General features: G+C 43.0%; 8 protein-coding genes across 23 annotated transcripts in view; 2 read left to right on the plus strand and 6 right to left on the minus strand.

Annotated features, from left to right (window-relative positions):
• LOC110486496 (ral guanine nucleotide dissociation stimulator-like 1) overlaps positions 1-3,180 on the minus strand; it is a 16,682-nt gene extending 13,502 nt beyond the window's left edge. Inside the window, exon 1 of one of the 3 annotated variants that reach the window (XM_036941205.2) lies at positions 2,711-3,180. In XM_036941205.2, coding sequence (XP_036797100.2) covers positions 2,711-2,734 — 24 coding nt within the window. In that variant the 5' untranslated portion in view covers positions 2,735-3,180. Of the gene's footprint in view, positions 1-1,094; positions 2,193-2,710 lie in introns of those variants that run through there. The other 2 variants (XM_090196690.1, XM_090196689.1) reach the window with 2 other exon arrangements.
• Positions 3,181-11,481: 8,301 nt separating this feature from the next.
• On the minus strand, positions 11,482-37,054 carry LOC110486497 (choline transporter-like protein 2). 4 transcript variants are annotated; one of them, XM_090196691.1, is made up of 22 exons: positions 36,702-37,054; positions 19,678-19,726; positions 19,495-19,568; positions 19,227-19,311; positions 18,981-19,065; positions 18,760-18,870; positions 18,485-18,545; positions 18,157-18,283; positions 17,976-18,059; positions 17,739-17,851; positions 17,424-17,555; positions 17,058-17,157; positions 16,803-16,895; positions 16,584-16,668; positions 16,163-16,425; positions 15,933-16,027; positions 15,652-15,755; positions 15,402-15,475; positions 15,235-15,305; positions 14,995-15,083; positions 14,775-14,859; positions 11,482-12,357 (listed from the first exon to the last, which is right to left on the minus strand). In XM_090196691.1, exons 1-22 carry the CDS (start codon positions 36,733-36,735, stop codon positions 12,251-12,253), a joined length of 2,121 nt encoding a protein of 706 aa, XP_090052817.1. In that variant the 5' UTR covers positions 36,736-37,054; the 3' UTR covers positions 11,482-12,250. The 4 variants fall into 4 exon arrangements, with proteins under 4 accessions (XP_090052817.1, XP_021413801.3, XP_021413804.3 ...); XM_021558126.3 differs by having other exon boundaries at positions 11,482-14,169; XM_021558129.3 differs by lacking the exon at positions 36,702-37,054 and adding an exon at positions 21,791-22,234.
• A 1,523-nt stretch (positions 37,055-38,577) lies between these two features.
• LOC110486498 (glutaryl-CoA dehydrogenase, mitochondrial) lies at positions 38,578-46,778 on the plus strand. 10 transcript variants are annotated; one of them, XM_090196692.1, is made up of 12 exons: positions 38,578-38,930; positions 39,516-39,627; positions 39,756-39,791; positions 39,914-40,054; positions 40,235-40,297; positions 41,427-41,597; positions 41,704-41,833; positions 44,121-44,337; positions 44,458-44,561; positions 44,713-44,838; positions 45,000-45,160; positions 45,382-46,778. In XM_090196692.1, exons 2-12 carry the CDS (start codon positions 39,525-39,527, stop codon positions 45,453-45,455), a joined length of 1,326 nt encoding a protein of 441 aa, XP_090052818.1. In that variant the 5' UTR covers positions 38,578-38,930; positions 39,516-39,524; the 3' UTR covers positions 45,456-46,778. The 10 variants fall into 10 exon arrangements, with proteins under 10 accessions (XP_090052818.1, XP_090052819.1, XP_090052825.1 ...); XM_090196693.1 differs by having other exon boundaries at positions 38,580-38,930; positions 39,508-39,627; XM_090196699.1 differs by having other exon boundaries at positions 38,584-38,930; positions 39,508-39,627; positions 40,235-40,398.
• Positions 46,779-47,470: 692 nt separating this feature from the next.
• Positions 47,471-48,971, minus strand: LOC149978925 (synaptonemal complex central element protein 2-like). Its single transcript, XM_090196702.1, has 4 exons — positions 48,526-48,971; positions 48,270-48,358; positions 47,983-48,190; positions 47,471-47,842 (listed from the first exon to the last, which is right to left on the minus strand). Exons 1-4 carry the CDS (start codon positions 48,604-48,606, stop codon positions 47,648-47,650), a joined length of 573 nt encoding a protein of 190 aa, XP_090052828.1. The 5' UTR covers positions 48,607-48,971; the 3' UTR covers positions 47,471-47,647.
• Positions 48,972-51,659: 2,688 nt separating this feature from the next.
• On the plus strand, positions 51,660-53,647 carry LOC149978926 (uncharacterized). The gene is made up of 2 exons (XM_090196703.1): positions 51,660-52,080; positions 52,304-53,647. The coding sequence occupies exons 1-2, from the start codon at positions 51,834-51,836 to the stop codon at positions 52,600-52,602; spliced, it is 546 nt and encodes a 181-aa protein (XP_090052829.1). The 5' UTR covers positions 51,660-51,833; the 3' UTR covers positions 52,603-53,647.
• Positions 53,648-55,067: 1,420 nt separating this feature from the next.
• Positions 55,068-64,316, minus strand: LOC110486499 (phenylalanine--tRNA ligase alpha subunit). The gene is made up of 13 exons (XM_021558132.3): positions 64,093-64,316; positions 62,129-62,266; positions 61,841-61,939; positions 61,598-61,716; positions 60,904-60,996; positions 60,189-60,317; positions 59,953-60,068; positions 59,679-59,763; positions 59,151-59,250; positions 58,833-59,001; positions 58,098-58,175; positions 57,423-57,537; positions 55,068-55,758 (listed from the first exon to the last, which is right to left on the minus strand). Exons 1-13 carry the CDS (start codon positions 64,237-64,239, stop codon positions 55,653-55,655), a joined length of 1,494 nt encoding a protein of 497 aa, XP_021413807.2. The 5' UTR covers positions 64,240-64,316; the 3' UTR covers positions 55,068-55,652.
• A 6,962-nt stretch (positions 64,317-71,278) lies between these two features.
• Positions 71,279-91,238, minus strand: LOC110486500 (interleukin enhancer-binding factor 3 homolog). Its single transcript, XM_021558135.3, has 20 exons — positions 91,168-91,238; positions 87,807-87,842; positions 86,926-87,018; positions 86,162-86,382; positions 85,818-85,998; positions 85,404-85,551; positions 83,052-83,143; positions 80,500-80,595; positions 80,180-80,291; positions 79,987-80,084; positions 79,369-79,480; positions 79,173-79,286; positions 78,879-79,084; positions 78,566-78,736; positions 78,307-78,444; positions 77,687-77,827; positions 77,447-77,567; positions 75,396-75,446; positions 72,090-72,488; positions 71,279-71,995 (listed from the first exon to the last, which is right to left on the minus strand). The coding sequence occupies exons 3-20, from the start codon at positions 86,926-86,928 to the stop codon at positions 71,865-71,867; spliced, it is 2,535 nt and encodes an 844-aa protein (XP_021413810.1). The 5' UTR covers positions 86,929-87,018; positions 87,807-87,842; positions 91,168-91,238; the 3' UTR covers positions 71,279-71,864.
• Positions 91,239-100,464: 9,226 nt separating this feature from the next.
• On the minus strand, positions 100,465-114,808 carry LOC110486501 (prostaglandin E2 receptor EP1 subtype). Of its 2 annotated transcripts, none has more exons than XM_021558138.3 (3): positions 114,518-114,808; positions 104,579-105,480; positions 100,465-101,727 (listed from the first exon to the last, which is right to left on the minus strand). In XM_021558138.3, exons 2-3 carry the CDS (start codon positions 105,434-105,436, stop codon positions 101,455-101,457), a joined length of 1,131 nt encoding a protein of 376 aa, XP_021413813.1. In that variant the 5' UTR covers positions 105,437-105,480; positions 114,518-114,808; the 3' UTR covers positions 100,465-101,454. The 2 variants fall into 2 exon arrangements, with proteins under 2 accessions (XP_021413813.1, XP_021413812.1); XM_021558137.3 differs by lacking the exon at positions 114,518-114,808 and adding an exon at positions 110,436-110,823.
• Between the last annotated feature and the right edge of the window lie 29,019 nt (positions 114,809-143,827).

The following is a 143,827-nucleotide window of genomic DNA, read 5'->3' on the forward strand; positions in this document are numbered from 1 at the left end:
ACAGCTTGCCTATTGAGGACAAGAGCAATGTGGTACAAAGAGACGGCACCTGGGTCAAATAATTGAAACATGATCAAAGAAATCTTAAAATAAATCAGCATAATCCCCTTCAAAATATGTAACCTATTAAATTGACAGTGGCAAGAAAACGTATGTGAACACTTTGGAATTACCTGGATTACCTAAATTGGTTAACCAGACTGTTTGTCTATTGTTGTGACATAGATGAAGATCAGATCAAATTGTATGACCAATTTATGCAGAAATCCAGGTATTTCCAAATAGTTCACATACTTTGTCTTGCCACTGTATCCCTCCACCCACTCCCACAACTCAGTCCTCCATACAAGTCTGTCACTAGCCCCCAATCAAGCTCTCTTTTCTAATACACGCCCCTCATATCTTTCCACCGCTTTCTGATATAATTTAGGCTTTCACCCCCTATGTCCCTGTCAAAACTAAACAGTCTGGTTTTAACGTTGGCACTGATATTATCCATGTATGCTCAAAGAAAATCTGAACATTTTAAGTCATATGCCATCTGACAGACGTGCAGATGCGTATGGTGGGCAGAGCACTCAAGGCACATTATAATCATTACCCAGCTCCTAAATTACAGAGGGTTACTGAGGTTCAAGGCAGGCAGACGTGCGTCACAACCGAATTATACACACCTGACAAAATACCAGGCCAAGAAAGAGAGACACTATTATCGGTGTCGTGAGGGGACCAATATCACACCATTGTCCTTTATGGAATACTGCATTGCATTATCTGTAGGCCTACATGAGGCCAAGGCACAGATATCCTAATTCTATGGGCAAGGATACAATACAGTAACATCTTTATCTTAGTCTTCGGTGCACCAAACTCAATTCAAAACAGACAAGAATTGTCCAATATTGAGACTAAACATAATGATACAAATTATATCAGGATAGCTCTCGAAAACCCTTCTTCCCCGAACTACAATTTCGATGCTTTATTTTAAATGTTTAGAAACATAAATCATAGCTTTCAAACCGGTTTTCGAAACACTTTCCGATATGCATCTTTCATATCAGCGAAAACAATGTTCAAGTAAGATAACTTACTGTTGTAGCTTTGCACAGATCCACAAACTGTGTGTGCCTCCAGTGACGAACTACACTTCCTCCCAGGTATGCTTACACACAGGTTAACGGAGAACGCTAGATAGCAATTTAGCACAGGTGGCAGCCTATGTCTTCCGTAAACAAGCGGTGTAACATGGAGATGTGGCCGTGTAAGAACACTAACGCTAAAAGGTCGGTAGTAAATGTAATTGTCGCCGATATGAAACATGATCCTAGTTTCCAATACCATACCGCAAGTGATGCGTCGTAACGTGTAGAACGAGTGTCTGGGATCCTAACAAAACTGCCCCGATCAGAAAATACTATTGTCAATAGTTGCTAAAGCGTTTAGCGTCTATTAATCTGTTAGCATTATGATATCACCATGTATTGTTGAAAACCAGCTATAGGTCCAATACTCGTTTTTCCATTAAGGCAGTTTTATCTAATGAACAGACCATGAGACTAAAAGAGGCACCATCGGTCGTCACAGGACAATGATGCAAATAATAGTCTCACTGATTTATATGCATACACTAAATGCAAGGATATACTGTACATCCATGCAAGATGCATGCATTGGCAATATGTTACAGTGTTGCTGCCTTATTCATTAGCTGCACATTAGCCCATTCATAGACGCCTTCTGGCCAGGGGAGTTTTGTTAAGATCCCAGACGTTTGCTCTAAGTGTTAACACGAAGGAAACATAAGGACAGGAGGCTGGTGGGAAGAGCTATACGAGGACAGGCTCATTGTAATTGATGGAATGGAGTAATGTAACGGATTCAATCGTATGGTTTCCATATGTTTGATACAATTCAATGAACTCCATTCCAGCCTTTACAACGAGCCAGTCCTCTTATTGCTCCAGCCTCCTCTGACGAGGACCGTTGTCTCCTCAGGTATCTGTTTCATATCAACAAGAAATAATAGTTTTTTTTATATTACACTACTACCCACCTTTATAGAGTTAGGGTTCCCACACAGCCATATTTCCATGTTACAGCGCTTGTTTACAGAAAACAGACAGAAGACCGAGTCCACTGCCTATGCTAATTAACTGCCTCGCCAAAAACCTGTGTATAAACAGAAGACTGACGCCACAAAGTGTTGTCACTAAAAAATACTGTCTGCTGCAACTGTGTTAAACCGTGTACAGTAAGTGTATATTAAGCCTATATTTTTGATGTGACATGAAAGTAGAGGGCTTTATGTTCCTAAAAATCATACCGCAATTGTGAATCGATTCACGTTTAGATGGTGTATTTGGCTGCCATAACCAATTCACCTCGAAACAGAACATCCAAGGTCCTTAGAAAATACGGAGTAACGTTAGGCTCATTTAGTCCATTATTGGGCTATAGCTACACATGTCTATAACGCTCTGACAAGACAGCACTGTCTGATTTATGCCCAACAGGTGTAAGAAGAGAAATTAGGCTATTAACCGCATAGGACTCTGTTCAAACAGTGCATAACCTATGATTCAAATAGCGTACATTACATTATAGTTCTTCAAATACAGTAAAACTAATAAGATAATAACTTTATCATTTCTAAATGAAACGCATGTCATACAACCACAAAATTATTATGCACATCATTGGAAATTACCATTGATATCTCCCATTTTCCCATCTCGTCAGTCACCGCAGAACGTTTATGGTGTGATAACTTCCATCTTGTTCAAACTAAGTGTTGAAGCTGAAAATACACATCCACTTCGAAGGAGTTGAAGTTTACGGCTGCATGGTGATATGAATAAATATTTTACAGAAACGTCTCTTTAAACTACATATTTAAAACATATATATATATATAATGTATTGTTTTTATCTGCGTACTATTCGTCACATTTTGCGGCCGCATACAAGTTACACGCTCTCAGTTGTCAAGAGCTTCCCATAACTGATTGTCAGGCAAATCAATAAGCTACACCAGCTCCGCACCTAATGCCAGTATCGGTAAATTCTTCAAGGCGAAGCTTGGCGTTCTTGCCTGTAACTTCCAGCTTTTATGCAGTGGGTGGCGGCTATGGGAAGAATAGGCTACTCATTTGAGTGCGGTCTTGATGAAAGGGGTGTGCTCTCTGGTCTACTCTTTTGTATGGGTTTGCATATTTCCTACAAAAAAACGACATAGGGGATAATCATCTGATCGAAACTCGAGCTCATTGCTTCTGCAAGTTCATCTTCTGGTGAGTTTTTTGTGATGATAAAGAAAAAACCTGGATGCTGAAAGTTTAATCTGTTGTTGGCAGCGCCACAACCTATATATCCTATGGAAAACAAGGGTAGCAGAATGAGCACAATGATAATTAGGGGTGAGTGGGGTAAATTGTGCGAAAGGGATCAATTGAGCCTCCCTTGTTTCTAGGAAACCATACACACAATTGATAATTTGACCAAATGTTTAGGAAGAGGTCATTTCATTGAGTCTGTGAAGGAAGAAACCACATGGAAAAAGTGGTAAGCAAGTTAGGTCCAAAAGATTTTCAGCAAGTCAAATGCAGTTGTGTTAGAGGTTTCATGACGCTTGTATCTAAACCTAAGTAGATCATTTTAAGTGTTCTATACATCAGTTGGGGTCTCTATAATCTTCATTATGAGGTCCTAAACCTGGCATGAATGTGCATCCCTGTAGCTGTGTGGGCTAATATAGTCAACATGTTTGCCTTGGGGTAAGTGAACCAATGGCAAGTTGAGCAAATGTTAGTGTTTTCTTCCCAGGCGTTATGCAAGGCATTGTTGTTGGGAAATGAGGTAAGAACAGGGCCTAGCTTACGATAAAGGTGTTTTTAAAAAGTACAACGTCTTTGTTAGGTGTTCGTCGTCGCCGGTCTACTAGCTGCCACCGATCCCCTTTTCCTTTTCTGTTTGTTATGTCTTATTGGTTGCACCTGTCTCTTGTTTTAGTTTTGATTCAGGACAATTTTAGCCTGTTAAGCCCGCTTGTTTTTGTGCGGGCTTCTTTTCTGTGAGTCGAGGTTGTTGCGTGTAGTGTTCCTGTCTGTTTGTGCCCTGTGTTGGGTTGGACATTTTTTGACATTGGCCTGTTGTTTTGGGCGTTAGCGTTGGATGCCGCAATAAAGTGCGGTTTCCCTCATTACCGTCTGCGCTTGACTCCGCACCCACCACTCCAGGCTTTGTGACACTATGATCCCTTGTTGATGTCACCTGTTAAATCCACTTCAGTTAGTGTAGGTGAATGGGAGGAGATAGGTTCAATTATTTTTTAACCCTTGAGACAATTGAGACATAGATTGTGTATGTGTGCCATTCAGAGAGCGAATGGGAAAGACAAAATATTTAAGTGCCTTTGAACGGGGTATGGTTGTAGGTGCCAGGCGCACTGGTTTGATTGTGTCAAGAACTGCAACGCTGCTGGGTTTTTCATGCTCAACAGTTTCCCATGTGTATCAAGAATGGAGCACCACCCAAGGGACATCCAGCCAACTTGACCCAACTGTGGGAAGCATTGGAGTCAACATGGGCCAGCATCCCTGTGGAACGTTTTCAACACCTTGTAGAGTCCATGCCCTGACGAATTGAGGCTGTTCTGAGGGCAAAAGGGGGTGCAACTCAATATTAGAAAGGTGTTCCTAATGTTTTGTACACTCAGTGAATAACAGCAAAAACAGGTTAAGTGGACAACATTTCTTCTCCACTAAATGTTCAAGTAAATCTGTTGGGTCTCTTTTACCAAGGCTGTCGTGTATGTGAAGACCAGAAGAGGCTGGTGGGAAGAGCAATGGGAGGATGGGCTCATTGTGATGGCTGGAATGGGACCAATGGAATGATACCAAACACATGGAAACAATGTGTTTGACTCCGTTCCAGCGATTCTTTTCACACACAAGATCAGACACTCATCTCAGGAGTGAAAAATGAATTAGATTGACCCAACTAGCTCCTAAAATGGGCCTTTTAAGTCTCCCTCCATGGATAGAATTGCGATTACACTGCATAGACATGGCACGTCAAATTGACACGTTTTCTTTCAATGCCCATAAGCTAAAGAGCTGGTCACCCAAGAGAGACTATGCCAACAAAGCCTACAATGTAGTGCTACTTGTGTAACGTGTGTCATGGAATGGAAAGAGAGTATTTCTCAGTGAGTTGCAATAGCAAACATTGGCACAGAGAACTTTCACCAAAAACCTGGTCACCCACCATGTCTGCCAAATAGTGCTTTAAAATCATTGACTTTTGTTGGAGGGGTATTACATATTATTATTACTGTTATGTTACTGTTATGTTATTATTACACAGTGATTGTATAGGTCATTACACAATATGATACTTTAGATTTTGTAGGTTGTGCTGCTAATGTTGATCATTAGTATTGTTTATATTTTTGGCTATCAGTCCATGACTGATGCACTACCTCTGGGACAAATAAAGTGGAACCTTGAACGTTCTCCTATTACAAGTTAACTTTTGGATTTCATTTTACTAGGCAAGAACAAATTCTTATTTTCAATGACTGCCTTGTTCAGGGGCAGAACGACAGATTTGTACCTTGTCAGCTCGGGGATTGGAACTTGCAACCTTTTGGTTATTAGTCCAATGCTCTAACCACTAGGCTATGCTGCCGCCCCAAACTATTACACAAACTGATTACTTTGATTACTAAATTTTGGATGACTTTCCCTTTAAAGGTCACTTCCCCTTGTAACCAACTTCTCTGGTTTTAAATGGCCTATATGGCATCGATATGAGTCCGAAACAGTAATTCTAGTGTCAAAATTGACTGTAAAGTGTAAATGGATAATTTTGGTCATGAAGTCAGTCTTGTTCAAAACTGAGTTTGGTAAGTGACTGTGTTATGACTTACTTGAGTTTTTGGTTTGGATTACAATAAAGTCAACAATTCATGCTCCTTTTTTGCCTATTAACACGTGGTGGCACTATGTTCTCTGGGAAAAGACTGGAGGAGTTCACTTGCATGACCCGGTGCCCCGGGCTGTAGGAGACCTCTCCTAAGGAGGACCAATGGAATGTTCAAAAATGACTAAACCCCACCAACCCGGGGCACCGAGTCACACAAAATGAACTCGCCCACTGGAACCTCTTCCCCAGACAAGACGTGTGGTTAGTACTGGAACCTCTTCCCCAGACAAGACGTGTGGTTACTACTGGAACCTCTTCCCCAGACAAGACGTGTGGTTAGTACTGGAACCTCTTCCCCAGACAAGACGTGTGGTTACTACTGGAACCTCTTCCCCAGACAAGACGTGTGGTTAGTACTGGAACCTCTTCCCCAGACAAGACGTGTGGTTAGTACTGGAACCTCTTCCCCAGACAAGACGTGTGGTTAGTACTGGAACCTCTTCCCCAGACAAGACATGTGGTTACTACTTGCCCTTGCTTGGGAAATAGCTACTCTAGTGAAAATGGGCTTCCATAAAGTTGATCATGTATTTCATGATCATGCACTGCATTTTTTTCTGCCAATATCCTTTCTGAATTTAAAAGTAATCCAAAAAGTAATTATCTAGTTATTCGAAAGTATCTGTAATCTGATTACAATATTTTTGCTGGTAAGTGATTACAGGTAGTTGTTTTTGTAACCAGATTACATGTACCTGATGTAATCAGATTATATGTAACTGATGTAATCCCACAAACCTGTGTGTAAAATACTTCAGCTCTCAGATTGTTTTCAATCGTCTCTGTTCTGCTGTTGAAATTACGATTAGGGGTTGTACTATTCACAGTGATGCACGCAATGATTAAGCAGGGGCGGAGCATTGATTACATTAGCCACTCCTACATCAAATCTAATTTTATTTGCCACATGCACCAAATACAACAGGTGTTACCATGAAATGCTTACTTACAAGCCCTTTACCAACAATGCGGTTCAAGAATTAGAGCTAAGAAAATATTTACTAAATACAATTAAATTAAAATAAAAAGTAACACAATAAAATAACAAGGCTATATACAGGGGGTACCAGTACCGAGTCAGTGTGCGGGGTACAGGTTAGTGGAGGTCATTTGCACATGTAGGTATGGGTAAAGTGACTGCATAGATAATAAACAGCTAGTAGCAGCAGTGTAAAAACAAAGGGGGGGGGGTGTCAATGTAAATAGTCCGGGTGGCCATTTGATTAATTAGCAGTCTTATGAACAGGTCGCAGTTGCAAATGAGAACTAGTTCTCAACTAGCCTACCTGGTTAAATAAAGGTGAAATAAAATGTCAAAATAAAAATGGCTTGGGGGTAGAATCTGTTAAGGAGCCTTTTGGACCTAGACTTGGCGCTCTGGTACCTCTTGCCACAGTTTGACTTGGGTGACTGGAATCTGACAATTTTTTGGGCCTTTCTCTGACACCGCCTAGTATAGAGGTCCTGGATGGCAGGAAGCTTGGCCCCAGTGATGTACTGGGCAGTACGCACTACCCTCTGTAGCGCCTTACGGTCAGGGATGCCGAGCAGTTGCCATACCAGGTTCTTGTTGGTGCAGCTGTAGAACTTTTTGAGGATCTGGGGACCCATGCCAAATATTTTCAGTCTCCTGAGGGGGAAAAGGTGTTGTTGTGCCCTCTTCTTGATTGTCTTGGCTCCATTACAATGTATTCCTCTAAGCCTTATCTGCAGTTTTAGCAGTCAGATGTTCGATGGGCATCTGACATCAGTTGACGGCTTTAGGTGGAGTTTACAGTAAAAACATTCCTACCTGTGGAGAGAAAGTGCTGTACTGTACTGTTGGATGGGGAACCTTTTACTTACCTCCTGTAACAATCCAAAACAGTACCATTAGTAAAAAGAGGGAATTTTAAGAAAGTTCGCTCTCACTAAAATCAAGAGGTTTCAGATCTCTAAAGTGGTCTAATGTAGAGATGAGTCCTTAACCCTTGGTGCAGATGAAGCTCGACACGTGACACTGACAGCAAGTTGAGCGTGTCTTAGATAAATTACTGCTGAATGAGGTCAACTTTTTTTTGCATGTAAACAGTGGCATGTCTGCTGGAGTCACACTGCGTGCTGAATACCGGTCTGAACATTCCTCATGATTACACAGAAGGGGAATCCTTTCTCTTCTCCCTGTTGGCATTCTGTGGCATGTCTGATATAGCCTGGTGGTTGATCACATCAGCATGGTTAGCAGTCTGATTGTTGAAAGTGAAGCTTGTAATGTTAGCTATGACAAGCTAAACTAAATACTACTCCTAGTTTACACATCACTAAGATCACTTCATACTGCATGCCATGAGATAAAATCTCTTAGCATTTTGTTTAAGGAAGTGCTAGTTAACAGTGGCATGTTTGCATGTAATAATCCTTCATTTATAATCCGAAATAGCATCATCAGGTACTTGACATTTCTGAAGCAGCCAGACCATGATGCCCCCACATTCAGTGCATGCCAGACTGACTCAAGGCCTGTACCTCTAATGATAATGACTTCGTAGCCCTCTAGGTCCACTGGGACAAGAATGAGAGGAATCCATAATACCGTGATTGACTCAGACCTCTGCAATGCTGACGCACACAGCCACCGAGCCACCAGCATCCCTTCGCCATTTTTACCCTGTTTGATTCCAAACAAGATACACACTTAGTTGTTACATAAAAGCCACTGTGATCATGTGCTCCACTTAGCCAATATAAACTGGACCACTTGATTACATTTTCACTAAAGGGTTTGAGAAAAAGAATAGCACCACTTATATTACAATGGAGTTTTGTCCCTATTAAGCTGAGTTGCCTCTGGGGGAAGTGTCCTCCTCTTACGCACTAAACACCCCATTATTGTGCTGTAGGACTGGTGTGACGTACCAGGTGGAAACAAAGTCTTGTGATTGTCACTTGAGACATACTCTATTGAAAAGGCTTTGTTTCCATGGTAAAAGAGCACAATGCATTTTGTTGAACTGATGTGCTTTATTGGCCTTTGTGTATGTAAAGACTCAATGTGGGACTAAAGGGACTGAAGGTTACAAAATATTGTTACACAAAGACCTTTCATAAAAAGACTTCAATAGATGGCACAATAAATGGCCGACCTATTAGATTCAGTTTTGCATTATTCAGGCATTTATGAATGCATATTTTAGGCTACAGCTTAGAAGAAAAGGTGCTATCCAGAACCTAAAAGGTTCTAGGTATAACCATTTTGGGTTCCATGTAGAACCCTTACTACAGATGGTTCTACCTGGAACCAAAAAGGTTTCTCCTATGAAGACAGCAGAAGAACCCTTTTGGAACCCTTCTTTCTAGAGTGGATAGGATCAAGTTATTTCCTGAATTGAGTGCGCTGAGAAGGTGCATTGGCTCTGTCATCCCCTCACAGAAATGTATTTGACCCAGGATACATCCAGTTCAATCATAGAGTCCCATGGAGGAACCACAGACGTCCATAGGTTATGACCTAAATAATCACAAGCCTAAGTGAGGTCACTGAACATATGCCCGAAAGCCTGATCTCGAGTCATCTCTAATATGTTATACAATGACACAATTGTAGTGACTGTGAAAAGTGTTGTTTATGGTGCTGCCAGTATACGTTTTATGTAACGTTCTGTTGGGACAATGCCAAGACAGTCAGTCATGCTGGTGTCAAGGACGATGGATGCTTCTTGGATCATAATGGTTCCTAGCCAGATGAGTAGGTGAATAAGCACCTGACGCAGAGCCAGCATTGGGACTGGGAGAGGTATGGAGATGCCTTAGAACTCCATCACCTTCTGCAGAATGAGCTATGATGAGCTGTTTACATACACTTAGGTTGGAGTCATTAAAACTTGTTTTTCAACCACTCCACAAATTTCTTGTTAACAAACTATAGTTTTGGCAAGTCAGTTAGGACATCTACTTTGTGCATGACACGTCATTTCTCCAACAATTGTTTAGACAGATTATTTCACTTATGATTCACTGTATCACAATTCCAGCGGGTCAGACATTTACGTACACTAAGTTGACTGTGCCTTTAAACAGCTTTTAAATTCTAGAAAATTATGTCACGGCTTTAGAAGCTTCTGATATGCTAATTGACATCATTTGAGTCAATTGGAGGTGTACCTGTGGATGTATTTCAAGGCCTACCTTCAAACTCAGTGGCTCTTTGCTTGACCATGGGAAAATCAAAAGAAATCAGCCAAGACCTCAGAAAAAAATTGTAGACCTCCACAAGGTCTGGTTCGTCCTTGGGAGCAATTCCTAAACCCCTAAAGGTACCACATTCATCTGTACAAACAATAGTATGCAAGTATAAACACCATGGGACCACACAGCCGTCATACCGCTCAGGAAGGAGACGAGTTCTATCTCCTAGCGATGAACGTACTTTGGTGCAAAAGTATATATATTTGCCACTGTAAAACGAGTCCTATATTGACATAACCGGAAAGGCCGCTCAGCAAGGAAGAAGCCACTGCTCCAAAACCACCATAAAAAAGCCAGACTACGGTTTGCAACTGCACATGGGGACAAAGATCGTACTTTTTGGAGAGATGTCCTCTGGTCTGATGAAACAAAAATACAACTGTTTAGCCGGAATGACCATTATGTTTGGAGAAAAAGGGGGAGGCTTGCAAGCCGAAGAACACCATCCCAACCATGAAGCACGGGGGTGGCAGCATCATGATGTTGGGGTGCTTTGCTGCAGGAGGGACTGGTGCACTTCACAAAATAGATGACATCATGAGGAAAATTATGGAGATATATTGAAGCAACATCTCAAGATGGTGGTCGCAAATGGGTCTATAGTTATAGCTTGGTCGCAAATGGGTCTCCCAAATGGACAATGACCCCAAGCATACTTCCAAAGTTGTAGCAAAATGGCTTAAGGACAAAGTCAATGTATTGGAGTGGCCATCACAAAGCCCTGACCTCAATCCTATAGAAAATTTGTGGGCAGAATGGAAAAAGCGTGAGAGCAAGGAGGCCTACAAACCCGACTCAGTTACACCAGCTCTGTCAAGAGGAATGGGCCAAAATTCATCCAACTTGTGGAAGGCTATCCAAAACGTTCAACCCAAGTTAAAACAATTTATAGTTAATGCTACCAAATACTAATTGAGTGTATGTAAACCTTTGACCCGCTGGGATTGTGATGAAATAAAAGCTGAAATAAATCACTGACATTTCACATTCTTAAAATAAAGTGATCCTTACTGACCTAAGACAGGGAAATTTTATTAGGAATAAATGTCAGGAATTGTGAAAAACTGAGCTTAAATGTATTTGGCTATGGTGCATGTAAACTTCCAACATCAACTGTATAATTGATGATTGTAGAACAGTTCATTCTGTTTATAGATGCTTTACTTGTCATTCAGAGAGCCGTGAGGATCCACAGCTGACCATTAAAACAGTTTAACTGACGGTAGCTAAATAATCACATCTGCCCTGGCAGGCAGTCACACACAGGACTAAATGTACAAAACTATTTTTATTTTCAGAAATCCACAGGCACTTAAACAGATCCACATACACGACCCATATTTTTCCCTGCTTTCAGCTTCACACCATCTTAATACCTTTACCGCTCATTCCCTGGCAATTATAACAGAGAGCAGCATTGATGTTGAACAGCGGGTTAAAAAAGGGGCTACAGTACTGTATTAATGGCTTTGGTAAGGACAAAGCAGAGAAAATATTGCAACAATTAAAAAGTAGTTATACATTTTAAACTTGAAGTACTGCATGTATTAAAATAATTGCATAGGTTACATACAAATGTATAAAATACTTCACTAAATAGATCAGTTCCGTGCACACCTTCATGTAACACACTCCAAGTAATATTCATAACAAAGCATGTTCATAACATACTGGCTTACAGCTGGTCTGATTACAGTAACATACAGCTATATTCAATAAGAACCACATTTGGTTGCTGGTTTTTGAAAATATACTTAAAAAATAAACAAACTATGATTTCATCCAAACCAAATAACAATGAAAAAAAATAACATCCTTGTAAGCATGCAGCATTAAAATTCCATTTAGGATTTATACGCCTCACTCGACCACAGAGGACGGCAGCGATTGTTTGGACTTCTGGCAACAGATTGGTACAGGATGAGTGACAGCATGAGGTCCTAGGCCAACCTGGTCTTTAAGGCATACTCCACTATATACAATTACACACCTGTACACACCAGAGCTTTTGCCCTCCTCCACACCACATGAGAGAGCGCTACTCTGCTGGTTCAGGCTTGTTCTTCTTATTCAGGACTTTGAGGAGGCGGTCAGACATCAGGTAGGGTCTCTCCGCACTGCCATCGTTCCTCTCCAGGTCCTCCACTGAAGAATCAGGGAAAACATCATGAGACAAAAATATGAACATTATTTCAAAAGGAAAATCTTGAACATTGTTACATTTCCAAGCAGGGGCCAGATCAGAACCAACTTGTGATTCATTAGCAAAGCTTCAAAGATTACACCAAGTTAAACAAATGCTTTAAGTCATTTCACATGTCGTCCTACAAAACATAATTGGCCTGCTTTTGATAGAATTGGTAAAAAGTTTGCCTTGTCAAACCCAAAATGAAGTTAGTTACCTTAGCTTGTTCCCCATCAACACAATGCAGAAAGAGAATGAGGAGGAAAGACAAATAACAGAAAGACTGGCAGCTTTAATCACTAGCAGACATACTACCAACATGCACAATAGCACGAGAGAGAAAAGGAGATACTGCATTCAGTTAATGCTCAAAGATCCTAGGAGTCTCCAGGGCAGTGCATCAAACAGACCTTGCTGACAGGCAAACATTTCAAGGCAATAAGGGATCTGATTGCAATTGCTTTACAGAACAAAATGGAGCCGCTTCCCTCACAAGCGGAACTAAGAAATACATTTCAGTATATACAAAACTACATATGGCTTTTATAGATCATTGAAAATATCAACATTTTAATAATGCACTGATAGTATTACTGCTAACGATGGAAGCATTGCAGAGATCTTTTGAATGCATTAACTGTAAACAATGTGATATGTAAGAGGCTCAATACATCAGACCAAAACGGATAGTCAATTAGGCACATTGTTTCCTATGGCCGACAGTGTTTCCCTTCTAGCAACAATGTCAGAACTGCAACATGTTCACTAAAACATCAGTGGAATCCCTAGCATTGTTTATGGTTTGAAACGACTATCCTTTGCCAACTCCAACCATTAAGAGCACATGCATACATACAGTTGAAGTCAGAAGTTTACATACTTAGGTTGGAGTTATTAAAACTTGTTTTTCAACCAATCCACAAATTTCCACAAAGTCCAATCCACAAAGTCAAGGTATAGGAGTGGCCATCACAAAGCCCTGACCTCAATCCTATAGAAAATTTGTGGGCAGAACGGAAAAAGCGTGTGCGAGCAAGGAGGCCTACAAACCTGACTCAGTTACACGAGCTCTGTCAGGAGGAATGTGCCAAAATTCACCAAACTTATTGTGGGAAGCTTGTGGAAGGCTACCCAAAACGTTTGACCCAAGTTAAACAATTTAAAAGGCAATCCTACCAAAAATCTAATTGAGTGTATGTGAACTTTAACCCACTGGGAATGTGATGAAAGAAATACAAGCTGAAATCCTTCTCCACTATTATTCTGACATTTCACATTCTTAAAATAAAGTGGTGATCCTAACTGACCTAAGACATCAAATATTTACTAGGATTAAATGTCAGGAATTGTGAAAAACTGAGTTTAAATATATTTGGCTAAGGTGTATGTAAACTTCCGACTTCAATTGTACACACACACACACACATTTCTATAGGGAGAAGGACACTGGTGAAGCAGTTGACTTGTTCAAATTCAGGCCTTGATGTCGATCTACCAATCATGAGTAGCATGCCCATTTCTACAAGACAGATCTGCAGGTGGAGATCTCGTCCACAGTGTCTTTGCTATGACCTAAACGTCCTGGTCTTTCTGCTGCATCGGAGGCTGCTATTGTTTCAGCTGGACGTCTTGGTAGTCTAGCTGATGTGGCGAGGACTGGGTTGGCTCCTCGGTCTCCTCCACAGCCTTGTTCTCCGACAGAATGTCATGGAGCGAAGCTGACATGTAATACGGTCTTGCCAGAGAGCCATCATTTCTCTCCAGGTCTTCACCTGTGTGTGTGTGTGTGCGTGTGTGTGTTTTATATGGGGTCAAAGGATGGTTGATTGGAAAACAGGATGATGAAGGTGAAGGGTGGCATTAGTAAGGGAGATGGAAAACAATATGAATTGAGAAGGGAGAGAAAGAGAAAGTCAGTCAAAATTCCCCGCAAAAGCACCCATTCGCATTTTAAATGAATAGATCAACACCCAAACTTCCCCATTGTCTGCAACCAGCAAGTTAACACTAGTCCTAGATAGCTGGGTTAGGATCAATAACTTAGCAATAAAGCATTATGAAGAACACCAGAATATCATCATGCAATTTATCATTAGTGGCAGCCCAACACCATTAGCAGTGAAAGAGGTCATGAAGAAAGAGAGGAAGTCACCGTTTCAGGACAACATGAACTCTAGACACATTGGGACATCTTGACTTCAAAACTTGCCATTTAGTAAAGCTTTGAGATGTAAGAGTTGCCAACACGAGGCAGCCATTTCCTGAGTATACTGTGTACACCATAATCCTTTACCTTCTCACCACTGGTACCTTGTGTTTGTGGGGGAAAGACAATGCGTAAAACAAGAGAGAGGGGGATGGTTCTACTGTTACTCACAGAAGCAGAGGAAGAGTGTGTCCACACACATGGCGTACACGCTGAAGAAGCCGTGGGCAATAAGGTAGGAACCAACCACCACCGTCTGAGGAGAGAAACACACTCCAACCATTACAATACATAACACTGTAGGTTACACTCAGCTACATTTAAATCATAGGTTAAACTACATGTCTTTGTACATAACCCACCAGACCCGGAGCATGGCTATGCTACTCACCAGGATGGGAACCCAGTAGTAGTGGAGGTTGGGCGCTGTGTTCTCAAAGGCCTTCACCCTCCCAGAGAAGAAAAAGAACGCAAAGATTCCTGGGAAACAGGACTGAAGAGTTGTCATCCAATAGCACAACTGGTTGTCAACAGTGAAACGTAATAAAACGAAATACAATCATTAGAAGACTGGCCGTACTGAGAGCGTGTTATTGTTCATCATGTTTCCTATAGAAACAGCCTCACTTACCCACAAGCCCCACGATGAGGAGTTTGCCCAGGAACAACAGAAAGTCTGTCACCTTGTCCAGGACGGCTACCCTGCAAGGTCAAACAGTGATACGTTGTGATGGATCATAGTCCATTTTGTAAAGTTCATTAAGTCAACAAACATTAAGAAACAGCACACTCACTCACCTGATCATGTTCCTCATGAGAAGGAAGAAGGCATCTTTGGCAGACGTGCAGAAGTTCTTGCCATATATCGCCACCTGGAGGCAGCAGACTCAAATTCATAATCAAGCATAAACCAAACATTTTCCCACAGTTAACAGTTAGATGATCCAGGTGACAAAGCTCCTCTGCAATTAATTATATCCAATCTGACATGCATTTAACTGGGTGACATTGGGCACAGCAGGTGCATACAAACAGGTGGTACACGCACCATAATATAGGCATTTCTATTGATGAACTTGATGAATTTCTCCAGGCACCAGAAGCAGCACTTGAGACAGCACAGAAGGAACTTCGTGCACTTGTTTTGGGTTCCTTTAGGGGAGAATAACACACAGTAGGGCAGAACCAATCAGAGCCAACACAAGTCCAAAAAAAACAAAAAAACATTCATACACAACTAGTGTGAAGTATGATGAGGGCAAACAATGACAGCTGTGTTAATAGCAACATACCGTACGTAGTACTGCTAATACAGGATCTATGGCTCACCTTGGAGCTTGTGGTCGATGTACTCCAGCAGAACCCTGATGATCTGGATGATGGAGAGGATGAGAGAGCCAAACGCCAGGGAACCTGTGTGATACCTGAGCAGGGGAGTGATGAGATGTCACTAACCAACCTTGAAAGTTGTCAAGATACCCACATATGCAACAAAGCATCATGTACATATCTGAACACCCAACTTGGTTAGGAACAGGAACGTAAACAGTCACACACACCTGAGTGATCTGCCAAGGGATGAGAAGATGGGGAAGGCAGGCATGTCGTCAGGCTTGACGAAGGCCCAGTAGTAGGAGGCAAAGGCCCCAGCCAGGGTCATCTGACCCAGCGCTGTCACAAAGTTGGCACACCAGAAGAACAGGAAGACGTTGTAGAACTGCAGGCCGATCAGGTACTTGTGGTAGACCGTCTCTCCACCGTAGAAGGCAAACAGACACTTGGAGTCTGGGCACTCCGCCTTCATACTGGATGTGCTGAAGTTCTGGAGGAGACCGGTAGAGAAGAATCAACAGTGGACATTTTACCCATTGTATACACTTTTATCATGGGATGTGAGCCGATGGTTCAATGTATCCCCAATTAAGATTAGGCTGTTCGATGGTGATATACTGCATGGGCTAACGGAAAAGCAGGACTCACAGCTGGCTCGCAGATTTTCCTGGAGTGATCACAGGCCGTCTCATTGAACACCTTATAGATGGGCTGATTGGAGGTGGACAGGAACCTGGCCAGAGGCTGTCAAGGTCTAGAACATGACCCAGAGAACTACACATCCCAGCAAATACACATCAATCATTCAGAAGAGCATGTTGAGTTACTCAAGCCTATGAGTCATTTTTCTCCAAACATGAAGGATACACAGCGGTGACAGCCCAATAGGCGATGACAATGGATAGCAGGGCAAAGGTGAACAAGGGGTAAAACAGGGCTGACATCACATACCCAATGGCCCTGTAAACAAAACATCACAGTTTATCACTAGAAAGGTCTTATCCGCCATCTATGTATTACAATCACCCTTTAAAGACAATTGATCTAGCATTCAATAATCCTTTTCCCATCCAATCTCATTATAAATGGCTGTAAGTGCAGAGAGCACTCCCGTTTCCTGACCTGCTGGCTTCTTTGATGAGAGCGATAGCGATGAGGATTCTATTCCTGAGGAAGATGAGCAGCAAAATGATGACGACCTCAACAATGGCCAGAATAATAACTAAGAGAATGGGAGAGAGAGAAAAGGCATAAAAACAAAATGGAGAATTCAGTCACAACCATTTATACAGGAATCCTAGTTGTCCTTAGTATCAGTTTATGCTTGCGATAACACTGCAATATATATCTAAGGGTTTCTAAAAGTTACCTGGCTAACATTGATCCTGCTTCGTGATATACAGTAGAACTCTAATGTATTGGCCCAGGTGTATACCTCCTGAGCCACACTAGCTGTAAGGTTGAGAGGAGGTTAGTGGGGAGACTTACTGAAGGCCAGCCAGGTCTGTCTGATATGCAGGTACACAGAGAAGTCTGTCTGGAAGCCCAGGTCCTTTAGAGTGACATTAGAGCCTGCCTCTGACTTCAGGCTAACATACTCCATAGAGCAGTGGAAGATGCCTGTGGTGCAATACAGAGCATGGCCACAATACAGAGCATGGCCACAAGAGGGACGTACAGCATTTAGATAGAGATTAGGGAAAGGGACACAGGATATTACTTTGTTGATTATAGAGAGTTTATATAGAGATATGAACATTAAGAAACAACTCAAAATGGGACTTCTGTTGAACTGGTTTTTACCGTATCCAATGACCAGAATCACCATGACGATCATGACCCACACCATGATCCCGGCCAGGAAGCGCAGGAGGACGATGAAAAGGAGACTGATGAGCATGGCAATCACCAACCCTCTGAACCCCGACACAAAGACAAACTTGAGTGGCTACGTAACTGACTCTTTGCTGATCAAGTGCTTTGGAATTCAGTGTGAATGCATTACTGCACAATAGTGTCAAAGGGAAGATGCTGACTTACATTAGGATCCAGTACCAGGACTGGGTGTAATCCTCAAAGATCTTCATGACCACTTGTCGAGCCTCAATGACCACTGTGGCATTCCTATAGGAGAAAATACAGTGACCAATGCTGATTGTAGATGTAGCCCTAGCACCCATCACAGGAAAACATCATGCAAATTCTGTTTCTGTGGACTCACTTGACCCCCGCCACCAGATCTTTGGCATCTCTAATGTTCCCCTCCCCGTCATCAAACTTAGAGTTATTTCCCACTGTGATCTCCCCTCCCTTCTTCTGGTCCAGGGCAGGGAAGCACCTGCGGGTGACTGGAGGAAGAGGAAGGGGGGTGAAGGAGAAGACACGACAATAAGGGAGAGCAGCTAAAATAATGTCTTTCACTTTTTTCAAATTCCGGAATTTTGGAGGATGGGCTGGCCAGATGGAGTGTTGGGGAGTTAGACTCAGAGGAATGGAAGAAGGGCAGGTAGACAGGATAGGGGAGCAAAAGAGACTAGAGCCGTACTTACAGGGTTTACTTGGAGTCAGCATGGCAGGACACAGGCCAGTACTCAGGATCTGTGTTACAGTCTAAAACACACATGAACAACCAGCACTTAGTATCTTAACCATTGGTGCGGCAATGTATATTCAAAGTTTGAATGGTTCACACTAAACTGCCACTGGGCACACTATTGTTGTAGAACAAAACACTGTCACATTCTATACCAAGGAATCTTGACATTGTTGATTTTGGAAAACTACTACGCCACCTATCTCAGATTCCTCTTCACATGCTACTCACCAGCCCCTCTAGACCCTCCTTGCAGAAGTTCTTATAATACTTAAAGTCCTCTTTATTGGTGTAGGCCTTCAGGAGCGTCAGGAACTTATCAGGGCATTTCTCCACACACATCTGATGGCAAAAGAAATGTTACCATGAGACAAGATAATACAAGTGCATAGGCATGCATAAATAACATGGTGTTCAAGAACGTATCAACTGAAAACAAAGGTTCAGGTCACCTGTGTGGTTGGGCACTGAAACTCCAGCAGCACCATGGGACTGGCACACTTCATGATGTTGAAGTAGAACAGCAGGGGCTTCGTCCTACAATAAACACACACAACCAGTTGTTCAGAGAACAAGAGCAGGTTTAAAGAGAGTGAATGCCCAGGGAGGGGGAATGATGGAGACAATCAACACATGTGAGTGTTAGTGATTGTCAGTTATGTATTCCACTGTGTATGAATGGTGAGGGCAGAACTTACTCCAGAGGTGTGCCTGCCTGCCCACAGAACTGTCCTCTGCTGTCTGTGGGATAGATCACCTTCCTGGGGTCTCCCTGGGACCAGGCTAGGGGAGAAGGGAACCATCAACAACAAAGAAACAATCAAATACCAGGCATCTTTAACACACAGACATGCTTTAGGTGAGCAGCACTCAGAGACATACCCAAGGGCATGACTCTGGGTATACCCAAGTCCTTAATATGGGGTAGGTTGAGCTTGTTCGTGCCTATAGGACACATTTACTTACCCAGAATTCCCACTGCAACATAGCCCAGTATGCAAATAATGAAGAGGATGCAGCATACAATGTCAGTGCAGCCCCTAGAGTAAAGAGAGGGGGAGACATGGAAACGTTATGGGACCAATAGTTTTTAGATGCAAATTATGTGCCGTCCTGACTACAGTGTGGATGAACTGGCAATCCTCTCACCTGTTATAGATGGGGCCTTTGAAGGTGGGGTCATACTTTCTTGGTTCACCTAGATGGAAAGAATGCAAGTATTGAAAAATACAGTAGGAATACCATTTCAGATGGTAAATGGCTTGCAGCGTAGAAGTTAAATGAAAGTGTACACACTGCAGGGCTGTCAGAAGACATTTCATAACCAAGAAGCACTTTGACACTGTTCCATGTGGGGGCGTCTGCCTCCTAGTTATACATTTCATGGGGTAAACAAAGTGGATTGCCCACGCGTTGACATTCTGCTCCCTTTACTGTTGGTCAGATTACTTTTCCCTCAGGGTAGACACACCTGGCAACCCAACAAATTCCTCTACAGTGACTAAGCAACCTTAACTTGAGAACCTGCAGTACCACAACACAGTCACCAGAGGTCAGCCACTCTACTGTGTGAGCACAACCTATTCATCAAATCACTTTTTTTGTGCTTACTTGGGGTCTTTTCCCAACAATGCAGAGTTAAGATAAAATATAAAAATGGGGGAACGAATAATACACAGTGAATACTGAATAACAATAACGAGTAAAAAGTAACATGGTTATATACAGGGAGTACCACAGTTGATGTGCAGGGGTACGAGGTAATTGAGGTAGCCATCTACATCACAGGTGGTTGGTGACACCTTAATTGGGGAGGATGGGCTGGAGCGGAATGGTATCAAATACATCAAACATGGTTTCCATGCGTTTGATGCCATTCATTTGCTCCATTCAGTCATTATTATGAAACGTCCTCCCCTCAGCAGCCTCCTGTGATCTACATATAGGTAGGGGTAAAGTGACCAAGCAACAGGATACATAAGACAGTAGCAGCAGCGTATGTGGGGAATGAATGCATGTGATGTCTCCTTCAGCCGATGCTGAAAAATGTTGATTCATGCCACGAAAAGGTTAAAAAAAAGTTTCTGTTCTTGTTAATGTTTCGTGATTTTCTCAACTTGATAACATCCCCCAAATTAAACTTGGCTATAAACCAGTGCACAATATTCTCTCCCTTTCACACATGCACACCCAATACAATGTGTAACCTGGATCTGAACCCTGGAGTTCCCACAGGGTGAGGAGGAGCACAGAGACGACACACTCCGCATCTGCCATCAACCCACATCAATCAAAATTACCTACAGTTACTGTACAAGGAGGGAATGGATATGTCATGAGCAAAACTACATTCACTCATTGCCAGTTCTAAATCCTCAGACGACCAAAAGGAGGCATTAAAGTCAACGACATTTAGGACTAGATGAGAAAGGGTACGATTATAACAAAATCAGTCAAAAGTGCTCAAGTTGAGCCATACTGAATCTAAACTTCCCAGAACATCAATAATCACAGTCTTAAGGTGGATGAACCACTGGGTCTAGACTAGATACTATAGAGTATGACGTTCAGCATGGCGGCCATTAATAATGCAGAGCAGTGGTCAGGGTGCTGTTGCAGCATGCATTATAGTGGGCCTGCCCTCAGAGAACATCCTTCCACAAGCACAGAGACACAGAGTCTGGATGTTAAAGTGTTACATGGGCATAATCAGCCTGAGATGCCCTTCAAAGACATGGTGGAAACAGCTTGCAAAGGGAGTGTAGACTGGAGTGCAAAGTGCGGAAACATTTTGCCCAAAACAACAATGGCTGACGCATTTATATTTCAGGGCTGAAAACAAAATGTTTCCTGCCAATTTTTCAATCCTTATATACACACACAATGCAGCAGCATTTGATAAAAGAGAGAAAACATTGATACACACGCACTTGCATTTATCCACACACATGTATAAATCAGCAGGTTTAACCCACACCCATTCTCAGACATGTTTTCATAATGCCAATACTAGAGGTGTAGTTTCACCCAGTGCCGCTCTTCTCTAGAGACAAATTACACCACCCTTTAACATGCTCCAACTGATAGATTGATTAAAACATTCAAGCAGTGAGAAAAGCTCTATCCCACGTCAAGAACTTAAGCTACAACCAAACCAACCATCATAAAGACACAAACAGCTTTCCACAAGATTAAAAAAAGGTAAAACCACATTGGAGCAATTAGAAGAAACTAAAACCAAGTTGACGCAATTAGAAGTTACCATGCTTTCCGTAATAGGGTTGCTCCTCAGGCATCTTTAAATTCCTTTCTGGTTGTCAACTTATGAAGGACCAGAACACTCTCCCTCTTTTTCTTCAGCCCTTTTTTGCTTCACTTCCTTTTCCTGCCAACTGGTGTGTTTAAGAACGTGAGAGAGACAGGTATTGTGGGAAGAAACTTGTCCAACCTGTCTGCAACAGCTCTGAGCACACCCCTGTTCCTCAGAGTCCACCCACTGTCCCTCCCCCCAACAGCTGCCTAGCTCAAATCTCTAGTCCACCTGTACCTTTCTCTTCCCCTTTTTCCTCCACACAGAGCTCTTTTTGTCTGTGTTTCTCACACTCTCTGCCTTTTGTTCCTGGCTTTCTCTACCTCTTTCACACTCTCTCTCTCTCCCCAGAGTTTGGTCAGGTAGCTCACCTACAGGGAAGGGTGGGAGCACAAACGAGGCAAAATGGGTGGAGACAATTCCTTGTTTTTCCACTACACTGACTCTCCCCTCCCCCTCTGTGAAAAAGCTGCTGGATATCTTTGTGGATCCCAAGCAAACTATACAGGAGTGATTAAACGCAGGTGTTTGGGGGAAAAACAAAAATCTGTTGCACAGGAGACTGATGAGACTCCGGTGGGTTGGTTATAATACTGGATAGATGAACGCTTTAATCAAGATCTCCAGCCCTGAAGCTATTTAGACTGTCAAATGAACACAAAGCTATATTTTGATACCTTATTTAACTTCTAGAGCTATCTTAAATGGCAATTCTGATATTTCTCCACTAATTGGCCTTTTGACAAATCAGATCAGCTCTCAAAAAGATCTGGGCCCATTGTTGGTTCTAACAATAAACTCAGCCTTAAGATGCTATTGGGAAAACGGGCCCTGATGTGAAAGATCTGATGTGGTTGGTCAAAAGACCAAGTTGTGGAAAAAATATCAGAATTGGGCTGCCTGTGGAAACGCAGCCTTATTTACTTATTTCTAACCGTCACGTCTTCTACGTTTGAATAATTATTGTCACACCAGGGCTGCGTTTAGTATGTTTTTATGTTCTGCAACATTCAACTGAACGTTAACAGCGATGTACTGAACGGCCAGGTGAAAAGGGGGGTTGGATTGTCGTTTGGGGAAAGCTGTATCATGGCCTCTGACCTTTAAATACGTTACTCATTGCATCAAGGCACGACTCGCCACACCCACCAAACCGGAGCAAATGTACCTCAAAGTCCGTTCAAAAACGTACAAGCGTCAGTACAAACCGTTTCTGCAACGTAGCAAACGTTCAAGCAAACTGAGCGCACCTCTGCCCAATGGATTATTCACAAATTGCATTCAATTCAAAGCTGCTCATTAGGAAGTTCATTATAGCCAAAGATTGTCTATTATATTGACAAGATAGACATGTGACTGCTCTGACAATGGAAATATATATCCTCCAACATGGAAGGCAAGCAGGAGGGACCATTATAGCCAATGAGAGGGAGATAAATTTGTGAACAACGGGCCATAGAGATAGATAGAGGACTCATCTTTGTATCTGTGCCATTATATTGTCCGTGACAGCATGGCATCTCAATTTTAAGGTAGTACATTTTCTTCTTCTTCATTGGCTGATTGCTTCCAACTCATAGGAATCCCCACCCAGTTTACTACTTTAAAAATGGTGGAAGTCCTCAATGGCTAAATCAATCAGGGCTTGACATTCACTTTTTTAGCCAAGTAGGACAGATTTTTTTAATTGTCCGAAAGCTCAAGTCACTTGTACCGCCCCTCCAAAAAAGCCAAAAAATATGGCAAATGATTTTGTATTATGCAAGTAACTACTTCACAAAATAACATGAATTATTATCACTGGTATTGACAATGGGAGGCTGCTGGTCTGTTCCCATGTATTATACAGTATCTCCTGCCGTTGTGGCCTTGAGCAAGGCCCTTAACCCCCACAAAGTAAAATACGCACCAGAGTCAGCTTATCAAGGTCCTGTTGAGCAGCTGATTTTTTGCAATGTGCTATGTTCAAGCAAGGCTGGAGCAAAAGCCTGCACACCCAATAGCACTCCTGGAATCTCCTGGAGCATGATTGGCCACCCTGCAACATCACAATTACAACCAAATACTTTTTATGGTCTTTATAAAATAATTCCCTTATTCAATGAACCAGGGATCAAATGGTTAAGGTGGTTGAGGTAGCTAACTAAGATGTTTATCTATTTATAAGGTTCAAATATTCAGTGTTGACAGCATAAGAGTTACTTGTCAATTAGCCTAGTCTAGGAATATTCTTGTAACTTTGTCAGAATTACATGGCCAGTGAATAGATTTTGAGCGTGTGAGAGACGGTTTTTACAACCGGAGTTTGCAGCATTGGTTTCATCAACTGTGCACCCGCATCAACTGCATGTCAGGCCATGAATATCAACAAATGTACATTTCAAAAACGCATCTCGCGACTGCAAGATGTAAAGGCCTGTCAATGCAGGCCTAGAATATTATACTCAGATGCGCTCTGCTGAGATTGGGAGGACAGTGTGCAACACATTGCATCCGGAGGACACTAATCCAATTCTGATCGGAGTAACCTAATGTTTGTAATTGTGATTTTTGCGTGACTGTTTTTTACTTGTCCATCTGGACAACTTAAATCTATATTCTTCTTGTCCGACAATTGTTTTACTTGTCCCGGGCAAGCGGACAAGTATTAATGTCGAGCCCTGTCCATGATGAGTCCTCGATCTATCTCTATGATCTATCTCTACAATGCAGATATAAAGTTGTTTTTTTTCTTCCAAAGTTGCCGAAATGCCATGTGTGTCCACTTAAATCAGTGCATTCGTAACAACCCAACCATTATGAAACTTCTATTCGATCAAATAAGCCTCACGTAGAAAATTAGCAATTACATTTGGCCACACTTTATTTGGATAGAGCATCTACAGATGGACTATCAAAATAGTCTAACCTTACATTTTTTTTTATACCAAATTCGCTTCCCCTATTCCTCTCTGTTATATCCAGGTGTGTCCTCTCAGAGCCATTGCATGTCATATTCATAGGTGTTTTCTACCCTCTTGTGGGAACATGACTGTATTACATTGGGTGGATATTCACATATCCATAACCACATCCTTTTGTGCCATTTCCTCTGCTTTCACTGGGTTTGCACGCTAGCGGGATATTAGACTACTTTTTATTAAAACACATTTAGCAGTGAGCAATGAAAAGCAATCTCTATAACAATTCAATTTAGATTGCCTTTGTCTGAACCCAACTGGATGCTGTGTTTGCTGATGATAAAGACAGGTTATGGGGAAATTGAGTATGTTTCATGATGAGCTGTGTTTGGAAAATGGGTATTGATGAGAAGCTTCTGTTGGAATCTCTCCATACTCTTTCCAGTCAGTGTAGTCACTTGTTTTGGCCAATGGGATAGTCTGTCATTCTGGTAATGGCCAATTTTCCCTTCATTACAAGTTAATGAGAGAAAGCAAAGGCTCCCTCTATCTTCATTTTCTGTAAAACCTTACTGGCTCATTATTACATGCACAGTAACAGACTGTTACAAACTACCAGCACAAAATAGTCTCAACATCTCGATGGGCTATGCACAGGGAGCATATTTCACCCTGCAAGAGTTGGATCTCCACTGAATACATAATATGGGTATGACATAAATTCCCACATGTCAGTGTCACATTTTCTCTATGGCTTGAGAAAAGGTATTAAAAAAAGCTACAGCACATTAGGAACAACGTGGTATTCTGTTGGGGAAGCATGGTGAGTGGGAGTGTGCTGTCAGGGCCTGCCAGCTTTAATCCATTAATGCATCCTCAGCTTCACTACATTGTCCCGGCCGTCGAATGAAGTAGACCAAAGCGCAGCGGGGTGAGTGTACGTAATCCTTTTGTTCTCAAAACACTTGAACAAAATAACAAAGCACAAACGAACAGTTCTGTCAGGTACAGAAACCGAAAATAACTACCCACAAACACAGGTGGGAAAAAAGCTGCATAAGTATGATTCTCAATCAGAGACAACGATAGACAGTTGCCTCTGATTGAGAACCACACCTGGCCAAACACAAAGAAATAGACAACATAGAAATAAAGAAACTAGAATGCCCACCCTAGTCACACCCTGGCCTAACCAAAATAGAGAATAAAAGCCTCTCTATGGCCAGGGCGTGACATACATTCACTATCAGGACAAATGTTATTTGCTACATCGGTTGTTTATTAGGGTACACTACTGTGGCTAGATGTTTTCCAAGAATCTGCACAAAGAAATAGATATACAGTGGGGCAAAAAAGTATTTAGTCTGCCACCAATTGTGCAAGTTCTCCCACTTAAAAAGATGAGAGAGGCCTGTAATTTTCATCATAGGTACACTTCAACTATGACAGACAAAATTAGAAAAAAAATCCAGAAAATCACATTGTAGGATTTTTTATGAATTTATTTGCAAATTAGGGTGGAAAATAAGTATTTAAGTGGGAGAACTTGCACAATTGGTGGCTGACTAAATACTTGTTTGCCCCACTGTACCACTGTTTCTCTTGTGGACAGAGAGCTCAGTGTATAGTGTACTACACAAGGCAGTTTTGCTTCTGGTTGTCTTGACCTTCTGGTTGTCTTGACCTTCTGGTTGTCTTGACCTTCTGGTTGTCTTGACCTTCTGGTTGTCTTGACCTTCTGGTTGTCTTGACCTTCTGGTTGTCTTGACCTTCTGGTTTTCTTGACCTTGCTTTGGAAATGTTCTATTGTTTCCTGAGTCGAGTTTCCCCTCAATATTATCCTTCCTCCCTAGCCTCTCAATAGTGAAAACGACCATAAATAAGGTCAACCTTCCAATAAATGTTTTATCTGTCCACCATGCCTGTATTTATACCCATACCGATATCTACAGTGCTCTATGTACAGAATATATTGTGACTGTCATGCTGAATATGTGTATGCACATATCTGGAGAGAACATAAATAATGTATTTTGTTTGGGACTGGTGAACAGCAATGCACATAAACAGTATGCACTCATCCAATGTGCACTTCTCCTGAGTCAACTAGTGTACAGAGCATTCGGAAAGTATTCAGACCCCTTCACTTTTTCAACATTTTGTTACGTTACAGCCTTATTCTAAAAGTGAAGCTGTAACCTATAACAAACCTCGTTCACTCTCCTCAGTACTTTAAATGGCCCCACAAACCACGGACCTAGCTTCCGGCAGAGCTGGCAGAGGGGCAGGTTCCGTGTCGAAAGGCAGACCCAGTCCCCCAGTGCGAACACTGGGGCCTCACTGCGGTGACGGTCTGCGCTGGCTTTCTGGTGCAGCACGGCCTGCTGGAGGTGAACATGGGCGACGTCCGACCCAACCAAACAGTGCACCGTCCGACCGATCCCAGGATGACCAGAGGAGGGTGACGTGTGGGCCCAATAGATCAACCAGTCACGGACAGCAGACGGAATGTACAGATGTCCAGCGGGACACTGGAGGGGAGCGGGCTCTGCTCGTAATGCCTGCTCAATGTCCACGTCCAGGTCCCACACTACCGGCGCCACCAGGCAGGATGCCTGGAGTATGGGAGTGGGATCCATGGGCCACTCCTCCTCCACTCGTCCACCTTCACAATGAACGCCAAATGGGCCAGCACGGGAGCCGAGGTAAGCAGAGCCCTCAGGTGACCAAAAGCCCTGTCCGCCTCAGCCGAAAACTACAAACGTACCGGGCCCCCCTTCAGCAGTGAGGTAACGGGAGCCGCTACCTGACCAAAACCCCAGATAAACCTCCGGTAGTAATTGGCAAACCCAAGGAACCGCTGCACTTCCGTTTCCATGGTGGGAGTCGGCCAATTACGCAGGGCTGAAATGCGGTCACTCTCCATCTCCACCCATGAGGTGGAAATGCGGTACCCTAGGAAGCAGACAGACTGCTGAAAGAACAGGCATTTCTCAGCCTTGACGTACAGGTCATGCTCCAACAGTCGACCAAGCACCCTGTGCACCAGGGACACATGGTCAGCGCATGTAGCGGTGTAGATCAGAATGTCCTCAATATACACCACTACACCCTGCCCGTGCAGGTCCCTGAAAATCTTGTCTACAAAGGCTTGGAAGACTGATGGAGCATTCATCAACCCGTATGGCATGACGAGGTACTCATAATTCCCTGAGGTCGTACTGAACGCCGTCTTCCACTCGTCTCCCTCCCGGATACGCATCAGGTTGTAAGCACTCCTGAGATCTAGTTTGGTGAAGAAGCATGCCCCGTGCATTGACTCAATTGCTGTGGCTATGAGAGGTAGCATGTAACTGTACCTCACAGTGATCTGGTTTAGACCTCGATAGTCAATACACGGGCACAGACCTCCCTCCTTCTTCTTCACAAAAAAGAAACTCGAGGAGGCGGGTGAAGTGGAGGACCCCTGACGCAGGGATTCGGAGACATGTGTTTCCATAGCCGCCGTCTCCGCCTGGAAGAGGGGATACACGTGACTCCTGGGAAGTGCAGCATCTACCAGGAGATTTATCGCACAATCGCCCCGTCGATGGGGTGGTAATTGAGTCGCCTTCTTTTTGGAGAAGGCGAGAGCCAAATCGGCATATTCAGGGGGAATGCGCACAGTGGAGACCTGGTCTGGACGGAAGGCCCCGTGAGAGCCCTCCGTTGCCAAGAAACAGTGGGGTCATAACAAGCTAACCAGGGTAGGCCTAGCACCACGGGAAACGCAGGAGAGTCAATGAGGAAGAGACTAATTCTCTCCTTGTGACCCCCCTGCGTCACCATACCCAGAGGAGCGGTGGCCTCCCTAATCAACCCTGACCCTAATGGTCGACTGTCTAAGGCGTGAACGGGGAAGGGCACAGCCACGGGAACAATGGGGATCCCTAAACTAAGGGCGAACGATCTGTCTATAAAATTCCCAGCCGTGCCTGAATCGACGAGCGCCTTATGCTGGGAATGCGGGGAAAACTCAGGGAAAGAAACATACAAAAACATGTGTGCAACAGAGGGCTCTGGGTGAGAATGGTGCCAGCTCACCTGGGATGACGCCAGAGTGCCCTGCCTGCTGCCTCGATCCCCAGAGGACCCAACCCGGCACCGACCGGCAGTGTGACCTCTGCGGCCACAGATGGTGCACGAGTCGGAACCTCCTCCAGTCTCCCTACGCACCTCCCAGCTCCATGGGTCCCGGAGCAGCAGTGCTGGGGGATGGAACCGATAGAACCCGATCTGGACGTCCGTGGGTGGCCAGCAGGTTATCCAGCTGAATGGACAGGTCCACCAGCTGGTCGAAAGTGAGGGTAGTGTCCAAGCAAGCCAACTCCCGACGGATGTCCTCGCGCAAAACTGCAGCGATAGTGGTCGATCAGGGCCCTATCGTTCCATCCTGCGCCTGTGGCCAGGGTCCGAAAATCCATGGCGAACTCCTTGGCGCTCCTCGTCCCCTGCCTCAGATGGAAGAGACGTTCACCCGCCGCTCTACCCTCGGGTGGATGGTTGAAGACTGGTCCAGCGCCGCATCTCCTTCTCCCCACACAGCGTTGGCCCACTCCAAGGCTTTCCCAGAGAGGCACGAGACGAGGTCAGACACCTTCTCACGACCTGAAGGAGCCGGTGGACGGTTGCCAGGTAGAGGTCGAGCTGTAACAGAAAACCCTGGCAGCGTGCAGCCGTCCCGTCATACTCCCTGGGAAGGGCGAAACGAATCCCACTGGGACCGGGTGACGGGGGGGGTGAGTAGTGGAGACCCTGGTTGTGCTGGTGAAGGCGCTGGAGGAACTCCCTGCATCTCCCAGCGGTCCATAGTTTGGACAACGTGGTCCATGGTGGCGCATCACCGCATGCTCCCGGATGCACTCCTCCAACCCTATTCCAGGGGAACTTGCTCCTACTGACTCCATATAGTTGGTGTGGGATTCTGTAAGGGGTGCGTAACTGGTGGCAGAGAAGTCAGACGCAGGAGCGCAGAACTTGGTAATAGCCGGAGCATTTTAATAGCAAAACCAACGGCATAAAAATAACAAAATATTGGGTACAAAAACCCGGCGCGCACCAATCAACACATGCACAAGCACTTACAATAAACAATCCCACACAAAGACATGGGGGGAACAGAGGGTTAAATACACAACAAGTGATTGAGGGAATTGAAACCAGGTGTGAGGAAAAACAAGACAAAACGCATGGAAAATGAAAAGTGGATCGATGATGGCTAGAAGACCAGCGACGCCGAGCGCCGAGCACCGCCCGAACAAGGAGAGGACCCGACTTCGGCGGAAGTCGTGACAAGATGTGACAGACCAGACAGGCTGTGGGAGGGCAGCCAAGTCCAACAGCGATGACTACCAGTCATGAAGAGGAAGGGTATACCACACAAATAGACCGGGGTTCCTAATGATAACAGCGAGGGTGGTCCTATAACTCAACATCACTATTACAGGAATTGGCCTCTGCTTCTTCTCTTCTCCTCAGGCCCCATGACCATAATAACTATCCCTAATAACATCAAACACTCAGGTTGTCTGCTGTCTGAATGGAAACAAAACGTAACTTTTGTTGGGTTAATAAGTCACATGAGTATGTTTGGACCAGACTGTGAACAAGCAGATTAAACAATAATAATTGGGGCTAGTTGGGAACACTTTTCTCCTTCCCTAGAGGAATGCCACTGGGCACAGACATCAATTCAACATCCATTCCACGTTGATTCAATGTAATTTCATTTAAATGTTGTGGAAACAACATTGATTCAACCAGTGTGCCCAGTGGGATGCCTGTTTATTCAATACAGTTGTTGAGTAAAGTGACAATGTGGGAAGTGATAACACGATGACAGCTGTTGTAATAGAAAACAGCTGGATTGGACTTCAAATGTAAATGTTCATGAATAGCACAACACTTCACTATTGCTACACTCTTAGAAAGAAAGGTGTTATCTAGAACCTAAAAGGGTTATTTGTCTGTCCCCATACGGGAACCCTTTGAAGAATCCTTTTTAGTCCTAGGTAGAACCATTTTGGTTCCAGCCAGAACCTATTTGAGTTCCATGAAGAACCCTTTACACAGATTGTTCTACATGGATGTCACACCCTGACCATAGTTTACTTTGTATATTTCTATGTTGTGGTTGGTCAGGGTGTGATCTGAGTGGGCATTCTATGTTTCATGTCTAGTTTGTCTAGTTCTATGTTCGGCCTGATATGGTTCTCAATCAGAGGCAGGTGTTCGTCATTGTCTCTGATTGGGAACCATATTTAGGTAGCCTGGGTTTCACTGTGTGTTTGTGGGTGATTGTTCCTGTCTTTGTGTTTACACCAGATTGGGCTGTTTTGAGTTCTCACGTTTCTTGGTTTCGTTAGTTTGTTCATGTATAGTGTCTTCATTAAACTACAATGAACAACCACCACGCTGCGTTTTGGTCCGCCTCTACTCCACAACAAGAGAACCGTTACAGAATCACCCACCACAACAGGACCAAGCGGTGTGGTAATGGGCAACGGAAAAAGCAGCAGCAGGAGCAGCGCGAGGAGGTATGGACATGGGAGGAGGAATTAGACGGAAGAGGACCCTGGGCTCAGCCAGGAGAATATCGCCGTCCCAAAGAAGAACTGGAGGCGGCGAAAGCGGAGAGGCGCTGGTATGAGGAGGCAGCGCGGCGTCGTGGATGGAAGCCCGGGAGTCAGCCCCAAAAATTTATTGGGGGGGGGCTAACAGGGAGTATGGCTACGCCAGGTAGGAGACCTGAGCCAACTTCCTGTGGTTACCGGGGGGCTGGAGAGACCGGGCAGGCACCGTGTTATGCTGTGGAGCGCACGGTGTCCCCAGTGCGGGTGCACAGCCCGGTGCGGTACATTCCAGCTCCGCGTATCGGCCGGGCTAGAGTGGGCATCGAGCCAAGTGCCATGAAGCCGGCTCTACGCATCTGGTCTCCAGTGCGTCTCCTTGGGCCGGCTTACATGGCACCAGCCTTGCGCACGGTGTCCCCGGTTCGCCTGCATAGCCCAGTGCGGGCTATTCCACCTCGCCGCACTGGCAGGGCGACCGGGACCATTCAACCGGGTAAGGTTGGGCAGGCTCGGTGCTCAAGAGCTCCAGTGCGCCTGCACGGCCCGGTCTATCCGTCACCACCTCCACACCCCAGCCCTCCGGTGGCAGCTCCCCGTACCAGGCTGTCTCTCCGGCCCATCCGTCCAGAGCCTTCCTCCTCTCCAGCGCTGCCGGAGCCTCCCGTCTGTCCGGCGCCTCTGCCGGAGCCTCCCGTCTGTCCGGCGCCTCTGCCGGAGCCTCCCGCCTGTCCGGCGCCTCTGCCGGAGCCTCCCGCCTGTCCGGCGCCTCTGCCGGAGCCTCCCGCCTGTCCGGCGCCTCTGCCGGAGCCTCCCGCCTGTCCGGCGCCTCTGCCGGAGCCTCCCGTCTGCCCGGCGCCTCTGCCGGAGATTCCCGTCTGCCCGGCGCCGCCAGCGCCGCCCGTCTGCCCGGCGCCGCCAGCGCCGCACGTCTGCCCAGCGCCGCCCGTCTGCCCAGCGCCGCCAGCGCCGCCCGTCTGCCCAGCGCCGCCAGCGCCGCCCGTCTGCCCAGCGCCGCCCGTCTGCCCAGCGCCGCCCGTCTGCCCAGCGCCGCCAGTGCCGCCCGTCTGCCCAGCGCCGCCAGTGCCGCCCGTCTGCCAGGGGCCGCCAATGCCGCCCGTCTGCCAGGGGCCGCCAGTTCCGCCCGTCAGCCAGGGGCCGCCAGTGCCGCCAGTCAGCCAGGGGCCGCCAGTGCCGCCAGTCAGCCAGGGGCCGCCAGTGCCGCCAGTCAGCCCAGCGCCAGCGCCGCCAGTCAACCAGGGGCCGCCAGTGCCGCCAGTCAGCCAGGGGCCGCCAGTCAGCCAGGGGCCGCCAGTGCCGCCAGTCAGCCAGGGGCCGCTAGAGCCCCTCCGCCCGGAGCAGCTGTCCCTCTGTCCCGAGCAGCTGTCCCTCTGTCCCGAGCAGCTGTCCCTCTGTCCCGAGCTGTCTCTTAGGAGGGTCACCTATCTAGGGACGCTAAGGAGGTGGACAAAGACTATTATGGAGTGGGGTCCACGTCCAGCGCCAGAGCCGCCTCCGCGGACAGATGCCCACCCAGACCCTCCCCTATAGGTTCAGGTTTTGCGGCCGGAGTCCGCACCTTGGGGGGGGGGTACTGTCACACCCTGACCATAGTTTACTTTGTATATTTCTATGTTGTGGTTGGTCAGGGTGTGATCTGAGTGGGCATTCTATGTTTCATGTCTAGTTTGTCTAGTTCTATGTTCGGCCTGATATGGTTCTCAATCAGAGGCAGGTGTTCGTCATTGTCTCTGATTGGGAACCATATTTAGGTAGCCTGGGTTTCACTGTGTGTTTGTGGGTGATTGTTCCTGTCTTTGTGTTTACACCAGATTGGGCTGTTTTGAGTTCTCACGTTTCTTGGTTTCGTTAGTTTGTTCATGTATAGTGTCTTCATTAAACTACAATGAACAACCACCACGCTGCGTTTTGGTCCGCCTCTACTCCACAACAAGAGAACCGTTACAATGGAACCCAAAAGAGTTCTACCTGGAATCAAAAAGGTTCTACCTGAAAACAGAAAAGGTTCTCCTATGGGGACAGCCAAAGAACCCTTTTGGAACCATTTTTTCTAAGTGTAACTAGACCTTGCCAGAGCTTGAAATAAAGATCAGAGAGACTCTGGATCAAATTTCAAACCACTCTCCTAAATATGTCTTATAATTACATATAAACTAAGACTGCACAGGACTGTAGGCTGTCTGATCCTGTCAGTTCCCCTGTTATTGAGGTTTCCTGATATGTGTTGGCCTGAAATTACTCCATGATGTGAAATGGGGATGACTATGTTAGATCACAGCCTAAACCCCACTGTATTTCTGAGGCAGTCCTGTTATACCATGAAAACCTCAATTACAACCGTATGAATGTATCTACAACATTAGCACATGGGAGAGTCAGGGTCAAAGGAATGTTGAGCAATGCTGGGGGAGATATTGAAAACAATTTCTTCATAAAAACAGATACAATCTTTAACCAAGTGAGGACTGTTCATTTCTGCAAGGTGGTAGCCTGTGTCAAACTCCCCATAGTTACGTTTGTTGTCCTTTGCCTTCTTATGTGAAACCCTGACAGATTTCCATTAAATGCAGAAAGACTTCATACGACCGCAAAACAAACGCACAAGGAACTTACAACGAAGAAGAAAAACGAAGGGCCTCTATAAGTCCTCTGTCTAACAATCATTACACTATTTATAACCACACAAACACATAATACCTGATTATCACTAAATATGCTTCCTACTGGTCAGATTCCAATACATCTGCACCTCCATCATTATTTTCATATAAGAGTTATTACACTGAATTTGACAGTAATTTGAGAGTCATTTATGTCACAATATAATGCTAGAGGTCATTAACCCCACAACTTTTCACAGAATGTCTTCAACTTTATTTCCTGCCAAGTCACAGCTTACTATTCCCACAATGCAGTTTGATGCTCAACTGTCTTTTCTTCCCATCAAAATCTTGCTCTGTTGTTGACCTGACTACTTGTTTGTATGAGGGTTATAACACATTCCTAAATCCTGTATAGAGGGAAGAGGCAAACAGTGCTGTATACTAAATAGTAGCCTATACTGAGGTTGTAAAATGTATTGTGGTAGGAAGAGTGGGAAAAGTATTGGATAATGAAAGAGAGGATTTTAAATAATAAATGAGTCATCATAAGACAGGCAGAGGGAGGAAAAGGCTGTGTGCGGAGGAAAGAAGAAAAACAGCTTTCATATGGCTGGAGAGGGGAGACAGCTAACAAGTCAACCATTAATCTCGCCTTATCCCTCCTCCATGTTGTTCACGGGGCCCTGCAAACCCCACATAAAACCAAAACACAAACAGTAAAAATGAGAAACTTACTCATTTAAGGGTTTTTCTTTATTTTTACTATTTTCTACATTGTAGAATAATAGTGAAGACATCAAAACTATGAAATAACACATATGGAATCATGTAGTAACCAAAGAAGTGTTCAACAAATAAAATATATTTTATAATTAGATTCTTCAAAGTAGCCACCCTTTGCCTTGATGACAGCTTTGCACACTCTTGGCATTCTCTCAACCAGCTTCACATGCTTTTCCAACAGTTTTGAAGGAATTCCCACATATGCTGAGCACTTGTTGGCTGCTTTTCCTTCACTCTGCCATCCAAATCATCCCAAACCATCTCAATTGGGTTGTGGTTGGGTGATTGTGGAGGCCAAATCATCTGATGCAGCACTCCATCACTCTCCTTCTTGGACACCCTGGAGGTGTGTCGGGTCATTGTCCTGTTGATAAACAAATGATAGTCCCACTAAGCGCAAACCAAATGGGATGGCGTATCGCTGCAGAATGCTGTGGTAGCCATGCTGGTTAAGTGTGCCATGAATTCTAAATAAATCACAGACAGTGTCACCAGCAAAGCATCCAGATTGACTGAAGTAATGATGGACTGTCATTTCTCTTTGCTTATTTGAGTTGTTATTGCCATAATATGGACATGGTTTTTAATCTTCTGTATACCACCCCTACCTTGTCACATCATAACTGATTGGCTCAAACGCATTAAGGAAAGAAATTCCACAAATTAACTTTTAACAAGGCACATCTAATTGAAATGGATTTCAGGTGACTCATGAAGCTGGTTGAGAGAATGCCAAGAGTGTGCAAATTTTGAAGAATCTTATATTCTGATTTGTTTAACACTACTTTGGTTACAAAATGATTCCATATGGGTTATTTCATAGTTTTTATTTCTTCACTATTATTATACAATGTAGAAAATAGTAAAAATAAAGAAAAACCCTGGAATGCGTAGGTGTGTCCAAACTTTTGACTGGTACTGTATATTTAAAGTCCAAATTACAAGCGTGGAGTCAGACTCTATCATTTTGGTAGAGGTTTGTCTACTTCAGCAGAGATTCTTGCTCTTTTTAGGCAGCATAAATTAACTAATGTATTATGAGAATATATCTTCAAGAAAAAACATTTCCCTTACATGAACAACAATTGTTTGGATCCGTTAACCTAATCTTTATATTGCAGGGAATAGCAGGGTTTTCCTGACAATAGCTGAAACTATACACACAGTATCTTCTATAAATTCAGATTCAAACCCAACATGAGGCACTTTTTAATTAACTAATCTATATTCGGATGGTGGTCATTTTTCTGTCAGCACAAAACTGGTGAGTCGTTCTCTAGTGTGCCATACCAGGCTGAGGAATGTAGCAACTGAACACGCAAAGCCTGAGCAGGGACACTACAGCTTAACCCTAACAATAGTAAACTACATGTTTACTACTGACTAACTGAAAATGTTAAGAGAATTGAAAGAAACCCACATTCTATTTGAGAATCATATTGTATGATCATTTGAGATAAACTACAGTATTTGCATACAAGTGTGCAATTATTGTATGGAATGTTTATCAGTAATATCATTGTTTGGCACAGGGATGAGACCCGGGCGTGGGAGTGTGAGAGAGGCAACAACAACATAGGCTAATCAAATGCAATGTGTAGACTAGCCCAAAACAGAAGCATAGACCAAGCATAGACTATTACGTATGAAAAGTATGGCTCGAATTGTGAGTCAATTTCCATTCGTCTATTCTCTGAAAATGAGACAGAGAAAAGTTGATTGAGTTAGGCTACGTCAATGGGGTAAATCAAATATGTAATAGCCCAATGCTGAGTTAAATTGTTACATGCAACCAGCACACACCAATACAATGTTGCATTCCACACGCCAGTCTTCTTCATACATGAAAACGAAACTATATGGGGCTGGTCGGCTAGCTATCCCAGGACAGTGAGCGCTGTTAAAGAGCTATGGTAGCCTATATAAACTAAACAAGCTAACAACTTACCATACTTCGGTTTCTCACCCTCCAGTTCCATCATGAATTAGTGAGTCCACTTGTAAACTAAAATTGTAAGACTACATATATCCTCATTTCCAGTCCAAATGGTAGCCTACGGATAAAGTTACTGCGCTGAAGTCCACTCCAAATCTGAATCAAACTCAAAACATTTAGCGAGACGTTCCTTCTTTAAAAAGTTGACCAGTGAATGCCAACAAAACTTTGAATGACGGGCAAATAGACGAATCACTGGACGTGGGTGTGAGCACGATGACACTGCTATTATAACGGTAAAAAAAAAATGTGACCATATCAGATGCAGACTGTATAGCCTATCTATTAATCTTCTTATGCAGAGCACATGGACATGTTTTTTTATACAGTGTGTCAAGAAGAGAAGCTGTAAGATTTCCTAAAATACTAAATCATCCATGTCAGAACTGGAGTGGAAGAACCACTGTGAAAAGGGAATAGGAGTATGATTCAGGTTAAGCCTGCTTGCTCAGTAATTTGTTTTCTAATTTATCAGATTAATTGAGCTACACAATACATTTGTAAGAACTGTGTTGGACGTGCAGTCAAGTTAAAATATTATTTCCAAAACAAAAAAGAATGCTGGAATTGGTGCCTATATATCCAACTCAGATGACTGGCAAACAATTACATTTTAATTACACTGGAAGGCATCCCATTGGCACCATATCAACGTGGCTATTGTTCAAAATGTGTGACTGGCCTGATTAAAAAAAGTTACATAATTCAGCATAACACCAGGTGTTACACCATGTCAGTTTGTTTCTGTCTCAGCATGGCTGGTACCTTGAAGGTCTTACCTAAATGGGCATCTCATTGCAGGAATCCTTAGGGCCTTTCAACAGCACACTGCTTCAGCTAAGTGTCACACAGAATTTAAGTGTTTTTTTTCAATTATGAATTAATTTAATTCTCATTTAGTTATAGACCTTTTTCTAAATGCGGGATGGGGTAGGTTAATGTCTGGAATCAACATCTCTTTGCACACTTAATTAACAACTATCAGAAACAAATCTTCAATGAGCTTTGTAGAGTATTATATCTCCATTATACTCTATCATATTAGTGCATGTTACATTGAGCTCATTACTCAAATGCCAATGTGCTGCACTCTACTGGTAAAGTCAGGGCCCAACATCTTAGAATAATATGAAAATGATCTTCCTTTTATGACCCGGAGAGAAGGGCAAAGTCATGAAAGGGGTTGCTCAAGTAATCAGACTCTAGTGACTCAATGTTTAAGTGTTATCTACAGGAAAAACATTCCAAGTCATAGTCAAGTTAATGTATGCTGTGATAAATTACAATCGTTTTTATCAGCTTGACAGGTCCATATGCAGTGATGTAAAGTACTTTAAAGTTCTACTTAAGTAGTATCTGTACTTTACGTTACTATTTATATTTTGTACAATTTTTACTTTTACTTTACATTCCTAAAGAAAATAATGTACTTTTTACTCCATACATAGGGAAGAGCACAAGGGGCCCGGCGTCGTCCGGGTTTGGCCAGTGTAGGCCGTCATTGTAAATACGAATTTGTTCTTAAATAACTTGCATAGTTAAATAAAGGTTAAATAAAATAAATCCAAAATACATAAGTATATTAAAACCAAATGTTTTTAGACTTTTACTCAAGTTGTATTTTACTAGGTGACTCTCCCTTTTACTTCAGTCATTTTCTATTAAGGTATCTTTACTTTTACTCAAGTATGACAATTGAGTACTTTTTCCACCATTGTCCCTACGTTCTGAAAATAGTTCTGAACATGAATGTGGTCAATGCATGAAATGAACCCTCTCATAGCCACGCCTTGAATCTGCACGCCCCCGCCAATAAACCAATCAGAGCTTAGTCAAAAACTACGCAACAGCATGGAGAGACACTAGAAAGCAGCTATAGCGAGTGGTGAAAAGAGAAAAAAAACGAACAATGCTTTTGCACAAAAAACACATATATTTGAAGTTCATAGTAATTTCTTACCACTATCATTTACATTTGGTTCCAGACATATCATTAACATTTTATTTTATACTAAATGTGGATCAAGGTCCATTTGCCACACTCAAAATGGCGACAGAACCTAACCATTCCTGACCAACTTTACGCAGGTGCCTGTGTTAACGTTTGTCTTCATCTACCTTGTCAATTTGGAAAGGACTACGGAGGCCTGGGTCACGGATCTCCAGCATTGTAAATTACAGGTCAGTGTATATATTGAAGTTAGCCAACATATTTGGGACATTGAGGAAACAGTAAGTTTGTGCTCGTGTCAAGTAAATAAACTCGATACTATGCTTTTACAGCTTGATACTAGAGCAAGACTGACTTTCAAGTTAGTCTAGCTAACGTAAACCTTCTAATAGTATTAATTGATCTGCCTGCAGCAGACATTTTAACCTCAACTAACGTGGCCAACACACGGTGAGGTGTGTTAATAGCTGACAAGTTTCAGTTGCCTCCATATCGAGATTTTTCTAGCTAGCTACTGTATAAATAGTTGGGATAGCTACTAGCTGGTGCTGTTATCTTGTGTAACAACTTGTCTGCCAACCACCACATCTCTCTTTGAACATTCTCTAAACTAATCACGACTCATTTCTCCTCTCAAACTATCATATGCAACTACGTGAGTTCAATTTGATAGTTGCTTTCTCCACCGGCTCTCTCAAATTACATGTTTGTTAAACGTTATAACCTATTATGTCTTTGAAATGACAACTATTTGAGTTTGTTGCATTGTTTTATGGATTATTTTCTTCTAAAACGTTTTTCTCTCAGATATCTAGCTATTCATCATGGCACTGAGAAGCGCGGTGTGCCGTCTGCTGGTCAACCCCCAGAGATGTGCCATCATTTCAGCATCAAGATCACAGGGATCAGCAGCGCCTGCACAAAAGGGTATACCATTACTCAATAATGACATTGACATCATGAGAACACAATGGTAGCAGTTTTACAAAGCCATTCTTACAATCACCATGCCTCTATTTGTCAGGGGAAGTACTCAATCTGTGTCCTTTTCACAGATGCAGAGAAAGCTAGTGAGAAGAAAGCTAAAGCACGTATGTTGATATCAACTCCTTTCAGATAAATCATACATATATTGCCCTTTTATTATTTTTGTGTCTGATGACTATTCAGTTGTACTTCTCTGCTCTATGATCCTTCTCTACTGAACCACCAGCCAAGGTTCAGTTTAACTGGCGGGATGGCCTGGAGCTAGAGGGTCAGCTGACTGAGGACGAGATCATGATCCGAGACTCGTTCCGGGATTACTGTCAGGACAAACTCATGCCCCGCATTCTGATGGCCAACAGAAACGAAGGTGGGCCTGACTTTTGAGACATACCATCATTCAGGCAGAGCCCATTGAGCTATTGATGCCAATAACCTAGGAAGGAACCCTTAAGGATCAGTTTTACCCTTTAAGTTGGAATGTCAATATTATGAATTTTGTCAGCTATGCAAACCATGTCAACATAACATGCTGCCTGTTTTGTCTTAGTGTTCCATCGAGACATTGTGTCAGAGATGGGGGAGCTGGGTGTCCTGGGCCCAACTATTAAAGGTGTGTCAGTACCTTTGCTATCTCGAGGGTGGCCTTGCTGATATCATGGACAGTAATGGTTTGAGAATATTCCAAGATTTGAAATGCATACACATTACCAGGTAAATAATTGTTTCTAGATTTACAACTTAGGTCAGCTATGCTGGCCTATGGACTCCCTTGGGAAACCCAACTACCGAACCTTCCAATTATGGGATTTATAAATAAATTATCTGGGCTCTCGAAAGGACTCATATCTATAATATATAAGCAACTTTTGGAAAGCTCATTCTGAGCTAGCTATTAAAACAGTTTGGTTCACAGATCTTGTTGAATCTGAACAAACCTTTAACTGGAACAGAATATGGAAAAAAAATGTCATCTTGTAATCCAAACCATTAATTTAAACATTTTTAAGTTTGTTCACAGACTGTAATTAACACCAAGGAAATGTTTTATGATGAAATTGGCCCCAACTGCATATGCTGTGGGAGTGCCCTGCAGTTAAATGCTTCTGGGGCAAAGGTACAAGTGCGATGTGCATGAATGTAAATATTCAATGTTTGATGATAGCTCCTTGAATCTCTCAATCAATCAGAGATGATTACTGGCTCTTAGATGGTAATCACCTCACTCTCTCCCAATTCGCCAGTGGATACAGTTACTGTTAGAAGTTATAACATTAGAATTATCGACAGCGAGAATGAATGGTGCTACTCAAGGAACAATTGAGGCTTGGAAAAATATACTTGACTCTGTAAACTGGTGAGCGGGGTGGGAAAAATGGTTGGCTGTTTTTTAATCACTTAAACTCTGTATTTCTTACAGTTTTCTTATTTTCATTTGAGTTTCAGCCTACTGAATGCACATGTTTTATAAACTTATAATTTGTAAATGATAATGTTCCTGTAAACTCACTGGGGGTTATATCATTCTCTGAAAGCTTTTGGTCATTTGGATCACAAAATGTTAAAGGCTATTTGTTTTTCAGAATCAACTATATGTGTGATGCCAGAAGCATTTAAATATAGATAATGTAAATTATATAATTGGATGTAGATTCACTGAATTCCCTTTTAATGTAGGCCTACTGTTTGTTTTGGAGGTTATTGCCTATGATGTGACCTCTCTCCCTCTACACTTTGACCAGGCTATGGCTGTGCTGGGACGAGTTATGTAGCCTACGGTTTGATCGCGAGGGAAGTGGAGAGGGTGGACAGCGGCTACCGCTCTGTCATGAGTGTGCAGTCCTCCTTGGTCATGCACCCTATCTACGCGTACGGTACCGAAGAGCAGAAGGAGAAGTGGCTGCCCAGGCTGGGTAAGGAGGAGAGGACAACCACATCCCTTAGGCCTCATCTTAAATGACGCACAATCCTGTTTATATCTGGGTGTATTTGTCCTGTAAAGCGTCCTCTACCTCCCAGCTCGCGGAGAGATCCTGGGCTGTTTTGGGTTGACTGAGCCCAACCACGGCAGTGACCTCAGTGGCATGGAGACCCGGGCTAAGTTTAACCCCTCCAGCCGCACCTTCACTCTCACTGGCTCCAAGACCTGGTGAGTAGAACTGGGAGACTGTAGTTCACTACATAGTAGTGCTAGGGGGAATAAATCAATACAGTTACATGTCGCAATATTATGGTATTTTTCATCTTATAGCTTGTTCTCCATCTTCTTTTTAAATAGTGAACCAACAAGTCTTCAGCACTTATTGACTGATCAAAACTAATTTTCTCATGCTCTCTTGTCTCTCTGTAGCAGACAAATAGTGAGCGATATGTTTGGAACATAAAATTGCAATAAAATCGCAGTATTGAATTGCAATACATATCGTATCGGCACCTAAGTATCGTGATATTAGCGTAGCGGGAGGTCCCTTGCAATTCTCAGTCCTACTACATAGTGAGGGAAATAGTTCATCCCCCCCATGAGCATGAGGACTTCAGGACTGACTGGACAGAGATGTGTGTAGCTGGATAGCAGGCATTAGGAGAACCTTGATGGTTTGATGTGATATACTCAGGGTTTTGAGTTTGAGCCCATGCAAGAACCTTGGAATTGCTTCCTATAAATAGCCAATGGATCATATAACAGAACAAACGCCTACAGACCACAAACATTGATGAAAGCTACCTTTGTCTTAACACCTTGGAATGCATTCCTCTACTGATTGAAAAGGCTACCTATTCATGGAACATCAAGAATAGGCTACTTCCAACATTTCTGAAGAATAGGAATATGTGCTTTCTATTATACAGAAATTGTAATTAGAGTTTTTGTATTCATTAGAGCATTTTTTTTAAATGTGTTTTTCAAATAATAAACCCAAGATCAAGTGGTTTAGCGCTTATGTAAATTGTAAACAACATTTCACTCTGTATACTAGTCCACAGGGTGGTGCTGTTCACAAATATATTCATGCTAGGTGCATGAATATTAGGTTCCCCTCAGTTCCCCTTTACTCTTGTTTCACAGAGTGTTATGATTCTGAACTGAGAAATGTCAGCAGTGACTGAACTGGACTTTGTGGTTGAATACTTAACCATTGAGTGCATTGGCCCTCACATTGCGTAAGCTTAACACTGAATAAATACATATTAATTGGTAACCTGGGCCTGTAGTTCATGTTTTATATATATGATGTAACTGTTTATTTTGGGGAAATGCAGCTTCAACAACTTCAAATCAAATTTATTTATATAGCCCTTCGTACATCAGCTGATATCTCAAAGTGCTGTACAGAAACCCAGCCTAAAACCCCAAACAACAAGCAATGCAGGTGTTGAAGCACGTTGGCTTGGAAAAACTCCCTAGAAAGGCCAAAACCTAGGAAGAAACCTAGAGAGGAACCAGGCTGTGAGGGGTGGCCAGTCCTCTTCTGGCTGTGCCGGGTGGAGATTATAACAGAACATGGCCAAGATGTTCAAATGTTCATAAATGACCAGCATGGTCAAATAATAGGTCTGGGACAGGTAGCGCGTCCGGTGAACAGGTCAGGATTCCATAGCCGCAGGCAGAACAGTTGAAACTGGAGCAGCAGCATGGCCAGGTGGACTGGGGACAGCAAGGAGTCATCATGCCAGGTAGTCCTGAGGCATGGTCCTACGGCTCAGGTCCTCCGAGAGAGAGAGAATTAGAGAGAGCATACTTAAATTCACACACGACACCGGATAAGACAGGAGAGGTACTCCAAACTGACCCTAGCCCCCCGACACATAAACTACTGCAGCATAAATACTGGAGGCTGAGACAGGAGGGGTCAGGAGACACTGTGGCCCCATCCGATGATACCCCCGGACAGGGCCAAACAGGAAGGATAATATAACCCCACCCACTTTGCCAAAGCACAGCCCCCACACCACTGGAGGGATATCTTCAACCACCAACTTACCATCCTGAGACAAGGCCAAGTATAGCCCACAAAGATCTCCACCACGGCACAACCCAAGGGGGGGCGCCAACCCAGACAGGAAGATCACATCAGCGACTCAACCCACTCAAGTGACGCACCCCTCCTAGGGACGGCATGAAAGAACACCAGTAAGCCAGTGACTCAGCCCCTGTAATAGGGTTAGAGGCAGAGAATCCCAGTGGAAAGAGGGGAACCGGCCAGGCAGAGACAGCAAGGGCGGTTCGATTGGCTTCATCCTGGAGCGAACTTCAACCAAATGCTTAGTTTGACATTGAGTACGTGGTTCTGCTCAATTCTACCATCACGTCTTGTGAAACTTTTACAAACCTGTCCTCATATAGCCCTAGAAACCAGGCTCACTCTGTAGCATACTGATAAAATAGCTCCTCCCTAAATGAAAATGCCTTTCCTCATCTCCTTCACCTTCGTCAGGATCACCAACTCCCCTGTGGCGGACATCGCTGTGGTCTGGGCCAAGTGTGACGATGGGAAGGTGAGTGGCTTCATCCTGGAGCGCGGTATGAAGGGCTTCACCACACCCAAGATCGAGGGCAAGTTTTCCCTGAGGGCGTCTGCCACTGGCATGATCATCATGGATGAGGTGGAGGTTCCTGAGGAGAACCTGCTGCCCAAAGTCTCTGGCATGGGGGTGAGTAGAGGCCAGGATACCACTCTCATGTACTGACTTTTATGTGGATGGCCAGACTTTCTTATAGTGCTGTGTTAATCTTGTTGGTATAAATATTTTGTCTGTTCTCTTTGGCTCTAGGGTCCCTTTGGTTGCATGAACAATGCCCGGTATGGCATCGCCTGGGGTTCACTAGGTGCTGCAGAGTTCTGCTTCCACGCGGCTCGTCAGTACACACTAGACAGGTGAGGATTCTGAGGCTACTATTGGTATGAGATGTTGTTTTGGATGAGCAGGACTGAGCAAAAGTCTGTTGCTCTTGAATCTTATTTTGTTTTCTCAGCTTTTCTGAGTGAATTTAAGATGTTCTGCTACTATGATATTTGTTAATCTCAGAATCCAGTTTGGAGTACCCCTCGCCAGAAACCAGCTGATGCAGAAAAAGATGGCTGACATGTTGACAGAAATCACCATTGGCCTGCAGGCCTGTCTACAGCTGGGGAGACTCATCGATGCCAAAAAGTAAGCGGGAACTGGAAATGGGAACATAATCGTCTTGTAGTGTGACACCACTTTTTAACAAAGAACTACACACCATAGGGGAAGTACAATTTCTGGTTGTTTCAGAGTGAATAGAACCTGAGGAGGAGATTTAACTCATGTCTTCTTCTCTCCTCCCTCAGGGCAGCCCCTGAGATGATCTCTATGCTAAAGAGGAACAGCTGTGGGAAGTCCCTGGACATTGCCCGGCAGGCCAGAGACATGCTGGGAGGAAACGGCATCTCTGACGAGTACCACATCATCCGCCATGTTATGAACCTGGAGACCGTCAACACATACGAAGGTGAGGAGAAAGAAGGCCATAACCAGGTCTAAGAGGATATGGATGTGGAAGCGAAACTGTTTTATCATGGTATATTTCCTCACCAGTAGAGGTCAGTAATATGTCATTTACATTTAATAAATGGATCAAATGGGAAAACCAAGTCTCCTTATATATTTGCTCAACTTCAACATCAGCACTGTTTAACTGTTCCACATGGTTCCTTATTCTTTGTCTTCCAGGTACCCATGACATCCATGCCCTGATCCTGGGCAGAGCCATCACTGGACTGCAGTCTTTCACTGTTAATACCTAACTGCCTGTTGCTAATGCTCAAACAGACCACAAGTCAATCTGTTCCTTAAACAAAGGACAAGTAGTTCTACACTGCTTTGGTGGCTTGTCTTCTACAGAAACACTGACGCTAATGTTGCCTCTCTCTTGAGTTTGTAGAATATGGGCTGGTTTTCTGGACACAGATTAAGCTTGGTCCTAGACTAAAAAGCATGCTCAATGGAGAATTTCGATTGAAATAGCTTTTTAGAACAGGACTAGGCTTAGTCTGTGTCCGGGAAACCAGTCCTAAATCTATATTTTATGCGAAAGACTTGCCTTTAAAACTTGACCTGGTCTATCATCGATCTCATGGACAATTCATGAGTGTAATTATTTCAATTTGAAAAACAAAGCTATTTTTCTACTCTGTCATAAAACCCTAGTACTTACTGGTTAGTTTGGACAATTTCTGACTACAATGTTTTTGTAATAGTTTCTATACGGTGGAAGTTAAGATGGTTCAGAATTAATCACTGTTTCCTCACAACATTTGTAGTAAAATAGTTGTTGGACATTTTAAAATTAGGTCAAGATCCATACTTATGTCCCGAGTTTTTAGAACTGTGATGGTACTAATGACCAGTTATTGGTCATTGAATGCCAAATAAATGATACTACATTTACTGTTTAGTTTTAAAAAAATAAGTTAAGTAAATAAATGAAAACAGTTTATATAATCATGCCATTGCTTTTTTGTAATTTAATAGATGTATTTATGACTTACCATTTAGGCAGATCAGAGAGATTTGTATTTTGGGGTAAAGGACAATGAATGCTGTTTGCACTTTATTAAGTTTGCTCTCCTCAGAACTCAACCAGGTGTAAATGTTATGGATGGTTTGAATTGCACTGTCAAGGGTTAATTCAAGATTTTCACGAATAACGCTTGCAGTACTTTCATGGTCGTTGCAATTTCCTTTTGCTGGCAAAGTAAGTGTTGTAGTAATGCTCACTATCTAATGCTTAATTAGTCTCTTGTTTATAAATTAATTGTCATCAACAGGTGGTCCATTTAATCCAGAGTGGTTGGAGGATTTTTGGATTACTCATCCTTAATTTCGTGGTAGTGTTTTGAATGTTCCTATTTGAAGTAACATGGAGTGTTTTATAAAGTGAATCAAAAAAGACGAGGGGGGTTGGGTTATTCCATGAAGTGTATTTTGCATATGATATAGAAATTGTGCACCACTATTGAATTTTAAAAGCCTGTTACATTAAATGAAGTGCCCTTTAATATAGACCACATGGAGAATTCAATAAATCAGATTTCTATTATGAATAAAGACTTGCTAAATTGCCTAAATTCAGTATGTTGACATGCCCCTCTGTGCACTCTGACTTCTTAAAGATTTTAATGTACTTAACCTCAAGTTTTCACCGTCATTGTGAAGCTGTAGTTATTTTGTTGCTTTGACAAGGTAATTTGCAAATATTTATTTTGTGATTAATTTCTATACATTTTAATGTCAACACTTATGTGAACTGAACTCGTTTTCTCCGTTTCTAAACATTGAACATCTAATTGTAAAAGCAGGTTCTACTCTTTTTGACCATTTTCTGGTGTTTAGTGATGGAAAACTGAGTGGATCGAGCATAACGTCAACCCTGTTACCCATGGATAGACAGGCTAGAAATGTTTTAACAATTTAATTTGTTGGGTGAAGCTTGCATTCAATTGCCACTGCACACAACAAGCTTCCATTCTCCGTCACAAGGGGATTTATGGCAGCTTTAAGAAGTCATCAACCCTGTTACTTTATTTGGCACTTACTATAGTAATTATTTTTATTTAACTTCTGATAACTTTTTTTAATTAAGTTATTTTTTAATATATATACCAAGTTACACTTCTCCAAAGGCACTGAATTGGTGGACCGACCCATAGGCATTTAGGTGAATGTTTTGGATTCTAAACTGAGCACAAGCGTATATTCTGGCCCATTTAAATATGTTCTATAATGCTATTTGGGCATAGGTATGAAAAATATCCACACTAGTTATGTAATAATTTAATAAACAAAAGCTTCTTCCAACACCTCAGTTTACAACCACTGTTTTATATCCTTTTAGACATATACCACAGTCAAATAAGGCATTGCTTTAATTATTCTAGACCTCCCAGAAGTCGGGATTCTGTAAGGCAGTTTAAATAAATTAATGGCTGGGTAGATGTCAGTTCTCAGCTGTCTGTTGCAGGCTGTTGTTGATGGCTGATAAGGTCTGACTGGCTCCCTGCAGCTCCATACTGAGCTGACTGCTCCTCTCCAGCACCTCAGACAGCTCTTTCAAATTGGCCTCCATCCCACAGCCATGTTCCTCATAGCTGCTGAACATCTGCTCCTTCACCTGCTGGCACACCTCACTCACCTGGGGAGGGACCCACATATGCACACTAGTCACAGTCCTTCACATAAACATTAAACTAGACTTGTAATCTCAATGCATTCTTTTTTAACTACAAAAAAATATGACCATGTACTTTTTACTCAATAGTAGGACAGTGATACCTTATTCATTAACTTGTTCTCAAAGGTGGTCATGATTTCCTGGTCCATGGCCCGGCTCTGGTTTATTCTCTCTATCAGATCCTGGGCCTTCTTCCCTATCGTTGAACTGAGAACAGTCGTAGTCTCCTCACCTGGGAGCTCACTGGAAGTACTGTTGTGTACGTTACGTCTATTGGAGATGTTTGAAATGTCGATGCCGGAGTCCTCACTTCCATAAACATTTCAAATAAACGTTAAAAACGTAACAGAACACAATGAATAATGCTTTAAACCCAGTAACGCCATACCTTTGCTGTCCATGGCTTTCATCCAGTGTCACAAACGAAAATGTCTCATCGGGGATGTCCTGGTCTGGCCCATGTCCTTGTTCAGGGTCCTAAGGATACAGGGACAAATGTCAATCAAACCATAACATTTTCTGATCCCTCCAGTATACTTTGACAAAGTGTACAGTTGTCAAAACTAAGTAGCAAAGGATTCACAGGTGCAAGATATCAGTCATTCAGAGTTGAGCTGGACAGTCTCATATTTTCCTTCATTTACCTTGGGTGATGAGGGATGATGACCCGGTTTTGGTGTAGACTGAAAGGTAGGGGCTGGCTTTCCAAAGAAGAGCTGGGACATTTTCTATGAGCAAAATGTTGCATAGGAAATATAAATGCAACCGGTATGGAAGTTAGCTAATTCTGTAAGAACTCAACCAAAACCACTTTCTAACCTTCTCTGACTCAACTACTTTAATGTTAATAGTTACATTGGGCTATGCTGGCCAGCTAGCCTAGCTAGGCATAAAGCTAACCCCTCAGTCTGATCTGATCATGACAAAACCAAATAAGTTATCCAGTCTCGAGTTTTGTCAAGGGTAACTCATGTGGTAACCAAAATATTAGGAATATTTAGCGAAACTTCATTGGAAACAACAAAATACTGTTGCTGGCTACTTACCCCCCCCCCCCCCCCAAAAAAAAAAAAATATTATTCAGTTGCACTGTGTCATAAAAGTTTTCGTCAGAACTGTCTGGCAACCTCGAAAATTGCGCGCGAAAAACGGGTTCTGGGGGACACGTGCTGTGAACTGGTCAATTTTTCAACGTCGACCCCGAACAATACTGTATCATGCACCGACACGCATTTTGAATGATTGAATGCATATTATTTAAAATAATTATCAAAGAAACACATTTTATCATCAAACATATGACACATTCAAATGATTTGTTAAAACTGTGAGGCTGGAGTCCGGTCAAGACAATGGGAGAACAACATTTATATAGAGCACCAGAGATGGGGTATTTTCAGGATGAACTTTGTGTGATCAAACACATTTTAAAGTACATCCATCTGAGCTCAGCCATTGTGAAAAGTGTTTGATATCTGGAATTAGGCCTGAGGTAATGCCAGTGCGATTTAAACAGAAGTGATCAGCAAACTGGAAGAAAAAAAAAACAGAAAAAGAGAAGATGAGACAGGAAGAAGTTAAAAACAAAGTCAAACTAGGGGCTGAATTTCATGTAAGGCAGTTCCTAGGATAGACAAACACCTAGCATCAGAAGGGTGAACAGGAAGATGAAGAGAAGATGGTGTGACAGACAGATGGAGCTATAGGATTAATATAACCATCATGTGCCACACATGTGCAGTAGCTTAATCTGTTTTGGTGACCTTGCCGCAGTGTCTGAGAACGGTGTTGTACTGCAATAATTCCATAGCAAACACTGGGAAAATGGTATTTGGATGGGTCATGTACACAGTGATTTGTCCTGGCAGGGAACGGTAATTTAACCCATGCAGTGTCCTTTCAGTTCCATTCTGAGTAAAGCAGATTCAATCCGGACCATGGAAGATCCGTGTTATAGCGCGCTTGACATTTAAAGGTAATTTCCAGTTGAGCCGATATATGCAGCGTTTACCATGAATGTAGTCTCCGCGAACAAAGAAACATTTTCTTTAAAAGGTGCATAGTCGAAAGGGGGCGATCGGATTGAATATCCCAAAATACCATAGCCTTCTAGGTGTGTCTGATGCGCATTCTCTTTCATTTATTTAGAGGCTTCTATGTGAAAGAAGTGATTCGCAAACTGGAATTCCACCCCTAACACCTTTGCACAGATAGTCTACAGGCACGCAGAAAGGGGTGCCTGTAATTTGCAAATAAATTCATTAAAAATCCTACAATGGGATTTTCTGGATTTTTTTTCCTCATAGTTGAAGTGTACCTATGATGAAAATTACAGGCCTCTCATCTTTTTAAGTGAGAGAACTTGCACAATTGGTGGATGACTAAATACTTTTTTTGCCCCACTGTACAGGAAGCAACACAATATGAGAAGATGTTCGTGTTCTGTTGCAATATGTAGATATATTGAACCAACAGAACAAAACGTTCTCAAAGTTCAGGAGATAATCTCTGGAGGTATTCCAGTGGCTCTAGCAGTTTAAATCCATCAGGAAATGAGGGACATGGGGTGGGCAGATAAAGGCTTGTCTCATAAAGGGAATAAACCTCTAATCTCTTCAGATTCTGCTTCTTTGCATGTCTACTGCTGCTTTAAAATGGGGAATTATGAAAAAAATAAATCCCATACATGCCCAAGCCTGCTCTCTACCTAAGGAAATAGAAGTCAGTCACTGAACATGAACCAATGTAGCTCCTATTTTGGTATAAATTATTAGTTTTAACACATAGCCTAATAGTAATGCATTTATTTGATAGGGACAGCCTACATTGACACATTGAGGCCATGAACTATATGCTTATTTCCAGTTAGGATTTGGCTTATTAGGATGAGTTTCAAAATCTTCTTACAATTAGCGCTGCTAGTGAAACTAGCTGTTAATCCAGTCTATGGTGGGAAAGCATTGAAGGTCAAAGGGCAGGGCTGTGCCCTGAATTATGCCCAGTGGAGTGGAGAAGTATATTTCCCCTAAAATAATCTAGTGGAGATGAACAACAACATGTTTCAAAGAGGATAGTAGACTTATATTGAATATGAAAAGCTCTTCAATATTTCCTAAACAACATGGATGAACCAAATAGGCCCACTACATGCGATCGTGTGTCGATTAACTATCTCCTGTAAAGGTTCTAATTGGCCAGAGGATCTTCACGCCATGCGTCCTTAGTACATTTAAGGAGACAACATTTCTTGGTAATGTAAATCCATCAACTAAGGAATTAAGGGAACATTATCAACTTGACTGTTTAAGTGGAGGTTGACTGTTTAAGTGGAGGCGGGATAAAGTTTATCCCTTGAGTGATGAACAGTGGGCGGTCTAAAAATACTACTGTTTACTACAGCGTGAAAATTGGTTGGGTCATTTCAGCACCAAGGACAGAGACAAAGGGATGACAAAGAAGCACGTCAAAGGAAAGCTCCAAGGGGACTGATTTATGAACATGGAAATTAATTTCAGATAGACATCCAAACGTTTTTTCTCCATTTTAGGGACCTTTTAAAAGAAATCTAAGCTAAGCCAGTTTCATCAAAACAGCAGTCGTCCAAAATCGTCCAAAATCAAGGTAAGCGGCTAACGCTTGTACTGTCAAATTGGTTTTGAAATCGTTTGGAAGTAATATCTCCATAAATTAAAACTATATTTGGTGGAGTTGTGTTCACCTCCAAATCCACTGATATATTAACGTATATACATGTTTCATGCTTTTCAATCCACTTTAGGATCATTCGAACTGAGACATCAAAGAAGTTGAGACTTGAGTGTTGCACGGATTCAAGACTCACCACCAATCAAGTCCTTGTCTTGGTGTTGTGGGGGGGGGGGGGATTGCCTCATATCCGGACATCAGCGCGTTTATCATCATTAGTGCTATATCACTTAGGCTTCTTTTCATAATGAATGACCTCAATTTCACCAGTTTTAATTTCAATGATGAGGCACATGCTTCCCCACTAGTCTCCAAATTCAACGTACTAGACGGGACGGAAGACCCGCTGTACAAGGAGTATAAGCCGGCAGTCCGGGACCTCATTCCGTTGCCAAAGGCAGTGGTCTACCTGCTGATTGCAGCACTGGTAGTGGTTGGAGTCGCCTATGCTATTGTTGGACATCTGATCAAGGACCTGGCCCTTGATATAACAGGTATGAACTTAAAATGTTTGAAAATCAGGTGGAAATGTAACTAATCTGTGTAGTTGTTAGGCTGTTCCATCGTAATGTATAAGTGTACCAAATAACTTGTGACAAATAGGCATAAACCTAAGCTTTTCTATGCAAAATTGCAAAATGACTAGCTAACACAGGGATGACCAGGGGCACCAGTCCTGAAGCAAATGTGCTTATCTCTGTTTACCCCTTTCATCAGAATGTCTTCTTGGCCCCACTGAGGAGGACCTAGAGAAGAACAGAAACCCAGAGTGCTTCATTGCCAGACACCCCCCCATAGTCCTGACCCACAATGCCTTCCACGTGTGGGACACAAATGATGTGGGCTTCCCCATGCCCCTGGATGAGAGCCCCCCGGGCAGCCCTTTGCTGTTTCCTACAATCCCCTACATCCCCTTCTTCCCCACCCATGGCACCGGCAACAACAGCCCTGCTGCCCTGGCCATAGACAGCAGCCCCTGGCTTGGGCACTCTAACTCCCTCCCCAGCGAGATCTGAAAGGAGCCAGCACCAGCACCAACTCCCTCCAGCCCTTTGGTCACTGGTTGATTCTGATTACACCAAGCTCGTCACAGGACTCAACAGACCTACTTAAGGTTATTAACAAGACAACTAAATGGGTTGAAATGTTAACACCACACAGCAACCAAAGCTTGACAAAGGAGAGTTTGAAGATAACTTTCATGCTGGTGCTATACAGTATCATCCTGTACTGACACTGAGATTTGTCTACTGCAGGGTATCTTAATTAAACTATGGGTTGGGACCTTGAGTGGGCCCTGGGTATGTGAAAGGTGGGTCGCGAGTTATGAGAATACATCTACAATCACACACTATTTATTCTTAATTTGGGTCATGGGAGGACGGTCAGTTTCTCATTTGCGTCTCGAGCTGAAAAATAACTCCTGGTCTACTGAATGGACCCTGTGCAGGACAGGGGTTAATCAATGGCTATTGCCATGAGAAGATTATTTAAAGATGTGCAACACATTCAAAATGATCCAGACTGATCCCATGGAAAAGGATTTGCCATGTTTCATCCCAAACCTATCACCGTCAGCTGCCTACACTAGCCCCCTTTCTTATATAACATTTTAATACTGCTTCAGTATCCATCAAAACACGGAGGGATTTGGGGGCCTCTAAAAACAGCTATTCCTCTGTAACATAAATGTTGCTTCATTTCAAGATCAAAGTAAAATGATGAAAGGGAAATGAGACCATGTATTGATGAACTCCTAAATGTATTAATCATTTACTGATCAATGCAAAGCATTGCATTCATAGTGATATATGTGGAACTGTGTGCAAAATGACTCCCAGATGTGGCTTTGTAGTTGAAATGAGAGTATGAGGGTGAACATAATTAAGGACCAGCTAATAGGTTTGTCCACTGGTTGTGCCAACTGAGGAATTTGACATTACTGTCTGTATCTTCAGAACATGAAAAGGGACTACAATTATACAGTACCACATCAAAGCTGAGATGTTCAATGAAGTAGTAAATATGTGTACCAAGTTCAAACTAAATGGCTATTACATCGGTTGTTATTATTGATTTAGGTATGTAGTGTAACTTCTGCAAGTTAGAAACTGCAAACATGATATGATGCAGGTGAACACACAGGATAAAACATATATATATATATATATATATATACATACACATTGAAATTTGCATATAAAACTGGATACAAATACCTATGAAGCATTTTTCTATCCCAATGCTTGTGAAGATAGTTAGGACTCTTTTGTGAAGATAGTTAGGATAGTTAGGACTCTTTTGTGAAGATAGTTAGGATAGTTAGGACTCTTTTGTGAAGATAGTTAGGATAGTTAGTACCTGGTAGGATAAAACTGCATCCAGAAGTATGTTCCAACTAGAATTAGAGGTTCCATAGAGAAACTTGGTTGATCTGTTCTGTCTATATATTGTTTTGTTCTGGAGAACCCTTAGCTTGGACTCCCAGACTCTTGTTTAAAATGTTATTTCCAGACGTTGAAGGATTAGCTGAACAGAAAGACTTAAGGAGTTTGTGCAATTGATTAAGTAAACAACCTTTAAATCCTGTCTGTCCATTATTGCTGCAGACACAGGATTTCCCAGTCTTGGCAGAGCACGCAACATCATTCTCTTTGTCACAAACTTTCAACAGCATCTATTCTGGGCCCACAAGTTAGCTTTAATAGCATGCAAGGTTTTATAAAGACTCCCGAATTCAGAAATTCAGCTCCATGTAGGCGTCGAAAGACAGCACAGGATGCTCAGGCAGACTTGCATGTACCACGACGTCGCTGTGCCAGGTTCATTCAGGAGAAGCTATTCCAGTGAAGTGATTACACATGGCTGAAGTCCAACTTCAATATTGCTCCTCAGCAGGATACTGATTTGCATTACAACGTACAGTCTCTGATTCAGACTATGGAAGATTTACATAATACATAACAGAAGAGTGTAGAACATCTCTTTGCAACAGTAAATTTATTCAGAATCTTGCAGGGATTGGGGATGAACTAGGCTACCAGCAAAAAACATCCAATGTGCCGTTGCCTAAAACAAACTAACAGGAATAGACTTGACTCTTTATTTAGTACAATATTAAAGTTATTTTAGGTTACACTTACAACCAAAGTGCTCTAATGTGTTAACCCAATTATCTCCTGTGAGCACACAGAGCTAAAAGTCTACCCTGTGTACGATGACATGAGTCTTAGAGGCGATAAAGGTGATTCGTAATCCCACCTTCACTGGAATGACACAAATAACTCCTAAATCCTCTGGGTTAAACCTTGGCACACATCACTCAACACGCCAATCTACGTTACGCACCAGCCACAAGATTGAGGAAAACAAGAATGTTCTTCTAACCGGTTTAAAACCAGACCTGGCACAGCCAGAGTAGAATAACAAAAGCTCAGCATTACCAATGGGGATTACATTAGACTGACGACGTAAATCGTGCTCCTTTCAAACATCTTTATTTGACCATTTCTAATTTGTCTCATGAACTGAGTGGACACAGCACAGAGTTGGTTGGTTTTGTATGGAAGGCTAAAGGGCTTCAAGTTAGCATCTTTACTGTACAAGCATTTCATTACATAGAAAACTGCACAGCGGCTACCTAACGTTTAAATTAAAAAACAGACTCACTGGTGAAGTTCCTTATGCTCTGATGTAGTGCTCACATCAGCAGAGAACAGAGTAATAGCACTACCTACCCCTCAGCACATGCATAGCTGCTGGTTAGGACCAAAGATGAGTTATAACTGTTTCATAAATTAGGTTTAAAGTATAATCTGTGTATCGCGTGGCTAAACAACGGCAATAATCCAGCTAGAACCACAGACAAGCTATAAGAAGAAAAGTAAGTCCTCTTTCCCTCCCTCTCAAACAGACAGATCTGTCTCTGGCCAAGGTAGATTAAGGGTTTGTGGGATTGTTCAGTGTTCATATGGTTGCTAGTGGGAAAAGGGGTCCTGATGACACGGGCCTTGGGTGGGATGTGTATGGTAATGTGAGCCTGTCCAAGAGGAAGCCTGAACAGAATCTAAGAGTCCAGTCGACACACAGGGCTGTCGTAGACCATCTGCAGGTTGACCTTGTGTCCCACCAGCTCACGAATGTTGTTGATGCCATACTTGATCATGGTGGGCCTGAAGGAGACAGAGAAGGGCAGAGGAAAGTGTGTCAGGAAGATGACATAGTACATTATAAGGAGAGGTGGAAGACAGCAAAGAAAAAGAGGGGACAAACAGGGATAGAGACAAAGGTCTATATGGACAGAGGGTATGGAGGACAGCGATTACACAGAGTAGATGATATGGTCCTTCCCAGCTCACTGACTATAGCCATTAGCAGTGATTCCTTCATAGATACAATTCCTCAGTGTCACCAGGGTTCAAGCACCCGCAGTAGAGCACAAATATATCTAAATGGTCAATTCTGACCTGCATCTGAAGAAACCATTATTCTAGGCTCATTAGGCGATATGGTGTTTTATGCTCATTGCTCAGATATAACAATCCAGAAGTAAACATGTCGACATGTGGGCCAACAGACTGGTGTTGTGTGCTGGAAGCATGGCTGCACATCTGGGGGGGACATGACCACACTACTGTCCACCTTTAACCCCTCTATGGGAAATCACACTGGGATTACAGGCATAACATTGTATATTTTCACATTATGGAAACATTTTACTATGGAAATCCTATGTCCCATTCAAGTACACTAACAGTTGACCCTGTGCATCTGGTTATGAGAGAGTTAAGGTCAGGCTAAGGGATATGGAGCTGATGCGGGTCAATTCCAGTGAGATAGCTGGCCCAAGAGTGGAGCAGTGGAGAGACGGGTAATGATGGGGGGGCCAATAGATAGTTACATATTGCAATATTATTTTTGGATGGTATTATATTGATATCCAAGTTGATTTGTAATTAATAATAAATAAATGGTTTTGCTACTCTCGGTAGCGTTAGCTAGCACTAGTCGGCTGTACCTGCCTATAGCTTGTTCTCCATCTTCTTTTTAAATAGCGATCAAACATTTTTTCAGCACTTCGTTCCCTGACTGATCAAAACGTGTTTTCTCATGCTCTCGCTTGTCTCTCTGCAGCAGACATACACTGAGTATAACAAACATTAAGAACACCTTCCTAATATTGAGTTGCACCCCACCTTTTGCCATCAGAACAGCCTCAATTCTACAAGGTGTCGAAAGCGTTCCAAAGGGATGCTGGCCCATGTTGACTTCAATGCTTCCCACAGTTGTCAAGTTGGCTGGATGTCCTTTGGGTGGTGGACCATTCTTGATGCACACAGGAAACTGTTGGCCATGAAAAACCCAGCAGCATTGCTGTTCTTGACAGACTCAAAACTGGTGCCCTGGCACCTACTACCACACCCCGTTTAAGGCACTAAAATCTTTTGTCTTGCCCATTCACACTCTGAATGGCACACATACACAATCCATGTCGCAATTGTCTCGAGGCTTAAAAATCCTTTAGCCTGTCTCCTTGAAATGGATTTAACAGGTGACATCAATAAGGGATCATAGCTTTCACCTGAATTTACATGGTTTGTCTATGTCATGGAAAGAGCAGGTCTTTCTTATGTTTTAGACCACATATCGTATCTTGAGGTCGCTGGCAATTCCCGGCCCTAGAGACAGGGGTCAGAGAGTGTTGAAGTGGGGTAGGCCAGGCAGAAGGGGTTGTGTATTGTAGGTCTTGTATTAAAAAATGTCGGTCAGTCATTTCCATTACATCACCAGGATCAGTTCTAGTTGAAGAGGATGTGTTTCTTTGTCATTGACTCACCTCTCCAGAGACAGCCCCCAGGCGATGACCGTCACCCCCTCAGGGAGCCCCATAGGCAGCAGCATCTCTGGCCTGAACATCCCAGAGTTTCCCACCTCCACCCACTTCTTCAGTCCTGGAGTGAGCAGGAATGGACAAATTAAGATGGATTCAGTGTGTGCCTCCCGGGTGGCACAGTTGTCTAAGGTACTGCATCGCAGTGCTAGCTGTGCCACCAGAGACTCTGGGTTCGAGCCCAGGCTCTGTCGCAGCCGGACCGCGACCGGGAGGCGCACAATTGGCTCAGCGTCGTCCGGCTTAGGGAGGGATCGGCCGGTAGGGATATCCTTGTCTCATCGCGCACTAGCGACTCCTGTGGCGGGCCGGGCGCAGTGCACCCTGACCAGGTCGCTAGGTGTACAGTGTTTCCTCCGACACATTGGTGCGGCTGGCTTCCAGGTTTGGATGCGTGCTGTGTTAAAAGCAGTGCGGCTTGGTTGGGTTCTGTTTCGGAGGATGCATGGCTCTCGACCTTCGCCTTGTAGTGATGAGACAAGACAGTAACGAAATTGTGGAGAAAAAAAAGATGTACTCAGTGTGGATAGGATTGCGTCGTCTATGGGCTTTTGGGTTTGAGTGAGACAAGGCCAAAACACACATTTCACACAAACATGAGGATATTCACAATAACTGTACCTTCATGATAGCTGAACACTTCCATGCTCGGCTCGGTGTATGGATTGTAGGCCGGTTTAAAGCGTAATTTGGTGATTCCTGGAGAAAATTATAAATATATTTACTTTCTCAGAAATACTACATCTGACAGAGAAACAAGCTCATGTTGTACTACAGGCATTAAGATGCATTAGAGGCCACTTCAGTACGGACAACTGTTAAAAAAAAGAAAGAAAAAAAGAATGAGGTACTGGAAGCAGGGTGGGGTCAATTCTTATATCATTTCAATTCCATTCAATTCTTGAATTCCCTCATTCATGAGAATGTATGTTGAATTACATTCTATTTTTTGTTAAAAAAAATTACATTTAATCTTTGGAATTGAAATTCAATATTTTTTACATTTCCTAGTTAATGGAATTAATGCATATAGTATAAAAAACATTTACTGTAGGATTTGTTTTTAATCATTTCAACCTGTATTCAGATATTTCCAGTATAGCTAGGCTGTCTGAACAGTGACATGATCAGCCTGAAAGCATGAAGAAATTTAATTTCTAATTGGAATTTGTTGAATTGTTGGGGATAATATTGAATTTTGACTTGAATTCTTGGAATTTACCTAACATTGGAATTGAGAAGAATTGAATTATCTCTGAAATCAAAGACCGACCTCAAATTTGAATTGAATTACATTTCCTGGGAGATAATTGAATGAGTGGAATTGACCCCAACCCTGACTGGTAGAGCCCTCACCTAGTTTATTGAAAAACTGATGAAGGATGCCCATGAGGTCACCCAGGGTAAGGCCATAGTCAGCCACCACTCCCTCAATCTGGTGAAACTCTGCCAAGTGGGTGGCATCCAGAGTTTCATTACGGAATACTCTGTCGATGGAGAAGTACTTGACAGGGGTGAAATTTTCCTGGTAGAAAGAAACATTTGAAATGGTTACTGAGGAAAGTTGCTCAATTGCTGCACAGTTAGAATGTAACATCACCCTCATGCAATTACTTTCTAATTCATTTTTAGTAAATACTAAGACAGCATGAACAAACGTAGATAGTGGGTTACCTGCTGAGCGAGTTTGTACAGCATGCGAGCGCTGACTGCTGTGGTGTGAGTACGGAGGATGTTCTTCTGAGCCTCCTCAATCTTCCAGTCATACTTGTACCTGTCAAACACACACAGCGTTAAAAATAGAACATGTTGGGCCTCCTGAGTGGCACAGTGGTCTAAGGCACTGCATCGCAGGGCTAACTGTGCCACTAGAGATCCTGGTTCGAGTCCAGGCGCAGTCGCAGCCGGCCGCGAACCGAGTGACACATGGGGCGGCACACAATTGGCCGAGCTTTGTCCGGGTTAGGGGAGGGTTTGGCCGACAGGGATGTTCTTGTCCCATCGCGTACTAGCGACTCCTGTGGCGGGCCGGGCGCTGTTTCCTCTGTGTTTCCTCCGACACATTGGTGCGGATTAAGTGGGCATTGTGTCAAGAATGAGTCTGTACGGGAGTTGCAGCAATGGGACAAGACTGTGACTTTGGACAATTGGATACCACAAAATTAAATAAAACGTGTGTGTATGTGGAAGATTAGCTCTCACCCCTGTGATCCAAAGCCTCCCTCTGAATGGACCTTCCTCACTCTCTCCAGGTAGTCCTGGGGAAACTCATGGGCCTGAGCTGGGTCTGAGACATATAATAATAGGAGGGGCCACAGTTACCGGTAAGTGATGATGAAAACAGATGAGTTATATCTAATGGAAATCTAGAGTCTGTTTTAGCTAGGGATTTCCCTTTCAGCGCATCATCAATAATGCACCATTTTATCCTATCTGGGCATCAAGCCCAGACACACAGAGACACCCAGTCGCTCACCAGACAGGAAGAAGGTGTCATGTTGGTCCCTGGCTGGGTGCTGCTGGGGCTGAAACAGGGAGTCAAAGTTCCAGAAGGAGCTCTCAATGAAGTTGTTGGTGGGCATCTCAGTGAAGCTGAAGGAGACAGGAGGAGTGAGTACACACAGGTCTTAGAACTTAGTCTTAACGTACATTAGTTATATAGGGTATACTGATGGTGTCCTGCAAGGGCAGAATAGAGGATAGGCGACTGACCCCATCTCCAGGAAGATCTGTCTGAACTGCGTGCGGACCTTCATGAGCGGATGCAGGTGGCCACAGTCTGGGGCCACACCCAAGGCCTCAAAGTTATAAGGCTTGAACTTCTTCTCCTTCCAGCTCCCACTGTCACAGACCAGAGATAGGTCAGTTTGGAGGAGAACATATAATATGTTCTAGAGAACATCAAATTAATGAGTGTATATGGCCAAACACAAGCAAAGTCTGTGTGCAGATAAAACGTGGAGGCAAATAAACAAAAACACTCATTTCATTTTTGGGACACCTGAATACAGTTCTGTGCCAAATCCCCTCATGTGATAATGCAGACCAGGTGCATTATCATTCATCTGTTTTGGGGTACGAGAACCAACAAATTGTTTCAGACAATCACATGAAAACCAGGCTTGGTCAAGAGATCACCTGCATTTTGAGAGAGACTGCAGTTTCCAGGTAAAAATAAAAACTCATTGGATCATGCGCGGTACCTAATGAAAACACTGCCAATTTGACTACAACATGCAGTGATATGAATAGAAATGACATCACTGTGAGAGAATGAACAACTTCAGGCTAATATACATTTGCCTTAGGACAGGGTCCTCAGCAGCAGCATGCAGGTTAGAGATACAGAATGAGGAATCCCTCGTCCATCTTAGCAGTCATAGAGCGACCATGACAAAGTTGACAGGAAAAGCAGAGCAGGACTCACCTAGCGATCATCTCTGGGGTGAGCTCTGTCTCCTGCTTAGTGATGGTGGTGCTGAAACAGCTGCCCTTTGTGATCCAATAGGACTTGACCGTCCTAAAATTCACAGAAATAAATACAATCATTCTCATTCAAACTGCATAAATGTGGTCATTTGAAAGTGGTATATCACATGAGTCACAAAGGCCACAAGAGGTCTTATCTTGGGGAACATTGGAGATTGGGAACATGTGGGTGGTGGTGGTGAGGGCCTGGGACACTATTTAGCAAATAGGAAGTATACAATTAACAATTTGTTGCTCAGTGTATTCATATCATTGGGTGAACTAGACATCTCAACTTAGACAAGACGACAACATTGACTCACATCTGATCTGTGAATATTATGTAAGTAGGATGTAACTATGATATAAGACAATTTATATTCTAACCTAAACCTTATTGATGTATTTAAAAACAGTTCTCAGCTGTTATTCAACTAAAGACTTAGGGGTCAACAAGTCAGAGAACATCATCAGCATGAGACTATGCTGAGGCTAGTTGTGACTGGGGCATACTGAACATGCCGGATGCCAGATGAGTGAACACTGTGTTGTACTGCTGAATGGCATCTATTGCCATCTACTGGTAGATATCAATTAGGAATGTACTTAACATTTCACAGTAGTCAAATATTATCAACCGGTCTGATTCTTACACTTCAGAGAGCAGTTTGCGTTTCTTCAGCTCATTCTTCTCCTTCTCCTCCAGTTGAGACGCCTGGCCTTTCTGTACCAGGAGCAACTTGTCCCTCACCAAGTCTTCTAAGTGCTCCACCTGGACACACACACACACACGTGAAATTGATGTTTATGTGTGTCATACTTAATTTCTCCATTACAAAAGCAACACTCACACTCAATCACAAAGCACACCAAGTCAGATGTGAAGATAAACTCACAGTCTTGAAGATCCTGGGTCCGCCCTCGTGGCCCTTGTCCAGACGGATCCACTTGTTGGACATGGCCTTGCTGAAACCCACCTTCCCAAAGGCTAGTTTCTACACAGAAAGAGAGACAAAACTATCTGTAAACACTGCCCCATTGCTCCAAGTGGAAAGCATATAAAATCACAATGTAAAGATCAACTTTCATTCAATTCTTTATTTTTCAGCCAGATTATTTTCATCCAAATAAACATAACATCATGGTACATATTATTTGTCCAGGCACTCTGCAGGTCCTCTCACCATGAGCTGGCTCTGAGGCATCCCTTCCTCTGGGATGGAGCTGACGACTCTGGCCTCATGGCTGCCCTGCTCGGCTATCTCACAGCCTTCCCCAGTCAGCTCCCAGTGCTTCGAGGATCGCTGCTCAGCTGAGATCACCTGCGCAGGAAAACAAACAACCATGATCAGAATCATAATGGAGCCTTGAGGCAGAGGACCACACATTTGTCATCTTCTCAAGGTCTGATTGGTGTACACATCATGAATTAACTATCACTGCACATTATACATTTACCATGGATTCATTTTTAGATCCAGTGACAATTACAGCTCCCAATTTATTGACTCAGTCTAATTTCTCAATGTTGACATTTTGGCATTTCGTATTTTATTAAGATTCCCATTAGCGGTTGCAAAAGCAGCAGCTACTCTTCCTGGAGTCCACACAAAACATGAAACATAATACAGATCAATAGACAAGAACAGAACCACATAAAAACATTTAAAGGCACATGTAGCCTCCATATCAATGCATACACACAAACTATCTAGGTAAAATAGGGGAGAGGCGTTGTACCACGAGGTGTTGCTTTATCTGTTTTTTGAAACCAGGTTTGCTGTTTATTTGAGCAATATGAGATGGAAGGAAGTTCCATGCAATAAGGGCTCTATATAATACTGTACGCTTTCTTGAATTTGTTCTGGATTTGGGGACTGTGAAATGACCCCTGGTGGCATGTCTGCTGGGATAAGTGTGTGTGTCAGAGCTGCGTGTAAGTTGACTACGCAAACAATTTGGGATTTTCAACACATTAATGTTTTTTATAAAAAGATGTGATGCCGTCAATCTCTCCTCAACTCTTAGCCAAGACAGACTGGTATGCATAGTATTTATATCAGCCCTCCAATTACATTTAAGAGCAAAACGTGCCACTCTGTTCTGGGCCAACTGCAGCTTAACTTGGCTTTTCCTGCAGCACTGGACCACACGACTGGACAAAAATCAAGATTAGATAAAACTAGAGCCTGCAGAACTTTCTTTTTGGAGTGTGGTGTCAGAAAAGCAGAGCATCTCTTTATTACGTCTAGACCTCTCCCCATCTTTACAACCATTGAATCTATATGTTTTGACCATGAAAGTTTACAATCTAAGGTAACGCCAAGTAATTTAGTCTCCTCAACTTGTTCAACAGCCACACCATTCATTACCAGATTCAGCTGCGGTCTAGCACTTCAAAAATAATTTGTACCAAATACAATGCTCTTAGTTTTAGAGATGTTCAGGAGCAGTTTATTACTGGCCACCCACACCAAAACAGACTGCAACTCTTTGTTAAGGGTTTCTGTGACTTCATTAGCTGTGGTTGCTGATGTGTATATAGTTGAATCATCAGCATACATGGACACACATGCTTTGTTTAATGCCAGTGGCAGGTCATTGGTAAAAATAGAAAAGAGTAGCGGGCCTAGAGAGCTGCCCTGCGGTACACCACACTTTACATGTTTGATATTAGAGAAGCTTCCATTAATTACCATCCTATACAAATAGTAGCCAGCTAGGTGTATCAGACGTTGGTAGATTGCCTTAATGACGATTCAATAAAACCAAATATTGAAAATGTCTAACAGTTTTTGTTTTTAGTCAAGTTTGCTGACTAGCAGTGCAGTTGAACAATCAGACTGAACAGTCACCACTGCATTTATTCATGGGTAACACGATCCCGTTTACGTCCCTATTGCATCACTTTCCTATTCAATCGCCCATCATCATAGGATGAACAGAAAATGCTATAAGTACAAGCTTGACGCCCAAAACGATATTTAATTTCAGAATTTATTAAAATTAGGTTAGTGTTAAGGTAATGGTCAGTTTTAGGTTTTTGCTAGGCGGTTTAAGCGTCAACTGTTAACCTTAAAAGTATCCGCCGAATGAACAAAGTGGACGGTCACTTGACTTCCGCTTCAAAACGGGCAGGTAAACTCACATCACCAAGTGCCAGTAGGCTCTTCACAGCACCGACGATAGCTTGGTGGTCCACCCCGAGACTGGTCGCAACATCCTGACTGTCGAGACCACCGTCCACCTTTTCCACCCGCCGAAGAAGCGTTTCTACAAGACCAGTGTCAGCCATGCTAGTCACAGCGAAGCCGAAAAGAGACCGGTAGTGAGCTCAGTATTGAATATGTCGAAAGTACTGGAATACAAGAGCCAGTATTTTGGAAATACCGTAAACTCCTTAGAACAAGCGAAAATTAATATCTGAATTGACATCTTGAAGAATAAAAAAAAATCCGCTACACACATGATTTATCCCATGCATATCCCATGCAATGTACTGACAGTGACTGCATTGCGACTGAGGATGAGAATGATTAACACTTCACATGAATGGATATAGTTGAATTATTGATCTGATATATCCTGGAAATATTGTGCTTGCTGTAGGTAGGTGAAGTTTAAATGCATGTAAGATCATACAGTTGGAATTCTGTTTTTCTGAATGGCTCTCAACACCAGAATTGTCCCATAAAAGGGGGCTATAACGTGTTTGCCTAGAACTAGAAGGAATATTTCAATAGAAATATAATACAATTTTACTTTATACAAAGGCAAATTACTACACATCTTCCTTGTTGAGAGATTCAAAAACAACTAATAGAAACAGACATGGAAATCCAAATGGATAGCTGTACCAAATATAAAATATGATGTAAATGTAAAGTGTTGGTCCCATGTTTCATGAGCTGAAATTAAAGTTCCCAGAAATGTTCCTTACAGAGAAAACGCATATTTTGCTCAAATGTTGTACACAAACTTGTTTACATCCCTGTAAGTGAGCATTTCTCCTTTGCCAAGATAATCCATCCACCTGATAGGTGTGGCATATCAAGAAGCAGATTAAAATGCATGATCATTACACAGGTGCACCTTGTACTGGGGACAATAATAGGCCACTCTAAAAGTTTTGTGCAGTTTTGTCACACAAGATAGTGCCACAGATGTCTCAAGTTTTGAGGGAGCGTGCAACTGGCTTGCTGAGTACATGAATGTCCACCAGAGCTGTTAACAGGATGTTCATTTCTCTACCATAAGCCAACATCCTTTTAGAAAATTTGGCAGTACGTCCAACGGACACACAACTGCAGACCAACACCTCCACATCCGGCTTCTACACCTGCGGGATCGTCTGAGACCAGCCACCTTGAAAGCTGATGAAACTGTGGGTTTGCGCGACTGATAAGGTAAGCTCATCAGGTAAACTCATCTGCGTGCTCATCGTCCTCAACAGGGTCTTGACTGCAGTTTGGTGTCGTAACTGACTTCCATGGTCAAATGCTCACCTTCGATGGCCACTGGCACGCTGGAGAAGTGTGCTCTTCACAGAGGAATCCCAGTTTCAACTGTACCGGGCAGATGGCAGATAGCGTCATGTGGGCGAGCAGTTTGCTGATGTCAACGTAGTGAACAGAGTGCCCCATGGTGGCGGTGGGGCTGTCATAAGCTATGTACAATGAAAACAATTGATGGCAACTTGAATGCACAGAGACATCGTGGCGAGATCCTCAGGCCCATTTTCGTGCCATTCATCCGCCCGCCATCACCTTTTGTTTCAGCATGATAATGCACAGCTCCATGTCGCAAGGATCTGTACATAATTCCTGGAAGCTGAAAATGTCCCAGTTCTTCCATGGCCTGCATACTCACCAGACACTTTTTCCCATTGAGCATGTTTTGGATGCTCTGGATCGACGTGTAAGACAGCATGTTCCAGTTCCCGCCAATATCCAGCAATTTCACACAGCCATTCAAGAGGAGTGGGACAACATTCCACAGGCCTGATCAACTCTATTCGAAGGAGATGTGTCGTGCTGCATGAAGCAAATGGTGATCACAGCAGATACTGAATGGTTTTCTGATCCACACCCCTACTTTTTCTTTTGTTGGTATCTGTGACCAACAGATGCATATCTGTATTCCCAGTCATGTGAAATCCATAGATTAGGGCCTAATGAATGTATTTAAATTGTCTGATTTCCTTATATGAACTGTAACTCAGTAAAATATTTGAAATGGTTGCATGTTGCATTTATATTTTTGTTCAGTCTATATTTGGCTCAACTGACTGTAATACACCTATGCAGAAAGAAAGCTGTGTGTTCATCACTCAAAGCAGTATATACAGTTCATTCAGACCACTTGACTTTTTCCACATTTAGTTACATTAGAGCCTTATTCTAAAATGGATTAAATAGTTATTGTTCCCTCATCAATCTGCACACAATACCCCATAATGACAAAGCAAAAACAGGTTAAGACATTTTTTGCAAATGTATTAAAAATCCCAAACTTTAAATATTACATTTACATAAGTGTTCAGACCCTTTACTCAGTACTTTGTTGAAGCAACTTTGGCAGCAATTACAGCCGTGAGTCTTCTTGGGTATGACGTTTCTCCCATTCTTCTGTGCAGATCCTCTCAAGCTCTGTCAGGTTGGAGGGGGAGCGTCGCTGCACAGCTATTTTCAGGTCTCTCCAGAGATGTTTGATCGGGCTCCAGTCCAGGCTCTGGCTGGGCCACTCAAGGACATTCAGAGATGTGTCCCAAAGCCACTCCTGTGTTGTCTTAGCTGTGTGCTTAGGGTCGTTGTCCTGTTGGAAGGTGAACATTCGTCCCAGTCTGAGGTCCTAACCTGCTCCAGAGCGCTTTTCATAAAAGCTCTCGTTGTACTTTTCTCCGTTAATCTTTGCCTCGATCCTGACTAGTCTCCCAGTCAGTGCCGTTGAAAAACATCCCCACAGCATGATTCTGCCACCACCATGCTTCACTGTAGGGATGGTGCCAGGTTTCCTCCAAACGTTACGCTTGGCATTCAGGCCAAAGAATTCAATCTTAGTTTCATCAGACCAGAGAATCTTGTTTCTCATGGTCAGAATCCTTTAGGTGCCTTTTGGCAAACTGTCATGGTTAATTACTGTAAGGTGAATGGCTAGCAACCTAAAGGTTAAGAATTAGAATCTCATCACCCTAATCCTAACCCCTAATCCTAAACCCTAGCCTAGCTAACGTTAGCCAACTACCTAACATTAGCCACCTCGCCAGAATTCGTAACATATTGTACCTTTTGCAAATTCATAATATATAATACGAATTGTAATTTGTAACATATCATATGAAATAGGTGATGGACATCCACAAATGAGTACATACCATAGAATAGAATATCATACTAAATGGAGTGTCTCGGATTTATGTGCAGAATAATACAAAATGTTCTGAGACCAGGTTTGGGAGGTGAACAAACGCCTGAAGATGATTGACATGAAGAATCAGGCGGAGGTAGAGGTGAAATATCCTCCTCCAGCAATGACCATGATGCCAGTGTGGGGAACAAGTCAGGCTAATCTATGAGCCACATTCACTCTCTAGTAGTTATATTATCTACTTGCATCATTTTACAGAAAGATGTAACAGATGTAATAGCCTACCTACAATGTCCTCAATTGTAGTTGGGAGGTTCACATTAATGTTTTTTTATTTTAAATATCCACAATTGCTCTAGCTGCAGAAAGCACAGCTGCTCTTCTTGCCGCATCCATATCAGTTTTTCCAATAACTAACAGAAATGGAACATTCAACAAACTCTGTTGAAAACAAATCTAGTTAGCCGCGAGCGTTTGCAAACGGAAGCCTTGTTGAATGCACCTCTAGTTTTTTATACCTACAGCTGAGAAGATCGTCCAAAAAAATGGAAGTTAGAGCACCTGTTTGGCACTACTAAACTCCTGACTGACAAACTAAGCACAGGTGACACACACCTGCTCAACACCATTACTGCTGAGATCACAGCTAAAGTTAAAGAATGTGTTTAAGGGTCCCAGCAGTCTCAATGTAACAGTCAGCACTACCCTCAGCCTCTTATCAGAGGCTACTAGGAATAGGACTCCAACAGAAGAAGAGGACTTGCTGGCTCACTCAGACACTGTGAGGTGCAATGTCTCTCTCTTGCACATTCAGATCTACAATGACACCCCAAAAAACAAAACCATAGACTTGCATGACTGGCAGCTCATTGATTGTGTTGTGAGCAAGGTAGATTTAATTTAACGAGTCACAGTGTTGAAAACGATGGCCAACCTCCATCTTGAACCAAGGCAGGTTTTAGAATGTGCAACTTCTATCCATAAGAGACTGTTGGTACACCGGGGAAACAAACTAGTCCTTCTAGATGTGGCTTTAGTGAGTCCAGATATTGGTATTAACTGAGTTTCTCCTCAAAATACATATTCTGCAGATTTGTAGGGAGGATCTACCCTGAAGCACAGATCAGACCAAAGCTCTTCACTCTGTAACAAGCTGTAGTTGAACACCTGCTTACCTTGGTTCTGGGATTCGTGTCAAGAGCTCACATGAGAAGAGCATTTGTGACATCTGGCAAAACTGTATCACCAGATTCATTTCACAAATGACAAGATGCCTGTCATGCTGTACGACGATTACACAAAGTTGTTCCCCCCAGATAATAGCACGAAAATCGAGACCTTCATAACAGACAGAATGGTGTTTGGTGGTGGTTAACATGATCACTCTGACATTCCAGCATTTTCCCAAGCTTCCTCCGACTCCATCGAAAGACATCAAGGCGGAGCAGGTAATTCCTGATGTGGTGATGGTACCAGAGCCCGTCTCCACTCCACCATCTGTAGGTACAAACACCTAGCTGGCATCCCACCGTGGCTCCTCGAGACTGACAGTCAGTGCTGAAGCAGAAAGAGAGGGGCAGAGGGAGACATCCAGATCAGCTCAAATTGGGGTAAACAAAGTATGCTGACCACAAATGGAAAGGCCTTTTGGTTATGCTATAAATGGTATTAATCGAATCAAACATTTTGACATGTAATGCCATTGCTTTTCTTCTTTCAGTGGGCTGTGGCACAAACAATTTCCACAGACAACTCTGATGAGGAATCAGTTGATGCCCAACCAAGTACTACTTGGTTGTAAACTGTGTCTTTCCTTTTTGTATTAATACACATTTTAACACTTCATCAAGTACCGGACTCGTAAATTCATCCAATCTGTTTGACACTTAATGTAATTTGTAGGAGTTTGTCGCAAACCAAAGAGCTGGATCATATGCTGCTGTCCCAGCTTTGTAAGGGCAATGAGCTGTTATCCCGGTTTCTGATAAAACTGTCTGAGCATGACACTTCATCACAATCACCCACATGTTCACCTCATTCAGGCTGCATCTGAACAGGGTTGGGCAGTAACGGATTATATGTAATCCGTTACATGTAAGAGATTACAAAAAAACGGTAACTGTAATCCGTTACGTTATCAGCAAAAATATTAGAATCAGATTACAGATACTTTTTAAAAACTAGATGACTACTTCGAGGATTACTTTTAAATTCAAAAAGGATGTTTTCTCAATGACATTCAAATCAAATTTAAGTTTGTTCCACCAAAGCGAGTCTGACCACAAGTCAGAGAGCACAATGATGACACACCAAATGTGTTTGATGGATCGCGGGAAAAGAGTAGGAATTGACTTTTGTAGGCTACAGTCCAAGCTGTCTTCCAATGGTGCGACTGCATCCAAAGATTATCCAATTTGAATAAACACTTGGAGGTAAGGATGACAGCAGTGGTGTAGTCTAAGGCGATACTGATATCTACATAACTCATTGATGTGAATCACACTGCTGCTCTCTCATTTATCTATTTGCGCCTTACTGGTTGTGGACGGGTGTTCACAAATCTAAATGTTTTTTTGAACCCAATAATGGTTGAATTCAAGAAGTTTAAGCTGCCTATCAATCATTGTTTTTGAAACCAGTGGACATGCAGTGAAAAATGTGTCCTTGCAACAACTGCATAGTGCGGATCCCAGCATATTGAATAAAAGTGGTGCTTTTATTGCTCAATCTAATTCATGCTAATAAAAAAAAAATCCATAGGCCTAATGGACACATGCTCAAACTAGCACCCTTTTGATAGACTTAAAGGGGAAATCTGTAGTTGCTACATCCATTTTTTGACTTATGTATATATCATTGATTCTTGAAGAATATAACTAATAAATGCCTCATGAGTTTAGTTCAACTGTCACACTCCATTAGAACACAATATATGCTTGTAAACATTGTAAATGTGAACAAACACCATATAGCCTCATACGGTTAAAACAATTTTGGTATCATGGATGGTCAGTCCTTGTATCCATAGCGGTCTATTAATCTCAGTGGTTACATTTCTCCAGGCCCATCCCTCAGCTTTTTACCAAAACCGAGGTGGCGTCTGTATTGTTTCATCTGTGGATTTGCCCTTTAAACAGCTGCATATTATCAAGATAAAGTGTCACCAACAAAAAGGTAAACAATAGGCCTATAGTAAATGCAACATTTGGCATTCATTTTTCACATGTAAATAGCACATTTCAGTAGTGCTCAAAGCATGCCATTCCATGAGCTCACCATTTATTTTTCAACTCAAATCAATGAGTCCAATCAACAAAATCAGAGTAGGGCTGGCTAATAAATCCTTAGTTTTGGGGTTATGCTCAGGTAAAATCATTTGGGTAATCTATACTTCCATATTTCCAAGACCTATTCTTGAAGATCAAGGGGTAAAACATTTATTGGAATGACTGGAATTCTGACTTTGGTTTTAATGTTTATATGCAGTAGAAAGTGATGGGTTAGATAAGAAGCCTACATAGCCAACTCATAAAGAACAATTTAACATCCATATATGGCCAGCCGTGTAAACTAACATTGATTTTTCCTACAATAGATGTGGTTCAATTGGTAACATACATTTGTCTTCCAATTTATTTTATGGGGACAGTAATCTTAAAGTACTGAATGTAATCAGAATAAATTAGTTTGGGTAATCCAAAAATTGTTACCGATTATAATTTGACAGGTAGCTAGTTTTGCTGATAGCTACATTAAGGGAAAATGTACTATGACAGATGTGGTTGTCCCACCTAGCCATCTTAAGATGAATGTAAGTAAGTCTCTCTGGATAGGAGCATCTCCAAAAGGACAAATGTAACATTTCATTGCACAATGTTGACTACAAATGTATTTTCTGAAATCTGGGAGGGCACTTAAGGTTAGTAGAGAGTATCTTTCATGAAGTGAAATGCTTGGTCAACACACAATTTGCTTTGCTCCAAAATAAGTCCTTTATTGATACAAACACCACTTTCTTATACACTGTTCTGAGAAAAAAATGAAATAATCCCAACCACCAAATCTACTTTGACCAGAAATGTGATTGACATTTAAAATGTATTTCTAGTAACTTCCAAAATTATTTGTTAAAATTAAAACTACAGAAATACATCAAGTAAAACATTGAAAAATAAATGTCTAAAATTACAAACAAATACTTAAACAAGCAGTTCTCCAGACCCATTGTAATGTGAAATGAAAATTTAAACAAATCCTCAGCCAAAAACAACAGTTAACTTGTGTATGGACAGAAAGAAAATCATAACTGGTGGTAAAAAAAAAAGATGTCATTCCCTCTTTTTGAGTGGTAGTGATGGTGGGGAGGGGAAATTGGTGGAGTGCATACAAAGAAAATACAAGCTTGAACACTGACCAAACTGATGAAATAGACTATTTGATTCAGCCGTGGGGAGCTGCCAACTAATAAGTCCAGTTTATTTCTTTAAAGTAAAGAAAATAACCAAATGCACGCAGACATGGAAAAACCAGGATAGCCACCATCACGGATTCAGTCTATCTGTACTGGTAGTTCATGGTGGGGTCTCCCCTGCCGTATCCTACTGGGTTGTGGTATGGAGCTGGATTTGCACCATAGCTCTGGTTGGCTCCTGCCTGTGCGTTGTAATTTGACTGATTTCCGTAACCTACGGAAAAGAGTAAGTTGATTAGTAAAAATGTGGATAAAACAGCTTAGGTTACGGTGTACCTGTGTTCCCCTTTGCCAAGAATCCAACTTACCGTCGTAACTGTAGTCTTGGCTGGCAACAGCGCTGCCCGTCACCTGGCTGGGGTAGGCAGTGCTGTAAGGATAAACTCCTGCTCCTGCCTGGTTTTGATTGAAGGTCTTATTGCCTTGCCCATAGCCCTGGCCATACTGGTTATAGGCACTCTGGCCAGGGGTGGTCTGGTAGGCCCCTTGGGCCCCTCCACCAACTCCTGGTGGTCCAGGGAAGGTTGACTTGGCCTCCTTTTTGACAGGGGCTTTGGGGGCTGGAGAAGGGCTGGAGTAGCCTCCATCATTCTGGTAGTATGAACTGTAGGTTCCTGTAGCTGTCACGCCTGTAGTGCTGGCCGCAGGGACTTCAGTAACGGTGCCAGCAGTCGCAGCTCCACCATTTGCTCCACTATTGTAATAATCTAAAAGAAAGAAGCATTAGATTAAGAGGGGGTTTTGTAGAGAGTTCTACTGCTGTCACACCCATGCTTGTAAAGACACTAAGAATAATACATTGCATCTTCAAGAAAGTGAAGCGTTTCACTAAAATTGTAGTACCACATTATTGAATGGGATATCACATTTATTTTTTAAAAACATACAAGACTTTATTTTTTACTTCACAATCATAATGCAGAATGTCAAAATCAGTCTTGTGCAAGTATCAACAACGCCGTGGTTTTTTCATGCCTAACGGTGCCTCACATGAGGTAAATGAGGGGCATTGTGAATATTGTCATTCAAGATAAGACTAGCATGTAACCACCATGATTTAGCAATTCTGACATTTGAATAAAAAACTGCAAATATTCAAAGCAGCCTTATGATCCCATAACAAAAGGCAAAAAAAAAAAAAAAAACAGGTTGACAATGAGGTGATTGATAATACATGTTCAGACAATAAAATGAAATAAGACCGTTCACATAAGAAATGTAACTTTTTTTCTAGACATTCAAGACAGATGGCCACAGTGGGATCAATCTCCCCAGTCTGACCCACTCCAATGTGCATGTCATCACAGTGGGCCATTATCCATCAGCCAACCATAATGCTCTGGTCTCAATTCCACTAAGGAAGGCAGTCTATTGGAAAAGTGTGCCTGTGGCTTTTGGCATATCCAGGTGTCCAGGTACGTCCCAGGGTTGGCAGAGGGTATGGAAGCTGACCAAAGGCAACAAGCACTCACTGGCCTCCCATCTCTCTAGGCGTTGGGACATGAGTCGTAGCAGGTAAGCAAAGGGACCGTTTTTTTCCCAGGGGAGTGATTGGAGTTCATGTTGCGGGAACACTATAGTTTGCTCCTCTTTCTCTACATTTTGTTTTGATTTAAGAGATTGGGATGATCTATGTAGCAAATTCATGGTAGCCATAGCAGTCTGAGACAAAGTCACCTAAAGAATGAGACAGAGCAGAGAAGGAAAAATGTAATTAGATTGGTTTGTTTTTTGCCATAAAAAGTGGCATGTGTCAATGATTTGGTCAAATTGTTTTCAAACAGCTTTTTTTGTTTGTTGGGACTTTTAGATTTCTCTGCTCCGGTCACGCTCAAGAAGGTGTTTCCTCAGAACAGGCTGCAGGTAGGAGGGGTGTCTCTCATATGGGGGGGTCAAAGTGATATAGATTGAGTCCTGTGGCTTAACAAAGCAGAGAAATGTAAAATCATAATTGAACCAGGAATAAGAGCACTCCGGTTCCTTCTTTGGTAGTTTGAATGTCATCTAAACAATGGCATACTCTCTACAAAACAAAAAGATACTTTGATTATAGATACAAAATAACTTTTCCCAGGTCTTGTCTTGTTGGGAATCTCCAGATATATGCCACTAACTCTCCTCCAAGATGGCTAGGCATGTTGTGCTCTGATCAAACTACACTGAACTTCTGCTAATATTACAATGTGAGTAGAGTGAGAACCCCTCTTGTAATGTCCTCCTGATAAAGGTGGACATTATAGAGGTCGACCGATTAACATTGGTATGGCTGATTACAAGTTTTCATAACAATCGGTAATCGATCTTTTGGACGCCGATTATGGCCAATTACATTACAATCCATGAGGAAACTGTGTGGCAGGCTGACCACCTGTTACGTGAGTGCAGTGTCAAAGGGACCTTGTAGCTGCAACAAGCCAAGGTAAGTTGCTAGCTAGCATTACATTTATCCTATAGAATAAAATCTTCACATAATCACTCGTTAACTACACATGCTTGACTATATTACTAGGTTAACTAGCTTGTCCTGCGTTGCATATAATCAATGCGGTGCCTGTTAATTTATCATCAAATCACAGCCTAATTCAACTCCGCCAAACGGGTGATGATTTAACAAAAGCGCATTAGCGGAAAAAGCACATTCGTTGCACAAATGAACCTAACCATAAACATCAATGCCTTTCTTAAAATCAATACACAGAAGCATATATTTTTAAACCTGCATATTTAGTTAAAATAAATGCATGTTAGCAGGCAATATTACCTTGATAAATTGTCACTTGCCACCCATTCAACAAAAATACGGAATGGTTCCGTATTTCACTGAAAGTATAAATGTTTTGTTTTCAAAATGATAGTTTCCGGATTTTACCATATTAATGACCAAAGGCTCGTATTTCTGTGCGTTTATTGTAATTACGTCTATGATTTGATATTTGATGTGGTGGTAGGCAGCAGCAGGCTCGTAAGCATTCATTCAAACAGCACTTTACTGTGTTTTGCCAGCAGCTCTTAGCAGTGCTTGAAGCACAGCGCTGTTTATGACTTCAAGCCTATCAACTACCGAGATTAAGCTGGCAATACTAAAGTGCCTATAAGAACATCCAATAGTTAAAGGTATATGAAAGACAAATGGTATAGAGAAATATATTAATTCCTATAATAACTACAACCTAAAACTTCTTAACTGGGAATATTGAACCACCAGCTTTCATATGTTCTCATGTTCTGAGCAAGGAACTTAAACGTTAGCTTTTTTATATATTTACATATTGCACTTTTACCTTCAACACTGTTTTTGCATTATTTAAACCAAATTGAACATGTTTCATTATTTGAGACCAAATAGATTCTTTATTAGATTTTCTTTATTAGAAGTTAAAATAAAGGTTCAGTCAGTAGCTTTGTAATTATTACAAATATATATAAAAATCGGTATCTGCTTTTTTTGATCCTCCCAATAAATCGGTATCTGCTTTTTTTGGTCCTCCCAATAAATCGGTATCGGCGTTAAAATTATAATCGGTCGACCTCTAGTGGACATATCAAATAAAAACCAGACTAGAAGTCGTAAGACTATTCCAGGGATTGGAAGATGAGGGAAAATCAATACTCACTATAGCCTCCAGAGTTTCCATTGTTCCCATATCCATAACTTCCATAGCCACCTGAGGAGTTAAGCAAACCAACCATTACATTTCTCAGCCGACGTGAGATGTTGCCTACCATTTAATATATTGAAGAACAGTATTTACAGCATAAAGTCAATTCAGGTACAGAACACACAATAATTGCAAATAATACCTTCAGAAAGTACTCATACCCCATCCCAAATTTTCTTGTATTAGAGCCTGAATTCAAAATGTTTTTTTTTTCTTCCTGACCTGACAACCTACACACAATCACACATAATGACAAAAGAAAAACATGTTCGTGGACCCAAAAAATATATACACACCCCATGGTCAATACATGTTAGAATCACCTTTGGCAGCGATTACAGCTGTGAGTCTTTCTGGTTAGGTCCAAGAGCTTTACACACATGGATTGTACAATATTTGCATTATTTTTTTAAATTCTTCAAGCTTTGTCAAGTTGGTTGTTGGTCATTTGTTACATATTGACCAGACCGGTCACGTCACGTGCACGTCGCAAAATACATTTAGAAATCCATGTTATTCAATTATTGCGAGTGTCACCGAGCGTCTGCGTTGCCAAGGGCTAAAATAGAACTCCTTTCTTTTCTGACGCAAATCGCTCTGCAACTCATTGGTTATACCCACGTGGGTGATTGAAAGACGAAATGTTTTGCCGGTCGTCGTGGTAATACAATGAAAGTTCAAAGATGAAAAAGCCTGGAAGGAGGAGACATGACTAGAAACAATTTGGTTGACCGTTTTGTGTGTGGATGAATTGTCAGAGCAGAGGACCTTGTGCATTTCAGGTAAAATAACCAAATAGTACAAATTAGCCATCAAGTGCAAGCAACCTAGCTAACCTAGCTACCTAACATGTTTAATGCTTTTCGACCTGTCACCAAATTAATGTCATTGGTTTAGTTTGTTTTGTTTTGATATTTTAACCTGTGTGTTGTGATCGCGTTTGGTGTGGGGGGACAAAATTAATTTATGCACGGTAGCACACAATTGCTAGACAGCCATTTTCAACTCTTGCCAAAGATTTACAAGCTGATTGAAGTCAAATCTGTAACTAGGCAACTCCGGAACATTCAATGTCTTCTTGATAAGCAACTCCTGTGTATAGCTGGCCTTGTGTGTTAGGCTATTGTCCTGCCATCGTCTCCCACTGCCTGATGGAAAACAGACAACCAGGTTTTTCTCTAGGATTTTGTCTGTGCTTAGCGCCACCCAGTTTATTTTTTATCCTGAAAAACGCAGTCCTTAAAGATTACAAGATTATCCATAACATGATGCAGCCACCACTAGGCTTGAAAATATGGATTGGTACGCCATATTGGATTTGCCCCAAACACTGTATTCAGGACAAAAAGTGAATTGCTTTGCCACATTTTTTTGCAGTATTAGTTTAGTGCCTTGTTGCAAACAGGATGCATCTTCTGGAATATTTTTTACTCTGTACAAGCTTCCTTTTCACTGTCAATTAGGTTAGTGTTGTGGAGTAACTAATGTTGATCCATCCTCAGTTACTCCGATCACAGCCATTAAACTCTGTACCCGTTTTAAAGTCACCATTGGTCTCTGAAATCCCTGAGCGGTTTCCCTCCTCTCCGGCAACTGAGTTGGGAAGGATGCCTTTATCTTTGTAGTGACTGGGTGTATTGATACACCATCCAAAGTGTAATTAGTAACTTCAACATGCACAAAGGGATTACTTTTTGAAATTATTTTTACACCCATCTACCAATATGTGCCCTTCTTTGCAAAGCATTGGAAAACCTCCCTGGTCTTTGTGGTTGAATCTGTGTTTGAAATTCACTGCTCAACTTAGGAACCTAACAAATAATTGTATGTGTGGGGTACAGAGATGGGGTAGACATTCACAAATGTGACATTGAGGTAATGTGTGTTGGCCAATGACAAACTATACATTTAATAAATGTTAAATTCAGGCTGTAACAAAACATGGAGAAAATAAAGGGGTGTGAATACTTTGAGGGCACTGTAGGTAGCATATAGCTCTGTTTTACCTTGTCCATAGCTGCCACCATTATTGAACCCTCGGCCCCTCCCCCTGCCACGCCCTCTACCCCTGCCCCTGGGAGTGGCTGCCGGGTCACCAGTCGGGTCACCCATCATGCCAAACCCATGCTGTTGGGAGAAAACACAAGGACTAAATGGACAGACGGGTCAGCAGCAACCATCATTACTCAGCTAATATATTTTACAAACAATAGCAAGCAAAGAGAGTAAGGCAGAGGGAATCTTACCATTGGGAGTTTCTTCTTCTTGGCTGCCTCAGTCACAGAGCCCTCTGGGAAGAGTTTGTCCAGGGCTGCCAAGGCAGCATAGGCCTTGGCCACCTTCTTATTGGAGCCAGTCCCTTGGAACTTCTGTTCGTCTATCTCCACCTGGAACAGGGGGAAAGACAGGTCAATACATAGACAAGAACAGAATAAAGCATGAGACAATGTGTCAAAGCCAAGCTCATGTTGTTATTGTCAATGTTTAAAAAGGACAAGTTCACTTTATTTGAACCAAATTTATATTTGAATGTTGTTATAGAAGTGTCCAGACACTGTTTTGAAAAATGTACCTCACCAATATACTTCCTTGTTGCTCGTTCTGCAGTATGGGAGCCACATATATACATGAACAAAGCTCCAAAAACACCCCAATGTCATGTTAGAAATGACAAAGCTCTCAGTATAGTGATGCAGGGGTAAATACTCAAAACACAAAAAATAGACACCTCTATAAAATTTTAATAAAATCGAGATTGGTGCAAATAAAGTAAACTTCTTCATTCATTGAAGCAGCTAGATATTTACTGTTAGATCCTAAAGGCATCAGGGTGGATGGGCACGTCGTCCACGCCTGAGACACTTACCTCCATGACGAAGCGTTTGTCGTGGCTGCCTCCGGTCTCTGAGATGAGCTCATACTTGAGACCGCGCCGCTTCTCGTTCAGCTCCATCACAGGGTTCTTCCCATGTTTGGTCAGGATTGGTCCCTGTTGACGAGCACTCTAAGACAAAGAGACAGGCATTTTAATTTCTTTGTAAACAAGAGCAATACAATAAACTGGAGTCAAAACCGAGCCTAGTGTCCAAAAACATGGTTTTGAGTTCTACTCCGAGGACCCATACCTCTGCACCGTCTGTGGCCTCCACGCTGTCCGCCCCTGTGGCTGCAGTGTCCATTGCGATGGGCGTGATGCAGGGTTTCACCACCTCCACAATGGCCGTTGCCACCTCAGTCTTCACTGGCTCAGCAGTCTTCAGCTCCACACCTGTGGGGAGGCCCATGTCCTGGAGGACCTATGATTGGGCCAGGCAGAAGATTGGAAAGGAAAATGTGAAGCACAGCAGACAATAGTTACAATCTTCAGATTTCATGACAACACACCAAACGCTTAGAACATATACCACTTACCCCGTACATCCACATCCACCCACTCACCTTGACAGCAACGTGAAGCTTGGCAGTGCGTTTGGATGGGCCTGAGGCTTCAAAACTCTTGCTGTCCACCTCAACAGCCATGGTGAAGACTGGTACGTGCACCGGGCCAGTTTGGGAGAGGAGTTTATACTGCAGGCCAGGCTTCAGCTGGTTCAGCCTCATCAGAGCATTCATGGCCTGGGGAGGCTCCGACTTCTCATCTGGGGCTGGGGGGAGTGAAGATAAGGATTATTTTTTTAACTGCCACTAACACTGAAGAACTGTGCTGAACAGGAAGAACTTGGCAACACCTACATTTCTTTTGCAACTTCTTTTTCTTCTTGTTTGGACTTTTGTCCTCCCCTCCTTCCTCCTCCTCGATGGGCCTCTTCATTGGTGGGGCGTAGGTTGTACTGGGGGGGATTTGGACTGCAACAAAAAGACACGGACTGCTGAGCCTTTCCAAAATATGGACACTAAATTGTATGCACATGTCTGCAGCCTGGCTTACCTGTATAGTCAATTGGGGTCTCGCTCCTGGGTTTCCGGGGCATTTTGGAGGGAAGGGGGTCCATCCCTAGCACTTTGTGAAGCTGTCCGAAGGCAGACAGCCTTAAGGCATGCTGAAAACAGATGAATGGAAAAAAAATCACCACCTGTTCACTACAGCAAACAGGGTGTAGATTTAAAAAATGTTTGTGGTATCCAATTGGTAGTTACAGTCGTCGTATCGCTGCAACTCCCGTACGAACGCGGGAGAGGCGAAGGTTGAGAGCCATGCGTCCTCCGAAACACCACCCAACCAAGCCGCACTGCTTCTTGACAATGCCCACTTAACCCGGAAGCCAGCCACACCAATGTGTCGGAGGAAACACCATACACCTGGCGACGGTGTCAGCATGCATGCGCCCGGCACGCCGCAGGAGTCACTAGAACGCGATGGGACAAGGACATCCCTGCCGGCCAAACCCTCCACTAACCCGGACGACGCTGGGTCTCCCGTGCACAGCCGGCTGCGACAGAGCCTGGACTCAAACCAGGATCTCTAGTGGCACAGCTAGCAACTGCGATGCAGTGCCTTAGACCACTGCGCCACACGGGAGGCCCTGTGGATGTAGATGTGACTCACCTGGGCACTCTGTGTGAGGTCCTCCCTCTGCTGGAGGTCCAGGTGGCCAATAGCATCTGTCAGATCCTTCTCACATGGATCACAGATTCCAGCACCATCTAAAAACAAACAGGCACATTTTTACAATCTTTTGGCTTGTGATGTGGAGCAGAGGTGCGAGGACATGTCCTCTCCGCTCTTTGAGACTACTCACCAGCCATGAGGATTCCAGAAGCCAGACACTCCAAAACTCTTCGCAGAGCCTCTCCTGCCCCCATTGGCCGGTTCCCTGTGCCAATTGCCTTCTCACACAGCAGCTCTATTGGCTAGAAGGGGTGAAGGGAAGATGTTTGAATTTCTAGATGTTTGGCAAATTGGATAAAAAGGCTGTAAATAAGAAATTGTTGCAGTTTGATGTACTAAGCCCCTTAAAATAAATTCCCATCTTACACATCAAACCTGACCACTGTAATTAGCATGACATTTCTCAAACAAAATTCGCATTCGAACCACCAGCTGGCAGAAAATGCTCACCCATCCATGCAGTGGGGCCCAAGTGGAGACGCGGGAGCACAAGTCCCTCAGGATACGAATGACGATGACGCAGGACCTCAGCCCATTGGCCCTGGCCTGGAGACACAAGCAGGGAGGGGGAGGAGGGAGAGGGAGCCTTAGTCAAACAAGAACTCACAAAAACACGAAGACGCAGCTACATCAAAAAGCCACACAGACTAACGGCTCTGCTTTGTCATTATTGTGTTACAGAATGGGAAGAGTGCAGTATGAATCTGATATTTGTTCTGTCTGCAGATGTGGTTATTGAATTGAATGTACAACTCCATGTGTGTGAAATAAAAAGCAGATTTGATCAGTGGTACAGTAATAGGCATGACCGAGTGGTGATTGAGCAATTGTGCTTCTTGCAGCTCCGTATCAAAAATGTGTCAACTTGTGAGATTCTGTTAAATGATTAAGAGGGAGAAGGGGAGTCAATGTAAAGCCAAATGCTGACATGGAAAAATGTAGGACAATGACAGTATTTATAATGTGCTTAGTTTAATGAGTGGTGATACACCTTACAGTAGCTCTAAAGGTTATTGTATGGGGTATACCAGGGGCCTCATTTATAACCATTGCGTGAATTTAACAGTAAGTATGTGCGTCATTTCTGAAAAGACTGCGCACGGACAAAAGGATTTATACAAACTTTGCGCATGTCAAACATATGCATTTTCCCCGTTAGAAATCAGACCGGTCATAATTATTTTTAAGTGTGCGTGTTGACAAGCAGGATAACTCCACCAGAAACTCCCATATTTCACATTTTATGGTGACAATAATGCCCTCATTTGCTGTATACTAGTATTGGAATTAGGCAAAGACAGCATCTAAAGGGAATAGCAATGGTGATCTTGATCAAATGTCTTGTGTTGGCAGAATGTTCTCTTATGCTGTATCTGACTGTTTCTGAAAGACAAAATTAATTGCAAATTGTGGACCTGTAAACAGATCGTTGAATGCAATAATGTTTTGCATTGACTTTTCCCCCACAAACTTAAATATGTAGCAATGCCCACAAGTTCTGAAATAATATCTACTCTGAAAAACAAAAAGGAAACCTACCATAGGCCTACACACTTCAATGCAAAAGATCAACTGCCTGTTCACCTGTAAATTCTCCTGTTGGATGCATAGACTAAAAACATGACATTATAAATAGTACTTCCAATTGGCCCAAATGAGAGGTGTCATGGTCATTTGTTGTATGGCTACTTCAGGAATATAAACTCAACAGTCTTAACATGGCCAGAAAAGTTGAGGAATGTATTATGCAAATGGTTATGATGTATGTTGTATGCTTCTAAATGAAATGTCTACAGTATTCAGACGTAGGCCTAGCCTACAAACGTCAATGAAAAGGTGAACAGTCTGTTCTACTGTTAAACGGCATTTTGGAATGGATCACAGAGCAAAGTACAGTAGTAAATAGATAAGCTATTTCAAGTAACGTAAGTCAAATTCAACGAGCGATGGGAAGAATGGTAGCCTACACTAACTTGTTGTAGGCCTATAGACCATTTTGCGAGTAGCCCTTGAGTCAGAAAAGCTGAAGAATTTATTCTGCAATGATCATGTGAGTGAAATAGGATTTTATTTTAGAATTCAAAGAAAATAAAAACATTTTGCTCTTCTCGCTAAATGGCTGATTTTGGCATTATTTTTTAGCAAGGCCATCCGTTTGTTATGAGTAGGAGTAATATTCCCCATTAGCACAAGGCTACCACTTCCACCTTGCAATGTAATACTTCAACCACCAGAAACTGTGCTTATGCATGGTCTAAAGTTTGCGGGAGGAAGGCACATTCAGAGTTCATTTTTTAAAATTAATGCCAACTTTGGTGCACGCATGTTTTGGGGCATATTTTGTGCGTAAGCAACGTCTATAAATGAGGGCCCAGAAGACTGACGAGTGAACGTACATTTCTAACTAAGGTGCAATATTCCTTTTTTGTGGCACACAGAAAGCTGAAACAGCCAGAGCATGGGGGATTGGAGCCTACACACTCTACAAGAACAGGCTGCAGAGATGGAGCGCTTACAGTTAAGAGCGAGAGATGACAGTTCACTATGATGACTAAGAATCAACATAGTCCACAACGAGGAATCAACCTCAACACAATATGATGGTACAGAAAAGGGTTGTCGATTGATAGATTGATAATATTTGAGAAATATTGCACCCGAGTGTAGGAAGTTAGTTCCACATCTCTGATCAAAATTAAGCAGTGGTTTAAGACAACAGTTGCTTTGAGGGGATTGTTGAACGTCCTAAAAGCAGCATTGAACATTTTCAATGACACTGCAATCAAACCTGTTAAGTCAGCAGAGCATCTCTACAAGGTAATGACAAAGGTTTCCTTGGAAACGCTATAAAAACCACAGAGTAAGAAGTCTACTACAAGTGATAGATACACTTCGAAAGGACATTTAACAATAAAAACACAGAAAAAACGACCAAAGAAAGAAACTGCGTCAAATGGAAAAAAATTGAACTACTTTAAGACAAATAAAGACAAGATGCAAACCTGGAACCACTTGGCGTGGCGAAGAGACGCCAAGGCAGTAAGGCATTTCTGCCTGTCCAGAACATCCGGGGGATCGTTGACTGATAGCGTTTCTATTGGCGGGTGGAATAAGAAGACAAGGTACAGTTTGACCAAGGGGGGTTCTGTCACACGGCCAGGGGGAGTAGGCAGCTTTCCCAAACCACAGGCAGGACGGGGAAGGGGAGGGGGACCCCCCCACCTGGAGAACTAATGGTCTGAACCTCTCAGTGAAACTGCAATTACACTAAAGATATGTAACTTCAACCCACTTCAGAAACTGTTGTTAAGTGGGTGATTTCTTAAGATAACTCCCAGTAGGCCTATATGGAGAAAAATGTGTATGGATGTAAGATTACAGTGGGAGTGAATTATCAAAAGGGAGGTTGTCTCCATTATGTTAACTCAATGTCAACTCGTATGCCTCAGCCCAGTTATGAAGTCTGAGTGCTTTGCTATAACAATGAGAGGTAGAGCCCCTCCCCTTCACCCCTATACTGGGTGTACTGCTTAGCCCCTTCCGAGACAGAGAGCGTCCAGTTGGTCAAAGGTCCAGCGTCCCTAAAAATTGACAAACTAGAAGGCTTGACAGAGAGAATCAGATGCACAAAATTATCAAAACAAGTCCACACTGCAGCAAAACTGATGGCCTTCAAGAGCCAAACTGGGCTTCAATGTTGACACAGTTATAGATAAGGCTAGGTTGATGCCTGTTGGGTACATCCAACTTCCTGTTTAGAACGTCTGAGGGGGAACATGGGCCGCCACCGACTAGTATCCTTTCCCATAATATACAGTGCCCTCCGTAATTGGGAAAGCAAAGCATTTGGTCTTCTTTTGGCTCTATAGTCCAAACGTTCGGATTTCAAATCCAACAATGACTACGAGGTTAAAGTGCAGACCATCAGCTTGTGTTTGAGGGTATCTATACCGGGTGAACCGTTTAGTAATTACAGCACTTTTTGTACAAATTCACTTGTGTATAAAAGTAGTTAAAAGTTTAGTATTTGGTCCTATATTCATAGCATGCAATGACTACATAAAGCTTCTGATTCAACATTTGTTGGATGCATTTTCTGTTTGTTTTGGTTGTGTTTCAGATTATTTTGTGCCCAATAGAAATGTATGGTATATAATGTAGTGTGTCGTTTTGGAGTAACATTCATTGTAAATAAGAATACGTTTCTAAAACACTTCTACATTAATATGGATGCTACCATGATTACGGATAATCCTGAATGAATCGTGAATAATGATGTGAGAAAGTTGGAAGCACAAATACACTGCCAAGACATTACCTCTCACAATTACAGGGGAGGTTAGCATTTTTGGGGTGGTATGATGTGTATCTAACTTCAACAAAGAATTATTCACGATTAATTCAGGATTATCCGTAATCATGATAGCATTCACAAGCTTGATGTAGTCATTGTGTGCAATGAACATGGGACCAAACACTAAACTTATTACTACTTTAATACATAAGTGAATTTGTCCCAATACTTTTGCTCAGGGGGGACTATGTACAAAAAGGGCTGTACTTTAACGGTTCACCGATATGGATGAAAATATCCTCAAATTAACGCTAACATGAGCACTTTAAGCTCATGGTCATTGATTTCGTATCCAAAATGTTGAAGTATAGAGCCAAAATGTAAAATAAAAATGCTTCACTGTGCCAATAAGAGGGCACTGTAGGTATTTATTGCATTAATTATTGAACTTATGACTCCCTTTGCGTCGGACATACCCCCATGGATTGGATTTACAAAGACTGCGATCACAGTTGTCCCCTGATTTTGACTGTGACTGGGAGAAGTGACATTCAGCCATGCAGAGTCAAAGAGCACCTGGCGTTATCTGTAACCCGTGTCCTCCCTGCAGATGAACGTCAGTCAATAGCCCACTGCTGGGTCTAGTAACCAGAACACTTGACAACACTTTGCAACTCATTTTTGCTGCAATGCAAACCGTTCATCAGTGTTCAGTATAAAACATGCAAACAAAGTGGTGTTTGTTTTTTTGTTATTCTCAGTAAGCCTTCATATAGTTAATGTCTGGACTCCATAGGGAATAGAAAACCCTTTTCAGTCAGTAACTATCCTTTCTATACTGTGTATTGGGCCATCAAAAATGTACATCACATTACATGGAACTACGAGAGTCTAAAGAGCTATAAACATAGCATGGTTTCATTACATGACAGTTCCCACATATCCCCTAGCTCCATTGAAGGCCCAATAAACAATATCTGTCTAGACTGGCTGCCTGCCTGTTCAGTCTCCCTGCCTAAGGGGGCGCTAGTGAACCATCTGCCCCTGTGTGGCAGCCTACCTCCGGCAGCCTGTTTCTCCACCTCCTCACGGACCAGGGGGGACGTCATGTTGATAGTCAGGGTCAGGGGAGGCTCCTTGGTGCTCTTGATCACGATGGTGGCTTCACGGATGACCTGAGTGACCTCATACTTGTCCTCTGTGATGGTCTGCCAGGTAGAACAGGAGGGATTGTTAATACAATAGCCATGTAGTGGCTATCCAACCAAACAGTCAAGGTCATGTACCACCAAGTAAAAAAACTTTTAAAAAACAATTTGCTACCGAATTCAGTTGTGACTATTCCTCCCAAATGAACGCATCACCCCACAACTGAAATGATGCAGGAGAGTATATTCTCGAAAGGTCAAATTCAACTTCACAAAGCCAACTCTATATGAAGACACAGAAAACACCAGTAGGTAGATGGACTCACCTTGAGTTGCACAGCCAGGTTGTCTGCCACATTCTTCAGCAGGGTGATGGTGGGTTTGTCCTTGCACAAAAGCACCAGCTCCAGGTCTAGGTCCCCCTTCAGCAGTAAGCCCTTGGCCACCAGGCCCACCCTCATCACCCCACGCAGGGACCGTGTGGCCTGTTCCGACACCTTGGGCTCACTGGCAGAGGAGACATGGGTACCCAGGTCAATTACTTTTGAAACTTAAAGCTGAAAGTGATGCTGCCTTCACCAACACTCCAGCCTTGATGGTGCAAAACATATTTCAACGCAACATTTTGTACCCCATGCACCATTTTGAATACAATTTCACACTCCCTTACCTTTCTTTATCGGACTCGGTTCCGTCTGGCTCAGACTTGACCACCTTCTCCTGCTCGTCCAGCCAGTCGGAGACAGCCTTGAGGGCACGCTCGGTGTGGGACACCATGTTCTGCACACCCTCCAGCTCCTCCTGTGTGGGGTACACAGCGGAGTGCTTGGCCATCACGTGGCGGTCGTCGTTCATGAAGATACGCATGGAGCGGTGGCGCAGGGGAGGAGGCTGGATGGGAAAAGAGGAGTTATTTTAAGGAATTACCTTCAGCAGGTCACAATTGTAGTCAGTAAGTGGCTTTGATAGGAAGAAACAGTCAATGAGATAAATCCACCCCCCCTGTAATGCTCAAAATACAGTAATGACTAACAAGGACTATTTCACTTTGTCAGCTTTCACTGTCCTTACATACGCATCCATGGACTACTGCTGGGTGAGTCATGCCCAATTAGAAGAGTGCAATCAAGTGCAAGCAGGAGCATGTGTTCCAAATGCCCAGGGCAGTTTTGACTGGCAGCAACCTGAATTACCCTTAGTGGACATTTGATGAAACTGATTTTTTTTTTAAGTCTACTTATATACCACGTCCTTGTTAACTTAAGAATAATCTTCTCAATCAATTATGTCAGAAAAATACAGTCGAATGTTTGCAGAGGCAAATTATTATGGTGGTGAGGCTAGTAAAATGTAAGCGCTCCATGTTCACTACCAAAGAGAAACGGTTTACACAAAATAGCCTTCCTAAAAATGAGTGTATAAGAAAAGCGGTACCATAGTTGCTTTAGAGTCTTCGATCCTGTGTATATGGCAGTGATACAAGAACAGGTCCTTCCTGAGACAGAACACCAACACTGCTGCTTCGTTCTGCTGACAACAAAAGGGACATGTTTAAAATTAGCAAAGCAATAAAAAGGCCAGATTCCCCTGGAATAGCAATGTCATTTTATTGATACTATAAAAACATGGTATTTAAGGGTAACAGAACATAGGTCTGTTCAAAGAAATCCCTAAGGATGCGCCTTCCTAAAGTGAAGGGTGGCTTTGCACGACAAGGGAAATTCCATGCTAACGGAATTACACGGAGACACCAATTTTTCACTTTAAAATGTGTACCAAACAAACCATTGACTTCTAAGTTTAACAAACCAACAACTATGCACATTGACTGCTTTAAACAATTTACACAGTAGGAGTCTCAGCATAATTCAGATACCATGGAATTGCCCATAGGCTAAGTGTGCTGATCCGGCAGTAACATGGGTGTTCCTACTGCAGCCTGACTCAATGAGCACTGTTATTGGACAAGGTTGCGCCTCTGCGTCAAAATGTTTCTCCTATTTGAACCTCACTGTATAAAACTCAGCGCCAAAAGTGTTGATTTAAAAATGGGCAGCTCCATCATTGTAGGCCTACAGATGAGCAGGACACCTGTCGCATTCTTCCTCCCAAAAAATAAAAGATGGGAGAAGTTGGACCAGGGCTGAAGCAGTGCCAGGACAACTGTAGCACAATCCTTGGAGGCACCAACAGCATCTACTTTCGAAACACTGATTCAATCAGTTTGATTATGAATCAGTTCTGCAGGAGCAGATGCCAGATATGTTAGTGACTAAAACGTAGCTCTACCAAGGAAGATAAATTGGGCTACTGACCCTGTATACCAGTATGACTCCGAGAGCAATAACGACCTAAAAAAAAAACATGGTTCTTCAGTTAGCCGTTGAGTTTGAAATTAACATTTCAGAGCCCATGTACAGTCTGGAATCATATCGGTATCAGTTAGCAGACAGACCTGCAGTACATGCAGTCCTAAAGCCAAAATGCATTTAACACATGAGCACACTGCAGTTAAAATCTATGAGCGGTTCATTGCAGTTGACATCAATTATAAACTGACAGTACCCCACGGCTTGAGCCGCTCAGTTCTGACAGTAAACCTGGCTGAGAAGTCATCCAAGGTACACAACCAAACTGATCATTTCTATCATGTGTCAAATCCCTCCATTCAGGAAACTAGCTACACATTGTAACGGCAGCGATATGTGAATGCTTCCATACAGCCGTTACACCTTTTTTTTGTTTTTTTAAAAGTTTTTACCCCCTTTTCTCCCAAATTTCGTGGTATCCAATTGTTGTAGTAGCTACTATCTTGTCTCATCGCTACAACTCCTGTACGGGCTCGGGAGAGACGAAGGTTGAAAGTCATGCGTCCTCCGATACACAACCCAACCAGCCGCACTGCTTCTTAACACAGCGCGCATCCAACCCGGAAGCCAGCCGCACCAATGTGTCGGAGGCTACACCGTGCACCTGGCAACCTTGGTTAGCGCGCACTGCACCTGGCCCGCCACAGGAGTCGCTGGTGCGCGATGAGACAAGGACATCCCTACCGACCAAGCCCTCCCTAACCCGGCCGACGCTAGGCCAATTGGGCGTCGCCCCACGGACCTCCCGGTCGCGGCCGGTTACGACAGAGCCTGGACGCGAACCCAGGGACTCTGATGGCACAGCAGTACAGCGCCCTTAACCACTGCGCCAACTAACATTTACAAAGCGATACCTTCCCAAATTCTCAACTTACCATAGTCTTCTCCAAACCCATCGCTAGTTGCAGGAGAAACATTTGAAGGATGGAGAACAAGACTCACCTTTTTTGGAGTTTTATTTTTTACATTTCAGAATAAAAACAATATTTACTCAAAAAGGGTTGATTGTTTTCCCATCATCCCCCGATTCAGCATATACCCTTTTCATGGCACGCTTGGTTCAATAGCTATTGATGCAGGGTTCGTAGACAGTGAAAAGCCAAATTAAAAGGACTTAAGTACTTTTTCAAGCACTAATATTTATTTTCAATGACCATCAACTTGTAATAGTTCCTATTATGCAATAATTTCTAGTCGCCACCAGATAACCGTGTATCTCCACAACCTCATGAAAAATAAAACCCGCAGCTTACATCACTAGCTTACAAGTTCTACTCAGTGATGTTTCACTACATACGTGGTGGTAAGTGAGTAGAAACGTAACTTGAGTAGTGATGAGCAGGGTTTGACATGCCTACTGGCATAATTTACTACACAATTCCAGCTTAATGACTATTGTATTTTTATTGGGCATCTACTACTTAATAGCTACGAAGAAGTGTCTTGCTTCTGACTGGCTGCTTTAGTGTCGCTATTTGGAATGGCTGTGTGAGGAAAACGGCATGCGAACGGTAGGAGCCTGTGAATGAGGCAATTGGCAACAAAGGTCTGGAGGTTGTTGCAAAGGAAAACATCACAATGTAGAACTGGCGCCAGTGCAGGATGCAGCGTGTGCCTTTCCCCCTTCAGGGTTCATTCACCCATGCTCGCAATGTCAGTGATGCATTTGTTGCACTTTACAGTGTGGGTTGGTTGGGTCCAGTGATGTAAAAAAATAGGTCAATTGTTGGTCCCATGTTTCATTAGCTGAAATAAAAGATAGCAAAAAAATTCTGCAATGCGCAAAAGGCAGGATTATATCTAAATTTGTCTGCCATTTGGGCATTTTATAAACATATGAGCATCTTCTGTTCTATTATTTTAATTGAAGTACTTATCCAAGTACCAACTCGAGAAATTCCAGTTGTTTTCCAGAGTACCAAATTCAAGTACTTTAAGGCACCTTTTGCAAACCCTGTTGAGGAGAGCAAACCGAATAATCCAATACAAAACTAACTTTACATTGGTGCTGAACGAACCATATACCTACTGCTCAATCTAAAAAGTTGGGTGAACAGTACTTTCCTGTGGATATTTTGTCTCAAATTTCAAGCAGCTGAAGGACAAACCACTGACGGTGGTTTGTCGGTAAAGTGTATATGTAATTGTATTCAACATTGTGGCCTGTCAGGAACATTTACATAGTAATTTGCTACCCAGGGCCTAGCCAGCAGATCCGACCCACTTGCTTAGTGGTACTAGGGTCGGACAGGCTTCCTGTCTAGATTAAGACACCATGGAGCCGGCACAAAATATGGCTTGGGAAAACACCTCAATCCTGGGATGATAACTGGTTGTACCACAAATTGTCCCATTATCCCAACTGTTACACCAAGAAGACCTAATTGACTGCTTGATTTGAAGTAAACTGATGTTTGTCCTCATGTTAGCTAGCAGTAGCCATTATGGATTTGCATGTCACCTGAACAACAAAGGAGCCAATTGGCTGACACTGATATTCCAAAATGGCTGTTGTGGCTTATGCTACCTAACCCGAGGAAAAATACACTTTTTCTGAAAAAAAAAACTACCAGTTGATAAATAATGTGACAATTCAGCATACAGAGCTATATTTTGCGCAGGCTCTGTGGTGTCTTTATCTACACATGAACGCTGTCTAACCCTAGTCAGTGTTGCTGTAAGCAAGTGGGTAGGACCTGCTGGCTAATAGAATTCTTCCAGTCGCCATTTTAATTTCAAACTTCAATTCATTGCGCCAGTCTGGAATATGCCCCCTGCACGAGTCACACCACAATTAGACTGCTAGCTATGTGGGTATAGCTAGATAGTTACATATAAAATGCCATATGCGATCGACATGATAGTGATAACTAGCCAGTTAGCTAGATAACGTTTCATGAGATTAGCTAGCGTGGTAAACACAAGATGGTCGTGTCCTCGCATTGTAGCTAACGTTAACTAGCCATAGCTACGTAGGCATTCAAACATAACTATGGACAAAATCCTGCATTTGCTTTCAATTCCTATTCGCCTATCTTACTAATATTTTTTCTCCATAATATAACGTTAGGTAGCTAGCATGGTGCCTTACGACGTGCTGCCTTGCTTGTGGTTCGAGCTGAGGGAGCGTTCTGAACAAAGAGGGCTGCTGCTAGGCTAACGTTAGCTTGCGAGACGTAATTCATACAACGGCAAATGAGTGTCACCGGTAATATAGTTGCTTAATTCATGTTCATAGGGACGGTGGTAATCATTTCATAAATCGGAATATAATGTGCATCTTTATGAAACATCCTTCTAAACTTACCAATTCTGCAACGCTTCGCTCCAACTCTCTTCGCGGAGGAGCAGAAATGACTACCTGAACAGCAAACTCTGAAAGCTAATTGGGCGAAAGTAGCATGTGACTAAAGAAGTAGCCAATCCCGTTTCACCTTTCGATGTATAATCTGAAATGTAAATTACAAGATAGCTAGTTCATGAGTCATTACCGTACTGTAGGATAATCACCAGCCAATTTCCCCAAATTACATAGCTACTGTATATCATTATTTAATTATTAACTCTATACACCATGCCCTGTTTACCCAGGATACACAGTGGTTATGATTTGATATCTGGGGATTCCATTAAAGTATGTGACTAAACACACACATTTCAGACATAAAATGTGGTATATTTAAACAATAATGCCTGAGGAGGTGTGGTATATGGCCAATATACCACGGCAAAGGGCTGTTCTTACCCACAACGCATCGCGGAGTGCCTGGACAGCCCTTAGCCATGGTATATTGGCCATATATCACAAACCCCAGAGGTGCCTTATTGATATTATAAACTGGTTACCAATGTAATTGAAGCAGTTAAAATACATGTTTTGTCATAACCGTGGTATACGGTCTGATATACCACGGCTGTCAGCCAATCAGCATTCAGGGCTCGAACCACCCAGTTTATAATACCTGTTAAAAATATGAGGCAATGTTTATATAAACCCCTTTCAAACAGCCCTCTTATTTACCACTTTCTTGAAGGCCCCTTTATACATATCAGTGGGTAATTGGCAAATTTGGAAGGGAAAGGGGTTTTAAACCATGGGGGCTGTTCGCATTTCAAATGAGAGAGGTGTGACCTGACCCAGAATTCCTTACAATCAAATGTCGACCACTTTATCTACCAAGAGAATTCTCTTCGATTATAATCACAGCTGTATATATATTAATAATTAAAAATTGGATGTAATAAATGTATCACTAGTCACTTTAAACTATGCCACTTTATATAATGTTTACATGCACTACACTACTCATCTCATATGTATACACTGTACTCTATACTGTCTACTGCATCTTGCCTATGCCGTTCGACCATCACTCATCCATATATGTTTTTATGTACATATTCTTATTAATTCCTTTACATGCATAAGGTAGTTGTTGTGAAATTGTTAGATTACTTGTTAGATATTACTGCATGGTTGGAACTAGAAGCACAAGCATTTCGCTACACTCGCATTAACATCTGCTAACCATGTGTATGTGACAAATACAATTTGATTTTATTTTATTTTTTAAAATTGAGCTGTGAATTAATTTCCATGCACAAGAGGAGCGAATCATTCCAAGGGTCTGTGAAAATGCAAGAATCATGACAAGATTTTTATGTTTTCAACCGCACTCCATTAAGGTGACTTAAAGTTACCTGAACAAAAATATGAACGCAACATGCAACAATTTGAAATATGTTACTGTGTTACAGTTCATATAAGGAAATCAGTCAATTTAAATAAATTAATTAGGCCCTATCTATGGATTTCACATGACTGGGAAAACAGATATGCATCTGTTGGTCACAGATACCTTAAAAAAAAGGTAGTGGCGTGGATCTGAAAACCAGTCAGCATCTGGTGGGACCACCATTTGGCTCATGCATAGAGTTGATCATGCTGTTGATTGTGGCCTGTGGAATGTTGTCCCTCTCCTCTTCAATAGCTGTGAGAAGTTGCTGGATATCGGTGGGAAATGGAATATGCTCTTGTACACGTCGATCCAGAGCATCCTTAAACATGCTCAATGTGTGGTGAGTATGCAGGCCATGGAAGACCTGGGAAATGTTCAGCTTCCAGGAATAGTGTACAGATCCTTGTGACATGGGGCTGTGCATTATCATGTTGAAACATGAGATGATGGCGGCGGACGAATGGCATGACACACTGCTTTACTGTTTACGTACTGCTTTACTAATTTCATATGTATATACTGTATTCTATTCTACCGTATTTTAGTCAATGCCACTCCGACATTGTTAGTCCTAATATTTATATATTTCTTAACTCATTCTTTTACTTTAGATTTGTGTGTACTGTTGGAGCTAGGAACACAAGCATTTCGCTACACCCGCAATAACATCTGATAAACATGTGTATGTGACCAATACAATTTGATTTGATGACAATGGACCTCAGGGTCTTGTCACGGTATCTCTGTGCAAATTTCCATCGATAAAATGCAATTGTGTTGGTTGTCCATAGCTTATGCCTGCCCATACTATAACGCCACCACTAGCATGGGGCACTCTGTTCACAACGTTTACATTAGCAAACCGCTCACCCACACGACGCCATACACGTGGTCTGCGGTTGTGAGGCCGGTTGGACATACTGCCAAATTCTCTGAAATGAAGTTGGAAGCGGCTGGTTTATGGTAGAGAAATAAACATGACATTTTCTGGCAAAAGCTCTGGTGGACATTCCTGCAGTCAGCATGCCAATTGCACGCTCCCTCAAAACTTGAGACATCTGTGGCATTGTGTTGTGTTACAAAACTGCACGTTTTAGAGAGGGCTTTTATTGTGCCCAGCACAAGCTGCACCTGTTTCATTTATTTATTTAACCTTTATTTAACCAGGTAGGCCCATTGAGAACAAGATCTCATTTACAACTGCGACCTGGCCAAGATAAAGCAAAGCAGTGTGACACAAACAACAATACAGAGTTACACATGGAATAAACAAACGTACAGTCAATAACACAATAGAAAAATCCATATACAGTGTGTGTAAATGAGGGAAGATGAGGGAGGTGAGGCAATAAATAGGCCATAGTGGCAAAATGATTACAATTTAGCAATTAAACACTGAAGTGATAGATGTGCAGAAGATAAATGTGCAAGGAGAGATACTAGGGTGCAAAGAAAAAAAAAGAAAAAAACAATATGGGGATGAGGTTGTTGGGTGGGCTTTTTACAGATGAGCTGTGTACAGGTGCAGTGATCTGTAAGCTGCTCTGACAGCTGATGCTTAAAGTTAGTGAGGGAGAAATGCTTCTCCAGCTTCAGTGAGTTTTGCAGTTCGTTCCAGTCATTGGCAGTGAACTGTAAGGAAAGGCGGTCAAAGGAGGAATTGGCTTTGGGGGTGATCAGTGAAATATACCTGCTGGAGCGCGTGCTACGGGTGGGGGCTGCTATGGTGACCAGTGAGCTGAGATAAGGCGGGGCTTTACCTAGCAAAGACTTATAGATGACCTGGAGTCAGTGGGTTTGACGACGAGTATGAAGCGAGGTCCAGCCAACAAGAGCATACAGGTCGCAGTGGTGGGTAGTATATGGGGCTTTGGTGAGAAAACGGATGGCACTGTCATAGACTGCATACAATTTGTTGAGTAGAGTGTTGGAGGCTATTTTGGAAATTACATCGCCGAAGTCAAGGATCGGTAGCATAGTCAGTTTTACGAGGGTATGTTTGGCAGCATGAGTGAAGGATGCTTTGTTGCGAAATAGGAAGCTGATTCTAGATTTAATTTTGGATTGGATATGCTTAATGTAAGTCTGGAAGGAGAGTTTACAGTCTAACCAATCACCAAGGTATTTGTAGTTGTCCACATTTTCTAAATCAGAACTGTCCAGATTAGTGATGCTAGACAGGCGGGTGGGTGCGGGCATTTAGTTTAATTTGCATTTAAGAGTAGTTGGAGGCCACGGAAGGAGAGTTGTATGGCATTGAAGCTCATCTGGAAGTTAGTTAACGCAGTGTCAAAAGAAGGGCCAGAAGTATACATAATGGTGTCGTCTGCGTAGAGATGGATCAGAGAATCACGAGCAGCAAGAGCGACGTCATTGATGTATACAGAGAAGAGAGACTGCCAGAGGTCTGGACAACAGGCCCTCCGATTTGACACACTGAACTCTGTCTGAGATGTAGTTGGTGAACCAGGCGAGGCAGTCATTTGAGAAATAAGGCTGTTGAGTCTGCGGATAAGAATGCGGTGATTGACAGAATCGAAAGCCCTGACCAGGTCGATGAACACGGCTGCACAGTAATGTCTTTTATCGATGGCGGTTATGATATCCTTTAGGACCTTGAGTGTGGCTGAGGTGCACCCATGACCAGCTCGGAAACCAGATTGCATAGCGGAGTTGGTAAGGTGGGATTCGAAATGGTCGGTGATTTGTTTGTTAACTTGGCTTTCAAAGACCTTAGAAAGGCAGGGTAGATATAGGTCTGTAGCAGTTTGGGTCTAGAGTGTCTCCCCCTTTGAAGAGGGGGATGACCGCGGCAGCTTTCCAATCTTGGGGATCTCAGACGATACGAAAGAGACATTGAACAGGCTAGTGATAGGGATTGAAACAATTGCGGTGGATAATTTTAGAAAGAGAGGGTCCAGATTGTCTTGCCCAGCTGATTTGTAGGGGTCCAGATTTTGCAGCTCTTTCAGAACATCAGCTATCTGAATTTGGGTGAAGGAGAAATGAGAGAGGCTAGGGCAAGTTGCTGTGTGGGGTGCAAAGCTGATGACCGGGGTATGGGTAGCCAGGTGGAAAGCATGGCCAGCTGTAGAAAAATGCTTATTGAAATTCTCAATTATCGTGGATTTATCGGTGGTGACAGTGTTTCCTAGCCTCAGTGCAGTGGGCAGCTGCTGGGAGGAGGTGCTTCTATTCTCCATGGACTTCACAGTGTCCCAGAACTTTTTGGAGTTTGTGCTACAGGATGCAAATTTCTGTTTGAAAAAAAGCTAGCCATAGCTCTCCTAACTGCCTGTGTATGTTGGTTCCTAACTTCCCTGAAAAGTTGCATATCGCGGGGGCTATTCGATGCTAATGCAGTACGCCACAGGATGTTTTTGTGCTGGTCAAGGGCAGTCCGGTCTGGAGTGAACCAAGGGCTATATCTGTTCCTGGTTCAACATTTTTTGAATGGGGCATGCTTGTTTAAGATAGTGAGGAAAGCACTTTTAAAGAATAACCAGGCATCCTCAACTGACGGAATGAGGTCAATATCCTTCCAAGATACCCGGGCCAGGTTGATTAATAAGGCCTGCTCGTTGAAGAGTTTTAGGGAGCGTTTGATAGTGATGAGGGTTGGTTGTTTGACCGCGGACCCATTATGGACGCAGGCAATGAGGCAGTGATTGCTGAGATCCTGGTTGAATACAGCAGAGGTGTGGCAGGTTGGTCAGGATGATATCTATGAGGGTGCCCGTGTTTACGGATTTGGGGTTGTACTTGGTAGGTTCCATGATAATTTGGGTGAGATTGAGGGAATCTAGTTTAGATTGTAGGAAGGCTGGGGTGTTAAGCATATCCCAGTTTAGGTCACCTAATAGCACAAACTCTGAAGATATATGGGGGGCAATTAATTCACGTATGGTGTCCAGGGCACAGCTGGGGCCTGAGGGGGGTCTGTAACAACAGTGAGAGACTTATTTCTGGAAAGGTGAATTTTTAAAAGTAGAAGCTCGAACTGTTTTGGCACAGACCTGAATAGCATGACAGAACTCTGTAGGCTGTCTCTGCAGTGGATTGCAATTCCACCCCCTTTGGTAGTTCTATCTTGGCGGAAAATGTTGTAGTTGGGGATGGAAATTTCAGAATTTTTGATGGCCTTCCTAAGCCAGGATTTAGACACGGCTAGGACATCAGGGTTGGCGGAGTGTGCTAAAGCAGTGAAAAAAACAACTTAGGGAGGAGGTTTCTGATGTTAACATGTATGAAACCAAGGCTTTTACGGTTACAGAAATCAACAAATGATAGCGCCTGGGGAATAGGAGTGGAACTGGGGGCTACAGGGCCTGGGTTAACCTCTAGGAACAGAGAAGGAGTAGGATAAGGGTACGGCTAAAGGCTATAAAAACTGGTCTTCTCGTGCGTTGGGGTCAGAGAATAAAAGGATCAGATTTCTGGGAGTGGTAGAATAGATTCAAGGCATAATGTACAGACAAGGGTATGGTAGGATGTGAGTTCAGTGGAGGTAAACTTATGCGTTGCTTGATGATGAGAGAGGTTTCGTCTCTGGAGGCGTCAATTAACGTAGATGAGGTCTCCGCATCTGTGTGGGGTGGGACGAAAGCGCTATCTAAGGCATTTTGAGCGGGACTGAGGGCTCTACAGTGAAATAAAACAAAAAAAACTAGCCAGGACAGCAGTAGACAAGGCATATTGACATTAGAATGAGGCATAAAGAAATCACAGTGTTGATCAGGTAAATGGCAGAGCGGGTCAGTTAGGTACACACAGGACCTGAGTTCGAGGCTGATCATGATCATGGTGATCATGCTGTTTTATCAGCTTCTTGATTTTCCAGACCTGTCAGGTGGATGTATTATCTTGGCGAAGGAGAAGCACTCACTAACAGGGATGTAAACAAATTTGTGCATAAAATTTGAGAGAAATTGGCTTTTTGTGCATATGGAACACTTATGTGATCTTTTATTTTCGCTCATGAAACATGGGACCAACACTTTCAATGTTGCTTTTATAACTTTGTTCATTATATTTGTGTTTCTAAAATATGTACTGTTTATGTTTAAATGCAGTGGCTAAGTGATCTTTCTTTTCTTTCACGAAGAAGCATTGTGTCACGATCGCCGTCAAGGAAATGACAGGACCAAGGTGCAGCGTGGTAAGAGTACATTTTAAATGTCGCCAACAAGTAACCCCCCCCCCAAAGGTGTGGACTCCGGCCGCAAACCTGACACTATAGGGGAGGGTCCGGGTGGGCATCTATCTTGGTGGCGGCTCCGGTGCGGGCCACAGACCCCGCTCCACCTCTGGCTCCCCCCACTTTGGTGGTGCCTCTGGTGCGGGGGCCCTCGTCGTCGACCCCAGACTGGGGACACTCTCTGCAGGCCCCGGACTGGAGACCCTCGCCACAGGCCCCGGACTGGGGACCCTCGCCGCAGGCCCCGGACTGGGGACCTTCGTCGCATGCCCCGGACTGGGAACCCTCGCCGCAGGCCCCGGACTGGGGACCCTCGCCACAGGCCCCGGACTGGGGAACCTCGCCGCAGGCCCCGGACTAGCCCGTGGAGCAGGCACAGGACCTACCAGGCTGGGGAGACATACAGGAGGCCTGGTTCTGGGAGCAGGCACAGGACTCACCAGGCTGTGATAGCGCACCGGAGACACAGTGCGCAGAGCCGGCGCAGGATACCCTGGGCCGAAGAGGCGCACCGGAGACCAGGAGCGCTGTGCTGGCACAATCTGTCCTGGCTGGATGCCCACTCTAGCACAACACACACGCACCGGGCTGTGAAAGCACACTGGAGACACCGTGCGCTTCACCGCATAACACGGTGCCTGACCAGTACCACACTCCCTACCGTGAGCACGGGGAGTTAGCTCCGTCAACCTCCCTGTGTGCCCCCTGTCTTCCTGGATTCCCTGTCTTCCTTGCCAGCCGTGACCCTGTGTAACGCTGGTCCCCCTTTCTCTCTGCTTCCGCCTTCCTCGCTGCCTCTGCCTGCTTCCACGGCAGGTTCTCGTGTCCTGACATAACCTCATCCCAGGTCCATGATATCCTCCACTCTGCCTGCCCTTCCTGGCCACGCTGCTTGGTCCGCTTGTGGTGGGTTGTTCTGCCACGATCGTCATCAAGGAAATGACCGGACCAAGGTGCAGCGTGGTAAGCGTACATTATTTTATTTTAAATGTCGCCAACAAAACAATAAACAACAAAACGAACGTGAAGCTCTGTAAGGCTATACCTGCCACTTACAAAGACAACAACCCACAAATGAGAAAAGGGAAATAGGCTGCCTAAGTATGATTCCCAATCAGAGACAACGATAGACAGATGTCCCTGGTTGAGAATCATACCGGGCCAAAAACAAAGAACCAGAAAGCATAGACTTTCCCACCCGAGTCACACCATGACCAAACAAACATAGATAATTAAATGATCTCTACGGTCAGGGCGTGACACATTGTTTGTAATTGTTTTTTGTCGGTTTTGTGTAACTGTCAGCAACATATCTAATCCTGTAAAAGCACTGTTGCACTTTAGAAAGGAGCAAAGATCTATGACTCCATTTGTGTACTTGTGTCAATGTCTTTTGTACTGTTACCTACTACCATACAAGCAAACCTAAACCTTGAGCCATTAATAGACTGCTTGTCGTTTTCATATCTGTCTCAGACAATATCCCTATAAATGGGCCTAGAATCAGATTAGCAAGTATGCTGGTGCTTCCGGAACAGTCATTGGAACTAATAAATATTCATTTCCATGATGAAGATAAAACGTAGATTAGGAGACTATAGGAAAGTTTGTTGTATTTTTCTGGATTTCTCTGCAGCTCTTGTGAATGTGATATCTATGCTATTGCTCTCCCCCCCAGATTACCTAGGTGTCACTGTAGTATAATGAAGAGTCTATTGCGTATGAGTACGACTCCTGAAATCAAGATGCAGGGTTTTACAGACAGCTGATATTGAATGGGGGCCGTTCTCCCATAGTAAGGTATACATGCTTGCTGCTCTGATATTCACTTTGCCTCTTGAAATGAACCACAGTACATCATAATATACAGTCAGACTGAGAGTTCAGTTGTGCGCTATCCTTGGCTTTCTTGTCACATGTACAGTATGTATTCCCCGGTTTGCTTGCCAAAGTCTAAGTATGTCTCTGAAAGCAGTTGTCATCTCAATTTACCTCCATGTTGATTGGCTTAATGAATATCATAAGCATTCTAGTGCCTAATTCTTGTGTCCGGCCGGGTGCTGCTTGTCAGTGGCGATTAGAATGAGAAAATAAAAGTCTGTTCCAAGAAATGGTCTGGGCCAAATGGTTCATTCATGGGGGGTGGGGTGGGGGGGGGGGGATTTGGCCCGGTGTGACAAACTGTTGTTTGAAAATTCCTTTGTGTTTCTGCATTTTCAAGAGAAACTGTGATGTAGAGCTGTCTTATTTTCAAATTTCTTGAGTTCATAGAATTCCATAAACCCCAGAGAAGATGTATGCAATTGTAAGGCGTCGAATGTATTGTAGGAAATTATGTGTGGTAGTTCATCAATATGAACCATTACAGACCACTTTACTCAGTAATAATTAACATTCATTACAACCATTGCAATTGACGGAGTAATGAAAACTTGTATCAATTCATACCTATACTGAGATCATTTCTGTTCTACTTCCTCCTGTCAGAGGATATTTTCCACACCTCTGTTCTCTCCTGGGATTAGCACCATGGTGCTATGACCCTGACAGGCTATTTTGTGGTTTAATTTATTTTATTTTTTATTTAACTAGGCAAGTCAGTTAAGAACAAATTATTATTTACAATGACGGCCTATCAAAAGGCAAAAGACCTCCTGTGGGGACGGGGTAACAGGCAACATAAACTTTATTAGACAACATTAAATTCTATAGCTTTTGCAACGCTTAGCTTCATTTAGGTCCCCAGACAATTGGGGAAACAATATAAGCAATAAATACATACACACAATTCACACATTAATAGCATTACAAGTTTGACACATACTGTATGTCGTTCACATCTTCAAGCACAGGTAAAAGCACAGCCTTTACTTTGATTTGGCATAGTGCCACTGACTTCATGATGTGTCAAAGTGCACTTTGACATTTCCACAAATAAACAAAGTATGAACTCCAAAAAACACTGACAGTAACACACACACACACACACACACACACACACACACACACACACACACACACACACACACACACACACACACACACACACACACACACACACACACACACACACAATTTGAGATGTTTGTTGTTGAGATCTTATAGGCAGCTTCATTTCATGTACTGTTAAGTACACAGAGAAGGCGTCACCCACTTTTACAACAAATCTTTTTTCTTGGACAGAATTATCTGTGCTATGTCTCCAGTATCCAGGTGAGGCATACTGTCCTTACTTGGTCAGATTTTTCTGTTATAAATCCGTTTATGACATTTAATTTCTTTGAGTATAGTCTGTCTTGTCTGTTTCCCATAAAAGGGTGAGACTTCTCCACACAACAGTCAGTCAAAAGCAGGTCTTACTGGCCAATCAAATGAATCTGAAAGAGATCCAAGATCTGGAGGATGATGATTTCAATCCCAAACCCCATAGACTTTCACAGTCAGGCAGACCCACACAGTTCTCAATAAAGGCATATAGGTCTTATAGGCAATATGTATTTCCTTTTGTGTGATACACCAACACTGCTGTTAGATCCTACTGCTGGATGTTCAGTCTTCTCCTCAATCCATCATGTTGAGTTGGGTGGCAAATAAAGCACCCAGGACAACAAAGGACTTTGATAAGATGTTTCTTTCTATCTGTGTCTTTTCTTCTTCCTCAGATCCTGTTGACAGTGTTTATTTTCTCAGAGTTCTGGAAAGAGCTGATGTCCCAATGGCGGAAGGTGCTGTTCTTGAAGCTGGCCCGGCTCTTTGTGATGCGGTAGATCTTCCTTAGCACGGCCCGGCGCAGCAGGATGTAGACCCAGGGGTCCAGGATCTGGTTCCAGGAGGCCAGCCGGACGCCCATCACCATCAACCTCCTGTATGTGTCCTGGTCACTGCCTATGGAGCCGCTGTAGGACCGTGTGACTGACATCAGGCCAAAGATCTGCAAGGAACACAGATACCTGGGTTAGTTTTACAGTGGTTGTGCAGGATATAGAGATGTTCAGCCGGTGTATATATGTTTGCATCAATCTGCATACACTGCTAGTAATTTATCTACATTACCTAACACTGTAGAATGCCACATATTAACAAACAAAAAACATAAATGGAGCAGTCAAAATGCATCTTCACAACGTGTTCCTATGAATAGTTTTATTGATGTTAGAAATCACAGGCTCTAAAATCAAAATTGTAGCCTGATAAATTGTATTTACAATTTTTATAACAATTGGCCACAGCTTATTAAGAGATTTAATAGCTCAAGGCTATTCTAAGTGAAGCATGGTTTATAGTCTGTCTTCTTTCACTCCTCACAGTGTATGTCAAAATGAATGGTTACTTTTATATTGGACTTGAATAATTGATATGACATATTAACAGTTTATACAAAATTCTTAGTATTGGAATTGTAAAAAACCTCCATGATAAAAAAAAATAATCAAACCATCATGTGATCGTATGAAATTATTTTAGTTGACTAATATTGCTTTTTCCCAGAAGACTGGAAAAGGAGAGAAGCTGTAACATTGTCACGATCGTTATGAATGACGGACCAAGGCGTGTGTTGGGTTCCACACATTTATTACCGTGAAACTAGAACAAAAACAATAAACATATAAGGACCGTGAATAACAGCGCGCACACATCAGCACTCAACAAAACAATATCCCACAAAGCAGGTGGGAGAAAGGGCTTCCTAAATATGATCCCCAATTAGAGGCAACGGTTACCAGCTGCCTCTAATTGGGAACCATTCAAACCAGCAACATAGAAAATAATTTACTAGAACACCCCCCTAGTCACCCTCTGACCTAAACACCATAGAGAACCGAGGACTCTCTATGGTCAGGGCGTGACAAACATTCTCAATGTCACCCAATCTGAAATAGGGTGATGCCCAGCAAGGCCAGTGTTATTCAAGCCCTTCATAATGGCATGCCCTTAAATCATTTATAATTTATTCCATCTAGTCAATGAAAGGGCCCACCATGACTATTTATTTATTCACATTAGTGCAGTGCACCATGTCTATCCATCTGTTTTAGGTGCAGTATTCTGAATCATAGTGTTTATGACTGGGAACTGGAATGTGTCTATTTCAGAAGGTGTACAAAAAGAGGATGAAATAGTACTGGATTGTTAGCAGAGATTTTCTATATTATTTCAGGCCTTTGAGTTTATGGGGCAGAATATCTTGGAGATTTACTGAGAGGTTGAATTACTTTTGTTAGCTGAGAATTTTTACAATATTATTTTATGCTTTTACCACCCTGCATCTCACTACGGGCTTGTCTCTTAAGCTTCCAATTGGCTCATTCACCCCCCCTCTTCTCCCCTGTAACTTTTGTCCAGGTCGTTGCTATAAATCAGAATGTGTTCTCAGTCAACTTACCTGGTAAAATAAGGGTTCAATTGAACAAGTATAGGTCAGAATATCTTGGATATTTATATTCCTCCGAGCAACAAACAATTATGAACATTACTATTATTTATAAGGATTACTTGAAGTTTGGATGTACAACATTCTTATTTGATGGTAAACCACCATTGCAATTTCACACAGCCTGAGAATGGGATGCATGAACATTCAGAAGAGCATGTCATTCCTATCACAGGTCATTGGTAGGTGATGACTCGTATCAGTTCAGATTATTGAGCTCTAACTCTAGTTTCCATAGTTGAAGTCAAATCCATTTCAGTATCTCAGTGAATGAAGATTAAGGGCTCTATTCAATCTGTATCGCTGAAGCGCAAAACTACTACAGTTTACTATAGAATTCTATAGTAAACTGTAGTATACTGTACACTATACTACACACGGTAGTATCCCTCAATCATGTGTAGTACTTACTATAGAATGTTGTAGTATACTGTAGAATACTACAGTTAATATTACAGTATGATCCACAAAAGAACACTGTAGTAAATACTACAGTAATGTCCGCAAAAACACTACAGTCCGCACAAACACTAACCTTTTTTACTATAGTAAAGATGACAGTATTTAATTTGCATATACCCTGCCCATTCCCCTCCCCAATCCCACTTTGTGCCACCCATAAGTGAGAAACCTACATGCCAATTATAGAAGATATTATGTTCCCTACAGGTAATATGAAAATAGCAGAAGAGCTGAATTATCTGTTAAGAGTTCAAGCTGACTGATATAACTACAGGTTATGGAAATTGTGCTCATTTAGTAGGTTTCATGAAGGAGAAAGCCTCTACATCTATGGCAAAAATAATAAAACAAAAACACTGTAGTAAGTACTACATGAATGTCTGCAAAAGCACTACAGTGAATACTACAGTGAAGTCTGAAAAAACACTACAGTGAATACTGTAGTATTTATACCAGGGTTCTCCAAACCTGTTCCTGGAGAGCTACATTCCTGTAGGTTTTCATTCCAACTCTAGTGGTAACTAACCTGATTCAGTTTATCAACCAGCTACTTATTAGAATCAGGTGCGCTAGATTGGGATTGGAGCAAAAACCTACAGGAAGGCAGCTTTCCAGGAACAGCGTTGGAGAGCCCTGATTTATATCATAGTATACTAGTCTTTTTTCATGTGGGATTTTCCGATTGAGCAGACATATGAAACGTTTACCGTGAATGCAGCAGCCGCTAACGTAGGAGCATTGCCTTTCAATCACGCTGAAGCGCTGAATTTCCATGATAAGGATTGAAAAGAGACATTAATTCCCGAATGAAACACAATAAAGACAGTTTTGACCCCTAACCTGATTCATGTAGAGTTGTGTTTCAGTGAACTGAACTTTTTCAACTTACCAGCAGGGGGCTCCAGCAGATGCAAGAGGTGATCATAATGCCCACCAGCTGGGCCACCATCTCAATGTCGTGGGACTTGGCTGAGCGACGGTAGCAGGTCTTACACTTCTTACGCAGTCTGGCAAGCACCAGAGTGACCCCACTGATGGTATTACACACCAGGGCCACAGTCAGAGAGGCCAGGCCCAGTCCAGAGAACAGCATGACAAAGGCCACGTCCGTCTCCTGAGTCTCTCCCAGGACCCTGATGAAGCACCAGGTCCCGGGGTACTGGTAGGTGTAGGCCCCCAGCCTGAAGAAGGGCAGGAGGGCAACAAACAGAGCCAGCAGCCAGATGAGAGCCAGTGCCATCTTGGTCCGAGCCGTGGTGACCAGTGAGGCATGGAGCAGGGGCTGTGTGACACCCAGGCAGCGCTCAGCAGCCATGGCACAGCCCAGGAACAATGGGCACAAGCCGAAGAACACCATGCAACCTCCTAGGAACTGGCAGGGGGCATCGGTGGCAGGGCGAGCTAAAGGCCCAGTCGCAGCCCCAGCTGAGTACAGCCTCAACACCAGGGCACCGGGGATGACGTGGCCGGCAAAGTCTGTGGCCACCAGGGAACTGGCGAAGAGCAGGAAGGTGGCCTTGGAGCGGCGGCGCAGGCGGGCGTAAGCTTTTGCCAGGATGACCAGGGCCACGATGTTGGACAGGATGCCCAGGGTCATGGAGAGGCCAGCTGCCGTCGGGTTACTGGGGGGAGACATGGGCCTCTCTGTGGTGATGTTTGCCCTCCAGGCCATGGCCAACCAGGTCTGGTTGGGGAAGAGATGCGGGGCAGCCAGGCCTGAGGAGTTGTAGTGCTGCATGGCCAACATCACTGGCCTCTGGGAGTCATCGGGGTCCTCAGAGTGGGAGGGCACTGAAAATAGGAAAGGTGTTATGATTAATACACTGACCGGTTGACCAGGAAGAACTCCTAACCTCACTAATATAAAGGACTACCATAACCAAACTTGCGAAGTCACCAATAGCCTACGATACAGAATAAATACCAATTTTACTGGTGAAACGAAAACTCATTCAGTATTCAGTTATTACTTAACAACAATGAATCTCATACTGCATTATGTAAGGATTTTTTTCTGTCATAAACCAGGTTCCATCCAACCTTATTATGCGAGAAAAGTACGGTGCATTTGGAAAATATTTAGACCCCTTGACTTTATCCACATTATGTTATGTTACAGCCTTATTCTAAAATGGATTAAATACAACATTTTCCTCATCAATCTATACACAATACCCCATAATGACAAAGCGATTTTTGCTAATTTATTTAAAAAAAAACAGAAATACCTTATTTATGTAAGTATTCAGACCCTTTGCTATGAGACTCAAATTGAGCTCAGGTGCACCCTGTTTCCATTGCTCATCCTTGAGATGTTTCTACAACTTGATTGGAGTCCACCTGTGGTAAATTCAATTGAATGAACATGATTTGGAAAGGCATACACCTGTCTATATAAGGTCCCACAGTTGACAGTACATGTCAGAGAAAAAACCAAGCCATGAGGTCGAAGGAATTGTCAGTAGAGCTCCGAGACAGGATTGTGTCGAGGCACAGATCTGGGGAAGGATACCAAATCATGTCTGTAGCATTGAAGGTCCCCAAGAACACAGTGTTCTCCATCATTCTAAAATGGAAGAAGCTTGGAACCACCAATACTATTCCTAGAGCTGGCTGCCTAGTCAAACTGAGCAATAGAGGGAGAAGAGCCTTGGTCAGGGAGGTGACCAAGAACTCTATGGTCACTCTGACAGAGCTCCAGAGTTCCTCTGTGGAGATGGGAGAACCTTCCAGAAGGACAAGCATCTATGCAACTCTCCACCAATCAGGATATTATGTTAGCGTGGCCAGGTGGAAGTCACTGGTGTCAAAAGGCACCTATAGACTCTCAGACTATGGGAAACAAGATTCTCTGGTCTGATGAAACCAAGATTGAACTCTTTGGCCTGAATACCAAGCGTCTGGAGGAAACCTGGCACCAGCCCTACGGTGAAGCACAGTGGTGGCAGCATCATGATATGGGGATGTTTTTTAGTTGCAGGGACTGGGAGACTAGTCAGGATCTAGGTAAAGATGAATGGAGCAAAATACAGAGAGATCCTTGATGAAAACCTGCTCCAGAGCGCTCAGGACCTCAGACTCGGGTGAAGGTTCACCTTCCAGCAGGACAACGACCCTAAGCACACAGCTAAGACAACGCAGGAGTGGCTTCGGGACAGGTCTCTGAATGTCCTTGAGGGTCTTAATACTTATGTAAATGTCTTATTTCCCTTATTTTAATAAATTTGCAACAATTTCTAAAATCCTGTTTTTTCTTTGTATCTATGGGGTATTGTGTGTAGATTTAGGTTTGGGGGGGGGGACTCTAATCTATTTTATAATAAGACTGTTAAAAGTCAAGGGATCTGTCTGAATACTTTCCAAATGCACTGTATATTTAAATTGAATAAAAAATGTCATGACAGGTCTGATGGCTTAAAGTGTCTTAAAATGTCCAAATGTGGACAAAACAAAATAAGCTAGATAAATTGTTAACTTTTTGAGTTGGTAAATATAATTATATAATAATCATCATATCGAAATAAACTTGGGAGTCACGCGATGATATGGTGTGATGTCTTGCCACTAGGAATCGGGAAAGCATACAGTTTATTAGGCTACAGATGAACTTCACATGGTGGTGAAAGTGGAAGGGGATGAGCTTGATGTTCCCTTCCAATAAATATCGATAGTCTTATTCTGATGACATGATGATCGTGCTTGGCTATCGTTTGCCAAATACAAATAATCTCGCTCTTTTGTCCATAATAATCTCATCATGTAAGTAGCCTACCCGCACTTTATCTGCAAACTGTTGGCTAGAGCGCACTTGCCAAGACCAGAGTGCACATTCGCTATATAACTCAACATCTTTTGTGACATAACCATCAGTAGAGTTGAACATGCGAAGGAAACACATTTAACTTGTATTTTGTGTTCGGTACATAGGAATGTAACCGCAAAAGTTATTTTTATGTGCACTACTTCATCACAGACAGCCTTTCATCCGCAGAAAGTAAATTTGCTGGAAACACATCTCTTGTGGGAAAATGTGCATATGCGCAGATTTTAGAATATTCTCATGAAAATTGGTTGCCTATTGGATGGAACCCTAGTAGCTACCACTATGGTACCACTGGCATTGGCGCGTTGAGTGCAGGGCGGATATTGAGCTATACAATGAGATTATTATCGACAAAAGAGCGAGATTATTTGTATTTGTCTCACGGCAGACAAGCATCATGATCATGTCACCAAAATAAGATATTTATTGGAAAGGAGCATCAAGCTCATCACTTTGCACCTTCACCACCCTGTGAAGTTCATCATAATTGATTTAACGTGTAGCCTAAAAAACGGTATGCTTTCCGGAGTCGGACCACACAATTGTCATCCTTATGCTACTGCCTATGGGTCTGCTATCATGATAGGGCACCTTTCACAGAATGTGTGCTGTGTCACTGTCAGACACCGTCTAGATTTGACGGAGCACCTTTCACAAGAACTGCCTTGACTTGTCCTACATTCTCAGGTTGCAGAGTACCATGAGGGAGAAGCTGTTTGGCCTTTGTCTACAATAGGCTATTTAAAGGACACTAACCAGGTTTCCATCTAACCTTTTTTATGACAGTCAGCATACAGTTCATTAGGCTACACATTACATTAATTATGGTGAACTTCACATGGTGAAAGTGCACGGTGATGAGCTTGATGCTCCTTTCCAATAAATATCTTATTTTGGTGACATGATCATGATGCTTGGCTGCCATTTGACAAATAAAAATAATCTCACTCTTCTCCATAAATAATTGCATCATGTAGGTAATCCAGCCGGACTGTAGGCCTTTCTGGGAGCTGTTCGCTAGAGCACACATACCAAGACAAGAGTGGGCACATTCGCTATATAAAGCCATTTTTGAGGGGGACAAAACCACCAGTAGAGTTGAAAATGCGATGGAAACCCATTTAGCTTGTATTTTTTATTCGGGTACATGGGAGATTAACCGCAAAAGTTGTTTTAGAGTGCACTACGTCATCACGCACTGCCTTTTCCCTCAACAAATGCATTTGATGGAACACATCTCTGGTGGGAAAATGCGCATAGGCTATTGTTTTTATTCGTATTTAAGAATATTCTGTTGCCAATTGACAGGCATTCAATGGAAACCTAGCGAGTGTCCTTTACATATCCTATTGTAGATAAATGCCAAACTGTTTCTCCCTCGTGGTACTCTGCAACCTGAGAATGTAGGACAAGTCAAGGCAGTTCTTGTGAAAGGTGCTCCGTCAAGTCTTGACCGTGTCTGACAGTGACACAGCACACATTCTGTGTAAGGTGCTATATCATGATAGCAGACCCATAGGCGTAGTCGCTATGCAGTAAGCTATACGATGCCAATCAAATCACTTTTTTTCCTTCTTCTTCACACCCTTCAATACAGAATAACAGAACAGAGTCACAATACTTCTTCCAAAATTAGGTATACATAAAATCCTATACTGTGCCTAGTCTGTATAATGTGTTTTCTCATGAGTTACTCAGAATCGATCTAGCAATGGCGATTTGTAACACACGCACACACACACAAATGGAATGCACCTGCCCAAACATGACATAGCTTCTACAGTTTTGTAGGGTGCATTTGCAATCCTTGTTCCGTTGACTTTTCTAATCTAAAACAAACATGTCTAAAAAAGGGTGCGTTTGTAAATTCACTCTGTCTATCTACTCCGATTTCAGAGCACTCTCGTCTGAGTGTGCCAGAGCACAGAATAACTGATTAATTTGAGAACGTGCAACACCCGGTGAATATGACCGGTGTTAGTGAACGTCGGCAAAAAAACGTTATTAAATTGTTGCAAGCAGAACAGTTACAGTCACTAACGCTCTAGATAACACGAAAACAGCCTAATCGAGTGTAAAATGATCAGAGTGAGGTGTTCTCTAATTTTTGTCTGGAAGTAGCAAGCAAGCTAGCCAACTTTATCCAGTTAGCTTTGGTGCTTGACTGCTGTCGTGAGGTCAGAACGCTCGGATCAACCCTACTCTTCGGCCAGAGCGTCCAGTGTGCGCTCTGAACACTCCGAGAGCGAAGCCTCTGAATTTATGAACAGACAATCTGACAACGCTCTGAATTTACAATCGACACATAGTCACTCTGACATAGTGGAGGCAATTTACGAACGCACCCAAAGACATTGATGAATGAGAGTTGAAAACATTTGCAGGTTTAAAATCGAAATGAAATCATACTAATTCAGCCCAGTACATGTGCACTCACTATTGGCAAAACAAAAAGCATGTATGGTTCTTCTAAAAAGCCTTATTAAGATGAACAGTGTATGTAACGAATAACTAACTACATGGAGTGTAACGTTTGACCAGGCAACAATTATTTCCCCCTACTTTTACCCATTTCGTAAAATAAATACTAATAATTGATCATTGTAAATTTCCTGAATGATTTATGTTCTATTCAATTAATTTGCCATATCCAAATTAAAAGGGATCTGTGTGCATTGTCAAAACGGAATTTATTTATGTTCATAGCTAGTTCGGCAGCATAGGCTACTTGTCAAAACGGAATGTATTTATGTTCATAGCTAGTTCGGCAGCATAGGCTACTTGCTGTAAATCAGTAACTTGATTATGCCATTCTTAGTACAAATTTCGGAAAATGAAAAAGACCTAGCTAAAAGATAAATTGCCGTTAATTTTTTCAAACCGAAGATCATTAATGGTGTGAAATAAGTATTAATGACATTACCTGACCAAACAGTGAATCCATAGAAACAAATTCAGATTTATTCCTTTGGTTTTCAGATGTTAAATAATTTCAATGTGAACCATGAAATTCAAGAGTTCCTGAAACTCAGAGATTCATCCACGAGAATGTTACTTATTATCAACAATGGTTCACCTGAGCTGATAGTGAAGTCATGTATTCGGAGGAGTGCCTCATTCTCTCCTAAAGAAAATAATACGAGCAACCGCATGAGAAGTCCGTCACCCAGTCTCCAAAAGGTTGCACAGCCAACCATTTACTATTCAACGTTTGTTTCGTTGCTCAGCCCTCTTTATAGACTTGTACCGCGTCGACGCAGCCCCGGGGCTTCTTGAGTCCGCGAGAGGAATGCATGTATCCATATTACAGCAGTTCAGTGAAAGCGAACTGGGAGTGCTACCCAATAACTTATTGGAAACTAATTAGATATTATATTAATGCAGCCATTTTATTTAACAACCAACTTTACACGTTAACATGTAACTAACTATAACTTCCTAAGATCAAGTAATGTAGCCTAATGTGAAAGTACAGTATTTTACAGTGTTCAAACAAAACAGCTGGCAGAAGTTTGACAAATGTTTTGTTATAACAGCGTTATTAAAGGGCAATTCCGCCACTTTTCAACCTTATATTCATAATCTCCAGCACCAAACCAGTGTCTACATATGTGAAAACAGTGGGTTTCTATGATCTGTGGTTAAAAAGATAGGAAGAAAAGTCTTTAAAATGCTTCTCTGTGACAACACAGGGTAGCATTAAAAGTTTAAAAAATTTGAATTTCAAAACCTGCAACTAGCTTCTATTTTCTTGCTCCCCAAATCACTGCAGATCTCATAGTGTTTGAAAATCCCAGTTTTTAAAATGTTTGAAGTTTTGATGATGTCACCGGGCAGAATTATTCACATACACTTTATATACAAAAGTATGTGGGCACCCCTTCAAATTAGTGGATTCGGCTATTTCAGCCACACCCGTTGCTGACAGCTGTATAAAATTGCACACAAGCCTAAGATCACCATGCACAATGCCAAGTGTCGGCTGAAGTGGTGTAAAACTCTCCGCCATTGTACTCTGGAGCAGTGGAAACGCTTTCTCTGGAGTGATGAATCACGCTTCACCATCTGGCAGTCCGACGGACGAATCTGGGTTTGGCAGATGCCAGGAGAAAGCTACTTGTCCGAATGCGTAGTCCCAACTGTAACGTTGGGTGGAAGAGGAATAATGATCCCAGGCTGTTTTTCATGGTACGGGCTAGTGAAGGGAAATCTTAACACTACACCATACAATGGCATTCTAGACTGTTCTGTGCTTACAACTTTGTGGCAACAGTTTGGGGAAGGCCCTTTCCTGTTTCAGCATGACAATGCCGCTGTGCACAAAATTGTTTGTCGATGTTGGTGTGGAAGAACTTGACTGGCCTGCACAGAGCCCTGACCTCAACCCCATCGAAGACCTTTGGGATGAATTGCAATGCGGACTGCAAGCCAGGCCTAATCGCCCAACATCAGTGCCGACCTCACTAATGCTCTTGTGGCTGAATGGAAGCAAGTCCCCGCAGCAATGTTACAACATCTAGTGGGAAGCCTGTTCGATGAGCAGGTGACCACATACTTTGGTCATGTAGTGTATGTTGACACTGGTATTGTGCTGTCGGCAAAAGTTGTGTAGTTGCCATTTAAGGGTGCAGTCAAGTTTCCACATGCAAATAGCCATCATGTCTATACTATCTATTTTAAAGGAATTCAATTCCTTGAGTGAAAATATTCAAAGTGGTTGGTCCAAGCACCTTTAGTGTATACAAACATGACATTTTCTGGATTTACTAGCGTCTTGGTAATCAAAACATAACCTGAATAACTTTTTATGTTCCTGCAAAACATTTTGGGGAATTATGGTAAAGAAGAGGTATGCAAAGTACAGTATATTTTCAATAAAACGAAAATAATAACATTTTACAGATGTCTGTCACAGATGTCTGCCAGGTGTTATGTTGAGCAACATTATAGTAACATAAGTAACATAAGGTGCCACATAATACACATTTTCTGGGACAGAGATTAAGCCTAGTCTTGGATTAAAAAGCATCTCCAATAAGTATTCTACATTTCAATGTATCACACTTCCTTTTCAAGATGCTACTGTGTATAAGCAAGTAAGGACAATATAATTTCATAATGAGCCACGGGCTGACAGTGAACCTATAAGACCATCAGACGTAGTCCTATACACAGTACTATGTGTGCTCTTTTTGAGTAGCAGGGGAATGCCTTAGATACCCCGTGTCCCCTTCATCAACAATTAACCATTCCTTTTCTACCAAATCAGAATTCCGCAGAAAAACAATGTTTGGTTTTGATATGCCATCCTATGTCAAAACAGCAGAGGTCTATGGTATATAAGATATCTTAATCTACAGTATATTCTTTCAGCTACTACAAAATCAGACAGAAAAAACATTGTCCTTGACTGACAGCCTAATGAAGCAAGCAATGGAATCTATCAGGTTGTGTGAGTCCGCCAGCCAGCCAGCACACTTCACAGACCAACATCAGAGACAGGTGAGGCTATTTGCTTGGCTTAATCAGGCCCAGACACTGACAAGTCAAATCAGTATGGAACCTGGAGGGAAGCTAAGATCAACACCTTATAGGCAGGGTATTAACTCTGTGGTCATGGAGGAAAGAGTAGTGGAAAGAGAGGGAGCAGAAAGCAGAGGCCTTTTCACCCTGCAAAAGTGCTCTACTCCAAAAATGTACAAGAAAAACTTTAGTTCAAGTACAAGGTGTGCTTATTAGGTGTTTAATGTTATATTTACACAGCTAGAGCAACATAATCACCACTACCACAGCTTAGACTCCAAAGACAGGTGGGAAAAGGCTAACAGCTATTACCTTACTTTCTTTAGGTGGTAGCCCAGATAAATCTGCTATGACAGGGCCTTGACTGCAACTGAGCAAATGCTCTGCTGTATTATGTCCCAATCAATGTTTCTTTGCACTAGAACTGGCTGGCACACTTGCAAAGAAAGCATCTTGGGCACTGGTAGTGCTTGACTTTGATTGGTAGGAGAGGATTCGTTTGGTGCAGGCCAGAATCTGATAGTGAAGGCAGATATCGCATCACACATTTACCAGGACCATCATCACTGAGAGGTTACCCTCGGAACGCCACTGGGTTCTTTTCGTTGTTGACATTGGACCCTAAGCAGAGAACCCTATGAAGCATTGCGGGTTTCAATGTTTGTGGTCTTCAACCACAAGTCCCAAAGCCACTTTTTGACCCAGTAACTTTACTCCAGCAGTTTAGGATAAACTTATGCTGTAGTCTGAATTACTGGGCCTCAGACAACATTTTCCACTGCCTTGTCTTGTAGTGGACGCCATTGTTCCATCTCTCACCATGATTAGCGATTGAAAAGATTGCCATTTGGCACCAATAACCCCAGGGTCCTCCAACAGCACGTCTAAGCCTTGTAACCTAACTTCTCTCACCCTGTCCCATTCACCAACCACTAATACGTGCAGTGCAACTCTCTGTTTCTTTCAGGACCTCAACCTGCCAACATATAAGACATATAAGAGAGGATGGTCAAAGTGATTCAGATTGTTCTTCAATGCTTTTGAAGTGGTATTGAAATAAATTGGACCAAAAAATGGTCCCTTTGATTTTGGTCTTGCAGGCACAGATCCTAGATCGCTGTTTCGCCATTGAGAGGTGCGGTCATTTTTTGGCATGAGGCTCAAATCCCTAATAGAGGCGGACTTGAGTTTTGCCTCTGTGATGTGTATGATGTACAGGACCATAATGCTATCACAACATCAACACTCTTGACACAGTTATTTTCATATGCTGTGCCAAAATCAGAGACAACTTGTAAACTTGTAATGTAAACTGTGTAACTCCACATTTGTAAGAGAAACACATTATAAACATGGCTGTGTTTTTAACAGAATAACTTATTTTGTCCTCTGAAGCGCTGCCTTGTCCTCATTTCAAGACCTCAGACTGAGAGGCACAAGGCCAAGATCAGGGCCACATGTTTTAGGTTTTGGATGACTCACCTGGTTGTTGGCGACGATGCAGTATGGCATCTCATCTGCAGCAATCGTTAAACAGAAACCGAGCAGTGGAACAAGTCCTATTGCTTAGTGAAACACCCAAGTGTCCAACAGTATCTCTCGCCCTGGGGATCCAACTGGTAGCGGAGCAGCATTGGAACAAAGCCATATGTTCTTGAAAGTATTTAATCTCCAATTTATCTCACTCCCTTTTAAGTCTGTAAGCTCATATTCCACTTTTTGCACTGTCACAATTTACCCTAACCCTTATCCAGTAATATACTGTTTTGTGACAACACTTCCTGAGTGTCACAATGTCCACTTCCTGAGGGCAGAAGAAAGACAAGCAGTTTGGCCGTCAAGTATGACACTGCTCGATGAGCCTCCGTGGTTGCAGTATCTCATGGTGTCAGTATCTCTTTATGGTGTCAGATAAAATATATGGTTAATCAACTAAATTAGTCATGACCCTTTGACAACAGACACTTTATAGCTGCATGTCTGGCTCATGGACCTTCATGCCACTCATACTCACTCACTTTGGGGGATTTGGTCAATGCAATCTGGACCCGGACACTGAAACGCCTTGATTTGGGATAAAAGGAACAACAATTATCTCTAGAAATGACTGTGATTTCCTCTCACCCGAATTTCAACTATCTGATGAAGATTATGCTGTGCCTGGATAAGAAAATGAGTCAGACATTTAGTCTGCAGTTCAGTGGGCGTCCACTGTGACATTCAGGCCATGATGTCTGTAGACTCTTCAACTTCTTGTGTGCATTTAAACGAGTGCATACTGTCATCTCACAGAACACCTTTTTTGACACAAATTATCCACTTGAGATATAGGATTGAGCAGGAGGTGCTGTAGTCATTTCTTGGATACATAATTAACAGAAAGCTCAAATGACTGCTGTTTCTCCTCCCCACAGATTCCTGACAGTTGCACTTAAGCTCCCCTAACCACACGTCGGTTTACCACACGCAACAACATTCTGGGCCCAAGACAGGGAGCCAAAGTGATTGTGGGGTCTGAAAAAGAGGGGCGATGGAGGGAAGGGTTGGATGCTTCTGGAGAACATTGTCTGGGTGGGATGCCAGGAGATGAGTGCTGTTTAGATCTGCAGAACTGGTCAGAAAGTCAGGGGTGACTAAAATATTTCTCTTGAAGTAATGGGAAGAAGTTGAAGTTCTATTGAAGTTCTATTCATAGAAGGATCCAGTGACTCTGTAGTTGTTGGAATGATAATTCAGCTCATAAATGAAGGGTGATTCAGGGTGTCTATGTCTGTCACCAAGATAGCGCATTGTCACAGAGAAAGTTAAACAGAGTTCGAAGGGAGGATCTAAGGATAGGATGAATAATACAACATGTGCCAGGAAGTTTAGAAGTCACTGTTGAAGGGGTCATCAATTCCAACGTAAGTGTCTTTCCTCCCTCCTCCCATCTCCCATATTGGAAGAAATAACAGCCTATGAAAACTGCAATCAGCAACTGAGCACTGAGATTAGCCTTCTGATTTCCCCCACTTATCAACAGAAGCCCAGGAGTTGGGAGCATGTGCGTGTTTCTTCAGAAGCCATTTCCATTTCCCTGTACTTAGGGTTGCATGATTGCTTTGAAAAGTTACAAGTCTCTTCTAAACCAGCCAAACTAGCACATTGAAAAGAAACCTCTGTCCCTGAGGCTCTCGACTGAGCCCCGGAAGGCAGGAAGAGCATTTGGCCTAAATGAATTCTGTCTGTATGGAGTGATTGCCCAGATAAGGTCAGGCCATTTTATAGAGCTTGTGCTTGCATAGGTCTTGGTAACGGTACATAGAGGCGTAAAATCAAACATAACCTTAGTCACGCTGCATGGACTTCTTTTTGGTTTTCTGTTCAACAGCAATGTTCCATGAATGATGGATGCCTTTTCTTTATCATGTCAATCCTTATTCTGATCTATACCATGCTAAGTTCCATCCTGTTCTCTGAAGCAGGACAGGAGTCTTTTCAAGGCATGCTCCAGAACGTTGGCGACTACTAAGTATTCTTTGGTCTGGATGTGTCAATGTGTAGTTCATACATGCATAATCTATGAGCAGAATTACTGTCTTACCTCAATTAGCCTTGAAATCCCTAGTTTGAAAGAAACTGTTTCTCTGGTCCACTTGGGCCAGAACTACTGTCTAAAACAGTGATGGGAAACTGGCCCCTCTTTTGTAGGCCCGCGGACCAATAATAGTTTTGGTGTGAGTACGCACACCCACGAGCCACTGCGCCCCCTCACAATTAATTCAGTTTTTTTGTGGCACCCACCCCCATTAAAGGTGCCCATCCCTGGTCTAAAAAGTATACAAAAGTACCAGAGAATCTCTTTAATGTCGTATCTAATGCATTGCATTCTGCATGATCAATGCTCAGTCAGGGAGGGCAGGCAGCCTTATACTGTATATGATTTCCATAAAACTTTAAACATCCTGTATGGAGATAGGGCTCTAATACAGATTTGTGTTTTTCAGTTCTCTTATAAACCACAAGATCAATTTTTCATCCATAGATAAATGTGCCCCGCTAAGCAGAAACTGCCTAATGTAATCTCTCTTTGAGGCTGCCCAGGAAAAGACAGATAGCAGCTCTCAGAAGTCAATACATATCCTCACAGTTCAAACTCAACTCTCCAATATTAGTAATCTCAACGTGCATGGTTAGAACCAATATGAAAAGTCATGGTACAGTGCCCTGTATATCAATTATTCTCCTCCTATCTCTTCCCTCCACTCTGTCCCTGTCCACCTTGCCAGCTTGGCATGTCGGCAATGTAGTCTGAGGTGCCTGAATGAACCACAGTTATTGAGATGACAACATTATCATTCCTGTCTTTCCCCAACCTGTCATGAACAACCTTCTCCACTGACTCACTGGAGTGTGAAATTGCCGGAACCCAGAGCAAAGACCCTGCAATCATTAGGACATAAATCAGCTGAAAATGTCATTAGCAGAGGATTTGAATGTGGATTAAAAAAAACTCAGGCTGAATAAGAGACGGGGAAACTGCTAAAGGTCAGCCAGAGAGAAGTGGCCTGTGGCATAAAGCTGTGATGAATAATAGTCCCTTCAGTCCCAGGCATCTCTCTTTGTAGTTGGGGCTCAGCCTCGCTCTGGTAGCTATACTGATAGAGATGAGTAATAACATTGTTTATCGCTGGTTCCATAAACCAATCCATGATAGTATTTTGTGACATCAACCATTCAGAACCTATAAGGTATCAAGGGCCATGGGAAAGATACTGTATGTTCTGTATGTGTAACACATCCAAGGGTCTGCCTCAATGACATATTTTTCCTCATGTCAGAAATATTATAGTGTATGTGTAGAGAAGGCCCATGGAGTTGGTGGAATAATTATTTAATTCGTGGCCACCTACTCAGCTGGGCCAGGGGCGCTTTAATTAGGTCAGGTGGAAATGTCCAACAGATCTCAACTTCAGGAGGAAATCGCCATCACCCGATCTCGCTGCTTTCTCTTCCTTAACTCCGTCTAATCCAGAAGTTCTGTGCGTCCATGAATCCACCGAATCTGAACCTTTCATCTGAACTATCTGTTGTGATCGGGAGAGCGGGCCATCAGTTATTGTTTATAGTTATTACTGCAGAGCGCGGCTTGGAGAGCATGCTTCAAACCTATTGCTTAATGATCACGGCCCTACAGATCATCACAGGCCAATTATGCCATCGATATATTGTCATATGTAATGTAATTACATGTACATATGAACACAAACCTGAAATTGTCATGTACTGTCATGTTGTGTCTTGTCTCTGTCCTTTCCCTTCACCCTGTCTCCCTCTGCTGGTCGTTGTTAGGTTACCTTTTCTCCCCCGCTTTCCCCCAGCTGTTCCTTGTCTCCTCTGACTACCCATTCACCCCGTTTCCCACCTGTTCCCTTTTTCCCTCTGATTAGGTCCCTATATCTCTCTCTGTTTCTGTTCCTGTCCTTGTCGGATTCTTGTTTGTTGTGTTTCATGCCTGAGCCAGACTATCGTCATGTTTGCTGTAACCTTGTCCTGTCCTGTCGGAATCTGCCGGTCTATCTGAGCCTACCTATGTTTGGTTATTAAAGAAGCTCTGTTTAAGTTAGTTCGCTTTTGGGTCCTCATTCACTCACCATAACAGAAGAATCCGACCAAGAATGGACCCAGCGACTTCGGATCCTCTCCACTCAGCCGTCGGGATCCAGGGAGCGATGCTAGGCAGACACGAGCAGGAAGTGTCTGCTGCTCGACATGCCGTTGAGACCCTGGCCACCCAAGTCTCCAACCTCACAGAACAGGTTCACCATCTCCGCCTCGATCCACCGGCCACTTCCAGGGCTTTCGAATCTCCGGAGCCCAGAATCAATAACCCGCCGTGTTACTCTGGGGAGCCCACTGAATGCCGCTCGTTCCTCACCCAGTGTGATATTGTGTTTTCTCTCCAGCCCAACACTTACTCCAGGAGCACTGCTCGTGTCGCCTACGTCATATCTCTCCTTATTGGACGGGCTCGTGAGTGGGGCACGGCAATCTGGGAGGCAAGGGCTGAGTGTACTAACCAGTATCAGGACTTTAAGGAGGAGATGATACGGGTTTTTGATCGATCTGTTTTTGGGGAGGAGGCTTCCAGGGCCCTGTCTTCCCTATGTCAAGGCAATCGATCCATAACAGACTACTCTATTGAGTTTCGCACTCTTGCTGTCTCCAGTGGCTGGAACGAGCCGGCCTTGCTCGCTCGTCTTCTGGAGGGTTTCCGCGCAGAGGTAAAGGATGAGATTCTCTCCCGGGAGGTTCCGTCCAGCGTGGATTCCTTGATTGAACTCGCTATTCGCATTGAGCGACGGGTTGATCTTCGTCACCGAGCTCGTGGAAAGGAGCTCGCGCTCTCCGTCGCCTCCCTCTCCGCATCACTACCATCTTCCTCTGCCGGCTCGGGTGCTGAGCCCATGCAGTTGGGAGGTATCCGCATCTCGACTAAGGAGAGGGAACGGAGAATCACCAACCGCCTCTGTCTCTATTGCGGTTCCGCTGGTCATTTTGTCACTTCATGTCCAGTAAAAGGCCAGAGCTCGTCAGTAAGCGGAGGGCTACTGGTGAGCGCTACTACTCCTGTCTCTCCTTCAAGATCCTGCACTACCTTGTCGGTCCATCTACGCTGGACCGGTTCGTCAGCTTCCTGCAGTGCCTTAATAGACTCTGGGGCGGAGGGCTGTTTTATGGACGAGACCTGGGCTCGGGAACATGACATTCCTCTCAGACAGTTAAAGGAGCCCACGGCCTTGTTCGCCCTGGATGGTAGTCCTCTCCCCAGGATTCAGCGTGAGACGCTACCTTTAACCCTCACTGTTTCTGGTAATCATAGTGAAACCATTTCTTTTTTAATTTTTCGTTCACCTTTTACACCTGTTGTTTTGGGCCATCCCTGGCTAGTTTGTCATAATCCTTCCATTAATTGGTCTAGTAATTCTATCCTCTCCTGGAACGTCTCTTGTCATGTGAAATGTTTAATGTCTGCTATCCCTCCTGTTTCCTCTGTCTCTTCTTCACAGGAGGAGCCTGGTGATTTGACAGGGGTGCCGGAGGAATATCACGATCTGCGCACGGTGTTCAGTCGGTCCAGGGCCACCTCTCTTCCTCCACACCGGTCGTATGATTGTAGTATTGATCTCCTTCCGGGAACCACCCCCCCCCGGGGTAGACTATACTCTCTGTCGGCTCCCGAACGTAAGGCTCTCGAAGATTATTTGTCTGTAGCTCTTGACGCCGGTACCATAGTCCCCTCCTCCTCTCCCGCCGGAGCGGGGTTTTTTTTTGTCAAGAAGAAGGACGGGTCTCTGCGCCCCTGCATAGATTATCGAGGGCTGAATGACATAACAGTGAAGAATCGTTATCCGCTTCCTCTTATGTCTTCAGCCTTCGAGATCCTGCAGGGAGCCAGGTTTTTCACTAAGTTGGACCTTCGTAACGCTTACCATCTCGTGCGCATCAGGGAGGGGGACGAGTGGAAGACGGCGTTTAACACTCCGTTAGGGCACTTTGAATACCGGGTTCTTCCTTTCGGCCTCGCTAACGCTCCAGCTGTCTTTCAGGCATTAGTCAATGATGTCCTGAGAGACATGCTGAACATCTTTGTTTTCGTTTACCTTGACGATATCCTGATTTTTTCACCGTCACTCCAGATTCATGTTCAGCACGTTCGACGTGTCCTCCAGCGCCTTTTAGAGAATTGTCTTTTTGTGAAGGCTGAGAAGTGCACTTTTCATGCCTCCTCCGTCACATTTCTCGGTTCTGTTATTTCCGCTGAAGGCATTAAGATGGATCCCGCTAAGGTCCAAGCTGTCATTGATTGGCCCGTCCCTAAGTCACGCGTCGAGCTGCAGCGCTTTCTCGGCTTCGCGAACTTCTATCGTCGTTTCATCCGTAATTTCGGTCAGGTGGCAGCTCCTCTCACAGCCCTTACTTCTGTCAAGACGTGCTTTAAGTGGTCCGTTTCCGCCCAGGGAGCTTTTGATCTCCTCAAGAATCGTTTTACATCCGCTCCTATCCTTGTTACACCTGACGTCTCTAGACAGTTCGTTGTCGAGGTTGACGCGTCAGAGGTGGGCGTGGGAGCCATCCTTTCTCAGCGCTCCCTCTCTGACGACAAGGTCCACCCATGCGCGTATTTTTCTCATCGCCTGTCGCCGTCGGAACGTAACTATGATGTGGGTAACCGCGAACTGCTCGCCATCCGGTTAGCCCTAGGCGAATGGCGACAGTGGTTGGAGGGGGCGACCGTTCCTTTTGTCGTTTGGACTGACCATAGGAACCTTGAGTACATCCGTTCTGCCAAACGACTTAATGCGCGTCAGGTGCGTTGGGCGCTGTTTTTCGCTCGTTTCGAGTTCGTGATTTCTTATCGTCCGGGCTCTAAGAACACCAAGCCTGATGCTTTGTCTCGTCTCTTCAGTTCTTCAGTAGCCTCCACTGACCCCGAGGGGATTCTCCCTGAGGGGCGTGTTGTCGGGTTGACTGTCTGGGGAATTGAGAGGCAGGTAAAACAAGCGCTCACTCACACTCCGTCGCCGCGCGCTTGTCCTAGGAACCTTCTTTTCGTTCCCGTTCCTACTCGTCTGGCCGTTCTTCAGTGGGCTCACTCTGCCAAGTTAGCCGGCCACCCTGGCGTTCGGGGTACGCTTGCTTCCATTCGCCAGCGTTTTTGGTGGCCCACCCGGGAGCATGACACGCGTCGTTTCGTGGCTGCTTGTTCGGTCTGCGCGCAGACTAAGTCCGGTAACTCTCCTCCTGCCGGCCGTCTCAGGCCGCTTCCTATTCCCTCTCGACCGTGGTCTCACATCGCCTTAGATTTTGTCACCGGACTGCCTTCGTCAGCGGGGAAGACTGTTATTCTTACGGTTGTCGATAGGTTCTCTAAGGCGGCTCATTTCATTCCCCTTGCTAAGCTTCCTTCTGCTAAAGAGACGGCACAAATCATCATCGAGAATGTTTTCAGAATTCATGGCCTTCCGTCAGACGTCGTTTCGGACAGAGGTCCGCAATTCACGTCTCAATTTTGGAGGGAGTTTTGCCGTTTGATTGGGGCTTCCGTCAGTCTCTCTTCCGGCTTTCACCCCCAGTCTAACGGTCAAGCAGAACGGGCCAATCAGACTATTGGTCGCATCTTACGCAGTCTTTCTTTTCGTAACCCTGCGTCTTGGTCAGAACAGCTCCCCTGGGCAGAATACGCCCACAACTCGCTTCCTTCGTCTGCGACCGGGCTATCTCCTTTTCAGAGTAGCCTCGGGTACCAGCCTCCGCTGTTCTCATCTCAGTTCGCCGAGTCCAGCGTCCCCTCCGCTCAGGCTTTTGTCCAACGTTGCGAGCGCACCTGGAAGAGGGTCAGGTCTGCACTTTGCCGTTATAGGACGCAGACTGTGAGGGCTGCTAATAAGCGTAGAATTAAGAGTCCTAGATATTGTCGCGGTCAGAGAGTTTGGCTCTCCACTCAGAACCTTCCCCTTAAGACGGCTTCTCGCAAGTTGACCCCGCGGTTCATTGGTCCGTTCCGTATTTCTCGGGTCATTAATCCTGTCGCAGTTCGACTTCTTCTTCCGCGATACCTTCGTCGCGTCCACCCGGTCTTCCATGTCTCCTGCATCAAGCCCGTCCTTCGCGCCCCCGCTCGTCTTCCCCCCCCCCCCCCATCCTTGTCGAGGGCGCACCCATCTACAGGGTCCGTAGAATTTTGGACATGCGTCCTCGGGGCCGTGGTCACCAGTACCTCGTAGATTGGGAGGGGTACGGTCCTGAGGAGAGGAGTTGGGTTCCCTCTCGGGACGTGCTGGACCGTGCGCTGATCGAGGATTTCCTCCGTTGCCGCCAGGTTTCCTCCTCGAGTGCGCCAGGAGGCGCTCGGTGAGTGGGGGGGTACTGTCATGTACTGTCATGTTGTGTCTTGTCTCTGTCCTTTCCCTTCACCCTGTCTCCCTCTGCTGGTCGTTGTTAGGTTACCTTTTCTCCCCCGCTTTCCCCCAGCTGTTCCTTGTCTCCTCTGACTACCCATTCACCCCGTTTCCCACCTGTTCCCTTTTTCCCTCTGATTAGGTCCCTATATCTCTCTCTGTTTCTGTTCCTGTCCTTGTCGGATTCTTGTTTGTTGTGTTTCATGCCTGAGCCAGACTATCGTCATGTTTGCTGTAACCTTGTCCTGTCCTGTCGGAATCTGCCGGTCTATCTGAGCCTACCTATGTTTGGTTATTAAAGAAGCTCTGTTTAAGTTAGTTCGCTTTTGGGTCCTCATTCACTCACCATAACAGAAATGGTGAAATATGAAAGGTCATTATTGTTTGCTGAACTGCTCAATTCTGATATCGAACTGATGGAGATTATAGATTGAATACCGATCACTGATTATTGTATTATTATTCTCCTGATTATGATGAATAAGTATGAGCCTAAATGACTCAATGATGATTCCCATTGACTTCTTATTGAACTGAATTGCTGAATTACCTCATTGAAATACCAAATGAAAATGATTGTTATGATTTGACCTTTGTGATTATGAATTTGATTAGATACATGTCATTCTGTTTCCTTTGTTATGTAGCACAGACAGACTACCCAGTAAATATACCAATTTATGGTTAAAGGAATTCCTGCCTCAGTCTCATCCATTCCTCTGTCACCTGACCCGTGACACCTGTTCACCTTCATTGTCAGTCATCCTACCTGTCCAGCTACCCACACAGATTCCAATAATCTTTCAATATGTGTTTATCGATCTCTCTAATCAATATTCCATAGTGGCATTCATCCCTGACCTTGTGTTGTAATGATCTTTTCATGCATTATAACTTGCTGTAAGCATTCACAAAAGATTTTGGCTACATAAAAATTAATAAACCCCTATGAATGCATTCATGATACATTGGAAATGGGTAGTGACCATTTTTTTTTTTACCAACCTTAAATGGTGATAAGGGGCCACACTACACCGCTCATATGAGGTCATTGCTAATGGAGAATTAGTGAGTATGTTAGGATTGCAAAGACTGTTAAGAAGGTACCCTTTGCCATGAACACAACCCGGCTTGGGAACCAGCTGAAGAAAGATGAGGAATCAAAGTACCCCAAAAACATGAATGCTCATTGGTCATTTTTGTTTTCTCACACACCACCCCTTCCTTCTCCTTATTTCTTTTACAGCAGGAAAACAGATTAACGGGAAGTTAGAGAGGGGGACCGGGGACCTTCATTCAACATAATCCGTCAATGCTGACATGTGTGCAAATATAGGGTAAACAGAGGCTTAGATTGTTGACGACATGTACAAAATTAACGAATGGCAGAAATCAACGCAATTGAGCATTATATGATATTTGTTCATCACTATATTCATTTTTACTAAACAGTACGTTCTAAATACTATGTAACACGACTAGTACACAGTAGGCCCATGCAGTTTAAGCAGTAGGCAAGCCAGATTTCAAACACAGCCATTTTCTGTTCTTATTTACAATAAAAGTGACTCCATTATTTACCATTCATTTTTATTGGGCACAACATAATCCGAAACACGACCAGAATAAACTGCAAATGTGCATCCAACAAGTTTGTAAAGTCACAAGCTTGATGTAGTCATTTGCGTGCTAGGAATATGCAGTGGCGATCCGTCATTCAGGGCAGGTGGGGTAGAGCACCTGTTTTGTGCCTGTTTCTTTTTTTGCATTCTTGAATAAGGCAGCTCCAAAATGCAGGTGTCTAGCAGCCAGCGGAAAATACAGAGCGTAGGTGTTGGTAGTGTTTTCTAGATGTGCCTTGATTGACTCAGTGGTCTGTCACTCATTGGGACACTATGGCACCGCAAAAACTACAGAAGAGCTCGAAAATGCAAGCCTCTTGGGTGCTGCCACAGATTTACATTAGAAGTGCCCATCCAAGAAGGCTCAAGGTCATTGTCCACTGATAAAATTATGTCAAATCATGTTATAGCTACCGTAGCTTTCATTGGTCATACTTTCAAAACCTTAGCTAGCAAGCTAGACAAGCAGTCATAATCATGAATAAAGTTGACGATCTACTGGAAAATAATTTTCTATCCTTGTCATATGACTAGAAATTACAGATAAAGTGTATCGGTGCTCATCGACCATTGGACATAAACATTACACAACAAGTTGGAAGTGGAAGGAATCAGTGGCTAACTGCAAGTGTTGCAAAGCAATCAATAGCCTGCAATTCAATGGAGAAGGTGTGTGGTCCAAGTCTGGGTTTAAGTGTCTCTTTTCCAAGCATAAAAGGATAAACATTCACATGCAACACCATGGGCCAGAAAAGGTTGAATACATTGGCCATGTTATCAACCAGCATGACTTCTGCTGCATTCAAAACACATGGAAACTCTGAACTGGGAAATCTCAGACTTCAGTGAGTTCAAGACAACTGGGAAATCAAGTTTTGAACAGTCATCTGACTCGAAATTCCACATTAGGAACTCAGGCCTCTTTCTAGAGCTCTGACCTGAAGATGTCATGATTCAACCTTGTTTTTTCCCGAGTTCCCAGTTGTCTTGAAAGCATCATAAATCCAGAGAATGCCAGGAAGGACTGCCGCGCCACCTTCCTGTTCAAGTGAGCACAGCACAACAAGGTGAGTCCAGAAATGTCTAATATCCTGCTGCATAAATTATGTAATTTGCCAGGGAGATACTGTAGCTAAGAAAGTAATACTAAGTATATGTTGTGTAGTAACTGTTAGTAGCCCATATGTCTCACCCTAATAATTTTGTCCCTTTCCCCCTCATAACTTAGCCTACTGTTCTGACTTGGTGGTGCACATATAGCCAATAGCCTGTTTTAGAGAAATATCATCATTGAATATTGTAAGAGCTTTCATTGTCTGCTTATATGCCCCTTTATTTATCCTATGGTTCTGACTTGTTGTACAGGGGGAATACTGTAAGAACGGCCCATGTTCTCAATTCTGTCGCTGTACATTTTAAAAGTGCTGAACAATTAGTTATATTGACTATGTCCTTTTTAGATTGCTCATTAATGTCTTAATCGAAATTACGAATTGCCTCTTATCCGCTCATTGTTCCCTTATGCCATAGTTTGTACATTTCAATTGTCATTAGAAACCACATTTGTTTAACCTATCACATCTATAAACAGTCAACTTAGTAATCATAACTTCTTATCATATCATCATTCTGAACAGTCGTAACCTCCTGCATCTGCCAAAACCACAGCCTTCAGTACTACACAAATTGGTTGAATTATTTATTTATTAGCTAACTAAATGGTAACACAGGATAAACATACACACTTAATACATTAGAAACGGGTCCCTAGCGGACTGATACAATATGGCGGCGTGTTACAAAAGAGATGGAGAGAGGGAGGACAGAGGGACAGAGACATAATACCTTGGTACAGTTTAGAAACGACTCTCACAGTATACATCTACTTTGCACAGTATACATATACTTTGCACAGTAATCATATACTTTGCACAGTATACATATACTTTGCACAGTATACATATACTTTGCACAGTATACATATACTTTGCACAGTATACATATACTTTGCACAGTATACATATACTTTGCACAGTATACATATACTTTGCACAGTATACATATACTTTGCACAGTATACATATACTTTGCACAGGTGTTGGGCCTTTTTGCGGCATGCTTGTAAGGCTCCGATTGTCCAAAAGGTGTCCCCACCCATCTTCTACTGTTGTTCTCCTATGCTGTCATCTGGTATCCGGTGAATTGTTGTGTAGTCCTGAACAGAACTACAGAGTTTATTCTACTTCCATTCGCTCTGGAAAATGCTTCTTTGAAGATAGGCTAGCCAGCCGTGTCGATGGTTCCCAATGGGGTGATGAGAGTAGTAGAATGGTCCCACTTAAATTCGCTTTTCTAGATACCTTACTTAGGACAGCTAATCAGCCGTACCAGTGATTGTACGGGAAGTAACTTTATTGTCTCTACCTCGTGTTGAGATTCAAAGTTTAAACCACTTTAAATGTGAACTGCAGCTCAACGCCTTTCTGGTCTGATATGTTCATTCTTAACCCATAATTTTAAACAGTTCTTCAAAACAGGTGGTTCCGTCCGGCTGACACGCTCTCTGACCTCACTCAAGGAAACAATTTCCTCTTATAGTTTCCAAAATCACATCCCTCTCTTAATGAAATCACTGTCATCATTTTTTATATTTCATGCACGCATTGGATGGACACTTCACACATAAAGTGTGCATACTTTTCAAGTTATAGTATTTCCTTTATAACATTTTTAATAACATCACACAATAACAACCAAACCAACATCAGATTTTAAGATTTTAAGTAAACAATAGATACGTTTAAAAAAAATAGAAAGAGTAACAGATAATTAAACAGCTGCAGTAAAATAACAATAGCGAGGCTATATACAGTGGGTACCGGTGCAGAGAGGTAATTGAGGTAATATGTGCATGTAGGTAGAGTTAAAGTGACCATGCATAGATAATAAACAGAGTAGCAGCAGCGTAAAGAGGGGTCTGGGTAGCCCTTTGGTTAACTTTCAAGAGTCTTATGGCATGAGGGTAGAAACTGTTAAGAAGCCTTTTGGACCTAGACTTGGCGCTCTAGTACCGCTTGCCATGCGGGATCAGAGAGAACAGTCTGTGTAATAATAGTTTTTCTCTCTTCCACAATGAGCCATCAGCAGTGAAGTGCCATGTAGGCCAACGATCTGAATGGATAACTCATAAAGGCGTTGAGTCACTATCCAAGGCTAATAATCCATATAAGCTTGGAACTTAATGACAGACACACTCAGCCAGATAGCCCAATATGCTGGCAGAGGCAGGGTAGTGCAGCGCTCCACAGGACTCATAAAGTCCCATTGCAATAATGAGCCTGTGAGGAATCTCTGCAGTGACATGTTGACACACATATGCCTGCATCCGTTCTCAAGAGATAGGCCTGTGAATGATGGGTACATAAATATATACCTTCACTTTTTAGGGCAAAAGAGACTTGGGTAGGAGCATTGTATCCATCTGAATATATACCATTTGCAAACATTTCAAAAATGGGGGAAATTGTGGATAGTTCTATTTGAGATGCTTCATGCAATGGTATTAACTAGTGAGGTTTGACCAGAAATCTAACTTAGAAGTTGCTTGAGAGTGAGGTTTAGTTACAGGCCCATATGGTCTGCCAGGATATTTTAAATTCTGGAAAGTTTAGTTTAGAACACTGGCATCATGATGCAGTGTTAAATTATTCCATGTCTCTAAACTGTGCCAGTAACAGAACTGGGGGAGGTCTGGCTGTACGGGCTAGAAATGGTTGTTGTTCATACTGAACTTCGAGCCAGGCGATGGTGTGCATAATAGGGTTTTTTGAGAAGTAACGGATGGTTTAGAGAGGAGGGGTAAAATAAAAATAATACAAACCTCAACTCAGTCTGTACCAGTGAGGTAATAAACCCCTTTCCTGCATTTTAGTTCTGAAATATTTCTGGCCATTCATTTCTGGTGGAAAGACACTGAGCTGGTGTACACCACCCAACCAATCAGTGGCTAGATCCCAGTTAGGAGAGGCACACAGATGCTGCTTGTTTAATTCCAAATCGTATGCATGGTTCCATTGTTTCTGTCCAAATTAACAACTTATTAGTCATTCATTGATTTATTTTTAGCAAATAAACACACTCATGGGAGATGATTAAGAAACTGTAGGTTTACAAACTCCGTCCTCTAATCCCTACCCCCTAAAACACTAAAACATACTGTGTCTCTGAAGCTGACTTACTTGCTTTTATTTGGTGTATTTTTTTCCCAGACACTACATAGCTTTATAAATACCTTCAGAGAACAACATTTCAACATGAAGGAATCTTGTGTCTGATTGATAGAAATGAGATTTAAATGGTCTTCATGCAAATGAAGGAAAGTTAGAAACCAATATACACAGGCAGTTAGGAAAGCTAAGGCTAGCTTTTTCAAGCAGAAATTTGCATCCTGTAGTACAAACTCAAAAAAGTTCTGGGACACTGTAAAGTCCATGGAGAATAAGAGCACCTCCTCCCAGCTGCCCACTGCACTGAGGCTAGGAAACACTGTCACCACTGTCATGACGTTGGCCTGGGGGGGGGGGGGGGGGGGGGGGGGTAGGTTTATGACCGTCATAAATACCTCTTCCCACCTTTTTCCTCTCTCTACCCTACTGATGTTACATTTGCAAAACCCTTGGTCAACATAGAGATTCTGGGAACATCAGAAGGTGGGGGGAAATGAACTATATTCTGGTAATCTGACCAATTGAACATATGTGGTGGTACTTAATGAATATGATGTCAGTTCGGTTGTCATCTGAGACATTCTCATCAATGATAAGATGACATAAACTCTACAGTGTAAAGTCTACACATCAGAGTTATCGGATTCACATGGAATTGTTGTTCAATTTAAATGTTGGAATATGAAATTATTCGTGATGGGATGAAATTTAATTTTAGCTTCCAAATAAGAGATTTGGGTTTTCATAAGGTTAGGGCTCTGCTCAATCAGTGGCCCGCCCCTGTGAAGGGACATGGGTTATAAATCTTTTCAAACACGCCCTCCTCTCCAATCCTATATATAGCCTTGACGACATATAACCAACCTCCTGTTCCGAGGATGTGAGGACGACGGTCCGATGTCAGAATGGTTCAGATAATAACTACAGAACGAAGCCAACATCAGCGTGAGCTTTGGTTGCGAATGGTATGAACTTTGAACTCTTATTCACTACAGAAGTGATACCTCCTAGCCGTTGAGTAGCAACAGCAGCTGCAAACGAGGGTTAGGAAGGAACAGACAGAGTATCCCGTCTATCACACAACGACGTTACTACAACGTATCCAATTGACCACCAGAGACATTCTTCAAAGGACAAAGGACTCGGTTTGGCAACACGACCTTCCATCTATCATCAACCGACTGAAGCGCAGCTCAGAGTAAATATTTATTGCATTTTCCTTTTCCAAATGGGCGGTAATTTAGAATGCATAAGATACTGTATTTACGATAGCACAGCTTCTTCCTTTGTTACTCAGTCTTCCCGCTCTTTCACTCAAACCCAGCCCCTTTTCTTTTGTGTAACAAGCTGTCATATCTGTTCCGCCCGCTAGAGACGTTTTCCTTTATGACGTAATTTGTTATGTTATGATTAATTATGTGCATGTGTAATTCTGTGTGATTAGTTAGGTATTTCGTAAATAAATAATTAAACCCAATTTTGTATTGCTGATTCAACTTGTTAGCCAGGGTTCGTGAAGATAACCAAGAATTTACAACTTTCAGAAGAGACTGAATTAAGGTGACGATTAATATTGACTGCTATTGATGTAAAATATTACTAGGTCTTTAAGAGTTTATTCGGAAGATAACAGCTCTATAAATATTATTTTGTGGTGCCCCGACTCACTAGTTAATTACATTTACATGATTTGCTTAATCAGGTAATATTAATTACGGAGAAATGATTTTATAGAAAAGCATGTCACATCACTTAATCCGGCATAGCCAAAGTCACGACACCACCGATAAATCCACTATAACTGAGAATTTCAATAAGAATTTTTCTACGGCTGGCCATGCTTCCCACCTGGCTACCCCTACCCCGATCAACAGCCCTCCACTCCCCACAGCAACTCGCCCAAGCCTCCCCCATTTCTCCTTCACCCAAATCCAGATAGCTGATGTTCTGAAAGAGCTGCAAAATCTGGACCCCTAAAAATCAGCCGGGCTAGACAATCTGGACCCTCTCTTTCTAAAATGATCTGCCGAAATTGTTGCAACCCCTATCACTAGCCTGTTCAACCTCTCTTTCGTATCGTCTGAGAGCCCTAAAGATTGGAAAGCTGCCACGTTCATCCCCCTCTTCAAAGGGGGAAACACTCTAGACCCAAACTGCTACAGACCTATATCTATCCTACCCTGCCTTTCTAAGGTCTTCGGAAGCCAAGTTAACAAACAGATCACCTACCATTTAGAATCCGACCGTACCTTCTCCGCCATGCAATCTGGTTTCAGAGCTGGTCATGGGTGCACCTCAGCCACGCTCAAGGTCCTAAACGATATCATAACCACCATCAATAAGAGACATTACGGTGCAGCCGTATTCATCGACCTGTCAATCACCACATTCTTATAGGCAGACTCAACAGCCTTATTTCTCAAATGACTGCCTATCATGGTTCACCAACTACTTATCTGATAGAGTTCAGTGTGTCAAATCGGAGGGCCTGTTGTCCGGACCTCTGGCAGTCTCTATGGGGGTGCCACAGGGTTCAATTCTCAGGCCGACTCTCTTCTTTGTATACATCAATGATGTCGCTCTTACTGCTCGTTATTCTCTGATCCACCTCTACGCAGAAGACACCATTCTGTATACCTCTGGCCTTCTTTGGACACTGTGTTAACAAACCTCTAAACGAGCTTCAATGCCATACAACTGCTCTTAAATGCAAGTAAAACTAAATGCATGCTCTTCAACTCATCGCTGTCCGCACCTGCCCGTCCAGCAGCACTACTCTGGACGGTTCTGACTTAGAATATGTGGACATCTACAAATACCTAGGTGTCTGGTTGGACTGTAAACTCTCCTTCCAGACTTACATTAAGCATCTCCAATCCAAAATTAAATCTAGAATCAGCTTCTTATTTCGCAACAAAGCATCCTTCACTCATGCTGCCAAACATACCCTCGTAAAACTGACCATCCTGCCAATCCTTGACTTTGGCGATGTCATTTACAAAATAGCCTCCAACACTCTACTCAACAAATTGTATGCAGTCTATCACAGTGCCATCCGTTTTGTCACCAAAGCCCCATAAACTACTCACCACTGCAACCTGTGTGCTCCTGTTGGCTGGCCCTCGTTACATACTCGTCGCCAAACCCACTGGCTCCAGGTCATCTACAAGTCTCTGCTAGGTAAAGACCCACCTTATCTCAGCTCACTGGTCACCATAGCAGCACCCACCTGTAGCACGCGCTCCAACAGGTATATCTCACTGGTCACCCCCAAAGCCAATTCTTCCTTTGGCCGCCTTTCCTTCCAGTTTTCTGCTGCCAATGACTGGAATGAACTGCAAAAATCACTGAAGCTGGAGACTCATATCTCCCTCACTAGCTTTAAGCACAAGCTGTCAGAGCAGCTCACAGATCACTGCACCTGTACATAGCCCATCTGTAAATAGCCCATCCAACTACCTCATCCCCATACTGTATCTATTTTTTTTATCTTGCTCCTTTACACCACAATATCTCTACTTGCACATTCATATATATATATATATATATATATATATATATATATATATATATATATATATATATATATATATTCTGCACATCTACCATTCCAGTGTTTAATTGCTATATTGTAATTACTTTGCCACCATGGCCTATTTATTGCCTTACCTCCCTTATCCTACCTCGTTTGCTGTCACGCCCTGACCATAGAGAGCCCTTGGTTCTCTATGGTGTGGTAGGTCAGGGCGTGACTAGTTTATATTTTTATGTTGGTGTTTTTGTATGATTCCCAATTAGAGGCAGCTGGTAATCATTGCCTCTAATTGGGGATCATATTTAGGTAGCCGTTTTTCCCACTTGTGTTTGTGGGATATTGTTTGTTTGAGTTGGTGCTTGTTGCACCACATAGTCACGTTGTGTTGCTTGTTTATTGTTTTGGTTGAAGAAGTTTCACGATAAATAAAGATGTGGAACTCTACACACGCTGCGCCTTGGTCCGTCTCTCCACACGAACGTGACATTTGCACATACTGTATATAGACTTTTTCTACGGCATTATTGACTGTACGTTTGTTTCTTCCGTGTGTAACTCTGTGTTGTTGTATGTGTCGAACTGCTTTGCTTTATCTTGGCCAGGTCATAATGATAACTTAGCCTACCTAGCCTACCTGGTTAAATAAAGGTGAAATAAAAAATACAAAAATAATTAGGGGACCAGAAGACATGTCAGGATGGGTGCATTTTCATCTGCAGTGTTCTGTAAACACTCTGTGTTTTGGCTTGTTGTAATGGGATCCATGTATCTCTCCGCCTGTCTAACTTTCTCTTGATACTGTACAAATGGTCACATTGTGTGCTGTTCTTTCAAAGTAATCAGCTTCAGAAGAGATATAGACATGAATTACACTGCACATGAAATCCCAGGACGGATATTGCAGAGGGGTATACTACAAAGCAGGATCAAAGAGTTACCCAGCTGACTTAGATAAACAACCAGAAGTAACTATAGATTTTCTGATTAATTAACAAAGCTAAACTTAGATATGTGTTTTTGGTTGTTGAGTCAATTGGACCACGCCCATTTCAAACTTATCCTTCTTAAAAAAAGTTATTTCAGGATATTTAGGCAATTTAGCTGGCTAACTCATTGCTTCTGTTTTGTAATATACCTCTCAGGCCTTAAAATTGTTTACTGTTATAAGGATGACTTGTGGTGACACATTAAAGGGCATTTATTTTAGAAATGAAAGTGCTGCTTCTCACTCAGCTGTGTTATGATACATATAAAAGGAGTTGGGATATTTCAATAGAAGTGGTACTTCAGCCTCCCATTGTGTTATGTTATAGGATCCTTTCTATCCATCTCTCCTGGAGGAGATGACATCTCACAGAGTTCACTTAGTCTGTGTGACTGTTCTGCGAGTTAGACGCACTACTCTTCTGCCCTGGCACTCTGTTCTTCCTCTCCACCTCCCCAGAGTCCTCCCTAAAACCTTCTCTCTCTCTCTCTCTCTCTCTCTCTCTCTCTCTCTCTCTCTCTCTCTCTCTCTCTCTCTCTCTCTCTCTCTCTCTTTCTCCATCAGCTAGACAGGCCTCCATTCCATTCCATCCGCTGCTGGATAATTTGCTGTAAATGCCTGTGATATGAGTCAGGGCTTAATAACTTCTCAAAAATAGAAGTGCCAGGCCGTCATTGTACATTTGTTCTTAATTGACATGCCTGGATAAATACAACAACAAAAAAATCTAATCTTTGCTGAAGTGAAAACAAATTTTGAATCAACAACTCCAGACTAGCCACCTTTCCACAGTTTGTTTGTGCCAGATTCTTAGTATCTGTATATCTGAAAGCCAGATAATTGTGTTGGTCTGTGAATAAATGTGCGTAAATAGCTGTTATGTTTCACATACAAAAAACAGGAGCCAGAGAACAGCAGAAACAAAGTTGACCCTGGACACACTGTAATCAAATGAGATCTGTGAAACTCCACCATTTATTTATTTTTCCAAAATGTTTTCTCTGTTTGAACAGATTCCTTGCATAAAGTGCTCTCTTGCCAAGTTATTGGGCTCTATTGATAATATGTTGATGTCATAGGAAGTCGTCCTATTGTTCGCCTCTGGGTTATCTACTGACTGTAACTATGCTCATTGTGTACAGTAGTTAACCTGGATTCTCAAGGCAACATAATCTGGTGCTCTGTGGTAACCCTGGGTCATCACAGAGCATTGGTCCCTGTGGTTTTATTTCACATGGATATTATGTGGTATCAGTGGTTCTGGTTAAATCATCTATTAGCACCAGTGGTGAAATGGAGCCGGAGCTACCCAGAGCCAGGCTCCTGCACTTTGGGTCAAAAACAGAGTCAGGCGGACACCAAAGAGGTACTAACCCAAAAGTACTAACCCTAACCTTAATCTTAATCTTGGCATAACCCTAACCCTAACCGTATGTTCAACCCTGGCTCAACCTTAACCCTAACCCCTCCAAATACGGCTCCTCCGCGTCTGAATTCCCAATTTAACCCCTGATTAGCGCCATTACATTGCCATACAATGTCCAATGCCATACAATGCTGGAACTGAACCTAAAACCAACCAAGACATTCAAGTTAGGTATCTTACTAACAGAGACTGCAGATGAGTATTTGACTGCAGGAAGGATTATGGCTCTAAAGTCTCTATTTTGACAGTATTTCCCAGCAAGTCCTCTTATTGACTCCCTTGTGTGACACTGCGTCCATACAGGATATTAAAAATCACAGGTGTGCACACAGTCCTGCTTGTTTGGCGCACAATGCATTGCTCATGTAATTTCTTGGAATAATGCTCAACGCACTGTGTAGGGGGTCTTCGATAACCCCATGAGGCAAATACATTTGTCGAATCATAAGAGAAATCTGGCTTTAGCATTGATTGATGAGTGGAGGGGAGTGAGGGTCAAGGGGTGTACTGGACTATTACCCGGACTGTGGATTCAGCACAACAAAAACACACTTAATAACACCGACAGAAAGGAGCACATTTACACATCACCACACAATAGGCCATAATATCTCAATTCATCCCCAGTCTGTAGAATATACACTGCAGCCTACATTTCCCACTACCATCATTGGCCCTGTTGTTGGGAATGTAGCGTGCTTGAGTGTATAACACATGTAACGTTACACTGAACAAAAATATACTTGTTGGTCCCATGTTGGTCCAACGCCCTTACCTTTTTTTTTAAGGTAGCTGTGACCAACAGATGCATATCTGTTTTCCCAGTCATGTGAAATCCATAGACTAGGGCCTAATTCATTTATTTCAATTGACTGATTTCCTTATATTAACTGTAACTCAGTAAAATCATAGAAATTGTTGCATTTATATATTTTTTGTACTGTATGTGTGTGTCTATGTGCACAGTGCATGCGTGTTAATGGTAAAGTGCTTATTTGTATATACCAGAGTGTGGCTTGAACTGGGTGTTTGTGCTGTGCTGAGTCCAAGCCTCCAATAATAGCCCCATTCATCAGGTTTCCATCCCTCTCCTGACTGCAGGGTCCCTGGGACAGACTGAACTCAAACCAGATGCTCTGGCTCCTCCCCTGCACTGTGCATCCATGTAAAACTTCCCCTGATCCACTCTCATCTACTCTGAAGTGTTTTCCACATGCCTGTTATTTTCCCTTTATCCCTTGTGATTGGATCACTCCCTGCAGCACCTTACAATGAATGAAAATGCTGGGTCAACATCGAGGCTGCACTTGAGGTGGTTTTGGGGTTAGCCAAAACTATGCCAGAGAGATGTAATGGCAAAATAATCACTGTCTGGTTTTTACCATTTGATGGCGTGTCCTGAGTGTTGCAGTCTATCAAAGTTGTGCCTGATTGTAGAGGGATTGAACACTGTGGATACATAGATACTTCCTCAGTCCCCAGAGGAAAGCTGGGTCCTATAGCATTTCTAAATGATGTGTTCAATGATATATCAATGAATCAGCGAAACATCTTCATGATTATTTATTCCTGCTTTTAGTCCACACAAGTCATCATGTAACCAAATAAATTGTCATATATGCCTAAGACATAATATTAGCATATGAAATTGTACTATGAAATTGGTCAGAGACAATTCTATGATTTCAAGCAAGGTTCAAATATAGTTGAGGTAATCAGACTGTTTTCCTGGCTTGATAAGTGCAATTACCCCCCCCCCCCCCCCCCCCCCCCATAGGCTATTTTTGGCTCAACCTCAGTGCTTGAACAATGCACAACAAATGCATATCTAAACAATCAAGGGAAGGGTACAGTTCACTGAGAGGATCCTTGTAATGCCACTAAGTCTGATTAACAATCACTCTCCATTTCTATGTAATATAATCTTTCATTGGATCTAGCAGTGGCATTTCTTCTCGATCCGAGGTCAATGGGCCGTCCCCATTGGGGGTAAACAACTCATCCTGCGCCGCAATCATGGGACAATTTGGGAGCTTCCAGGACATCCTATTTGCATGGGTTTGTGTATCAAGGGACGCAAGCTAAATCTTTGTTTATTCCAGTTGGCTAATGCTGTATCAAAACAAGAGCAGGGGGGAAATAAATGATGCTGGCTGCACAGCAGCCCATGGGACGCCTGTGAAGAGGTAACCAGCCCAAACAAACAGCAGCTCCTCTGATTGATTCACTGTCCCTGGGAATCTGCTGTGAACAGGGCTGTCAACAGCAGCCGAGGCTTGATTGATCAATCACAGTGTTCTGACACCCTCCACAAACTCTGTGTGGTACCTGGAGCTGGAGGACTCTTGTGCAACAAGTGTACAAGTAATCAGAGGTGTAACCAACTACTGGGTCCATTCAGAAACGCCTTGAGAGCTAATGCCACCAATCAAATATGGTTTGTCTACAGCAGTGAAGGCCATCGTACTGAACATGTTGAACCCTGTTCTGCATCCGGTGCCCATCTCTTAAATACACTTAGGCTTCAGAGTGAGAGAGTGTTTACGTTCAAGGCGCTTATCTAACTGAGTGACTGCAGATGTCAATACCACTTCAGAAGATTTTCACCCCTCGGCAATCAAACACCTCAAACTGAAAACACATAACTTATTAATGTCATTAGCATTGAGCATAATGTGTGAGCAGGTCCTTTGGGGAAACATAGTCTGACAGACGACTGCTCAGTGGGTGTATCAGTCACAGTTCCGTGGTGTGTTGCTAACCATGATGGGATCTTTCTTAAGGCACGTTCTAAATATCCATAAAGCTCTAAGTTACCCCACTGAGTTAACCCTTGTAAAACACCAATGAATATAGCAGCTCCTTTACCATCAGTCCCATCCCATTTATCTTACAGAGAACTTCTGACAAATCTCTCCTATTGGAATGCGTATCTGAGTTATTTTTTTGCAGAAATACTGGTGGGGCTCACAGCCTTGCACTTTTAACTAGGTCTGAGGAACACGTCATGGCGTGAGCCTATTTTTCCTATGGGGAACTGGTCATGCCTCCAGATGCCTTGGCATTTAGCGGCGATGCAGTAAATCACCTAACGGCTGAGAGACGATCAGAGCATGAGGATGATGATGAGCTCATTTGCCCTGTACCACTTGGGTGAGATAACTAATGCTTCAATCTGCAACATCATCATAGGGCATGTCATCATGATGCTCTGTTGTCAGGATTGCTGCAGATGCAGTATTGGAAGGATAGGCCCATGCACAGCATTCGAAGCAAAGCGGCACCAGAATAAATACTGTACCTATGAGATGATGGGTAAGCCGGCCAACAACTTGACAGGAGAGTTGAAAAGGTTTCTGGATGTGAAGTGAGACACTGGTTGCTTTGACAGTCTCTTGGCTCTTGGCTTAAGTGTTTGGAGTTATTCACGATGTGCCTCTAAACTTCAGTCTGTCTTGTGACCAGAGAGTACCCAGCAAACAAAGACATTATGCACCGTTCCCATTATGTCCCTTTAAGAGTTTTGGGGAGACATCATCCCTCTGACGTTCTGAGAACGTTCTAGGAACATTAAAACATGACATTAACCTCTGGACCATGAGACGACATTCAGTACAAGTCCCCGTTATCAAAATAAGGTATTTTGATGTCCATTAGGGAACGTTACAAAACGTTTCCTATTTGGGTCTGATAGAACGTTATCCATGGGAAATTTCCTTATGGTCAAGGGGACATCACATGATGGTCCATGGGGAATTATGGTTTAGTTCCCTGTAAGTTACCAGGACGTCATTGAGGACCATGTCAGGACCTTTTTAGGATGTTCTCAGAACTTTCATTTTACTAGTCTTCAGGATGTCACGGGATGGTCCCAGGTGTCCCAAACCATTATAAATAAAGTAAGGAAAATGTATGGGGGTTTTAAGGTAAGTGGTATGCTGTTCAACTAAAATAGTGTGAATAAGCTTGAATCAATGACAAAATAATAACATTTAACATGATCACTTAGTACTGACTTTTCAACAAAGCACCACAATGTCTGGAGTATTCCCAGAAGGCTCCTACATATTCATTACTAATAATACATCTCTGCACTTAGCAGGAGAGCGCTATCTGCACTGCTATTTTAGTTATCAGTTAATCAGACTATTCTCTCGTCATTGATTGAATTGACTTATTTCAGCAGGAGTTTCTGTATGGTTGTTTAGCATTGGTGAGGCATATGATTTTGTTTTAATGTTACTCCTGAATCCCTATGATAATAGGCTTTCTTGGGTGTATTTTTAACTGAGATTTACTATGAAGTGCAACGTGTAGGAATACAGGTGAACTCAGTAATCGAAGCAGACATGGTGGCATAGCAGGAAGATCTGTAACGATTCTCGTCCTCCTCTTCTGAGGAGGAGTAGTAAGAAGGATCGGAGGACCAATGTGCAGCGTGGTAAGTGTTCATTATATTTATTTATAACTCAGAACACTAAATAATAAAAAACAAAGAGAACGAAATGAAACCGAAACAGTCAGAACAGAAAATAATCACTCACGAAACACATGTGAAAAAAGGCTACCTAAGTATGATTCTCAATAAGAGACAACCAACGACAGCTCCGGAGTGAAGGGCGATTCCGGCAGCGCCGGCGTGACAGGCGATTCTGGCAGCTCCTGGCTGACCGGCGGCTCTGGCGTCTCCTGGCTCTGGCAGCTCAGGACAGACGGGAGACTCTGGCAGCTCAGGACAGACGGGAGACTCTGGCAGCTCAGGACAGACGGGAGACTCTGGCGGGAGCACCTGTAGGAAGGAGACGGAGAGACAGCCTGGTGCGGGGGGCTGCCACCGGAGGGCTGGTGCGTGGAGGTAGCACCGGATAGACCGGACTGTGAAGGCGCACTGGAGCTCCCGAGCACTGAGCCTGCCCAACTTTACCTGGTTGAATGCTCCCCGTAGCCAGGCCAGTGCGGTGAGGTGGAATAGTCCCCACTGGGCTGTGCTGGCGAACCAGGGACACCATGCGTGAGGCTGGTGCCATGTACACCGGCCCGAGGAGACGCACTGGAGACCAGATGCTCTGAGCCGGCTTCATGGCACCTGGCTCGATGCCCACTCTAGCCCGGTTGATACGAGGCGCTGCTATGTACCGCACCGGGCTATGCTCGCACACCGGGGACACCGTGCGCCTCACGGCATAACACGGTGCCTGCCCGGTCCCTCTCTTTCCATGGTAAGCACAGGGAGTTGGCGCAGGTCTCCTACCGGACTTCGCCACACTCCCCATGTGCCTCCCAACCAATAATTTTTTGGGGCTGCCTCTCGGGCTTCCAGCCGCGCTGCCGTGCTGCCTCCTCATACTACCGCCTCTCAGCTTTCGCTGCCTCCAGCTCAGCCTTGGGGCGGCGATATTCTCCAGCCTGTGCCCAGGGTCCTTTGCCGTTCAGGATCTCCTCCCATGTCCAGGTGTCCTGAGATCGCTGCTGCTGCCCGTTACCACGCTGCTTTGTCCTTTGGTGGTGGGTGATTCTGTAACGATTCTCGTCCTCCTCTTCTGAGGAGGAGTAGTAAGAAGGATCTAAGGACCAATTCACAGCGTGGTAAGCGTCCATATTATATTAATTATATGAACACAAAACAAAAACAACGAGAACGAAATGAAACAGTCCTGGACGGTGAAATGCAAAACACAGAACAGAAAATAATCACCCACGAAACACAGGTGAAAAAAGGCTACCTAAGTATGATTCTCAATCAGAGACAACTAACGACACCTGCCTCTGATTGAGAACCATACCAGGCCAAACGCAAAACACAACATAGAAAAACGAACATAGACAACCCACCCAACTCACGCCCCGACCATACTAAAACAAAGACATAACAAAAGAACTAAGGTCAGAACGTGACAAGATCAGAATGCTGTGATCCAAGAGGTTGTGAGTTCAAATCCCTTGTCACGATATGTTAAATAATAATTTGTGTATAAATTAACATTAACAATGCAATCATGTGTGTCAAATATGTATTTTTAAAGCAACGTGTGTGTGTGGGGGGGATGTCCCTAACATTTCCAACAGACAGAAAGCTGTGAATGAATCAATGGTTCACCAGCAGGACCTTGATGGGCTTGACAACAGTAACAAGGGGTGATGTGTAATGAAACTAGTGCACATGTGTCCTGTTTGGAATGTTTTTTTATGGGGAGGAGAACTTTTCTTTGCAACCATCAGGTGACATCCACGGAACGAGCCGGGAACTAGATAAAAACCATGACAGAGTGTTCTATGAGCGTCTTATTAACATTCTTGGGGACGTCCCCGGAACAAACCAGGTACTGTACAAAAACCTCCAGATGACCAGGAAACAACGCCCTGAGAACATTCTAAAATGATCTTTGGGGACATCCCCGGAACAAACCAGGAACTAGACAAAACCTCCACATGACCATGAAACAACGTCCTGACGACTTTTGGCGACCATTTTGTGAGGTTCCGGAGATATCCTAACAACAATTTTTGTTTGCAGGGCATATAATAGGAGTGCAACACAAACATCATATACTGTAACTAATGGAAGACACTGCTGAGGAAGTGGACCCCATAGATTTCATCCATCATTATGACATCAAGTAAACTAAACAAAGTCAAATAGCAAACTTTTCCCTGCAGGATTTAGCTCCTTTTTCTCAGCCAAAAGTCTGAGGGGTGGAATAATTTTATTTGTGCTCTGTTCTGCAGCCCATCCCCTTTGGCCAGACTGACTGTTCTCTAAGCTTCTGGACCAGACCCACATCTGTCCTTCCAGATCCCCTGATTTCAACAAACAGGCACACTCACAATAGAGCACAGGTGTCAGTCCATTAGATCTGTTATCAGAAACAAATTGTTTTGATTTAGGTCACAAAATCCAATGTGCATATTGCTGAGTTCTGGTTAGTGTCACACAGTTTTAAACAGTGACACATGCACTTCCACTGAAACCAAAATCCAGCTGATATGTATAGTTGGTCTTTAATTGGTTCAAACCAATCATGGAAAAAACAGGAAACGGATGAGAGTGTGAAACAATCGACATCATATGACGACAATATGCACTTAAGATACAGTATACACATAACTGCCTACTTTACCTGCTCATTCCATTGTTTTCTTCTCACCCAGGTAATGTGATCACTCAGAAGCAATAACAGCACTGATCCTGGGAGCCTTGTTCAGAGATGAAGATGGAGATAAACAGAGCAGGGGTCTGTGCATTAGGCTACACTTCACTCAACAGCTCGAGCTGCGCCTCGACTGGCACTGGATAAAGGCTAAATACTAAATGGAAACATGTTTTATTCCTTATTTTGAGTAAAGAGAACAGAGAGAGTAATGTTATTAAAGGGGAGCACATTTCTGGTACGACGAAACATGATGGCAAATTGTTTTGCCTAGTTACTATAATGTGAATGTATCAGTTGTTGCCATTTTAAGTCCCCAAAAATTGTAGTTTTCAGCCGCAGAGTTGTGCATGTTAAAGCTGGCACGTTCTGAATGGCGCACCTGCTGATCCTGGAATGAGGAGTCTGTGTAGAAGTGGAGTTTATGGAGGATATGGCTGGGAGTGAAGGTTGCAACTTCAAAGAAACCGTGAAGAAAGTTTTGTTCTAACCTGTTAAAAAGTCACCCTACCAACTCTTATGTCATGTAAACCTGAAATCTCAATCTGAAATCTCAAAGGGCACAAGAAGCCCTTTGTATTACTTTAAATCAAATTCTTTACTAGAATTTTCCACTTGAAAGACTCCCAATGACTTCATGCTTTCAATATTTTGGGATTTATGAGCGGTAGGCTTCCATCTGTCTGTTCAGGAGCTCAACGATTGGCTGTCCAAGTCCCTTGTAAATAACATTGCATCGTAAAGCTTTTCACTCAGTATTGCATGATACCAGATCACCCTGCCAAATTATTCAGTAGAGTATGTGCTCATCTGGAGTTCAGAGGCTACTACTGGGTCATAGTGAAATCGGCCAACAATGAATCTTTAGTCCATTACCTCAGGCATACAGTAGCACTGAAACCTATTGAATGATAGCTTTGAAATAGATACACCTTCTAAAAGAAACAAAAAATTGACAAAAAATGTACATGGGCAAGCAAATAGACTAATGTTTGCACGGAGGAGGGAAATAATACACCACATCTATACAGTACATAGTGTCTACAAAGTCTGACATAAAGATGGGAAACATTAGGCAGGTTTGGACGCCATCTGGATTTGGGGGTGCAATGCATCATTCTAGCCTTTCCGGAGATCGATGGGTTCATAGTGACCACCAACGCTCCTGGGAGGTTGTGTGTGTGTGTGTGTGTGTGTGTGTGTGTGTGTGTGTGTGTGTGTGTGTGTGTGTGTTTTAGTCGTGGATGGAGATAAGTCTCAAGTGAGAGGAGGCTTGGGAAATCCCACACTGTTCTTACTATCCTCCATGGGAGTCATTACATACAGTATATCCATATCTTTGGATCTCCTGATATGAGTATAGACCAAAACAGACCACAGATAACACTAAAATCTGGTTCTAAATCTGCAGTGATCAACCTCTCACATTAACTATGTGTTCCTCTTGTCCTTTTGTGGTCAGGCAGCGGTCAGAGACGCCCTACTAATCCACACAGCTGGGTAGTGTCATTCAGGACGGACTTCTGTGCAACGGCACACAAAGGAAAAAGAGAGAGCAGAAGGCTAACACTGCATCCCACACAGTGTTCTGAGTCGGGGGAGGACTGACGAACAGAGACATTTAGAATCATACTTTTCCGGCGCAACCTTATATGGACTTCATTCATCAACAACCACGCATTGGCCAACATCTGGGTCATTTTGTAACTGAAGATTCAAGAGAATTCATGTGAAAACAATGACAAAATTAAGAAGATATAAATACTCAATGGAAAAATGTTCCTGTTTAGAAAATCTAAATAGGACTAGTCACAGGGGTTTGATTGAATGGTCCTTAAAGTTTGGCTGGCTATTCTGTCCACACGTGTTGTTCCCTATCTCTCACGTACAACAGATTTTCCTCTCCTCA

This window comes from Oncorhynchus mykiss, chromosome 13 (assembly GCF_057628025.1).
Source record: "Oncorhynchus mykiss isolate SJ-2025 chromosome 13, ASM5762802v1, whole genome shotgun sequence".
Classification (NCBI taxonomy): domain Eukaryota; kingdom Metazoa; phylum Chordata; class Actinopteri; order Salmoniformes; family Salmonidae; genus Oncorhynchus; species Oncorhynchus mykiss.

Excerpts from the sequence above, each read along its gene's own strand:
- LOC110486497 (XM_021558126.3), bottom strand. The coding sequence starts at position 36,735 with ATGATGGAACTGGAGGGTGAGAAACCGAAGTATG. Across the intron at positions 16,896-17,057 it reads CTCATCAAAGAAGCCAGCAG|GGCCATTGGGTATGTGATGT; the intron begins GTCAGGAAACGG and ends TTTTGTTTACAG. Across the intron at positions 15,476-15,651 it reads ATAGAAATGCCTATATTATG|GTGGCGATATATGGCAAGAA; the intron begins GTGCGTGTACCA and ends TGCTGCCTCCAG.
- LOC110486498 (XM_090196692.1), top strand. The coding sequence starts at position 39,525 with ATGGCACTGAGAAGCGCGGTGTGCCGTCTGCTGGTCAACCCCCAGAGA. Across the intron at positions 44,562-44,712 it reads CGTCAGTACACACTAGACAG|AATCCAGTTTGGAGTACCCC; the intron begins GTGAGGATTCTG and ends TGTTAATCTCAG. Across the intron at positions 45,161-45,381 it reads GACCGTCAACACATACGAAG|GTACCCATGACATCCATGCC; the intron begins GTGAGGAGAAAG and ends TTTGTCTTCCAG.
- LOC149978925 (XM_090196702.1), bottom strand. The coding sequence starts at position 48,606 with ATGTCCCAGCTCTTCTTTGGAAAGCCAGCCCCTACCTTTCAGTCTACA. Across the intron at positions 48,359-48,525 it reads ATCATCCCTCATCACCCAAG|GACCCTGAACAAGGACATGG; the intron begins GTAAATGAAGGA and ends CTGTATCCTTAG. Across the intron at positions 47,843-47,982 it reads AGAACAAGTTAATGAATAAG|GTGAGTGAGGTGTGCCAGCA; the intron begins GTATCACTGTCC and ends GTCCCTCCCCAG.
- LOC149978926 (XM_090196703.1), top strand. The coding sequence starts at position 51,834 with ATGAATGACCTCAATTTCACCAGTTTTAATTTCAATGATGAGGCACAT. Across the intron at positions 52,081-52,303 it reads CCTGGCCCTTGATATAACAG|AATGTCTTCTTGGCCCCACT; the intron begins GTATGAACTTAA and ends CCCTTTCATCAG.
- LOC110486499 (XM_021558132.3), bottom strand. The coding sequence starts at position 64,239 with ATGGCTGACACTGGTCTTGTAGAAACGCTTCTTCGGCGGGTGGAAAAG. Across the intron at positions 62,267-64,092 it reads GCCTACTGGCACTTGGTGAT|GTGATCTCAGCTGAGCAGCG; the intron begins GTGAGTTTACCT and ends TTTCCTGCGCAG. Across the intron at positions 59,251-59,678 it reads GGAGGCTTTGGATCACAGGG|GTACAAGTATGACTGGAAGA; the intron begins GTGAGAGCTAAT and ends TGTGTTTGACAG.
- LOC110486500 (XM_021558135.3), bottom strand. Across the intron at positions 83,144-85,403 it reads GGAGAAACAGGCTGCCGGAG|AAACGCTATCAGTCAACGAT; the intron begins GTAGGCTGCCAC and ends ACCCGCCAATAG. Across the intron at positions 71,996-72,089 it reads CCAAGACTACAGTTACGACG|GTTACGGAAATCAGTCAAAT; the intron begins GTAAGTTGGATT and ends TCTTTTCCGTAG.
- LOC110486501 (XM_021558138.3), bottom strand. The coding sequence starts at position 105,436 with ATGTTGGCCATGCAGCACTACAACTCCTCAGGCCTGGCTGCCCCGCAT. Across the intron at positions 101,728-104,578 it reads TCTGCTGGAGCCCCCTGCTG|ATCTTTGGCCTGATGTCAGT; the intron begins GTAAGTTGAAAA and ends TGTTCCTTGCAG.